The sequence below is a fragment of the Camelus bactrianus genome, chromosome 13 (genome assembly GCF_048773025.1).
Source record: "Camelus bactrianus isolate YW-2024 breed Bactrian camel chromosome 13, ASM4877302v1, whole genome shotgun sequence".
Lineage (NCBI taxonomy): Eukaryota > Metazoa > Chordata > Mammalia > Artiodactyla > Camelidae > Camelus > Camelus bactrianus.
Genome location: NC_133551.1, coordinates 11,338,098 through 11,482,276, shown reverse-complemented (window position 1 = coordinate 11,482,276; position 144,179 = coordinate 11,338,098). Strand labels below are relative to the sequence as shown.

Sequence of the window (144,179 nt, the reverse complement as noted above, 5' to 3'; positions counted from 1 at the left end):
TGCACTTAAAATGTTGACATCTATAGGATGGGAACTCCCAGGTATGCTCTGGCCCTGCACTTCCAAAGGTCCAGAGCAGTTCTGTTGGCTCTGCTGAGACTGCAAGAGGCAAAGACCATCTCCAGAGAGGAGGGGCTCCTGCTTCATGCTCCGAAGTCAGGAGCTTCTGAGCGGATGAAACAATGGACACTGAGACCCTTGATTGTAAGTTGGTTTAGAGTGACGCCAAAGGTGTGTGTGAGGTGTGTGTGCGTGCGGGCTCGTGTGCATCTGGGGACGTGTGTGGTACGTGACAGTGACTTTGCGTGTGTGTGCACGCCTGAGGACGTGTGTGGTTGTGTGTATGTTATGGGTGTGCGTGTGGCACATGATTCCGTGTGTGTGCGTGGGGATGTATGTGGAACAGAGGCAGTGTGTCTGCACGTGTGTTTGTGTGTACGTGCATGCATTAGTTTTAAGAATAGCAGAAGCTGTCCTTTAGAAGTCTAAAGTCGTAAAAATTGTATGGTGTTCCTCACTGTATAATTCAAAATGAAAATAATCTTCAATCACCAGAAATGTAGTCCCCCCCCAATTCTGATTTTTCCCCCATATTGATTACGTCTTCATTTGACTGATGAGGAAACTAGCTTAGAGATGTTAACTGACTCAGCCAAGGGCATGGAGCTCGCGAGCCCAGGGCCAGGACGCAGTCCAAGCGGCGCGGCTCCAGAGGCCTGGAGGCCTGCTCACGACCGCACGTGGCCTCTTGGCTGGGGTAACAGATTCTGATGGGCCGGGGCCAGCGTGCAGGCTGCCCAAGCCGCGGACTCTGCAAGTCGGGTGGAGAGTACCAGACAGCAGACGAGGGTAAAGGGCTGCTGAGAAATAAGATAGGTTCCTAGATCTTTGATGAGTAAGGAGGCTCACTGCTCAACCTCGATCCCTTTGCTGGTGGCTAACAGGGACCAAGGCCCACCAGAGCGCTCCTGGGAGCTGCCTGCCGAAACCTGGAACAGGACTGCTCAGGACTGGCTCTGCAGCAGGAGCAGAGGGAGGCAATGACGCCACATGGTGGACATCCTGGGTAGTGGCAGTAGGAGGCCTAGCAGCCTTGGTATGGAGGTGGCAGGACGAGGTCCTAGGGGATGATCATTTCCACGTGTCTTAAAAATCATTGCTTCATATATTTTATCCATCTTGGAGTTTATTCTAGGATGGTAAATATGGTCTCCGTTACTCCTTCTTAGCTGAATTGATGAATTTTTTTTGAGGTTAATTTTCTCTTCAATGATTTGGAAGCTGTATTGCCTTTTAATGAAAATTCTCTCTACATTTTTATAAGTCATCTCTAAATTCATAACTCCGTATGTAATTGGACCAGTATTGCTAGAACAGTCTCAAAAATGAAATCATCTATTAGATCTTGTTTCTCAATCATGATACATTTAGCATATTTTACCTCTCTGCTCTTCCCAATTGTGTGTGTGTGTGTGTGTGTGTGTGTGCGCGCGCACTACACTTACTGCTTTTTAGACAGTTGCTTTAAGTCTGTTACATTCCCAATGAATATATAGGTATAAACATCTTGGATTTCTTTGCTCACTACCACTACTTAATCCCATGTCTTTCCCATTTTTGAGTTCTTTACTTCTTTCCCAATCAAATGGACACATGATTGGCTAATTTTTTTCGAGCGGTGGACTTGGAACCCTTCCCTGTCTATACGCAGCTTTATGTTCTTGCCATAACTCTGCTTCATTGAGAAGCATGTTTTTACCATTTCTCAGAAGGGCTTCCGCTTTGAACCACTAAACCATCACTGCACTCTTTCTCTCCATGCTTATTCCTGAAAAAGTGAGCTCTCTACTGGAGTAAAGATGCTTCCCGTCAGAGATGTGTGGCTCCCAGTCCCAAGGTCCAAAAGAAGAGAAAGGGAAAGATTCCTGGTTCCGATGGTCCCATTTTGTCAGCTGAGAGATCTAGTTATCCGTGTGGCTGAGGTGGAATCTGCAATATCTTGCCTCAGAGTTCCCTTTTTCTGTCTTACTAGGGGAGCCGCATTAGCTGAGGTCAGGGCGCTCTGGCCCTTGTCAGGATCCCGGTGCTAAGACAGCCCCTTCCCCCCACCCCCACTCCTTGTTCTTTTGATTGTGCAAACTGGGTGCCAGCCCTGCGAACCCTGTACCTGGCAGCCAGGATTGCCCCCTACGCGACGTGTCCCCAGTTCCTTGGCATCCCTCACTGCTAGCAGCTAGCTCAAGGAAGGGTGCGATCTGACTTCCACTGCCGTCCTTCCTCCTTCCTGTGCAGGCGGGCCCTCCTTTTGCGCTAGTCAGCCTGAAACCTTCTTTCCTGCGCTGCGTCCGCTGAAGAAATGCCTCAGCGTTTCCAGCCGCTAGAGGGCGCTCTTCTCCTCTCTTTGGTCCCCTTCAGCGCTTACAGTGGAAATTTAGCAGGTGGGAAGGGCTTGGGGGTTCTCCGTATCTAGGGGCTCCCGATCCAGCAGATCCAACTAACTGTGGGTTGAAAATATTCGGAAAAAAACAGAAAGTTTCATAAAACAACACTTGAAATTGCCATACACCGGCAACTACTTACATAGCATTCATGTTGTATTAGATATGGTGAGTAAGCTAGAGATTCTTTTAAGTACACAGGAGGACATAGCGAAAGAGAATGTGAGAATGAATGTACGTGTATATTCATGTATAACTGAAAAATTGTGCTCTACACTGGAATTTGATGCATGATTGTTAAATGTGTATAACTCAATAAAAAAGTTTGTATATATGTATAAAAAAAGTACATTGGAGGGTTCACATAAGTTCCATGCAAGTCTTATGCCATTTTATAGAAAAGGCGTCAGCATCCATGGATGTTGTCATCTGGGTGGAGTCCTGGAACCAGTACCCCATGGTTACCAAGAAATGACTGGAAGTCCAGGCTCTATCACCAGCCTGGTATGTACCCACGTGGTCTGAATCTTGACTGTAACTCAGTCTCCTGGTCACTCTCCTCCAGCCCTGCCAGACTGCCCTCTGATTCTTGAACAGGCCACACTCACTGCACTTCATGTCTGGCTCATAGAAATACCCATTACTTTCTGAGCATGGCTCTGCTTTAATAAAATGGGCTGCATTTTCACTAGAGAAGACATTGTGGTGGTTCCTTTAAACCTGAAAATGGACTTAACTCATGATCCAGCCTTCCCACTCCCAGGCATGTGTTAGGAGAAAACTCTAGTTGTAAAAGTCACATGCACCTCAATGCTCACAGCAGCACTATTTATAATAGCCAAGACATGGCAGCAACCCAAATGTCCATCAACAGGTTACTGGATAAAGAAATAGTAGTATATTTAGACAAAGGAATAGTACTCAGCCATTAAAAAGAAAAAAATAATGCCATTTGCAGCAATATGGATGGATGTAGAGATAGTCATTCTAAGTGAAGTAAGCCAGAAAAAGAGAAAAATACCATATGATATCACTTATATGTGGAATCTAATAAAAGACACAAATGAACTTAACTACAGAAGAGAAACAGACCCACAGAGATAGAGAAACAAACTTACGGTTACCCTGGAGAGAAGGGGATGGGAAGGTATAAAGATGGGAATTCGAAAACTGCCCCTCTTTGGGAGTGAAGGAAATGTTAGCTATCTTGATTGTGGTGTTGGTTTTCTGGGCGTAGACATCTATCAAATTCATCAAATAGTACATGTGAAATATGTGTAATTTACTATACAGGAATCATACCACAATAAAGGTGCCTGTAAAAAAATAACAGGAAAAGATTGGCGGCATTTTATCCTACGTTTTTATGTGTCTTCAGTGAGTGGGTCTTCAAGTGTCTGCTGCCATATTTTCTGAAACAGAAGTGCCCTCCTTCACTTTTCTTTGATAAACTGTCAGTTGGTGGCATTTATTCCCATGACTTCAACTTCTTTCTGTCCACTGATTGACTGTCAAATCTTTTCCAGCATGGACATCTCATTTCAGTCCCAGAAATATACTTATAATTGACAAGTAGACATTCTCACTTGATTAACTCATAAAAATCTCAAGCTCTGTATGTCTGAATTTACACTCGCTCAGAACTAGGTTTACTTCTTCAAACAATGTCATCACTATCCCATCTGTTTTCCGTGACATACATCTGGGGGTTTTCCTTTACTTTTCCACTCCCTCACACCCGTCAGTACTGCAATTCTTTTCCTTACTGTCCCCCAACTAAGTCCCCGCCACTCGCTCCCCACTGCATTAATTCCCACCCCTTGCTAGTCTCCCCAATGCTGTTCTTTAGAATGAACAATCCACTTTTCTCACTTTTAATGACTAATCTCTGTCACTCTCCTCCTTAAAACCCCAAAGAATTCCCCGCTGCGTAAGTGAGGAAGTCCACGCTCCCTGATTTAATGTCACACCTTCTCATAACCTAGTTGCTGCTTTTTTTCAGCCTCAGCTTCCGTTAGTTCCCCACAGCCTCTAGCCCCACTGACCTTCCTTCCCTAAGTGCAAAGTGCTCTTAGACACGACCAGGCGTCTGCACGAGACACGCAAGCTGCTGAGAATCCCGTCCCCACCTCGCACTCTCCTGGTCTAGAGATTTGCTGGAATCCTTCAGATGTCAGTGCAGAAAACGTTTCCTCTCTGACACCTTCCCTACCTTCTAGAACCCTGCCCCAGGCAGTGCAAAAGCCCCTCTGAACATACAGTATACATGATGCCAAGTGACTCTTACTACATTGTTTTGAAAACCTATTTAAATTTGTCTCTTCCACGACACATTGTGATCTCCTTGAGGGATGGGGGGCTGTGTGGTGTTTGTCTAGACAGCTAATGTCTGGCACAGACCCCGGGCCATCGGAAACAGTCTGCTGACTCATCAAGAAGAATTGTCGTCTTTGCGACGTAAGAAAGACTACATGATCTCTGATCTTACACCATCCGGCAAGGGTCAAAATAATTTCACATAGAACTACACAGGCAAAATATGTGTATTCTTTTCCTCTTTGTGAGCCCGAGATCATAGGCATCCTGGAACGGAGGTGTCATTCTAAGCTGTCTGTCCCCTAGGCTGTCACGTCCAGCTTCAACATAGCTTTTAGAAGTTGTAGGGATACGTGTACATCACCCCGTCTTAGAGCAAACGGCGCTTCAGCCTGACCCAGTTTAATGTTCATATGAAAATCAGAAATCTTCCAAACTGAAGCGTGAGGAAACATTTCCCGTCTCTCCTTGCAGTCTGTCTGCCATCTGCATCCCACATCCCCACTGCTCACCTGCGTCAGACCACCTTCCATCTAGAAACATTTTCGGTGGGGCACTTGGATGAGAACTAATTACAGCAGTCATGAAAAGGGTCCCATGAACGTAGGCTCTGCACAACAAGGATGTTTTGACCGGAGGCCTCAGCCGTGGCCTGCAGGGTCTGTTTACGTGTTCTGCCTGGCTTCCCTGCAGACGTTCTGCAGAAAATCAAGCCGGCAGTTAAAGTCATAGAAGGCCCAAGAAATCCAGAAAAATAGAGTGAGATTCATCTCCTTGGGAATATTTTTGAAAACCATCCACTAATAGGAAGAAGAGGTTTAACAGGATCATTTCAGAGCAGATGTTGTCCAACTGCAGTTGGGTCAGTTTTCTCATTGTTGCTCGCTAGTTGGCTTTCTGCTGCTTCTAACACGCTTCTATTTAGAGAAATGGCCTGAGTCGGCCCTCAGAGCAGAAAGGTGAGCTGGGCCTGGCGACAGCCAAGCTCCTCTGCTGTGTAGTAAACCACTGAGAAGGAAGGGATGGCCCAGGGCTTCCTCTGACTCTCTCCTTCAGTTATAAACTCTCTGAAGGGAAAATAAAGTAAAAAAAAATCTTAATTCAGTATGGTGTTGTCAAAGTATAAAAATAATTCTCTTTGGAGGGGATGGTATAGTTCAAGGGGTAGAGTACATGCTGGGTTCAATTTGCAGTACCTCAATGTAAAAAAATAAGAAGAAAAATTCTTTGTTTAAAAAAGAAAAACAACAAAGAAGAAAAGATATCTCAAACAACCGAACTTTAAAAGGAAAAAAAGCTTTTTAAAAATAGTAACCACTCGGTCTTTTGCTAGATTAGGAGTTTGGGATTAACAGATACACACTACTATTTATAAAATAAATAACCAACTCCCAGGTCCTTAATAACCTAGTTCAACCTGAATCCTTTCTCTTTTTTCCCCTAAGCAACCCATGGAAGCATCTGAAATTCTCATCTTATAAAATAATTCATTTAAAGGTGGTTTGAAAGTTACTGGTTAAAACAGTTATTTGTGGTTCCATGAATATATGTCTAGTAAGAAAGACAGACAATAAACCAGTAAGCAAATGAATATATGACGTACTGCCAGGTGCTAATAATTGCCACAAAGAAACATAAAACATATTAGGAGAGAAAATGATTGAATAGGAAATATGTGTGTGCTATTTTAAATAATGTGGTCAGGTAAGTCCTCTCTGAGGGTAAAATAATTTGAACAAAGTCCTGAATGAAGCAAAAGAATAAGCCACATAGGTAACAGACAAGAAAAGCCTCCCAGGCCGGGAGAAGTGTAAGTACGAGACTTGGAGTTACAAACACAGCTGTCCTGGTGGGGACCATCAGGGCGGTTAAGATGGGCTGGAGCAGAACGGTGAGAACTGAGGCTGCAGAGACGGGTGAGGGACCGGATCACACAGGGCCTTGGTAGGGACTCCGGATATCCTTCTGAATACAATGGAAAATCATGAGAGTATTTTGTACAGGGGAACAACTTGATCTGATTCATACTTTAATAAGACCGTTGTGGGTAAGGTATGGGGAATAAACAATGGAAGCAGGGCAAGGTAAGCTGATGGGAAGGCACTGGGAAGAGTGCTGCTGACCTGGAGAGAGACGCCGAGGTTGGGCTGGGATGATGGGGGAGACAGGCTGAAAGGGGACACGATTTGACAGTAACGGTCACAGGCCTTAATGCTCGAGTTGGACACAGACACAGAGTGGTTCAGGGTGATGGGTATGTGATATTTGGGGCTGAGTCACAAGTTTTCTGCAGGGAACTGACAGGAGAATAAAGTGGGGACGTTGATGTCGGTAAGAAGGGTTGGTGGGTGTTGAATTCCCCCTAGAGCCGCGTCTCTGTTTCTCTGTAGATGAAGTCAGCAGAGCAGGGATGGGTGTTCCTACTTCTGCAGAGAATTGCGTGTCCTCCTCATGGACAAATTCGAGAGGCCGACCTGCCCATCAAATTGCAACATCTTGAATCTGCTTCTTTCTATCTAGGAGGAGATTTCCAACTAAGATGCCAATCAAAATTTCCCGTGTCCAGAGTTAGAGCTGTGTGCCTTTGGGATGATCTGAGAGATGCCTCCACCGAGGCTCGGTGTGATCTCTCTCCCTCAGAGAACACAGGTCCCCTTCAGCCTGGTGGGTCTTAGCAGAGACTGTTTCACAAATAGCCCCTCTCAGGCCGTGGGGACCAACCTCCCACTGGGCCAAGCTCTGAAAGCAAGCATGTGGTCCAGGCATAGGAGCTGGCCATGTGCGATCTTGGGGAGGGCTTTCTCCGGGGCGCCATCTGGCAGATTACATGAGGACAGTCTACAAAAGGGTGGGAGGGTTGATGGTATACATGGATTTTAATTTTTGCTATGAATCTGATTCTGACCTTCCGTTTTGTTAAGGAAATCTTAGGCTAGGCATGATTCTCCTTTGTCTTTCTTTCTATTTGATCATCTAAGAAGTTTAGATAGGGTATTTGTTTTAGGGTAAGAACCTTTTAAAAAATCTTTGCAAATAGCATCTTACTGGGCATTTGGACAAGAAAACTAGTAAATTCTCCCAGCAGTATTTAACCCCCTTGTTCCTCCAGGGGGTCTTCAAAGGTATACATGTTCCAAATCTGACCCAAACCCAATGAGCCTTTTTTTTTTTTTCACTTCACTATGGACAAAAGATGTTACTAAAGAAGGTGAGAAAAGATCAAGTCCCCATCATCCAGAGTCCCTCCCAAAGAGCCCACAGAAGTAAAGAGGAGATGAACTAGAGAAACTGTTTATACACACACAGGAGCCAACCAGAAAAGTAACTACCATGTTAAATGGTGAAAGTTAAAGGCTTTGTTATCAACCTAACTTAATAGGGCAAAGGGGGAGGAGAGAACTGGTTTCCATGACAGGTTTTCTTCTACATCTATTGAATCTCAGGTATCTTCAGCTTAAGATGCTTTTGTATTAACCGTGGGTTCCATCTGACTTTCCATTCCTCGAACTTTGTTCTTCTTTTTCAAGATTCACTCATGTATTCTGAGCCTCTGGATTTTCCACATGAATTTTAGATTGATTGTCAGTTCCTGCAAAACATCACCTGGGATTTGGGTAGGCCTTCTTTGAATCCTTAGATCTATTCGTGGACTATTGTCATCTTAGTAGAATGAAGCCGTCTGCTCCATGAATATGGGATTATTCTCTGTGAATGTAGGGCTTAATTTCTCTCAAAAGAATCTCTCATCTATTGTAGTCTTCAGTGTCCAAGTCTGGGACTTCTTCCTCACCTCTTTTGGATGCTGATTCAGAAGAGACACGACCTCCTGGAGAACCTCTGCTGCCACGGAGCTGACATGGAACTGAGTCCTGAGAAGGCTTTAAATTCTTTTAAAAATAGGATTAATGTACTTTACTCCATTGATGCGTAATGAATGGGTTACATTAACTTAGGATTTTAATCCTTTTAGAATTAGTAGAGCAATACAGACACATTACAAAAAATTGAAATATTACCTAAAAGAGAAGAGATTTGTAAATCCCACCCACAGAGGTGACTGTCATGAATTATTTGGTGCTTATCTCTCAGTCTCTGTGTCTCTCAGTCTCTCTCTCTATCTCTGTCTCTCACACACTCACAATCAGATTCATTTCCATCTATGTTAATTTCACACATATGTGGTAATGCAGATGGGACCCTGGGTGCAGACAGTGGGTCTGCATACTTCCACCCTGAGGCCTCCCTTGACATTGGGTTGTGACCAGGCACCCACTTTTCCAACTGCACAACATTCATTCATCTACGTGAACCAGAACGAATGGGCCCCATCCCCTCTCCATTTACCTTAGTGTTGCTTTAATTCTGACTGTTTCGACCAGTGCTCTGATGAACACCCCTGAAAAGACATCTTTGAAGAGGTGTGCAAGGACTTTAGTGGGATGAACTCTAAGGATCCTGGGGAATGTATGCACCTGTGGCCCTTTGATGAGTGCTGCACCCTGTTCCCCCGGAGAGGAGTGTCCATCCACTCTTCCCTCCATGATATCTGCTGGAGCCTCTGAATGCTCACATTGTCACCAGGGCTGGTTGTTACCTGACTAAACACCTTCCAGTGTGATGGTGACAAGTGTTGTTTCAATAGTGTATCCATCCACCTGTGTCCTCACCTGAGAGGTCAAGCATTTCTAACACACACTGGCCACCTGAACTGCCTCTCATTGAAACTGCCCATGTCTGTTCTCTTTCTGTTTAGAACACCGGGTTTCGAGAGGTTTTTGGGCTACAGGGATGTGAATACGTTCTCCAACCTTGGGTTATGAGGAACAATTTTTCCAGGTTGTGATTTGTCTTTCCAGCTGTTTTTCTGGGCTTTTGCTTGTTTTTTGATTTGTTTGGTTTTGTTTTTGCCACAGGAAGAGCTAAGAATCTCCTTTCTGTCTTCTGGCTGTGGTGTCACCGGGGGAACAGCAGTGTCTACTCTGAGATTATGCACAGAGTTTCTAAAAGGGCTTCATTTTGTACATCACATCTTTAATCCCCCTGGATTTCCCTTTCAAATAATAAACATGCTATTTCAAGTGAAAACAAACAAGCAAAAATTCACCAGCCGCAGCTTAAAACAAGTGGGCAAGCACAAAAAGCCACCTTTCATAAAGTTTCATTGACAGGGAACACCCAGGAGAGGTAAAGACACCCAGAGAGAAAGAGGACTTGGGGTTGTCAGGGGCTGGGGGAGGGAGAAAGGGGAGTGCGTGCTCTGGATCCAGGGTTTTACTTTGAGGAAAGAAATAGTGTGAAACTAGATGGTAGTGATGGTCGCACATCATGTGAATGCACCTAATGCTCCTGAATTGCACAACTTAAAAGGGGAAAAGGTCTATATTTTATTACAAGAAACTTTAAAAAGAAAAAATAAAATGTGAAACAAACAAAGGAAAGTAAAGGAAAACCAAACAAAAACATATCCAGCGGAAGGGACGTCAACTTTGGGAGGGGGAGGGGACGGATGGTGGGATTTTGGAGAACATTTTGGAGAAGAAGGTGTGGGTGGGTGCAGAGGGGTCTCTGCCCCAGGGGGTGGTGATGCCTGAACTGGTTCTCCATTGACCAGAGGTCCAGCTGCAGATGCAGTTTCAGGAGGAGCTGCAGGAGCGGCAGGAGGGAGCTTGGGGCCTCCTGCTGGATCCAGATCGTCCTTTTTTTGGTCTCTGACATCTTCCCCTGCCCCTGCCTGCTCTGTAACTGGTGGATGTGGAGAGAGTTTTAAGTCTTGTGGAAGATCTCATGCCGTGAGACAGGAAAAATTTACCTACCTGCCTCCCTTTCCATGTGCCTCTTCAAGGACAGAAACCTTCCCAGAGCTTTCCAGACAGCTCCCACCCAGAAAGTGCCCACAGGATGTGTTCTGTGACTGAATTCTTCCAGACAGGTGGTCTGAGGCCATTCTTTGTTCTGGTCCCAACTGTAGCCTCTGGGGACACCTCCCTATGTGGCCCAACCCTCGCCCCTCCCTTACCTACACACAGGCACCAGCCCTGCCTTTCTGACCCTCGGGCTCTGCTTTGGGGGCTCCTGGTCCTCCACCTGACTTGCAGCGAGGTGGGCACGGTGCTCCAGGTCAGAGCCGGGTGTGCTGAGCTACCCGTTAGCCCCAGGCAGATCCCTGGGGAAAGCCCTGGGTGATGTCTGGGTCGGAGGCCTGCCCCACTGATTTCTGGGCCATGGTGGTGGGGACCCCTCCATATCCAGACCCACCTGGGGGCTGCGCTCGCCCTCAGAAGAGTGGCACAGCAGCTCTTCACTTGGGGAGGGGGCGTTGGTGTTCTTATTCATCAGCTCCTGTTCAATATATGGTGTCTGGCTCTGCAATGACAGTGACCAGCAGCTGACCCTGCCTGGAAGTCTCAGAGCTCTGCCAGGCCAGGAACACTCCTGCTTCTGTCCACTCGACCCTCTGCTGCCAGATCAGACCGAGACCTTGTTCAGCTCAGTCACCCAGGAGTGAAAAGACATACCCAGAATGCATGGGCTCCACCTCGGGCAGCAGGACCCTTCCCCAGCTCTCCACATCCCAGCCAGCCAGCTTTGACCTGGGCTGTGGATGTGACCAGCCTCCCAGGCCTCTGACCTGCTCTTGCTTGAGGCAGAAACCCATCCCCAACGTGACTGCTCCACCTCCACCAGCCGGGACGGGGCCGTGGGGCTACCTGGGTGGGATCTGAGTGGTGGCCCGGCCTGGGCGGGCCTGCCCTGGGCCTCCCTGTGTTACCTTTGGGTCTCTCTGGCCAAAAGGCCAGAGGCACCTGGGGTGAGACCTGACCCAGTGTCGGCTCCATTGTTACAGCCCCTCGCTGCGGGCTTTCCGGGGGCTGCGGCCTCGGGATATTGGGATGCAGCAGAACATGCCTTTGTCTCCAACCAAGTGAGCTGAGTAGGGGCTTCTCTACAGAGTGGGTGCCTGGTGACCTCGGTTCCAAGTTGTTGTGCTCTATTGCCAGGGAAGTAAGGTCACTTCCTGGGGTCCCCTTACCCAAGCCTCCTCCCTAAACAAAGCTCCCCAAGGGACTTTCTGGGCTGCCAATGGCTCACTTCCCACCCCATGCCATGTCCTCACACAGCAACACCAACTGAGAATTCCCCCATAGCCCTGGGGAGGCCTGGATGCAGCCAGGGCCGCAGCTCTGAGAACGCAGCTGGTTTCAGACCTGGCTCCCCCCACTCAGCAGTGCTGTCACCCTGGACAAGTCACGTGCCTCTCAGGGTCTCCCCAATCCCCCATCGGCACAGTGGGGATCATTCTGGCCCCTCCTTCCTAGAGAAGCCATCCTGTCTCTAGACCTAGAAACACCTACTGCCTCTGTCATCCCCACGGGCTGGCATCACAGGGAGCTCGTGCACAGACTCAGCAAAGGAAGGACCCCACAGAGGGCTGGCGGAGTGCAGAGCAAATGCCACACAGGCCGGGGTCTGCCCTGAGATCTGGAGAAAGTCACTTTCCTTGCTGCTTGCTTCCCAGCTCCCAGTCGTGTGACTAAATTTAAATACAACACTGATATTGTCCGCTCTGGCATACAACCTCCTAGGTCATTCTGTCATGTTGACATACAGGCCCAGTGTCCCATCTAGGCCTCTGTGGTGGGCTGCCCCTCAGTGGCTTCCTGTTTTTTGCCTTTGGTCACACGCCCTTGCGTGATCCCCACACCCTTCCCTGGTGGGTGGATGGACATTGCTACCAGGTTCTGAGATGTAGACTGACTTGTGAAAATGTGCGTGAGTTCCACTCCTTCCAAGCTCTAGTGTTTATTTTCTCTGTCTGTCTCTCAGTGCCTCTCTCTCTGTCTTGTCTCTCTCTGTTTCTCTGTCTCCCCCTGCTTCTCTGTGTTTCAGTCTGTCTGTCTCTTTTCCTGGATGTATGTGTGTACATATTTTTGTGTCTATGTGTATTTATGTGTATATTTGTGTATTTATGTGTGTGTATTGTTAGGGCCCAGGGAAAGTCACTTCTGAAAATGCCTTGATGACATATTGATTATTTTGAATTCATTTTACTGAAGAAAAATCATCTTTGAAAGTTGTGCAAGAACTTTGGTGGGATCAGCCCTAAGGACCAGCACTGCTGGGGAAGGGGTGCACCTGTGGCACTTTGATGTGTCCTGTACCCTGTTCTCCCAGAGAGGAGCATCCATTTGCTCTTCCTTCCAGGCAACCTGCTGGGTCCTCTGCCTCCTCACATTGTCACCAGAGCTGGTTGTCACCAGGCTAAAGGCCTGCCAGTCTGATGGTGGCCAATGCGTCTCCACAGTGTGTCCATCTGTCTGTGTCCTCACCTGACACACACTGGCCACCTGCACTGCCTCTCATTGGAACTGACTGTGTGTTTTGTTTCTTTTCAGAACACTGGGTTTCAGGAGGTTTTTGGGCCACAGGGATGTGAAGCCTTTCTCTGACCTTGAGTCATGAGGAACGCTTTTTCCAGGTTGTGGTTTGTCTTTCCAGCTGTCTTTCTTGGCCTTTGTTTTCTGGTTTTGTTTGGACTTATTTTGCCACAGGAAGAGCTAAGCATCTCCCTTCTGGCTCTGGTTTCACACTTAGAACAGCAGTGCCTACCCCGAGATTATGCACATAGTTACTAAAAGGGCTTCATTTAATACGCCTCATCTTTAATCCACCTGGATTTTCTGCTCAAAATACAAAAATGCTAATTCACATAAAAACAAAAAAAATTCACCCATCCCTGCTTAAGATATATGGGCATGCAAAAAAACAAAAACAAAAACAGAAAAGCCACCATTTATATGATTTCATTGATAGGGAACCTCCATGATAGGTAAAGACACAGAAAGAGACAGGGGATTAGGGCTTGTCACAGGCTGGGGGAGGGAGGACGTGGGGTGTGCTTTGGATACAAGCTTTTACTTTGAGGAAGGCAATAGTCTGAAACCAGTGGTGTTGGTCTCACAGCATTGTGAATGCACCTAATGCACCTTAATTGCACAATTTAAAATGGGAAAAAGCTAAACTTTACTCATATACTTAAAATATAAAAATCGAATATACTATATTAGAAAAGAACAAATCTGACTCCATATTAGATCTGTTCTTTGTCTGTAACCCCATGCCCTCTTTTCTGGGCTTAGTCTTGCTAACTCTGCACCTTTTGTAAGACAATGTTGCCTTTACCTAAAATATATAGGAAAGCCTATTTTCAAGGCTCTGATTTTTAAGGATCTTAAAACTTTTGCACTGATATAAAGACAACAAATTGCAGAATAGAAAATAAATTTTGTTTTGTTAGAGGTTTTACAGAGGCACTATGACCTGATCCATATAGACAGCTGCAGACCAAGATAAAGGCAGACTAATGTCCTGGAGAACAATCTTCCCCAAGTGAGACTTCAGGCTCATTTTTTATTAAAAATGGCAAGAGCTATGGCTAGCTGTTTCAAACTTCTTGGTGTAGGATTATTTCGTTCTTGGAATCCTCTGCAGCTCCCACGTGGGTCAGTTCATGGTGTCCCTATAAAACCTGGAACAGAGAGTTCTGCTTCAGGGAAACTGCGCTACTTACATATCTATGGGGAGGCAATCGCTCAAATTCGGTTTCCCAGCTCCTTTTTGCAAGGAAGGGCAGTTTGCGCTGAAAAACCGAGTTGGAGCGAGTGCCTCCACAAAGACAAATAAGTAGCGTGTTTTTGATAGGACAGAATATCTGGGTTTACAACAAGCTAGGTGAAGGACAGCTTCCAAACACATTCAACACTCAAAAGTGAGCATGGGGAAAGGTGTTCTTTCCTCCAGCATAAAAGGCAGAGGGACATATATAAACACTTATTCTGATTTCTCAGCAAGTTTCCTAAAGCCGGTTTCCAATTAAAAGCGGTTTGCAGTGGAAAATGGGGTTGGAGCGAGTGACAAACGATAGATATGTCAGAGGCGTAGATACCTTAGGTCAGAAACTCTGGGTTCCCAACAAGCTAGGTGAACGACGGCTTCCACACACACAGATCTCAGAAGTGAGCATGTGGAGAGGCATTCTTTCATCCAGCTTAAAACGCAAACTGACATGCAGAAACACTTACTCTGATTTCTCAGCATGCTTCCTAAAGCCAGTTTCAAAGTAAAAGCGGATTGCACTGAAAAATCGCGTTGGAGGGAGTGCCACCCATTAGAAATGTAAGCAGTGTAGTTCCCCTAGGCTAAAAGCACTGCGTTCCCAAACAAGGTAGGTGAAGGACGTCTCCAACACACATTCAGACCTCAAAAGAGAGCATGTGGAGAGGCGTACTTTTATCCAGCAAAAAGGGCAGAGTGACATGCAGAAACACATTCTCAGATTTCTCAGCAAGTTTACTAACGCCGGTTTCAAAGTAAAATCAGTTTGCTGCGGAAAACCTCATTGGAGCAAATGCCTCCACTTAGATATGATAGTTGTGTAGTTCCGGAAGAGCAGAAACTCTGGGTTTCCAACAAGTTAGGTGAAGGACGGCTACAACACACATTCAGCTGTCAGAAGTGAGCATGTGGAGAGGCGTTCTTTCATCCAGCACTGAAGGTTAAGTGACATACAGAAACACTTTCTCTGATTTCTCAGCATATTTCTCAAAGCCGGTTGCGAGTAAAAGCGATTTGCAGTGGAAAACCGAGTTGGTGCTAGTACGTCCCCATATATATGAAAGCAGCGTAGTTTCCCTAGTCCAGAAACTCTGGGTTCCCAACAACCTAGGTGAAGGACGGCTTCCACACACATACAGATCTGAAAACTGAGCATGTGGAGAGGCGAGCCTTCGTCACGCATAAAAGGTAGAGTGACATGTAGAAACACAGTCTCTGATTTCTCAGCATATTTCCTAATGCCGGTTTCAAAGTAAAAGCGGTTTGCTGTGGAAAACCGCATTGGAGCGAGTGCCTCCGCTTAGATATGTAAGTAGCTCAGTTCCCCTATACCAGAAACTCTGGGTTTCCAACAAGTTACGTGAAAGATTGCTCCAAAACACATTTAGCTGTCAGAAGTGAGCATGTGGAGAGGCGTTCTTTCATCCAGCATTCAAGGTTAAGCAAAAACAGAAACACTTACACTAATTTCTCAGCTTGTTTCTCAAAGCCAATTTCAAGTAAAAGCAGTTTGTAGTGGAAAACCGAGTTGGTGCCAGTACTTCCCAATATATGTTTATGTAGTGTGGTTTCCCACTGAAAAGAAACTGTGTGTTCCCAACAAGCTAGGTGATTGACGGCTTTCACACGCACTTAACACTGAGAAATGAGCATGTGGAAAGATGTTCGTTTATCTAGCGTTAAGGGAATAGGTTGCAGTGGAAACACTTACACTGATTTCAAAGTATGTTCCTAGTGTGGGTTTGAAATTCATGAATTTTTCACTGTAAAAGTGAGTTGGAGATAGTACCTCCCCATATATATGTATGTAGTGTTATTGCCCACTAAAAAGGAACTGTGTGTTCCCAACAAGGTAGGTGATTGAAGGCTGTCACACACACTTAACCCTCAGAATTGAGCACGTGGAGAGATATTCGTTCATCTAGCATAAAGAGAATATGTAGCACTAGAAAAACTTACTCTGGTTTCTCAGCATGATTCTCAAAGCCAGTTTCAAGTAAAAGCGGTTTGCTGTGAAATACCGAATTCGTGCTAGTACGTCCCCATATATATGAAAGCAGCGTAGTTTACCTTGGACTGAAACTCGGGTTTCCAACAAGTTGTTGAAGGACGGCTTCCAAAATCATACATTTCTGTTAATTGAGCATGTGGAGAGGCGTTCCTTCATCCAGCATAAAAAGCAGAGGGACTTCTAGACACACATTCTCTGATTTCTCAGCGTGTTTCCTAACGCCGTTTTCAATGTGAAAGTGGTTTGCTGTGGAAAACCGCGTTGAAGCACGTGCCTCCCCTTAGAAATGTAAGTAGAGTAGTTCCCCTATACCAGAAACCCTGGGTTTCCACCAAGTTAGGTGAAGGACGTCTCCAACACAAACTCAGATATCAGAAGTGAGCTTGTGGAGAGGCGTTGTTTCATCCAGCATTGAAGGTTAAGTGATACAGAAACACTTACTCTGATTTCTCAGCATGATTCTCAATGCCGGTTTCAAGTAAAATGGGTTTGCAGTGAAAACCGAGTTGGTGCTAATACGTCCCCATATATATGAAAGCAGCATTGTTTCCCTAGACAAGAATGTCTGGGTTCCTTACAAGCTAGGTGAAGGACGGCTTCCACACCAATACAAATCTGAAAATAAACATGTGGAGAGGCGATCTTTCGTCCAGCATAAAATGCAGAGTGACATGTAGAAACACAGTCTCTGATTTCTCAGCATGTTTACTAACGCCTGTTTCAAAGTAAAAGAGGTTTGCTGTGGAAAACTGCCTTGGAGTGATTGCCTCCTCTTAGATATATAAGTAGCGTTTGAAGTTCATGCAGTTTTCACTGTAAAACCGAGTGGAGCTTGTACCTACCCATATATATGTATCTAGTGTAGTTTCCCAATCAAAAGAAACTGTGTGTTCCCAACAAGCTAGGTGAAGGACGGCTTTCACACACACATTGAGCCTGCAGAGAGACGTTCGTTAATCTAGCATAAAGGGAAGGGTTTGCAGTAGAAACACTTATTCTGGATTCTCAGTATGTTTCCTAGTGCCGGTTTGAAATTCATGCAGTTTTCACTGTAAAACCGAGTAGAAGCTGGTACCACCCCATATATATGAGTGTAATGTAGTTTCCCACTCGAAAGAAACTACGTGTTCCTAACAAGCTAGGTGATTGACCGCTTTCACACACATTTATCTCTCAGAATTGAGCATTTGGAGACTTTCATTTATCTAGCATAATGGGAATGGGTTGCAGTAGAAACAATTACTCTCATTTCACAGTATGTTCCTAGTGCCGGTTTTATAGTCATGTATTTTTCACTGTAAAACCTAGTTGGAGCTAGTTCCTCCCCATATATATGTATGTACTGTAGTTTACCACTCAGAAGAAACTGTGTGTTCCCAACAAGCTAGGTGATTGAGGGCTTTCACACATAATTAAATCTCAGAATTGAGCATGTGGAGAGACGTTCGTTCACCTAGCATAAAGGGAATGGGTTGCAGCAGAAACACTTACTCTGGTTTCTCAGCATGTATCTCAAAGCCGGTTTCAAGTAAAAGCGGGTTGCTGTGAAATACCGAGTTGGAGCTAGTATGTCCCCATATATATGAAAGCAGCGTAGATTAAATTGGACTGAAACTCTGAGTTTCCAACAAGTTGTTGAAGGACGGCTTCCACACTCATACAGTTCTGTTAATTGAGCATGTGTAGATCCGTTCCTTTATACAGCATAAAACGTAGAGGGACTTCCAGACACATATTCTCTGATTTCTCAGCATGTTTCCTATCTCCATTTTCAATGTAAAAGCAGTTTGCTGTGGAAAACAGCGTTGGAGCGAGTGCCTCACCTTAGATATGTAAGTAGAGTAGTTCCCCTATACCAGAAATTCTGGGTTTCAAAGAAGTTAGGTCAAGGACGTCTCAAACACAAATTCAGATATCAGAAGTGAGCTTGTGGAGAGGCGTTCCTTCATCCAGCATTGAAGGTTAAGTTATATACAGAAACACTATTCAGAATTCTCAGCATGTTTCTCAAAGCCGGTTTCAAGTAAAAGTGGTTTGCAGTGAAAAACCGTGTTCGTTCTAGTACGTCCCCATATATATGAAAACAGCGTAGTTTACCTTGGACTGAAACTCTGGGATTCCAACAAGCTAGGTGAAGGACGGCTTCCACACTCATACAGTTCTGAAAATTGAGCATGTGCAGACGCGTTCCTTCATCCAGCGTAAAAGGCATAGGGACTTCTGGACACACATTCCCTGTTTCCTCAGCATGTTTCCTGACCCCGGTCTCAATGTAAAAGCGGTTTGCTGTGGAAAACCCGCTTTGGAGAGAGTGCCTCCCTTCAGATATGTAAGTAGTGTAGTTCCCCTATACCAGAAAATCTGAGTTTCCAACAAGTTAGGGGAAGGATTGCTACAACACAAATTCAGATGTAAGAAGAGAGCTTGTGGAGATGCGTCCTTTCATCCTGCATTGAAGGTTAGGTGACCTACAGAAACACTTACTCTGATTTCTCAGTATGTCCCTCTAACCCGGTTTCAAGTAAAAGCGGTTTGCTGTGAAAAACCGTGTTCGTTCTAGTATGTCCCCATATATATGAAAGCAGCGTAGTTTACCTTGGACTGAAACTCTCGGTTTCCAACAAGCTAGTTAAAGGAGGCTTCCACACTTATACAGTTCTCAAAATTGAGCATGTGGAGAGGCATTCCTTCATGCAGCATAAAAGGCAGAGGGACTTATAGACACACATTCTCTGATTTCTCAGCATGCTTCCTAATGCCGATTTCAATGTAAAAGCGATTTGCTTTGAACAAGATTACACTGTATAGCCCAGGGAAATATACATAAAATGTTATGATAGCTCACAGAGAAAAAAATGTGACAATGAGTGTGTATATGTCCATGAATGACTGAAAAATTGTGCTGAACACTGGAATTTGACACAACATTGTAAAGTGATTGGAAATCAATAAAAAATGATAAAAAAAGTCTAAGTTTAATTATGAAGCAAAAAAAAAAAAGCGGTTTGCTTTGGATACCGTGTTGGAGGGAGTGCCTCCCCTTACATATATAAGTAGCATAGTTCCCCTATACCAGAAAATCTGAGTTTCCAACAAGTTGGGTGAAGGACGGCTCCCACACTCGTATAGTTCTCAAGTTAAGCATGTGGAGAGGCGTTCCTTCATGTAGCATAAAATGCAGAGGGACTTCTAGACACTCATTCTCTGATTTCTCAGCATGTTTCCATATGCCGTTTCAATGTAAAAGGGGTTTGCAGTGGAAAACCGTTTTGGAGCGAGTGCCTCCCCTTAGATATGTAAGTAGCGTAGTTCCTCTATACCACAAACTCTGGGTTTCCAACAAGTTTGTTGAAGGACGTCTCCAACACAAATTCAGATATCAGAATTGAGCTTGTGGAGAGGCGTTCTTTCATCCAGCATTGAAGGTTAAGTGATATACTGAAACACTTACTCTGAATTCTCGGCATGTTTTCAAGGCCGATTTTAAGGAAAAGCTGTAAGCACTGAAAAACCTAGTTCATGCTAGTGCGTCCCCATATATATGAAATCATCATAGTATACCTTGGACTGAAAATCTTGGTTTCCAACAAGCTTGGTGAAGGACGGCTTCCACCCTCATACACTACTGAAAATTGAGCATGTGGAGAGCGTTCTTTCCTGCAGCATGAAAGCCAGAAGTACTTATAGACACACATTTTCTGATTTCTCAGCATGCTTCCTAACCCCGGTTTCAATGTAAAAGCGATTTGCTTTGGAAAAGTGTGTTGGAGTGAGAGCCTCCCCTTAGGTATATAATTAGCGTAGTTTCCCTATACCAGAAACTGGGTTTCCAACCAATTATGTGAAGGACGGCTCCAACAGAAATTCAGATGTCAGAAAAGAGCTTGTGGAGGGGCGTTCTTTCATCCAACATTGAAAGTTAAGTAACATAGAGAAACACTTACTCTGATTTCTCAGCATGTTTCTCAAAGCCGGTTTCAAGTAAAAGCGTTTTGCAGTGATAAACCAAGTTCGTGCTAGTATGTCCCGATATATATGAAAGCAGTGTAGTTTATTTGGGACTGAGTCTCTGGGTTTCTAACAAGCTAGGTGAAGGACGGCTTCCACGCTCATAAAATTCTGAAAATTTAACATGTGGAGAGGCGTTCCTTCATGTAGCATAAAAGGCATAGGGACTTCTAGACACACATTCTCTGATTTCTCAGCGTGTTTCCTAACGCCGTTTTCAATGTAAAAGCGGTTTGCTGTGGGAAACCTCGAGCGAGCGAGTGCCTCCCCTTAGATATGTAAGTATCATAGTTCCCCTAGACCCGAAACTCTGAGTTTCCATCAAATTAAGTGAAGGACGACTCCAACACATATTCAGATATTAGAAGTTAGCTTGTGGAGATGCGTTCTTTCATCCACCATTGAAGTTTAATTGACATATAGAAACATTTACTCTGATTTCTCAGCATGTTTGTCAAAACTCGTTTCAATTAAATGCAGTTTGGGGTTGAAAACTGTGCTGGTGCTTGTGCGTCCCCATATATATCAAAGCAGCATAGCTTCCCTAGACCTGAAACTCTAGTTTCCCATCAAGCTAGTTGAAGATAGGCTTCCACACTCATACAGATCTGATATTGAGCATGTGGAGTGGCGTTCTGTAATCCGTCGTATAAGGCAGAGTGACTTGTAGAAACACTTAGTCTGATTTCTCAGCATGATTCTTAATGCCGGTTTCAAGTAAAAGTGGTTTGCAATGGAAAAGCACCCTGGAGCTTGTGCCTCCGCTTAGATATGTAAGAAGCGTAATTCCCCGAGGCCAGAAAGTCTGGGTTCTCAAAAACCTTGGTGACGATTGCTTCCCCACACATCCGTTCCCAAAATGGAACATGTAGAAAAGCGTTCCTTTATCTAACCTAATCAGGAAGGCTACACCGAAGCACTTACCATGGTTTCTCAGCATGTTTCCTATAGTAGGTTTAAAGCTAAAAGCATTTTTCGCCCCAAAACCTAGTTAGAGCTTGTTCTTGCTGTTCTATATATCAGTCATGCAGTGCCACTAACACCAAAATTCTTTGTTTCCAACACGGTTGGTGAAGGATGGCTTCCACACACCTTCGGTTTTCTCTCCTCCTTAATCTTCTGCTAAGGGAACCATGCAGATTGTGTATTCTGGAAGCCAAGGAATTTTTTTTTTCATTTAGAATCAGCCTCGGAGAAAACTGAGGCCTGCTCCTGCTTCTTTTCCCTGCTAGATTTCCTCTTGGTGCATTTCCAGATCCTCATGAGTGAGTTCCTTTAACCAAGTAATTATTTCCAAGAAAATGAGCAGGTTTCCATAGGGCCATTACTTCTTTATATATTTGCTTTTGAATACCTCTCTTCCGTCTCTTTATCTCCAGGTGTCTTATTTCTATGTCCTTTGGTTGGTTCTGAAGGTTAATCAGCATTAGTGTAGAAATTGCTTGATATTACTGATCAATTATCTTTACATGGATATTTGAATTATCATTGGACTTTAGGGAAGATAGTTTCTTTAAAAAAATTTTGGTAAGCATCTTCTGGAGGATTCTGATTCTGTTGGCCTAGAATTATAATGCTTAATTTATGAATAAGTGATACTTTCATAGAGCTCAAAATTCCAAAAGCTTGAGTGCCACCAGTGTCCCTAAGCCTTTCAAACTTCCTTGGGGGCACTCAGAACTGAGTGTGTGTGTGTGTGTGTGTGTGTGTGTGTGTACTTCTGGAGTTAGTTTAGCCTGAAATGAGCAAAGGCAAGTACCCCCCATTTTACACAAATAACAGACGACTTTCACAATTTTATACCTTTTAAAAATATATGAACTGTAATGTAGAATTTTACAAGTGGTGGTGACCTTCAGGGCTGTCAGCAACGGAGGCAGAACAGTTGGAGGGACAGCAGGTGCTCGTGCTCAGTGGCTGAAGTCACACAACATCCATGGCCACCTCTGGTTACTCTTATAGGGTTGGTGCTGTCTGCAGGCTTTCACGGCTGTGCCCCCCCCTCCCGACCAAATATATATATTAGGAAAAGTGGTGAGCCTCAGTATGAGAAATAATAAAGAATTAGTAGGGGAAATTGAGTTTATTGTTTTTAAAAAGAAAAAATTAGCATCCAGGTAGTTTAATTTCAGCTGCTAATAGACTGATGTGATGACATTGACAAAGATGCGTAAACACCTGCAAGATCATGGGGCAGGGCCGGAGACTCTGAAGCAGCAATCACCACACACAAACTTCACTGCTGTCCTTGACAGCCTTATAGAATTGCTTGATTAACAAAAAGCCATAGATGTTAAATATCATCATTTTGAGAAAGCAGTTCTTTTGAAATCTTATATACTAATGTAACTGAATTGGATAAAGAAATGCTAAATGTGTAATAAAGTATCCAAAGAGGTAATGATTACTGAAAACACCACAAATTGAAGAGGACCACAGGATAATGTGCATATATATTTTAATTATCTGGAAGAATCAGCTCAGAAGTTTATTCAAGACATCTAGAGATGATGTCAAATGGGGGCGTCTTGGATAGCTTTTTGTGAATGTTAGAGTGAAGTCAAGGTCAAGCACACTAGTTTAGTTTAAAAGCAAAAGGTGAAACAGACTTCTTTTCAAAAAGCTATTGTGTCTGGGGAGAAACCATCGAATCCATGGGTCAAGGGAAGGAAAAAAAAACCTAGTGACCACGTGACTGTTTCAGGGGCTGGTAGTAAAATGACAGTTGACAATTGTGTAAATTACATATGATCTTGATGTCCAACTGACCCAAATATTTTTAGTCCATGTGCCAAAAATATATCAAGGAATAAATAGTGATCTATGTTTTGTCAGTTCTGTTATCCCTCCTTCAAGCCTGCATTGTGATTGGGAAACTAAGAACTTCTACTGCAGGGAGGGGGATTTTCAAAAAAGGAGAGTCCCCAAACCGAGAAAATAAAGAAAAAGTAGACGTACACTGTAGAGACACAGGGAGATCTGTTGAGCCAGATGACACTTTCTTTACTGTCAACTAGTAAGAGGTGCAGCTTTTTGATGACTTGGGTACCACGTTGCTGCCTTTCTCAAGGTATTGCCCACGGCTCTTGAGAAGCGATGAAGTGGGACCACGGAATTAGCCTCCGATTGCCCTTTGCCATGGATGTTGTCTCTATTCTCCACTTTTAAGCTTTAGCTTAGACAAGTTGCAGTGTCTTGCCAAGTGAGCTACAGACTGTAAGTGCGTCTTGAAGCACACGGCTCTTTCCTCCTCACTGCAGCAGAGAACCTCTGCATTGGAGCATCCTGAGGTGTCATCGGTGGTCATTTTTCATATTAGGAATCAGTCAGGATGCTATGTCCACATGGATGAGGAGGGTAAGATTTCAGTCTCTAAAGTGGCAATGATGGGTTGACCTTTTCACTTAAAGAGTCTCACATCAACAAATGCGTGTCTGTTCTGGACCAAGAAGAAACAAGTGTTTGAAAAAGAATAGCTTGAAAAGTCAGTGGGGCGTGTCAGGCATCTTCTTCATGTCTTCAAGTTCGGGTATCAAACATGGGTTTCCTATCCTGAGTGATACTGACAATTTGTCATGCTCTGTGCCTCATGTATACTGAAGGCTTTCCTAAATAAAATATCTAGAAATGGTATCATTCTTGATATCTGTTAAACAGGTTGAGATGAAGGAATTAAAATTAGTCCCTAATGTGCATTGATTTTTTTAAAGACATCAATTTTATAGAAACTTTTGAAGAATTAAAGTGACAGAAAATTGCAAAGAACCTTCTCCTTCTGGTAGAAAAGGGTTCTGTTTTCCTTTTTTGATGAATATAACATAGAATCAGTACTAATATTGTTTGTATTGTACTTCGTGTTTACAGAGTGATTCACAGATATTCTCCTATTTCATCTGTGCCATGAACTCTGGAAGATAAGATTTCCTAGTTATGCTTTTTAATGTCTATTTCTTAACTCTGTCTAAAAGCAGATTGATTGAGCTCCATTTCCTCAGTTTAGAAGGCTGGACTGATTAATTGTGTCAGAACACTCCAGGAGGCAGAGGAAAGGAAGAGACAGGGGTTCTACATGATGGAAGCTGCTCCTGAAATGATTTGACCAGCAGTCTTATCCATTTTTCCCAAGGCTGGAAACAAAACAACCCAAGACAAGGAAAACAGGGAGCCCATGTGACTCCAGCCTTGGCACGTAGAGTCACGGCTGTCCTCCTGTGCCTTGGAGAGGAGGATGCTTTGGGTCTCTGTTCTACAAACTCTGTTTTGCTTTTTCTCCATAGTGTCTTGTTCTACTGGCATATGCTGAAACTTGATTTACATTTCATAGCATTAAAACAAAAATCAATATCTCTTTATCATTTATTAACTATTTGGTAAATAGTTTTTGGTGAAAGTTTAACTTTATTATTAGGACTTACCATGGCAATGTACAATACCTAGTTCAACAGATAACAGCAGTGGCTTAATCATGCTCAAATTGTATTTCCTTCTTACATAAAGAAGTCAAGCAATCGGTACCCCAGGGCTGGTTTGCATGATGGCCCCAAGGTCAGAGAACCAGATGCCTGTTATCTTCAGCCCATCAACCTGATGGCCCAAAGTGGCTGCCTGAGGGTCAACCATCAGTTCCACATTCCAGGCAGCAGAGAGGAGGGAAGAAAGGTGCTTCAGTTCCCTTTTGGGATGGTTCTGTGAAGTCCCAGGTAGCTTTCCTGCTTTTATCTTGCTTTAGACAGAGGACTGAGAGACAGCTTGCTATGAGGTAAGCTCAGCTCAAGACCAGCCATCTCCCTCGAGGGGAGAGGAAGGAGGGGGCGGGGAAGCACCGCTCATCCTGCACATGGTGTAAGACACCACGATGAGCCGCCGGGGGCCTCTGCAGTCCGTCCATTGCTTCGGGCTGAACTGAGCGGTTGGTAACGGTTGAGATTTTCACGTAGAGGTGAGTGTATGCTGGAACAATTGCTCTGTTCACTTAAACTAGTGGCTACCAGAGCACGTTGGAGAACACATTTGTCCTCACATTCTAGCCAGTGACCTTCCCTCCAGGTTTCTGTCCTGCTGCTCATTTCCACGTTATTTTCCAAGACTTCTGGAAGAAATGTAAGCAGCCTGATGCTCAAATGCTTTTCTGTGTGATTCCCCCCTTGTTCTTTGAAAGAACTACAAATTGCCTAGATAACAGTGGACGAAACGCCAACCCCCCATTTCTTTAAAGGTCTGAGATTTGGTGTTAGGAAATAGAAGAAAATTGCAGAAACACCCTTAAGAAACTTATTATTTCTTTCAAATGTGATTTGGAACAGCAAAGGACAATATATTTTATAGCACAACTTTTAAGACAACTGAATTGGCAGTAAGTTCACATAATGAAACTTCCAACAAGCCTTTATATTTCTCCTGGAAATTCCTTGGTTCTTGGTGTAAATTTGTAATAATTAATATCAGCTTTCTATTCTTTCTCTTCTGTAGTTGTAGAGTTAAAATGAGATTGTACGAGTGACTCTCAGGCAGAATGCTTGGCAAAGTGCTAGTTGCTCTTGATGCTTTATAATATCTTCTTAGGTAATTCCCTTGTCCATTGGCTTGTGAATACCTCCTCATTTGATGTAAGAAAAATAGCATGCCTTAAGAATTTTAAAAATAATGAATGAAGATTTACTGATTAATGCTGGGTGTATTTTTATAGGTCATTTATTTTAAAAAAAGTAGGAGTTCTCTAAATAGAATTTATTCAGTGTGCCTAGAATATGATTCAGTCAAAAATGATTTTCCTTTAAATTCTTTACAGAAATTTTCTGTGATATTTTTATTGAATAGTAGTTGAAGTTTTCTGAGGAGGGGTTACATTTCTAAAAGTTTATTCTAGTAACATTTGATACATTAAATAAATGATTCATATCCCTGGACAGCATAAATCCCTGGCTGTTTTTTTTTTTTTTAATATATATAACTTTGGGAGTAACTTGTATGACATTTTATTGGGTAGAAGTATTTCCCATTTCCATTTTACAGGCAGAGAAGATGAGTCATACGATACTCATTATACAAGAGCAGCAGAGGCTGATTAATTTGGGCAGAGGAGGAAAAGTGTGTGGAGAAAAAATCTTGATTCTCAAACTGGACGCATTCTGCAGTGCTGTGCAGCTGAAACGGTTTTGATTTTGCTTTTGGGTTGTCCTAGGGTTCGGCGCATGTGACTGGAAAGGTCTCTCCGGCAAAGATGCTAATTTAAGAAGGTTGTCATTCTAAATGCTCTTAAGAGGATTAAACAAAGTCCACAGCAAATAAATGAACATGTTTGGAAGGTTTTCCACCCTCATGTAACTTCCAGAAAACAGACATGATTCACTTGCTAAAGCAAACACACAGGTATATTAATGAGCCTGGCTCACATGACTGGACAGCACGGAGGGAGCCGCATCTATTGGCGTGGGTTCCGCTGCAGGAAGCGCAACTGAAATTTTAATTAGAATTTATTTCCAGCGAGTGCTGCTTCCGCCTTTTTCTCCCCAATGTAAGGAAGCACCCTCCTTGCCTGGCCATCAGTCTGCAGAGCCCCGCGGCTCACACACTCCCCCGTTCATCAGGAGGCTGATGGAGCCAGTTTGCTTAGAAACACTTAGCTACACGCGCAGCGGGGATCATCAGTGTCTTCTGTGTGTTCATCTCCACGTGCAGGGGAGAAAATCGAGTTTTGCTGGCGACAAACGCTAATTGACCACCAGCTGTTTCAGAGGGACTGTGATGTTGAAAACTGGAGTTCCTTTCATTTTTATATGTTGGATGCTGACAAATTGCACGGCGACACCCCCACTGTAAGTACACCCACCAGGGAGGGGGGCGGAGTGTGAATCTGTGTGTTTTAGTATTCAGATCCTGGCACTGGTCAGCTTTCAGTGTTCTCGCTGGGTTTGGGAGAATTTCTGTAGCGATTTCTTTGGTTTCCAATAAATTTGCACAGCCGTCTCCTTCAGTGGAGTTCTGATGAGTTCAGTTGGGAGGGGCATGTGAAATTGGGGCGGGCAGAGAGGTGCAATGAAGACTAGACACCATCTGGTTACCTCTCATTTTTTATGGACCAAAAAATGCTTGTCTTGTTTTCTTTTCTCCTCCATCCACCCCTTCAGGTCAGGGAGTCATCTTCAAGAATTTCTTCCTAAAATGTAAAGTAATGATGAAGGCAGTGTGTTTCTGTTGTTGATTTCATTTGACTTGGGTTCATTTTTCAAGATTTTCTGGTGAGGTTCTTATGAGCTCTTAAAAGCTGGAAGAGCAGCACAACCAAGGAGAGAAAGTCAGAGAAACGAGTCAGCGGCCCCTGTGAGGTCTGGGGGGCGAAGGCAGGAGGTGGGGCGGAGGCAGCACCGTGGCCTCCCCTGCAGCCCTGAGGGCAAAGTGCGCATGTAAAGCCAGCGTCTCTTGTCACCATGTGTTCTAACAGGTCTCCCACTAAAGGAATGCGAGGAGATTTGGGGAGGCCTTACCTTTTACCCTCTTGTCAAACATCTTTAATGCTGACTGTATTTATTCAAGATGACACAGAGATCACCTGCAGAGCGTGAGGAAGCGGTGCTTGCTTCCTGTCTTGCCCGCCCCAGGCTCACTCATCAGACACCTGATTCTTGCAGGCACTGCAGTGCCCGTGGGGGGCGCTCTGCTCCTGGGGGTCTCTGCTCCTGTGGGGGGAGCTCTGCTCCTCGGGGAGCTGGGCACGGGAGTGCGCACATTGGAGCCGGTCGCACCATCGCTGATCCCACTCCAAATGGTGAGTTGAGCCCTTTGTGTAAATAGCAGAGGTTGGATCCAGAGTCTTCCTGTGTCTACGGAGTTCTCCAGTAAAGCCAACTTGGAGGAAAGAAAGGAAATGCCTGTTCCATGACTGTGTCCTAAGAATTTAAAGCTCACAGCAGAACACACGTGAGATCTCATCCAGTAAATACTCTGGGGTCTTGACTCTGACTTGTCATGAATTTGGCATATTCATAATGTTATTTCTCTTAAAATATGTCTAATCAATCATTTTTGTGTGATGGTTATGTGTGCGTAAGTGTCCTGAAGAAAATGTTGTGGATGGAAGTGTGGGCATCAGTGGTACCAGAAGGGCTGGTGGCCCTGGGGGCTGCCCGAGCTCCACACCATTTGTCACCAGCAGTCTTTCAGATTGCATCTTATTCCAGAGCTCACTGGGGCTCCCATCTCTCACTACGTGTCTTGAGAGAATATTTGTTCAGAGGGGAGGGGACGGGGTGCTTCCAAGTCTGGGTTCTGGGGTTCCCTGTCTAAAGGTGGCACTGGCAGAAATCCTTTATTCATGGAGTAATGAAGCCCCCCAGTCTCGTGGCTAATTGGGCCTCCCTGTCCTTCTTCATGTTAGGAGCCGGAGGGCTTGGGTTAGGCCCCCAAACCTGTTTTTTGGTGAGCTTTCAGCCCTATCACACCACCTGGGTTGTCCCGTTTCAGTCAAATGACTTTGATTTTTGCAGGTAGGTGTGAATCCTGGATAGTGCCTGGGGCTTCCAGGTTTCCCCTACAGTAGGGACACTGAAGAAAGTTCACCCCATAAGGTGTGTTCGGGGGCCTCGAGGACAATTAGGGACCGACAGACAGATGTCTGGATGGGTGGTGATCAGGCCCGAGTCTTGGAAGAACAGAGATTCCATTACTGTTTTAACAGTGAACTTGAGGGAGGAATTCGGGAAGGTCTGATGCAACTGAGATTAAAAGTATTATATGGTTTTTATTGTTAGCAGTAGTGGTTTTTAACCCTTAGACCCAGTCCCCCCTATTTATAATAAATATTTTGTAACCTTTCTTTTCTGGTGCCCGGAAGTGAACGTCGTAGAAAATGTAACCTAACTATAAATATGATAAACAGACAGGTAGATGGAAAGATGTGGTACCTAAATTCTTATATTATGGGGTATTTTATATTCTATGCTAATTAGTGGCCTGTCAGGACAAAAGGCACATACAAAGGGAGTCACTTCTAATAAACTATTTTTCCAAGCCTTACCTAACTGGGAAACAAGTGGCTTCACAATGTTAGGGCACCTCCCAGGCCCCGGGGAAAACTCCTTGTCAGAGTTACACTTGCTGATGGTGTCCTGTGCTAAGTGCAAGCAGATGCGGTTCGGAAGCTGCCCGGAGGCTGACTCCGGGGATTCCTTCTCCATCGCAGCTGTGAGGGAGCCTTGCCTTTCCTGACCACAACCACAGAGGCGATTTTAAATCTCTGAAAACGGGCATACCAGTGTATATCACAACCCCCACAAGATATGTTGAATAAAGTAGAAAACTTTAAGTGTCTCCTTTAGGATAGAAATAGGATATAAAAGAAATCATGAATTAAAAAATTCTAGTGCCCGAATAAGTGCTACATTACACTGGCTGCATTATTAGGTTAGACAACTTCATTACCACTTTACATACCACATCTTGTAGTTAGATTTTATTTATCTGTTTTTTCCCTAAAGAAAAAAAGAATCATTTGATGAGTTCTTGTGTCAGAGGTGACGAGCAGAGAGCAAGTGTAAAACCGGGAATCGTGATGCTGGTCAGTCTAAGACCATCTCCATCACTGCGCAGATCATCTTTACTCATTTTACTGCACTTTTTGGAATCACCTTCTCACTTGGAAAAAACCCTGTCAGTTGGATTTGTTAGTAAAACAATTCTTTTTCTTACCTAGCGCATCAGTGATGTTTTCAAGATGATAAAAAAAAATTGGCCCATGGCATTTAAACAGTTGCGTGTTCTCGTAATTCATGGCTCACGGTCTCGTATTTGTCACAATTGGAGAACTGTTTTCTTTGTGCAAATTCTCATTGCTTTCGTGACGCAGGGACACGTGTCCTTACTGGATGGAGTATGATAGTAGTTGTTTGCATTCTCTCCCTAAATCTGGATTCCTGTGTTATGTTTCCTGTTAACTTAAAAAATAGGAATATTGTTATTTACCTAAATAGCTATCCTCGCACCAGTGATGCATATCAAATTGGTCCAAATAGGAATTCCAATATTAAATGAGACAGTAACTTCACAACCCACTGTTCCAAAAATTTGGATTGATGGTTCAATTATACCAGGGACATTAGCTGTTTTAATTGAATCAATCATTGCTTTCTTCAATAAAATTTTCCATTCTATCTGCTCTTTTGGTTTATTGTTCTTCAGTGTTTCATTTGCTTTCTTTCCCAAAAATATATGATTTTGGCTTTTGTCATTGAATACCGTTACTGGTTTTGCTACCTCATGCTGGAGAGGAAGGCTTGTGACTGTTTTATAGTCACTGGTTTCATGGTTGTATGAGTGCTTAATGCCACGTTGCAGGGGTGTGGAGAGCTAATGAATTGTGTACATAAAAGGCTTAGTCTACACTGAGTGCAGGGTTAGTGTTCGCAGCCCATGTCATCAGTATCATAATTAATCCATTACAATCATCCTCTATTAATCAGTGTTATCCTTCTAATGTCTCCAGGAGAGGAAATGTAGTATTCTGAATGCAAATATTTGCCAAACTTTTAGTCAATTCAACACCTTTAAAGCTTTGCTGTAATAGGACTGTGTGCCTTCTATCCCTAATTCTGCACCTCCTGACCCAGGACGCGGTCTCAAAGGCTGATCATCCACGAGACAATGGATTCTTGATCCCATGGCTCTGTATGTTCTGGGACATCTGGGGACTTCAGCACTGTTTTAGGGGCTTTGGGTCCCACCTCTTCATAGCATTGCTGAGATGAGATCTGTGGGTTCACCCTCATTCTTGAGTGTATTGTGCATTTTTTCTAGAACCAACACACGCCACCGTGGCAGCACTGCTTTGACCACGTGCTGGGGCAGTGTGTGCTTGTCAGTTCTTGGGTTTAAATTTTCTGTTCAAATTTCTAAAATGGGGTATATTGACAGATACACTCCATGTAAACAGAAGCTCTGTGGGGTTTTCAGCAACTTCTAAGAACATAAATATTCCTGAAGCAGCTAATCTTCCTCCCAACAAGTGAGGAGCAAGCCGGCAAGTCCTGGGGGCCTGTGGCGGCCAAGCTGTGCAGCCCAGGCTGCTCACCGAGGAGCAAGGAGAAAATCTTAAAAACCTACTTCCATGCTGTCTTTCACAGAATCTCAGAAATGAACGTTTTAATATCTAAAGAGGGGTGATTTTTTAAAATAAATTTATTTTTTTCCTTTTTCAGTTTTATCAGGTAGAATTTTTACAGTTCAACTTCACATACACATATTGCATGTAAATACATGTATAGAGCATACTGCATTTTTTAGTTTACATATATGTACTAATTATTGTTTCTAAGAACAGATTAGAGCTTTAGATTTTTAAAATTACTTACCAGAGGAATAAAGACATCTACAAAAGAATAAACAGAATATGGTAATCCAATCACAAAGGACAGTCAGATGTGCTTGCATATATTCAAGAAATCAAAACAGTATTTAGTTCATTTGTGGTCTTATTATTATTGCTATTAATTTTAGATTCCCCATAAATGAAGTCATATGGCATTTTTCTTTCTCTTTCCACCCCACTTCACTTAGAATGACAGTCTTCAGGTCCATCCATGTTGCTGCAAATGGCATCTTTTATGGCTGAGTAGTATTCCATTGTATATATGTATCACCTCGTCTTTATCCAGTCATGTGCTGATGGACATTTGTGTTCTTTACATGTTCTTTGTTCTATGTCCCTTCTGGCAACAATTACGGATTTTAAATATTTTCCACCTTAAAATCCTTCCTGAAGGATATGTGGTAACTGGAATCAAAAACAGTTACAGCACAGGGTTGTTTGTGATGGGCCCTGGGGGCTTGGTAGAAAGGTTGGCAGAAAGGATTTCAGATTCTGATCAAATGAGTCCTCCTCTTGTAGCCCTGCTGACCGCCTCTCTCACGGCCTGCCCTACAAGTCTGACCAGTCCCTTTTGTGAATCCTACTGTATTGTGCACAAATTTTGTCCAACTGGTGTCATCCAGTAGGGACCTTAAGTGAGGCACCCAAGCTCCTGTGTTGGTTTCTTCCATCAGCCCTTAACTTCCTTGGGAGCCAGGACTGTCTCATTGCCCTAAGGATCCCTAATGCCTAGTGAGATACCTGATAAAGCTGGTACTTAACGAGCACACGGGTCAAATGGAAAAACCTGATCAAAAAAAGGCCCTCATTTTTCAGACATGCCTACTTGAGCACATAGGGTAAAATGACATGTCTTCTTGGATTTGCTGTCAAATACTTCAACAAAGGACAAATAAAAGAACAAAGGTCTGAATAAAGGAAATATGGAAAAGTTTGTGAATTCCTTTATCTGGGTGATGGGCTGATTTTACTATACTTACTGATGTATACTTAAGTTAGTTTATAATTTTACTGTCATTAGCTGAATAGCAAGTATTAATACGTATTAATTGAAAACCTTAGAACTTACCCCACAAACTTACCCCACACAAAATCCTTAATATCCTAGTAGTTTGTCTTTCAGAAATCTTTTCCCACAAAGACAAGAAAAAAGGGAAAGGCAGATCCGTGCAGTATTTCCAAGTTGTCAAAAGACCAAAGGCCGATACAAAAGAAGAGATTGTAAAAAAGATAAAGAGGCTGAAATCAATGTCCGGAAAACCTAGCTAACAATCCTAAATGGCCCAACTTAACTAACCTCAGCACTGCTGCATCAAGAATGGGGCAAATAGCACCTAGTGGATTTTTTTTTAATAAATACATAATAATCCAGTTCCTACCACAGGCAATTATGAGAAGACTGAGTATAATTTCTAACACCAACTAGTGTACAAATCATAATTTCTACTTGATTCAAACTGCTTCTTCTATAAAATTTGAATCTTTTTATTCTTAAGACAGATTTGTGGCCTATGACCTAGTGATAAAATTTTCAACTCGCTTGTATTCAAAAAGTTCACCATAGTGAGAGTTTATTGCATCAAGTATTCCTTTTTGGGAAACCCATGTGCCTTGTCACTCTCTTTCATATTTCCTGTGGAAAATTCAATCCTTCATTCAGGAAAAGTCTGAGCAATATATCTCATGGAAAACCTTCATAAACTGCAACACAAGAAAATGAAAATGACAGTGAGCAGCCCGTGAAGCCGGCAGACACACATTGCATGGCTGTGTTCCCGCCTCGACTTTCTGTAACCAGCATGGAAAATGTGCATTTCAAGAAATAGACATAAACACTTTTCAGGACCTGAGCACACAATTTCCCTTTCAGGGTTTAGTGGGCTTCCATTTAATTCTATGAGAAATGTTTAAAACAACAGAACAACAGCTGAGATAGGGTTTAAAGTAACTTTTATGTCTTAGTGAAAATAAAGCCAACTGATAGTTATCATTTTTACTTTATTTGATCTCACTCTCTTACTTTACCTCCCCAACCTCCTCCACAAAATGATGGTGAACATCCCCTCCTGGGTCAGAAGGCTAAGTAGAAAGTACCAATCAAATGGAGGTGTGCTTTGTTGTTTTATTTTTCAAAACAAACATGTTTCATTCATGTGATTTAATAATTAACATCAGAAACAAAGTCTACTCAATAAATGGTAGCCAAAATATGTCATCATAGCTGCTCATCAGGTTTGGCCCCACGTTACACACTTTTACATGGACATGTGCCATGTGCTGTCATGGGAAACGGTGAGTGGGGACAGGGCCTCTGGTCTCACAGGGCACACGGCCTGGTGGGGGAGGTGGTGTTCAATCATTGCCCTTTTTTTTAATGTACTTACAAATTATGGGAAATGCTATTTAAAAAGAACAAAATGAGTCAATGAAAGTGAAAAATACAAGGACAGTATTTAGGCTGAGGGAAGACAGGAAACCTCTTTGAAGAGCTGACACTCCACTGAGACCCAAAGGACAACTCCAGTGCTGCAGGTGAAGGGCAGGGACACATTGATAAAGGGCTGATATCCAGAATATACCAAAATCTCTTTAAACTCAACAAGAAGGATGAACAACCTGATTAAAAAATGAGCAAAATGCCTGAACACAGACCTCATCGAAGAAGAAATCTAGATGCCAAAGAAGTCTATGGATAGATGCTCCACAGCATCTGTCATCAAGGGGATGCAGACTGAAACAGCGAGGTACCACTGCACACCTGTCAGAACTGCCAAAACGCAGAACACTGACAGCACCGAATGCTGGTGAGGATGTGGAGCGTCAGGAATTCTCATGCATTGCTGGTGGGAATGTAAAAGGGCCCAGATACTTTGGAAGACGGTCTGGCAATTTTTTACAAAACTAAACGTACTCCTAACATATGATCCGGCTACTGTGCTCCTTGGTGTTTACTCGACGAAATGGAAACTTATGTCCACACACAAAACTGCATACAGATGTTCATAGCAGCTTTATTCATAATCACCAGAACTCAGAAGCAACTAAGCTGTTCTTCAGTAGGTGAATGGATAAACTGTGGTCCAGCCAGAAAATGGACTATTATTTGGTGCTAAAATGAAATGAGTTATCAAGGCATGGAAAGACATGGAGGAACCTTAAATGCTTATTACTAAGTGAAAGAAGCCAATCTGGGAAGGTTCCGCAACTGTCTGATTCCAACTGTATGGTGTTCTGGGAAAGGGAAAACCACAGAGACTAAAAGATCAGTGGCTGTCAGAGGCTAGAGGGGAAGGAGCAATGAATGAGGTGCAGCACAGAGCATTTTAAGGTCACTAAGACAGACTACTCTGTATGATGCTGTGACGGTGGATACATGTCATTGCACATCTGTCCAAACCCACAGAGTGCACACCACCAAGTGTAAATCCTAGTGTCAAGTCTGGGCTCTGGGTGATGATGACGTGTCAGTGCAGGTTCACCCATTGTCACAAATGCACGCTCTGGTGCAGGCGTCAATAGTGAGGAGGCTGTGGGGACAAACTGCAGTTCATACACCGAATCCAGCCCCAGCCACCACTGTTAATAATGCTCTGTGGGTGTGTGGAATGTCCGGCTGCTCTGGCGTCTGAACAGCAGAGCTGAGCAGCTGCACCAGAGATCAGGAGGTTTGCAGACCCTGAAATACTTACTCCCAAGCCCTTGACAGAAAAAGTCTGCTGAGCCCTGTTCTAAATGAATCAGAATTCACCCTGATGAGACAGGAAAGCATGGCCCAAACCAGGCATGGTTAATGGGACTGAAGCAATGTTTTAGTTCCAACACCTTTGCTGAAGTCCTGCAGATCCAGCGACAGATTCTAGGCAGGAAGCGTCTGCAGAAGGAGTCGGTAGCAGGCCTTCCCGCCAGGCTCCGGGATGCCGGGGGCCACGCGCTGCACGGGGGCCACCCGCTTGAAGAAGGCGCTCTTGCGGTGGAAGCCGATCAAATCATAGAGCTCGGAGAGGATGCTGCACTGCTGAATTCTCTCCTAGGAATGCTGAAGCACAGGGAGAAAAGCAACAAGCATCTGAACGAAACATGTAATTAAAAAAAGACCCGTAAAAAATTTTCCCTTAAAACAGAGACCCAACGACACAGGAAGGAAGAGGAAGGCTGACTTCATGCACTGATGGGACCGGATGCAGAAATGCAGGGACGCAGCGCTGTGCAGACGCTCCAGACCCCCTCTGGGCCCCACCTTTCCGAGTTCCGCCTCTCCTTTTACTAGAAAGGTCCGTATTCCCTGAAACAGAGGAATCTGCTACCTAAACATGGGACACAGAGATGGGAAAGAGGAAAAGGAAGGGAAAGTAAAGGAACAACAGTTCATCTAGACCCTAGGGTTTGGGCGGGACTTTCACCAAACACACAACCTCTCAAAGCACAGAGCACACAGTGAGAGGCTGACAGAGTGTCTGCGACTTCTGCTCCTTAAACACCAGCTACCTGCCAGCACACGCTGTGCCCGTTACTGAATCATTACAATCATTTCAGAAACTATTACTACCCCGGCTCACAGGCAAGGAAATCTGAAACTCGGGGAGGAATTATTATCATCCTGGACAAATTCCCACGGCCCAGAAGTGTCAGAGCCTCCGGCAGACCCTGGACTAAAATGCTCCTCATCACCACGGGCCCTGAGCCTCAGGCTGAGGCCACGTCAGGTCTGCACGGGCCCAGAGCACGAGTCTGTGGGGCAGGGAGTGGTCCCACTGGAAGTGCCAGGCCAAGGCCCTCAGGAACCTATGTAATGAAACCAAGTCCCCAAACTCATTTCCAACACACTGCCCTGTCCGGGAGGACTGCTCGGCACATCTGGCTTATCACCTGTGCACAGGCTGTGCAAGGGGCCCAGACAGTGATGTGACGTCCCAGTGGAAGTGGCTCGGAGACCACTTCATCACAGGACAGACTCTCCCGGCTTCCAACGTTAACTCTCCATTCCATTTCCAACTGGAAAGTAAGTTTAGACTTGCTTTCCTCTCCAGAAACAAAGAGAGTGGTAACATCAGCAGGAAACTCAAGACTGAGGAAGAGTCTCCTAGCCATTTGGAAGGATAGGCTGGGGAGGGAACAGAGACAGGGATCAGAAAGACCCGTGTTCCAGTCCAAAGTCTGCACATCACTCGCTTTGACAGTTTCCTTATTAATACAGGTCATAAAATCTAATTATGATTGTTGGGAAAACTAAATGAAATAACGTATGCCACTAGCATAGGTGTAAAATCCTCCATGAGTGTTCCAGAAATGGACGTGACCATGGTTAGATACTGTCTGCCAAGTCTTGTGTGCTAAGTTCACATCAGCCAGCCAGAGATGTGCCGGAGAATGCCTCAACAGCGAGCAGCCTTCTCCAACTTGGAAACTCACAGTGTCCGAAGAACAGGCAGTGGTGGATGCTTTGGGACACTCTGGAGGTAGCACTCCAGTGATGACTTTAAAAAGCTGGGGAGAATTTAGGGGACCATACAGTTCAAATACAGAAAACTCATTCCATGTCTACAAATATTCATCTCGAGCCATGATGATTCATAGAGGGAATACACATTCAAACGTACATCATTTTCCCACATAAGTGCATCAATACAATTTGGAAAGAATGTAACTTTCTTCTCTAGATCACACAGTGGGTATTACAAGGTTTGTACTGAAAGCCCTACGTGTAAATCATCTGCAAACGTAACTGGGTCCATTATCAGTCATCATCATTCGAAGGGAAGGATGGAAAAGAACAAAGCCAAGCTAATACGCTCCGGTATTTTGTTGGGTTACGATGTCACAGAGGAGACGGACAGGTCATCAAGGAACCACTCTGCCGTGATCACGGAGCCGGAGAGCGGGATGGGCGGCAAGATGTATGACGCAGCCATAGCTGTGCCTGCTCTTCTAGGCAGGTACCCAGTCACTTCGACAAGGTGTCAAAAGTGTATGCTCACGTCCTCATCACCTGTCATGCATTAAAGAGAAATGGAAACCTATAAACGGCCAATAACCTCGGTGGGTACACCGTCCAAAGGGCAAAGTCACAGTTTGACAACTGGCCATCCCGGTTCCCTGGGATTCATTCTTGGAGAACCTTAAAAACCACTCCTCTGTCCTCAAGAAGTGCTGCCTACTTGTCCTATCTTTGGCTCAGGGATACACCACGTTCACATGGACTTTAATGTCTGCACAGATTTGACTGTCTTTCTCCAGGTTCACTTGTCCATTCTGAAGAGGCCTGAGTTAAGTCCAAATTCCATAAGATCAATTCCCTCTAGTGACAACTCAACGAGTCTGCAATTACAAACCAACTGAACAGGACTGTCCTCAGCTAAAAATGTCACCCACCCTTCACTGTTTTCTTAATCTCCTCTCCTGGCTAATTGCAACAGACTAACACCACCCTCCACCAAGATACCCAAATATGTCAAATAGAAAGTAAGGTCCATAAAAGAGGAGACAACTCCATAGTCACCTCTGAATTCCTAGCATATATTAATGTCAATAAATAGAACTATGATTATGGCTTCTTTTCTTTAAACCTTTCTGGTTATTTAAATGAGACCATGGAAGGGAGGTGTTTGGGTCCAGTATCTTGATCCAGAAGACTCTGGAGACCTTTTTCGGAATGGCTGCCCACTGATTCATTCAAAACACAACTTCTCTTTCCGGGAGGAGCTGTGATTTTCTGCCAGGAGTTTGTTGTCACTCTCATGCCAGAACAGATTTAAACTAAATACTTACATTGGATATGTTATTTTCCCCCGCTTCCAAAAAAATTGACTTTCCTTACTTCCTTGCCTTGAGGAATGCTTTTTTACTTTTCTTTCTAATTCACCCTTTTATACAGCAGGATTCAGGATGTGCTTGGCCTTACATAAGAACAGCCATCCAACTCCCAGTGTGAGAGGCCTGGGGCTCACCTCCTGCCCTCCTGTCAAGGCAATTGAAACTCAGTTCAGGAGCCAACTGGCCCCCCAGGGCTTCTAATGCTCACGTATCTCCCAGAATCCTTGCTTTCTGGTTTGACTTGGCTTCTGAGGATTTCCCCTCACTTTCTTGACAATTAGCTGTGCAGCTTGAAAGATGAGGAAGGAAGGTCTTATTTCTTAATCAGCATTTTAAGGAACTTATGTAATGAAGGTTTTCAAGAGTTTCTAGAACCCTCCATTGCCGAGACAGAAAACACCCTAGATATTTTCTAAATCTAGCTATCATGTGCATTTTTTCTTTGCTTTTGTTTTCTTAACTGCTAACAGACATTTTTAATTAAAAAATAAAATAAGGCCCCAAATAGGATAGAACATTGAAGAGGAAACAAAATTAAAGGGCAAAGACAGAAAAATGATAAGTACTCTACAAAGTTAATAGAAAACATACAGTATGGATCAGATCAGCAATTCTCAGTAACAGCTAGTTGAAACCTGACCATGAGGTAAAATGTCTCTCCTGTCAGGAGACGGCCAACAGAAAACAGAATTAAATCAACAAACTAAAATTCTAAGTCTGGCGAGGTAAAGAAGTCTACCAGCTAAATGTGTTTTCTCCTGGAAAAAAGGGAGACACACAAGATCTTTTCTGTGGAGCCTGAGCCCAGGTGAGGATGGTGAAGTGAGCTCTGTAAGTACCCAATTAGCAAAGTGATGAATAAATTGACGTGAGCTTTGATGACAGAGATGATACTACTATTCACTTGTCCTGTAAGTATATCTTCACGTTCAATGATCAATACCTCGGCGTCCTCAGGGATTGAGATTATAGGAAAATGCACAGCCCGGGCCTAGACCTCCTCTATGATTGTGGCACTGCACTTAGATGTTTCAAGGGCACCTCCAACTTCACCTGCAAATAGCTGATTTCACGGTGCTCCTCCCATAGCCGTCCTGCCCAGGGCCCCTTGTCGGGGGTCAAGGTCTCTCTGCCTCTCCCAGCTCAGTCCCATCACTCATAGATGTGACTGGACCCCTCCTTCAGGGCCCAATTTCCTCAGTCAATGAGTCCCACCTCCCACACCTCACCTACCAGATTCTCACTGGCACTCCATCAGCACTAACTCTGTGCTGGGGACCACGCTGCACATTGTGCACACGTTATCTCACTGGATCTCCACAGAAGTCCTGGGAAGTCGGTATATCACTTCTTCAATTAATAAGATAAATTGTTTCACTTCCTTGAGTGTGTCATCCAAAGTGACACGGCTACTGAGCCACAAACCTGGGACTGAAAATCACTTGAAAATTGAACACTGCTACACCTCACAGCCACCCTACTCTGACTTATCACATCACCTCCTGCCGAGCCTTCTAAATGTTTCTAAGCATTCTACAAGACAAAAGTGATCTACGAGAGCACCCCTCTCCCCTACTTAAAATCTGACAATGACATTCCACTTCCCTTAGGAGAAAGCCCCACCGGGCCTGAGCACAGCCCAATGGCCCGGCATCTGCGTTCCCTGCGCGGCCGCGCCGCCTCACCCACCACACAGCACTACATGTGCCGTGTCCAGGACTGGGATGCTGACTCTGTACAACCCAGGGCTCGTCTCACTCAAACAATGATCACCCTCTTCAGTGCTGACTCTCAGAAAATTGTTTTCTCTGGATGAATCAATATCTTTTTCCTTACAACTTCCCATCATTGATAATGAGCTCCCTCCAAAAGAGAGAAGACCTAATCCTCAGACTCCTTATCTGTAAAGTGTGAATAACAAGGAAATATGAGAGGTTTTAAGCGAAATAATATTCATGTGAAGCTAAAGGACAATTCCCAACATACAGTAAGCACTCAATATGTGCTTACTTAATATTAATAAGAATATAATGCATTCCAGCAACCTTAAATCAATGCTTTATGGTTTTGTCCAAAAGACTACTGACAAACTATTGGACGAACCCCTTTGAGCAGATCCGCCCAAGCGTACTGGGATAGGTAAGCCTTGACTCCAGTTACAGCTGCAGCCAACCAGCACTACGGGGCTGGGGCAGTTTGCTCAAACTCGTACATGTTGCTTGAGCATTTAATTGTCACTAATGAATAAAGACAGGTGTTCTTTAGTCAAAGCTCCTGAAACATAAATCTTCAAAGATTGATGCAAATTAGTTTCAAGTACAACACTCTCACTAGAAATTATTTGAAAATTATAGTCTTAGCTCCTCCACACATTGAAAGGGCATTTTCTTAATGTATCTGACTATATACACTGAGAGGATTGTTTAAAAGAAATTAAGATGAAGCCATAATGAATAAGCTTTCAGTATAATCTGCACAAAGCCTCACCCAAGGGTCTCACTTCTCACTTCCACATAGGTGTTCAGGTAGCTTAACCTGGGTCTTGGTTTCTTATGACACGGGGGTGGGAAGAATTGTGGATAGATTTATGTAGCAAATATAAATCTAGGGTATTTGCTGTGTAGGAATCCTAGAAATAAATAAATTGATATATAGTCCCACCCTTAGGAAGCTCAGCCTTTCCAATTACAACAGCATTAAAAATAAAATGAGAGATACATTTAACAAAATTTTACAAGATTTGCACATTGAATATTTTGAAGTATCACCAAAAATATTAAAAGATCTACATATATGGAAGGCATCCCATGTTCATGGAATGGTAGACAATATTGTTAAAAATGTTAAGACTCCCCAAAGTGATCTACAAATTTAATGGAATCCTTATCAAAATTCCAGCTGACTTCTTTGCAAAAATTGAAAAACTGATGCCAAAATTCATATGGAAGTGCAAGGGACCCAGGTCAGCCAAAACAATCTTGAAAAAGAAGAGCAAAGTTGGAGGACTCACTCAAAGGTTACTACAAATCTATAGTACTCAAGTCATTATGGTACTGGCATAAGTTTGGATGCATAAATCTATGAGACACAATAAAAAATCCAGGGGGGAAAGTTACATTTACAGTCATTTTTCCAGAAATGTGCCAACAACACTCCATTGAAAGAATAGTCTATTCAACAAATGGTGCAGAGACACCTGAGTATCTGAAGGCAAAAGAATTAATCTGGAATCTGGACCCCCGTATTTTATTTAACAAATAAAATATTAATTCAAAATGGATCACAGACAGAAATGTAAAAACTAAATGTATAAACTTTCTAAAAGAAGACATAGTTTAAATCTTTGTGGTCCTAGGATAGGCTATGGCTTCCTAGATACAATACCAAGAGCACAAGTGAAAAACAAGAAAGATAAAATGGACTTCATCAAAATTAAAACCATTTGTTACAAAGGACATCATCAAGAAAGTGAAATGAAAGGGGAAGGGGGTAGCTCAAGTGATAGAGTGCGTCCTTAGCAAGAAAAATAAAATGAATAAATCTAATTACCTCCCCTAGAAAGAAATTGTTTTAATGCTTAAAAAAAGTAAAGTGAAACGACAATCTGCAGAATAGGAGAAAAATTTTGCAAAGCATATATCTAATAAGAGACTAGTATCCACGATATAAAACAAATGCTTACAACTGACCAATACAAAGAAAATCGACCCAATTTTTAAATATGCCAAGTATTTAAATAGATACACAATTGGCCAATAAGCATATGAAAAGATGCTCAGCATCACTAGCGAAATCAACATCAAAATGAGATCTGATTTTACACTCACTAGGATGGTTATAATCAAAACATGGAGAATAACAAGTGTTGGTCAGGAGGCAGAGAAATGGGAACCCTCAATACGCAGCCGTTGGAAGGGGCAATGGTACAGCTTCTTTGGAAAAGCCTGGTGTTTCCTCAAAAGGTTAGAATTATATGGCACAGCAATTCCACTCCTACATATAGAGTCATCCCTCAGTATCCTCGGGATTTCGTTTCAGGAAACCCCCACCCTGGATACCATAATCCAAGGATGTTCGAGTCCCTTTACAATCAGCCATCTGGATCCATGAAGTGGAAACTACAGATATGGCGGGCCAACTGTACAGCCAACAGAATGAAAATATATTCTCACAAAACTTGCACATCAATATTCATGGCAGTATCATTCAGAGTAGCCAAAGGTTACAAACAATATCCATCCATCAATGAACGGATAAACAAAATTACCAAGAATAGTCCCACAAACTTTTGGTCATTGAATCTTTGACAAAGGAGGTGAGAACATACAATTGAGTAAAGACAGCCTCTTCAGAAAATGGTGTAGGGAAAACTGGACAGCTGCATGTAAATCAATGAAGTTAGGCTACTCCCTCACAGCATACACAAAAATAAATTAAAAATGGCTTAAAGACTTAAACATGTAGACAAGACACTATAAACCTCTTAGAAGAAAACATAGGCAAAACATCTGACATACATCTCAACAATGTTTTCCTAGAGCAGTCTACTCAAGCAATAGAAATACAAGCAAAATAATACAAGTGGGATCTAATTAAACTTACAAGCTTTTGCACAGAAAAGGAAACAAAAAGCAAAACAAAAAGACAATTTATGGAATGGGAGAAAACAGTTGCAATAAATGAAAGTGACAAGGGCTTAATTCCCAGAATATGTAAACAGCTTTTACACTTAATAAGAAAGAAAAACAAACAATTCAATTCAAAAATGGGCAGAAGTCCTAAAGAAACATTTCTCCAATGAAGACATACAAATGGCCTATAGGCACATGAAAAAAATGCTCAATATCATTATCAGAGAAATGCAAATCAAAACTGCAATCAAGTCTCACCTCTCACCAGTCCGAGTAGCCATCATTCAGAAGTTCACAGATAAATGCTGGAGAGGCTGCCGAGAATTGGGGAGCCTCCTACACTGTGGTGGGAATGCAGTTTGGTGGAGCCATTGTGGAAAACTGTATAGAGGTTCCTCAAAAGACAAAAAATTGATCTCCCATATGACCCAGCAATCCCACTCCTGGACATATATCCAGAAGGAACCCTAACTCAAAAAGACACTTTCACCCCAATGTTCACAGCAGCACTATTTACAATAGCAAGACATGGAAACAACCTAAATGTCCACTGAAAGATGACTGGATAAAGAGACTGTAGTATATTTCTCCAATAGACTACTATTCAGCCATAAAATAATAACAAAGTAATGCCATTTGCAGCAACATGAATGGACCTGGAGAATGTCATTCTAAGAAAAGTAAGCCAGAAAGAGAAAGAAAAATACCATATGAGATCGCTCACATGTGGAATCATAAAAAAAAAAAAAAATCAAAAAACAAAGACACAAAAAGATAAACTTATCTACAGAAAAGAAACAGACACAGAGACATAGAAACCAAACTATGGTTACCAGAGGGGAGAAGGTGTGGGAAGGAATATATTGGGAGTTCAAGATTTGCAGATACTGAGTATGTATAGAATAAACCGCAAGTTTATATTGTATAGCACAGGAGAATATATTTAATATCTTATAGTAACTTATGTTTAAAAAGAATATGAAAATGAATACAGGTATGTTCCTATTTAACTGAATTGTTGTGCTGTACACAAGAAACTGACACAACATTATAAACTGACTAGACTTCAATGAAAATATTTTTAAATAGACCAAAAAAGAAAAAAAAGGAAAAGAATATTATGACCAAAAGAATAAAGTACTGACTCAGGCTACAATATGGATGAACCTTGAAACTTTATGCTAAAATAAGCCAGACACAAAAGGACAAATAGTGCCCTTTAAGGTGAACTGTATCTAAGCGTTTACTGTACTACTTCTGTAAATTTTCCGGAGGTTTGAAGTCTATCAATATCAAAATAAAATGTATTATTCATTAAAATCATAAAATGCTTCCTCACAGGAGGGCTTTAATTATTAAATGCAGAAATGCATGTAAAGCTCCTGGAAAAACACTTTGCACGTCCACACACAGACAGTGCTGTCACTGCCTCTCAGAGGGTGGTGCCAGCGCTGATGAGGGCTGCCTCCACTCGCTGCCCTGCAGACAGGAGTGAGGGCCTGGGCTCTGACAGGCAGGGTGAGCGTGACCCTGGGTCAGACACAGCCATGCCCCAGACTCTGTGTTACCCAACTTTCTTATACAAACTGCAACATGTAATGTAAAAACGCTACAGGGATGTATCTTACAACACAGGGAATACAGCCAATGTTTACAGTAACTATAAATGGAGCATCTATTGTACACCTGAAACATATCATTTTAAATCAGCTATACCTTTATAAAAAATTAAAAAATAATTTAAAAATGTTATCACTTTAATATTCAATTCGGTTTTTAAGTAACTACTAAACAGCTTAGAATGTATAAAAGCATTTAAGTGTGCTGTTTGTTTACATATTTATTTACTTTCAGCCTCCTGCTAAAAGAGAAATTAAACAATTTTTTTAAACTCACCTTAACAACCATAACAACAAAAAGGCAAAACTGAGAGTGAAGAGAAATTGGAGATTCAATACTTAAATGAAACCAGGGGGAGGTAAAGTCATAAAAATGGATTCCCTGGAGTCAGGGCAAGTGTTAAAGGCCGACTAGAAATTCAGCTGTCAGATTCTTGGCAGCTAAAGCAAAAAGAAAAGATCATGGGGGGGTGGTAGAGCGTGTGCTTAGCGTGCACGGGGTCCCGGTTTCAAGCCCCAGGGCCTCCACTAACAGATAAATACACCTAATTACCTACCCCCCCAAAGTGTCCCAAAGAAAAGAAAAAGAGAAATTTCTTTCCAAAAAAACCTGATATTAAATTTGGATTAAATACTTAAAAAAAAAAAAAAGAAATATAGAAAAGATGAGTGACACTGTGAAGGAAAAGCCCAGCTGGGCTAGCGAGCTAAGTCACAAATCTAAGTGTGATAAGTGTCGGTTTACTGATCTAAGTATTGCTGGGCTAACTCGTAAATCTGAAGTTTAGTGTCAGTTTACTGGGCTAATAAGCTAACTCGTAAATCCAAGGTCAACAATTGTCAGTAACGTGATCTGTTCCAAATTCATAAGCTTCAGTGTACTGATTCCTTGCTTTTTGTTGTTTGAGCCTTATTGGCTAATAGCCCCTTACTTGTAATTAACCCTATAGAACCTCATGTGCAGGTCTTGGAGGTGCTCAGAGCTTCGGAACAGGAGCCCCTCTGAGCCCGCCAGCATAATAAATCTCAGTGCTTGTTTCTTGGCTGGCCTGTTCTTTCCGTAACAACACAAGCGATAATGCCCTTGAGATAAATCTGTGATGGCTGCTGGCAGGTCCCCATGTCTCACGTGGCAAAATCTGAAACATCCTTCTCACCACTCAGAGTCATCATAAGCCCACTCCACACTTCCCGCTGTTAAATGCAGGAGCACAGGCAGGGCCCGGCCTTTGCTCTCTCTCTGTCATCACAGTGAGACAGGATGGAAGGTGCAGAGCACAGCCATTCAAGGAAGGCCACAGCAATTAACATCAAAATGGTGAAGGATTCAACCCCCAGTAGGCCTTGAGGCTCAGGATGAAGAGATTTAACTTCTAGCAGAGCTTGAGCTTCATTATGCACCCATTGTAATAGTAACATGGTGAATATCATGCCCCAAGGTACCATGGCAGTCCCAAGGCTAGCCACAAAATGTCAAAGGGTGGGAAATGGCCAACTCCCTGGGAATCCCAGCCCCTTGCCCTTAGGCTGGTTCTTCTACATATTAGCAAATGAAACCACCAAGCCCAAGAAAACGAGCAACACAGCGCCACCTCGCGGTCACCCCTCTCTCTCCCTCTTCGGAGAAAGCCCACACTCTGTGGAGTGTGTACCTACTTTTAATTGAGCACCCAAACCCCACATCTCGTGGCCTTTCTGTTGCCTTTCAATGTGTCTCTGTGAATAAATCTATCTTTTCTCAACACTGGCTTGCTCTTGAATACTTTACTGCATGAAGCCAAGGAACAAAATCTGGTGGGACACATCCCAGGGGCTCAACCAAAGCCTGGGACACAGCCCTTCTCATGCCTCACGTTTTTTTCCTTGTATCAACAGGACTGGGTTGTGAAGGGTGCTCTGAGGCCCCAGCTAAGGGACAGAAGTCGCCCCCAGTTCTCGAATTGGCAGGCAGCCTCTTCCCCAGCAGGGCCTTGTGGTCTGCCCGGTTCTCTGTGTTTCTCTGTTGTGCTGACTCCCCAGCCACAGAGCGTTCTCCCTAGGCCTGTCCCCACAAAACCCTTCTCTCCAAAATACAAGCACATCATGTCACAATCCTCTTGTTCAACCAGGAAATGCTTAACCCACTTTTTCCCTCCACAGTAAAGTACCTAACTGTCCTCCCTCCCATCACAACACTTCTTTGTTTGTGAGAACTCTGCACTCCCCACACACCATCCTGAACGCAGGTGCCTTGCTGGCTGGGAACGAGATGTTTCAGTCTCACACAGCCTGCATCCTTTCACTTTCCCCTTGTTACCATAAAAAAGCCTTTCCTGAGTCACCCACAAATCTGATTCTGAACTTCATAATGTGCTGAGGTTGCAGTCACTGTGTGCATACCTCCCAGGTTTTGACTAAGTTTCCTTCACGAGATCTTCATTAAGGAGCTGCATCAAGAAGTCGAAAGAGGATATTCTTACATCTGAGCGGAGGAGCCTGCAAGAAATTTAAATGGCTTTCAAGAGAGAGTTAACCAGGGACAGAGAGGTCGCAGGTCCTAGTCAACAATGTCATGAGGCAAAATGTTCTTCAAAGACTCAGAGTGGCTTCTGAACGTAGAGTCGGCAGGGAGGAAGTGACACGCAGTGAGTGGGGTGAGTGACACAGGGTACGCTCCCCCAGCTGGGGAAGAATTGGATTTTGTTCTAGTTTTCCAAACAATTTCTTAATACCTTTTTCTCCTATTGTCACATACCATTTCCTATGAATTAAGAATATCAATGTCAGTCATTTGGGCCGCTTGGGGGAGGCAACATGATGCCATTCACAGGGCTGGGACATGACAGCCACACCAGTCTAGGTTGAAAGACCAGTGGGGGTATTTCCATGGTGATCACGGGCATGCAGCAAACTCCCCAGCTTCAATGACCTCATCTCAAAAGTGGGGCAATAAAACTACCAAGAAAAGTGCGTGATGATTATGGAAGACATCTGTTTACTAGGTAAGTGCCCGTGACAGCTGCAGCTTAATGGGGAATGAGTATGATTAACAAGGCCCTGTCTACCTGGCCACACGCTCCCTGCCTTCCTGCCTTGGTGCAGCAGCAGAGTTTGTTTAGCTGAGATGAACGCCCCCAGAGCAGCCCCGACGGGAAAGCTCGCAGCTCTGCATTGTGAGGCGTGTTCCTTTCCTTCTCAGTGCTGATCACAGTTTGCTGTCATCTGTTTTTATGTTTATCCCTTTTGTAACTTCCTCTCCTCCGGAGTTTTTGCTCAAGCAGCGCAGGGCCAGGTGTGTCTTGCGGCCTGCCTGATATTCTGGGCTGGGAAACAGCCGACCACACATCTGGCTCTGGTGCTGAACGGAGAGGGCAGAAGGCCCTGGGGCCCATGCTGAACCGAGGCCCATGCACCCAAAATTATGGTCTGACTTTGGGCAAATTACACAGTCTTCTTTACCCTGAGATTCCTCATCTGTCCATGAAAATAACTGCCCATGGCACACAGAGTTACCAAGATTAAAGGAAATCACCAAATTCACAACATATTCAAGGGGCTACCAGTGCATCCTCAACAGACAAATGCTGCCTTTACGGCTCTGACACACGCCAAGCGGGGTGGCCACACACAGTGAACACTGCTAAGTGCTTCATGTGTGCTACAATACTCTTTAGAACTTACAACAATCCCAGGAAGAAACGAATATTATCATGCCCATTTCACAGATTCACCAACAGGTTAAGAGTGGTTACATTCTAGTCCAAGGCCGTATGGTGAGGAAATGGTGATTTAAACCGGAATCTGGGCCCAGGCTTAGGCTCCATCTCTCTCCCATCCACCTGACCACTTGCCTATGAATTCCACCTGTCCAAAACACAAGTTTGCAGCCGGCCAGCTCTTAAATGCAATGTGTGCCACCATTTGTCAATGTTGGTTAATTACCATAAACTGTTCTCAGATACCACAACAGAAAAGAAACTTGGACTCAAGGAATTCTGCATTGCGTTCTCCTGTAATGTGCAGTCACCCTTCACTACACCACCAAATCCAAATGTATGCTTCCTCCATGTTTATGTTTGCACACGGCTTATTAAAGTAGAAGGTACCTGCAGTAATTCCATCTCGGTTGCTTTCCAAGGTTGCAGATTATCCATAATCAGTCCGTGAATGAAAATACTACAATGTGAATGAAAATACTGCAACCATGTCAGTAAACAACGAATGCTGAAACCAAGTCATCAGCGGCTGCTGCCACCCCCCAGCGAGTGCATGCCTGCAGCCCAGCCTCTCAGCCACTCACAGTGGTGCCCTCTGAGTGGATTCAGAGTAAGAAAGGACAGGATACTGGCCCTAGATACCTAGGTACCTGCCAAAGGGATGAATTCAATGACACAAATGTTTGCTTCCTCCCATACATAGAAAAGCACTAAATACTTGATCTTGAGATATCTGGTTTTCTTTAGATAACAAGCAATATTTTATTGTTCCAACTACCTGGTCTTTCTTGTAAAACTTCTATATATCCTAGCTCTTCCCCTACCTCTTGGGAGCAGTCCCTCAGAGTGATCTGAGAGGTTGCCATTCCGGCTCGAGTCCTCCAGCCAAATAAAACATAACTCTTAACATTTAGGCTGAACGTTTATTTCAATGAAGTCCCAGAATAGACAGAACTCATCAATTCTGTAATGGAACACACTGGATCAGGAAACAAAAGCGTGTTTTAGTCTGGAAAAACTACGGTTTCCTCTTTCTTCCTGTCATTATACAATCCCACCAGAACTCATTAATTTGCTGTCTGCTCATCTGGCAACCAAACTCAGAGAAGAGTCAACTCAGCAGAGTGCTCTACTCGGGAGAACACCCCGCAGCAGCACTGCAGGCTACCTGTCCTCCCGCACGCTCTGCTGACCCTTGGTGTCCTCCGTGACGACCAGGACAACAGAGCTGTTCCCAACAGCTGCAAAGTCCCACACGATAAATAAATCATTTTATTTTATACGATATTTTACGTATATACCCATCTCTGAAAACAGCTTTGCTAGAAGCCCAAATCTTCAGCATCAATCTGCAAAGGCAAATCCGGTCCGCAAGGGAAACACAAGACTTAAGAGGAAGCTAAGGCATCCAAAGTACTCTCAACAACCTAAGGCCTCCAAAGTCCCCTGCAGGACCTTCAACCAAACTGCCTGCAGGCCTGCAGCTGCAGGCGGCAACATGTCTTCTTTTAAAGCAACCCCTTCCTGCCCTCGGGCACTACAACGTTCCTCTAGGCCCTCCCATCTCAGGGTAAGAGCAGCCGCTGCAGAACATCACAGGGCAGCACTGACAGGACTGGACAAAGAGGATCAGAGCTAAACAAAGCCTTCTGATGACACGAGCATGTCACTCTGTCACTTTACAGATGAAGATATATATAGAGAGAGGTGGGGTGATCTTGCTCAAAGTCACACAGCTAATAAGTGGCAAAGCCTATAACTCTGCTCCTCCCTCCGGCATGACGCCCCAGCTGGGACGCCCACAGGGTTCTCTCCTGCCTGCCGGACCAGTCCTTTACTGTCACTCATAAAACACCACAGGGTGTGACTCTAGCCTACATTTTCAGCATCTTTTCCCTGCAGTCTCGCAGGAACAAGGCGGTTCGGGCCATTGTATGACTTCTGGCTCCCAGAAGCCTCCGTGCTCAGGCTGGTCTTGCCTGTGCATCCAATACCCTGCTCAGAGGCTCTTCCTCCCCTGCAGGAACACGTTCCCACTCTCCGCATGACACCCCCTCAGGAAAGCCCTCTTCTCGCCCTCATCTCAGCAGGTGTCCCAGGCCACATCACGAGCTGCCCCATTAGGACTGCGGGTGCCCAGGTTTGCTAGTCAGACCAGCAGCCTCAGAGCCAGGGTTTATGCCCAGGTCACCCTGCAAAACTACTGACCGCCATACAGACCCAGCCAACAGGTCACCTGAAAGTCGCAGCAAGTGCCCCACCCAATCCCGAAGTCTCTTCATTTGCCAGCACCGCTGATGACTGGTCTCCAAACTTTGGTCAGTTTTTCACAAAACAGCAGCTTCCACTGTGAAGCAGGGGGTTTTCTCTTCTGCTCCCCATCCTTACTGGAAACGTCTAGGGAAATGAAAAGGCCTTTTCTCAACACTTTTCTGATGACACCCACCCACCCACAATACTCACATGCTCAAGAGCTTTGGCTCAACCTGATTTTGTTTCCCTTACACTAAGGGGCTCAAAACACTGAGGGATTCTTTCTCTTTTGAGGGTATTTTTACTCAGTTTATCGGCTTTAATCTGTTTTTGTCTCTCTCTTCAATATCCCTAGAAGTTGCCGCTTCTTATTCCCTTCAGCAGCCTCCCTCCCAACATCTAGCCTAGAAAATCAGCTGTGATGAGGGGCCTGGGGGCAGTCACAGAAGATGCAACTAAGGCACAGAGAGGTGACATAATTTGCCCGAGAAGATCAGCTTCAAGCCCCAACACTGTGTGTCACTTCCCTCTGTTTAACTCTTATGCTAAGCAAGCGAACTTTTTGTAGATTATGGTTATAAACAGATGAGGTATGAAAATACATACAAGGACACACATCAACTCTAAGATGTTCATTAACTCCACTATTTTGTTTCTATTTATTTTATTTCTATTAAAAAAATTAAGAACCTCTGCAGTCAATATAGCAAAATTTTACTGGGCTTTAAATACAGAATATAGAGGTTTTAAGTGTGTCATTACTCATCCTTATTTGTATGTTCACAAGACAAACTGATTTGAAAGTCTCTCTCCCCTCCCCCTACTCACTACTGGCTCTCACCTGAGCTCCCAAACCACACATCTAACAGCCTTTCACTTTACCCACAGCTGAACTCATCAGTTATCCCCCAGAACTCCCTCTACAGATTTCCCTCCTCAGAGCACAGCAGGACCATCATTTACCTCATTAATCCACCCAGAAACCTGTTCCTTACTCCATCCTACCTTCACAGACATCATTCATCCTTTCCTTTTTACCATCTAAACATGCCTTCAATCTGTTCGCTTTTACCTGCTGACCATCCCACCGCTCAAGTGGAAGCCACCAACACTGCCCACCTGGACTCAAGAGTCTCCCAAGTGGCCCCAAAGCCACTCTCCCCTACTTGAGACAAATGGGATTGTGTCACTCCCACACTTTTAGGACTGTTTTCAAACCTACTGTTCTTAGAAGAATCTCCAAGTTCTTCACCTGATGAATGTCTTTGCCATCAAATTGTCAGCTCAGGGGGGGAGGACACGCCCTCTCCCCTAGGACCTGCCCTCTGCCAGAGCATCAGCTTGGGAGGACCTGCTGAGCTGCACCAGCCTGTATTCTAACCCTGGTCTTGAGTTCTTAGCAAACTGCTTCAACTATCCATACAAATCCAAGGTAGATTAGAAAGATTTTAGATGTTGAGCTAGACTATTGATCTGGGGATTTTGCACTAGCAACTTGCAAGTACATGTTCTAATGATTCTGTCTTCTTAAAACCACACCCAGATTTAAGTAGTAATTGTGGAATGTCTTCGGAGTAAAAGGGACTGTACTTTTACAGACTTTATGTTTTATACCATGAACAACCCGGACAGGGTCACAAATGGAACCGCCTCACAAGTGACAGAAGACAGGTGACAGGCATATAGCAACAGGTCACAAAGATGGTAAGAGCAAAGTTGTTTCTCCAACCCCCCAAAAAATTTTTGAAAGAACTGAAAACTCTGAATTTTGAAAGTAAAATACTATCATATAAAGAAATAAAATAATCCTCTTCATCAGTGTTTCAAGATCTGACTCCAGAATTTTTAGCATGCCATATTGAATCCTAGCACAGAAAAATCAGATGGACTAGTGGTGAGTAAGTTCCAGGAAAACTGCAGTAATTCCTCCACTTGTAAAAGGACATAAACTCACCTGTCGAAGATGAATGTAAACCCCATTCTGGAGAAATTCGGAAGCTCCCAGGCTCTGCTTCTGGATGGCAAGGACACGGACAGCTTTGAAGCATGCTTCTAACTCAGTCACCAGCAATCTTACACTGCAGGGGGAAACGGAGGCCCTCAGTCAAGAGCAGAGGTATTCCTGTCGTGTCTCGCAGGCCGTGCCTCGGGGACTCAGTGCCCTGCAGCAGCCCGGCCCCAGGCGAGGACCCGCAGCATGGCCCACCCAAGCAGCAGGTGCACTGGGCTTGAGAAAGCCCATCCCCGATGGGGGCAAGAGTGGCTGGTGGGTTTGAGTGAACATATAAATGCCCATAGCAATATGCCTGCATTCATTCAAGTGATACAAGCAACAGTAGCAGGCTATTTAACAAAATTTCAATTTTCAGTGGAAATTTTGCCATTCCTTTCCACTTGTCACCTGCACTCTGAGACAGGCTTAGGCTCTCTCACACCGGCAGCTCTGATGCAATAGTTGTGAAGTCGTTTTACTTTGCTGCAAGTGTCCTCGCTCCCTGTGTGGCTATGACTGTCGTCTCTTAACACAGTCAGATGTCTTACTGGATCTCTCCCTGCGTTCCTTGCTCCTGCTTCTCAGATCCTAAGATAAAGGGCAAGTGAAGACACATGACCAGAAAAGGCACCGTGGACTTGAACTAAGTCCTCAGTGATCCCCTAGGTGAGTGCTGCCCACCCCTTACCTTCAATTCTCAAGGTTCTGCCCAGGGTGACATCCAGACAGGAGAGCGTCCTGGGCCAATTAAAAGCTGTGTGACTTGGGCCCTGGGACAGGTGCAGGAGCTGGTTCCAGAGCCGTGCCCCTCCCCACCTCTGCTCCCCTCTCTCCCAAGGACCCACTGCCAAGCCCCCAGGTTCCCTGATATTCTGTCCTTCTCTTCTAATCTAATCCAAGCCCTTTTCCTCTTCCTTTATTCCCTAATTATCACCAGCTGAAGTGGTTTTTCAGTCACAGTATCTGAAAAAATTTCCGGCAGCTGAAAAAGAGGTCTCCAGAGGTCAATGCCCATATGCTGGTTCCTGAAGAGAGCCCCTGGTTATGGGGTCCCTCACCAACACCCACGGAGCATCAGACATGTTGCAGAGTCGACCACCCCCAACAGGAGTTTGCTGTGACCCCAATGCCCGCACAGCATCCCTGCTCTCATAAATGTATTTGGCCCACTTATCCGTTACTAAGAAGCAAAAGTAAAAAAAATTGCTCATGTTTCTTACTAAAATTATTTATGAGGTGGAAAAAGAAATTGTAATAGAAAAGAATAAATTTGACTGCATGTTAGATCTGTTCCTTTGGCTTTAAACATTTGCTGTTTTCTAGGCTCAGACTTGGTAGCTCTGTACCTTTTGTAAAAGAAAGTTGCCTTTAGCCTGAAATATCCAGGAGAGCCTATTCTCCGGGCTCTGATCTTTCACGATGTTAACTCTTCTGCACTTATATAGAGATGGCAAGTTGCAAAATAGAGAATCAACTTTGATTTTTTTTGGAGGTTTTAGAGGGGCACCATGATTTGACCCACGTGGACAGCTGCAAGAACAAAGAATTCCAAGGAGAAACAATTCGTACCGCAAGAAGTTTGCAACAACCAACCACATCCCCGCCCCTTTTTAGTATAAAAGCGGATTGATTCCTGACTTGGGGGAGACGGTTCTCCAGCATGTCATTCTGCCATCTTCTGGGTCTGCCAGCTTTTCAAATAAAGTCACTATTCCTTGCTCCAAGACCTCAATCTCCCAATTTATTGGCCTGTCATGCAGCAAGCAGTACGAGTTTCGACTTGGTAACAAGATGACTGCATTGGAGGTAGTATGACTCCACTCTTTCCTCGTTTCCAATATGTAACATGCACATCATTTATGATCTAGTGCAAATAATTCATCAAAGACTACCACAAAAAGAAACTACATTCACCTAGCTATCAACACTGAAGTCACAACCTATCAATTTTATATGCTGTTTAACAACACAACTAAAAAACCTAACATAGGGAATTGATTCCACAGAAATAAAATTATTTCTACTCCTTCAAAACCTTTTTTCTTTTCTATTTTATTTTGTTTTGCATATTGAAAAGAAAATAAAAGACAAATCATTTTATTTCACGTATTTTGTTATAGCTACATAATTTAATTACTACAAAGAGATTTAAATTGCAATAAAAAATTGTTCATATATTGTACAAAGATATATACACAATCAATGTGGATAAGGAAAGGAATGGACATTTACTAAAAATCCACTGCACATCCAGTCTTTTACAAGCATATCCTAGAATATAAGCTCTATGATCCAGGGGTCCCCCACCTGCATTCTCACTGCTGAGTCCCTTAGTAATCTTCTACCAAGGCACCAGCATAGAACCACGCGATCAGTATTTTCGGTATAAATGAGGGAATTAGCTCATTCAATTCTAAAACAAAAACCCTAAAGTAAATACTGAACTTATTTACAGATAAAGAAAATTGGGCACAAACAAGTACAGTTTCTTCCCCAAGTTCACAAAGCTAATAACTGGTAAAGGCAAGATTTGAACTCGTCTGTCTGATTCTAAAAACTAAGGTGGAAATCCCTTATGACTGGGGAGGGTCCAGCAGCACAGCCTATCACCCTATCTTTGTTCAGATCTAGCCTTAGACAGCCTGAGACAGCACCCCATTCCTATAGAACTTGAGGGCAAATGATAACAATAAGGATTTTATATCCAGTAGTTTCTTAGGTATCATTTATATAAACTGTCAGCAGGACAGCAGAAAAACTCTGGGAAATATGAGTGGGTCCAGACCTTTTTGCTGATTAGAAACTCAGTCTATCAGGACAGAGTGACCTTCCCATGAGAGGCCACACGGACCTAAACTAAAGGCAGCTGAGCAATGAAAACTAGCAAGACCCTGGAACTCAAGCAAGAAGGATCCCTGCCATCTCCCGCCCTGTTGCCTCTTCATCCACGTGGACATGAAGACAGAAGACCTAGGTTCTTGTCCAAGTTACACTATCATGAATTCTCACCCATAAAAAGTTACGACTCTATGCTGTCGTAAGTCCTTTCCAACTCAAATATGATGACACCAATATCTCAGCAGAATGTCTATGTCTCCACATCCTCTCTTCTATAAGGAGAATAGTTCTATGGCCACAAAGCAGAAATTCAATTAAAAACACCATGCACTAAGCAAGGTGAAAATCTGCGTAAGAGACTTTGCTCTCACGCTCAGTGAATGAAAACTCAGAAAAATTGGTCCTTCTCCCTCAGCAAGTGGGAGGTAGGCTGATTGTGTGTGTGGGTGGGTGTGCGTGTGTGTGTGTAAATCAAATACAATGACGTCTGGGATCTGTACAGATTTTTTTTAAGTTACTGTCATTTCATGAGGATGAGACACCCTTTAAAGTAATTTGAATCTAGTGTTCTGAGAGAGTCTCAGGATCTTTTGGTGGAGGAGGGGAAAGGAAAGGAGGAAAGAAGTAAATGAAGCAAAGGAGTAATAATACTGCAAGGGAAAGGCAAGACATTAATTTTGTTCCTACTTGCATCACAAACAAATTACAGACTGGCTTTGCCCCGATGTCCTGTCGAGCACTGAGTTGCAGATGAAGAGGTGACAGCCCATTTCTCACTGAGCTTGTGACTGTACGTGGCATCTTATAGAAACAAATCATTTATCCTGATCAAACACTCTAGCAGCAGGCCGTAATTCTCCTATTTTGAGAGACAAGAAAATAGGAGTTCAAAGAGGGTAGATAACTTGACAAAAGTCAGAGGACCAGTAAACAAGAGAGGATGAATTCAAACTCAGATCTGAATGCAGAGTCTGATCTTCCCACTCCCAGGACTGGAAAATCCTTAACACACAGACTCCCCAGCTCCCCTGCAGTGTACCTGGCACCAAGCATTTCCCATGGTGATGGACTCCAGTTCTCACAGACACAGTGCTCTGTGCAGCCAATGACCTTGATCAGACCTTGATCATCTACCTGCCACGCCCATCAGGCTTCACCATAAAGGTAGGAAAGCTGGCTTTCAAGTGCATACAAAGCCACCCCTGGTCTAACGTGGGCTTTTCTGGGGCTTCTCCAGCCTAAATGCAGCCATAAAAGTGCTCAGAGTTTGTACATGAGCCACACTACCTCTCTCCATCTGTCTCCACACCTATACTTCTTAGCTATGACCATTTTGATAATATTGGAAACAAATTTTTAAAAACACAAAAGAAAGGATCCTCGAACAATTACTTAATACTTACAATTTTAAATGATTTGTTACAAAGTGAGTATTTACAAACCGAATCTGCCTTCCTAGGTGTCAGTTTAAACAGTTAAAAAATATAATAGCAAAAAATTCTCTTACAAAATTAACAAAAACATCAACAATAATCTGGAATAAACTCACAATTAATGCCCATGTTGTACATGGAGAAAACTACAGGACTGTACTGAGGGGTAAATAAGAGGTGTGAATGTAGAGACATCAACATATTGCATGGAGGAAAACAGTTTTGTAAATATGGAAGTTCTCCTAAAAATAATTCAAAACTTAATAAAAATCCCATGAATACTCTTATCTGATTTTTTTTTAACTTGAACAATATATTTTAGAATTCTTCAGGAATAATAAAGTCATAATAATAGCCAAGAAAGTTTGGGATGGAAGAAAAGAACAAAAAAAAAATTGCACTGTCAGATAATAATTAATTTTTACAATATTTAAGACATAGCGCTGGAGTAAGGAAGTAAGATTGACAGAAATAAAGCATGAGCTCAAAAAGAGACTCTAGTGTACATAAGTATTTTATACATGTGGGATTTCAAATCAAAGAGCAAAGTATGAATTCAATAATTGTCCTGGGACAATCAGAGAATCACCTGGAAAGAACAAATTCTATTCCTGTCATAATGACCACAAAAATAATTACAGATAGAGATGTAAATATTAAAATACTAATAACAGCAAATACAACTCTTTGCTCACATTAATTCAACTTCTCCTCACTATAACAAATACTATTATCATCTCCATCTTAGACATTAAATAAACCTACATAAGAGATTTATACCATTATAAGAAAGTATTTCTAAGAATAATAACAAAGATAAAACACAAAAGGAAGACATTTACTATCTTAAGAATATTTTGAGCCACAACAAAAATAAACCTACTGAACAAAATGAAACGAAAGAAATGACAAGGAAAAACTCTGTGATAGATGTTGATGAAGACAAGGGATTAATGTTCATAACATACAAAGAGCTGTCACAAAGCAAAAAGAAGCTTCCTCACTTAAATTTGTGCAAAGGACAAAATGGATCATTGACTTTTCAAAAGTCAGATGGCTAATCAGTGAAAAATGCTCAATACCTCACTGGTCATCAAATGCAAACTAAAACAATGAAAAAGCACTTTTGCTCATCTTATTGGTAAATATTTTTAAAAGATATTGTAGCTAGTGTCCATCTGTGGGAGAAAAAACTGTGAGCGACCTTTTTGGAGGATGACATGTCAATGGATATGTAAACTCTGAAAAACGTGTGTACACACTGATTCAACCCCACTTCTAGGAATCGTTTCGTTTAGAAAAAAAATCAGTTCAAATAGATATACTGTTTACACTGGTGGGAAGAAAAGCTGAAGTGAAATTATATCCAGCGATAGAGAATTGGTTACATAAGTAATTCTACATTTCTCATTCCACACTGGAGAAGGAATTTCTAGTCACTTGAAAGTAGCCTGTGATGAAAGTAAATGTCACATCCAGGGACTAAATTTCCAGAAGACTTAACTAAAGGCATGCTCATACAAGATCACAGGAATGTCTGTTAAAGAAAGATGCCAGTCAAACATCCTTTCTGACAGTGGAAAATGGAGAAAAGTTAAGTGTCCACCATCAAGACAATAATGCGGTAAATCACGGTGAGCTGTGGGCACTGAGGGGGCCAGCGTTTCCCCGTGGCCCAGGGCCTTGTCCACAGCACTCTCCCACCAAAGGTGTCCTTGCACAAGAGACCACACCTGCACATCAGGAGACCCCTCCACTCTATCTGAAAGGACCGGGTGAGTCTGGAGTGAGAGGAAGTCTATGATATACCCCTGAGTGAATAAAGCGAGCTGCAGAAAACATATAGTATGGCCTTATTTTTCAAAAAAGTATATATACACACATATACATAGATTTCTCATATGTATGTATGTATGTATGTATGGGTATATATATATGTCATAGGCATAAAGGTCATGAAATATATACACCACATTGGCAACAGCTTTTACACTCAGGAAATAAGGGGAAGGGAGGTAGGGCTCTTTCGGTACCACCACAGTTCTCTTTTCAGTATTTCAGTTAAGTACACTTGGAATTTAAAAGTTTATTTAAGCCCGAAGTAAAATGGACGATGCCTCCACAAGACATAATGCTATACTGGTCATTAAAAATCATGCCAGGGGAAATAGAATATTGTAGAAAAACATGTAATAAGCCGAATGGAAAATGGAGGTCTCCACACAGTAAACAGGCACAGAGTGCTCACTGGTTTTTATGACAGAGCTGATACACACTGATGAAAAGAACAGAAAGTAGATGTTAAAGTGTTAATTATTATTTCTGACTAGTGGGACCTGGATAGCCGTTTTTGTCCCTTTTTTCAGACTTATTGCATTAAATATACATTATTTTTCATCTGAAAAAAGCATTTTTAGATGTGTAGTACCACACATTGGAGAATAATACACGAGTACTTACAGAAACAAATAACTAGGAGACACTGCAGCAGCGCCACACAATGTAGAACGGGCGATCCTGATTAACACCACGCAGTTACATAAGGACCCACAAAGTGAGAGCACCTGCTGTAACAGGGCGCGGCTCCCTTCTATTTGTCACTTGTGTCTTCAGGGCTGAGGCAGTTCTGAGCATGGCCAGTGTCAGTGTTGGTGTCTGGATGGATGCCACTGGATGTGAGGGCACCTGCAAGCCGAGAGGAATAACAGAAATCATCCTCTGCCTTTTCTGTCTTGTTTCTTTGTTACTTTAAAAGAGAGGCATAAATAAGATAAACTGTGTATCTTCCCTACTGAAATTTCAGTAATGAAACCGTTTTCAAAGTGTTCACAACTTATATTCTGCCTATAACCGTCTTTTCATCAAAGCTTCATATTTATTAAATGTTAATTAACTCAGTTAATTAACTCCCTGTTGAAACATTCTACTATAGAACATGAAATGCACTATGTGAAAGAACCACTCCTGCAGTGACTAGCTCGGCTGTCTTGACGGCAGTGCAGTCAGCCCCCAACATCCCGTGGCTCTGAGCTCCTGATGCTGCTAAGAGAGCACGCTGCTGCCTCAGATGGAGAGAAAGTGTGAAAGCATTTCCTGAAATCTACAGCACTGACAAAACATAACTGACAAATCCCAGGCTCCTTTGAAGCTGTCATTTTCGGTTTCTGGCCAACCCCAGTCAATGAGCAGAACCACCTCATTCCCGAGCAATGGCACTCACTTGGTAAGGAGTTCTGGAGAAATTTCCAGGTATAGAATGTAACCAACTATACGTAGAACTCTGACAAAAGAAACAATGCAATACCCTGATTTTGGAAGACACTCAAAATATTCTCCTAAGCCTTTGTAGCTGGAAAGGTTGGGCTTCTCCTGAGCCACTTATTTATTTCACAGCCAGTGAGCATCTCCCACAAACCCTGTTAACCTGTGTCTGCTGGGTGCCTCAGGCACACTCTTGCTGTCGATCTTATAAGTCACATGGCAGAGGTGTGTGTCTCATGGCTGCAACCCTCACACAGGCTCGCCTCCTAGCCTCACAGTTTGAACTTGGCCCCATTTTCTAACCTGTTTATTTGGTATCTGTTCTTCTGTAAGCTGCCTGAAATGCTTTTTGGAACAAGTCAGAAGAATGAGTGGGTAGATAAATGGACAGATGTGCAGGTGAGAGATGGGCAGACCGAAAGAGAGACTCCAAGAAAAGGGGAACAAATAAAATTTCCTGTGCAAAACCCTCTTCTAGTCAGGGAAGAAAACCACCACGGAGAAGAGTGAAGAGGCAGGTAGGTTAGGACTGTTTCCTGGATTCCATGAAAAGTCACACCAAGAGATGAGAGGGTAGAACTATAAATAATAAAAGGAAAAAAGCACACATGCTTGAAAAATATATCTACAATATGTACTTTCTAAAGAATAGATTCAAATCAGCAGGGCCCAATACCACAATCCTTGGGTATTTACAGAAATGAGAATCCCATCTCCAAACCACAAGGCATCCCTTTGGAGCACTGAAAGTCTACACGGGGCAGTCATAAAGCCATCACCACAAAATTTATGCTATCCTGCACTTACGAGGAACGAGCAGTTGTGCACGCGTGACAGTTACATCCCACAGCACCTCTACGGGGGAGGGAAGCCTAGCAAGCCCCATCTCTGCAGGACAGAAAACCAGTCCTGGAGAGCCTAAGCCAACCTACCAGTTCTCCATCTCACAGGACTGGTCATTCCAGAGCAGGACTCGAACTCGGACAGACGTCTGTAAGCACGATATTATCATGCTTTGTGTGATTTTTGTGTGTATAATACATTTGTTTCTGGCATGAAAGGATATTTAATAAATAATTGATTGTCTTGTCTATCTCATTAGCTCACAATCAATCTTTATACTGTTGAATTGTACTCTTTTCCTCTGGAGAACAGAACGGAAAGAGCGGGGGTCAGAATGAGGTGGAGCTCCATTCTTTATCTGGTATCTCATCTCATCCAAGTCCCCAACCAGGGAGAAGGAGCCAATGTTCTCTTCATCTTTTAAAGAGAGGGCTCCACTGATGATGACTTACTCAACCCAAAAACCAAGGCTGGGGAAGGGCACATGTAGCAACCAGAGCAGTATCAGATGTAGGAAAGTGAAAAGAGCTCACGGGAGGGCTCAGGGGGTCAGCCTGATTTAATTTCAATCGATAAAAAATACCACACTGTAAAAATACTAGCATGCAATAGATTTGTTCTTTCTTGACAAGTTTCCACAGCCCACATGTAACATTATCGTGAACCAGTGAAAGGAAGAGTCTACAGATAGGGAAAATCAATGCCACAGGCAGGCTGAAACCCAGGCTGGAGTATAGGAAGAGAAAGGGCATAGTTAAGAATTGGGGAAAGGCTGGAGGAAAAAATCACAAGGACTCTCAAGCATCATCCTACAATCATATAATCATTCATTCAAGAGAGAGTTACTGAGGTCCTATTTTGTGCAAGATTGTACACAAGGCAAAGCAAGAGTGCAGCGACCATGTTGGCAGCAACGGGAGGGGCTAAAATACACTTCTGATCCCGGTACCTTGCACACTTGTCCTCAGTATAAAGGCAAAGAAAAAAAGTAAAATAATATTCTGTAAACTCAAAGCATTGCTGAAAAAAAATTAAAGAAGACCTAAATACCTGGACAGACACTCCACGTACATTCCTGGATCAGAAGACAGTGCTCTTGGAATGGCAGTGCTCCCCAGAGTGATCCGTATATTCTACGTGGTCTCGATCACAATCCCAGCGGGCTCCTCTGCAAAAACTGATTAGCTGCTGTTATAATTCATATGGGAACTCGAGGGTCTCAGTAACCAAAACGATCTTGAAAAAGAAGAACAACATGAGAGGACTTGTAATTCTCAATTTGAAATTTTACAACTGTATCTCTAGGTGAGATTAGAGGCCATTTTTAAGTTATTACTGTGTTTATCCTTATTTTCTAAATTCTCTAGAATGAATATAATTGTTATAATAAGGAAAATAAAAAGTAAGGTATCTTTTAAAACATGCACACCGATTCATTCATTGGAAAAAATGTATTTTAACTATAAAGAGGTAAACAAATATCTAGTGCAAAAGGACTACTTAAAAACAAGAGTGCATTTACATTTTTAAGAAATTGAAAACTGAAAAGCACAAACACATCAAGTTTCTAGGGAGACAAATACAACATATTAACACTTATTTTCAAAAATTCTAATTGAACAATGAAAACTCAAGAAATGGAAAATCGCGATTGACAGCCAAATGCAAACACATGGAGAGCAAAGGCCTAGAAATCACAGTTCCTTTAACTCTGCTACTACCTCAGTAGGGGAGGAAATTCCTCCCTGAGGAGACAGTGGAATCCCATGCATAAGACAGGATACACTGTACAAACTGCGCTAGAATTGGGGGTGACTTTCTTAGAAGAATTCTAAAGTTAGAACATTGCTGAAAAACTATAAATACACTGACAGACAGATTAAAACACACAGTCATATATATTATATAGAAACATATGAAGTCTGCTCCCATGTTACATAGAAATACAAACATATTTGTTCATTTATGGGCACTGATTACTTTTTCCCAGGTAGAATATTTCAACTAAAACAAATAATCAATAATACACCCCTCTAGTCAAATCTAGTTGATAAGTTACTCTGCTATGTAATCATAATATGCCTAAGATAGATCTAAAATAAGTGAAAAAGATCTTTGTATGGTTTCTTGAACTCTTCTCAACATTCCAAACTTAATTTTAAAATAGATCTGAGCAGTATTTCTATATTATCTTTTCCCTCGTGAAATGACCAATACAGTCTGTTGTCAAAATTCTGTCCTTACAATGATTCACGAACACCGTATCCTCACAAAATTGCTGGACAGCAAGTCTCTATCCAGACACTGTGACCAAACAAACGAAACACAAGGAAGACAGTGACCCTATTCTGGAGGGCTTACTGTCTGCGTCAACACCGGGGTTTTTATTTGATTGGTTTGATTGGGTAGCAAAATAAAATCAATCAATTATTTTCTTCTCTGAGCATTCTGTAAGTCATGACTCTTCAGTGTCATGAGCAGGAAAGACTTACGCATGACTTGATTAGGTCAAATAGCAACAATCATCACCGGAGAGTGAGTAATAAAGAAGTAAAATGATAGCAATTCTTCTGCCTACATGAGACCTAAAATAAACCTACACTGATATCCGAAAGGAAAATGAGGAGATGAGGTTCCCAATGAGAAAACAAACAAACAAGAAACCAAAAAATGAAAGACTTTTTCATTAACGATTCCAGGCAGTAGTGGAGCATGGTGGTGAAGAGCACAGATGCTTGGGGACAATCATGAGGCTCTGAACTCCCACAGCACTGGGTAGCTTTGACACTCATAAGTCAGTGAAATTTTCTGCATCTCAGCCTCCTATCCATAGACTGGGTATAACAACAGCACCCGTCTCCTAGGACGGTCCTAAAAATTAAGATATTTTATATGTAAATTTTAAATAAAATACCTCAGATTTTAAATATTGCCCCAAAAGCACAAGGAAAAAAGAAAAAGAGATAAATTTGAGTTCATCAAATTTAAAACTTTGCTTCAAAGGACACCATCCAGAAAGTGAAAAAAACAACACTCAGGAGAAAATATTTTCAAATAATTTATCTGATTAGGAATTTGTATCTCCAAATAAAAAAGAGCTCCTACAATTCAACAAAAAAGACAACTAAATTAAAAAATGAATAAAGGATCCGAAACGGTATTTTTCAAGGAAAATATACAAATGGCCAATAAGCACAATGAAACGATGTTCAAAATCATTAGCTGTAAGGGAAATCATGTCAAAACTACTAGGAGAAACCGCTTCACACTCACTACATTAGGTTATAATTAAAAAAAGAATAACAAGAACTAATGAGGACACACAGGAATCAGAGATAGCAGCCCTTGCTGGTGAGAAGTAACGCTGCGTGGCTACTTTGGAAAACAGCCTGGCAGGACCTCAGAGAGTTGAACAGTTGGTTTCTGAATGACCCAGCAATTCTGCTCTGTGGGCACACACGTAAGAGAACTGAAAACAAATGTCCACATAAAAACTCCTACAGGAATGTTCATGGTGCCATTATTCATCACAGCCAAAAAGAAGAAACAACCAAAATGCCTATCACCTGATGAATGGGTAAACAGAGGGGCCCAGCCATACAGTGGAATATTATTCAGCAATAGCAAAGCATGGAGTACTGACCCAGGCAACAACATGGACAAACATTGAAAACGTTACTCAGTGTGAAAGAAGTCAGTCACAATAGACGGTTCCATTTACATGAATTGACTCGATTTACATGAAATGTCCAGCACAGGCAAATCCACAGAGAGAGAAGAGTGGCTCCCTGGGGCTGGGGGAGGATGGGGAAGATGGGAATGAGTGCTTATGCATATGGGGTTTCCTGTTAGGAGGATGAAAATATTCTAAGATTGACTGGGATGCACAATTCTTGGCATAGAGTAAAAACCGGTGTAAATATTAATGGGTGAATTGTATTAAAACTGTTAAGAACAAAAGCACCTCGGGCCAGTACCTTCCCATAGTAGATGCAAATTGCTAACTTTTATTACAGGAAGAAGAAACTGCCCTCAGCATGAAAGCAGGAGATCAGCAAATGTGAGTTAACCGAAATTGGACAAGAGCAGTTCACTTGAAACAGTTGCTGAGTGTATACGAAATATTCAGAATGAAGAAAATCAGTTTGACATCAAGATGAAGCATTCTGCTTCAAATGCAGATCAAGGATTCGGCAAGCCCACCTGCTAGAAATAACCAGAGAAGAAACCTGGTTCTTAAAACAAGCACCACATCCAACAAGGAAATGGTGGTGAGGAAAGCAGTCAGCCAAAAAACTGGAACAGTTTGCTACAAATAATTTCTCCACTGAAATTTCAAAAATAAAATGAAAGTGATGCAATGCTGCGCTGCCCTCACGTGAATGGGCTTCCTCCGGTGCTCGACAGTTCTGTAACCCCGAATGAGAGACTCAGGAGAATCAGCATGGCTCCTGGGAGTCCCCAGGTGACTGCCCACCAGCACGCTGACCACCATCACATCTGCCAGGGTTGAATTGCAGAGAAGAGACCAACTTCTGAAAGGCACAGGAAATTTTGGCAAGGGAAAAAATGGCTGCAGTCAGTCCTGGGACAGAGGCCCTGACAGCAGAGGCCTGAAGGCTGCAGGTGAACTGGAGTGGCCCTGGGGAAGGAAGGGACCACAAGGGAGCAGATCTCAATTCTCTTCTCTCTCTCCCTTGGGTAGGAGAGATAAAGCCTGCATCATTCTCACCTGGAACTGTGGGTTATGGCTGGCAGAAGTCGTACCGACACGGAATGATTATTCAAGACTCTGTGGGAAAAGTCCAGAAAAAGAGAAGGAGTAGGGAGCCAACTCCACGAGCCTCTCAAATGCTCCTATATTTACTGTGTATAACGAAAGGAAAAAGTCATTAACAGTTGTGTGATAGTAAGTAGGAACTTGAGGAAAGACAGGAGGAGACAGAGATTGTAGAATCCACAATGAGTACAAAGGCTTAGTGTATCTTTAGGGAAGTCATGGGGTGAGGGGAATAAGATACATTCTTTAGATATGTGAATTACAAAGCAGACCACCAGACCAGCCAGGTCCTTGTTTTGGGGATAATAGACTATCTAAAAGCACACAAGCCCAGCTTTTATAGCTGAGGGCCTGGGTCCTTGCTTTGAAATTAGCAGAGTGCTATCTAAAGCATCAACTATGCAAGCAAAGCATTGTCTCTGCTTTTTAAGGCAAGGAGACAGGAGTGAGGATGCACAGGCTCCTGCTTGCAAAGCAGTTACTAAGCACACATTTTTCTTCTGAACATTGACAGGCGGCTGGGGTCTGTTACAATTTAACCTAATCTTGGGCTCCCACATGTAACCATTAGGGAACCATTATGGAGGACACCCTAGGATAACAAATCCTAGCCCTGGGTCTTTTCCTGCCACCTTCAGACACTCTAGCAGGATCTAGACACATCCCTGACTAAGGATCCCACAGAACCACCCAGACTCTTAACTCCTGGTGCTTGAAACTTAATTTTAGCTCTACACAACTTAACAAAGAAAAGTTTCAGAAATAGAAGATATTACATTCTTTTATATCTCATCATATGAACTAATTTTTCTGATTGCTCTAAGCTGCTTCTAATTGGCAAAGCACCTAATTCTGCAGGTGAATTCAGTACTTTCCATTGGGCATAACTTGCCAGTTTGGGCTCGCTGAATTCTCTTGGTCAAATACTGATACACTTAATTGATTTCATTGTTCATCAGTTTCAGCCGGGAGGAGAGGGAGTGTCACTCTGTTCCTCAGCCCACCCTCAACTCTTTTCTCATCAGCAACTCAGGCCTCCTGAAAATAAAACAAAGAATTTGTTTCCCTTCTACGCTTTCCACAAACCCAACAGGAAACATCAGCCTGGAGAAAGAATTCAACAAAAATATTCAAACAAAAATCTATAAAACCTGAAGCAACTCCATCTCCGAATCATGATACACAATGACATGAAAGTAAGTGTGTCAAGCACAAAGCATGCGTGAGCCTGACCACCTCATTTCTATTCTTCAAAGGAAGGAAGGTTTTCATATTTTTTATTATCACTCTTTCTCATTGCGTCTGATTAAGCCAAAAATTAGTTTATGAAATAATTAAGCACTGCAATAACAGATTTTTATTGTATCAAGTATAGAGGGCATTCAGAGGGGATAGGAAAACCCAGCTCTGTAAAAAATGCAAAATTTCTTCCCCTGTTAAAAACACGTATACAAAATGCAACAGAGAATTCAAATTCTTGCGGAGAGGAGCAAAAGCCACAGAATCAAAGCAAAGTCATTACTATGAGTCAATTCAAAATTCACTAGACAAGCATGCTCAAAGCATTCAAAGAATTTTAAAGGCACACTGCAAACCATTCACTTAATGATCTGCAGGCTAGAGGAAGAATTTCCCTCTTTAACAGACAACAGAAATCAAAAGGGTGCCCCTCCAAACAAAGACGAAAGATCAATCAGGTTTTTAACAGTTCTGATAAATCAGCATGTTCTAAAGAACAAAATTCAGAAATTTTAAACATTCATTCAAACCACAATGAAACAAGCACTTAAAAAAAAAGAAAAAAACCCCAAAGAAACTAAGCACATTGATCATGCACTTGGATCAATGAGAACGTCTTTTACCCTTCGAAGAAAGAACAGGCTATAGCCTTTTACTTGAAAATTAACACTACTTTAAAGATAACTCCTAAAACGGATTTCATCATTCATGTTGCCTTGAAAACTCTGAGGCACTTGTATCTGATCAGAAAAGCAATTCTGAGTAATAGTATGTTACAATTCAGCGCCAGTTTGCTTTAGAAGAAAAAAGAAAAGCTACTGTTCCTCAAATCCTGCACAGAGTGTGAAGTGCCTCCCGGCCTCTTTCTCCTCCCGTTTTCTAAGCTCATGCTCCCCAACCCTTCTGAAACAAGTAGGACAACCTCTTATTTCCAATATGCCAAATGACAAAAGAATATCAATTTATTTGTGTAAATATATGCCTACATCTTGAACTGGAGGAGGAAGGTATCAGAGGGCTACATGGAACTTATTTCTACCTTCCTGAAATCACACACAAACACGTTCACACAGACATAAACACATACACACTGAATTACTGAGCACTTCACAAGCTTAGGAATTCCAACTTCTAGAAGATAACTTTGCAGTTAGTTTAAAATACAAAACTGTCAAGTTTTGAAAGACTTGATCATCTGCTAAATCATCCAAATATCAACGAGACCCAATTTGCCTTCTCTGTAGAATGTAATTTCCCATGATGTCAAAGCAGACCCTAAGAAGTACTGGATCCAAGACTCGTGTTTATCACTAGCTATTATCGTTTTTAAACAAGTAAACAGATTCAGAAAGGTATGTCCCAACATTTATTCTTATTGAAATAGCATATGTATTCAATTGTCTATACAGAGACTAGGTCCCATGATTGTGTTTAAGAGCTATTTTGTGTATTGCAATAATTATTTTTAAGTGAAGACAAGGAGGGTGGGTATTACTCAGTTGTAGAGCACTTGCTTACCATGCCAATGTGCTGGCTTCAATCCCCAGTATTCCCCCCCCCATAAAAGTGCTTATTTAAAAATAAGAAAAAGTTATAAAAAAAATGCAGACTAAAAACCACTGCAATGTAGAAGCCAGAACTATAAAAAAAACATGTGTTTCTATCAAATACTGAGTATATATCAAACACAGGGACAACCACAAATCACCCCTGACAACCATCACGTGTGGTTCTCAGCAACCCTTCTAAGTAGACACGGATGAGAAGCCCAGCACTGCGGATGAGGAGACGGAGCTCGGAGGAGCCGGGGATGCTGACCGTCCTGCTCCCCGTGACACCACGTCAGCCCAGGACAAGTGCTGACAGAGCTGCAGTGAGGGGACATGCAGCTGCGTGGAAACTTCGGGAGCTGGGAGTCCCAGAAAACACGAAAAATTGTTCAGTGAAAAACCAGCTCAAATATATTACACTGTGTCACATTCTTTAAACAGGGAACATGACTGAGACCTTTTTGATGCCTCCGTGTCCTTTATGCCATCATCAGTTATTTGCCCTCACAGCATGACCAGTGATGATCTGGACCCCATATGAAGTGCACTTAGATGGCAGAGCTTTTAAAGCTGTTTTATGAAGTTTGTAAGACTCTGTCTATGCCTCACACAGGCGGTCATCCATCACTTCTCACCGGTGTGGACGTACCACCTGAAATCACTCCTTTCTGCTTTTTAAAATCCCTTCATCTAATCCAGACTTTTAAACAACAAAGAATCAGCTCAACCACAGACAGTGAACAGCTTTTCACCAAATGGACTCGAACAGCCCATCGGACTACTTGGAAGCCCTTTTCTTTTATTAAACCCACTTCCGGGTACTTCATCATTTTCTGATTGGTGGACTTGGCCGCTGACTGGCCTACACAGAGAGCTCCCAGCCTCACATCCGGGGATGGGAGAGGGCCCTGCTCTTGGGAGAAATCAGTGAGGAAGGCGGACATCCTCCAGTCAGGACTGCACGTGTAGAAGTGCCACAACGTGCTCAGAAATTATACCGTCAGCACACCTGGGCTCCCATGGATTGGTTTCACATTAACCAAACTCACGAGACACTGATGCAAGAAAACCAGAAACTTAACTTATTAATGTAACAGAATATGTGAAACTATGAACCAGACTGAAATATCAGAGTTCAACCATGAGTACAGTTTCTCCTCCACAGCCTAATCCCGGGCAGGCAGTAACATGGCAACCATGGACAGAAGCAGAGCAGGAAGGGTTTCTAGATTAACTCAATGGACTAAATTTCTGTTATACCAACAGATCTACTGCCTGGAAAACAATTAACGCTAATCACGGTGCACTCTTCATGGACAGTGGCTGAGACACGACTGTGAGCACCTGTGTAACTCTCCTTTCCCTGTCCTTATTGGGCAAACTGATGCACAGAGGTACAGAGATCCAGTGATGCAGATACCTATAAACACCCAAAGCCCATCCCTGGGAGCCTCAAAACCAGACAGCCAGGGTTTAAATACCATCTCTGCCACTTACTAGCTCTGTGACCTTGGCCAACTTACCCTCTGTGTGCCTCAGTTTCCACACTGTAAAACTGGGATAAAAATCAAACATTCCTTACTCGATTGTTGAGAAGATTGAAGGATTCATTTCTGTAAAACTCTCAGAAAAGAATGTAGCACATTATTGGTGCTCAACAAATGTCAACTTAATATTAAAGTGATTTACAAGTCTCCTTTCTAATCATCTTCTGTGTTTCCTGGATAGACTAAGTCCCCAAAAAAATCCTTATTTCTCCTTTTATAAACTCTTGGGGAGCACCCTTCTGTTCCATACCACCACCTGTTTAAACTGAGGGAGGGGATGCCTCCTCCCCACTCCTCTTGGCCACGGAGAGTGCTTCTCCACACCACAGACCCATGGCCCACAGCTAGCCTTTATCACACTAACAGAGTGAGGTGTGAGTCCGGAGAGACAAGCAGGGTATTTGAAACCGTTCCTTTCCTTCCAGTGCTGGCCACACTTGGGAAGCACCCGGGATGCTCAGCTCCATGGCAGGACAGCCCTGTGCATGATGGGGCAGGTCCTCTCAAGGGAAGGCTCGCTGTGGCCCAGAGTTACCTGGGACAGGGTGCGTCTCTACTTCTGGGACACAGTATAATGACACGCATTTTCCCACAGCCCTGAAGTTCATGGAGAACGTGGCTTCATCAGTAAAAATGAAGACATAAATCGCCTGCTTACTCTTTTCTGTCATCTCTCAGTTGGCTGCTGGAGACAACATGTGTATAAGTATTTGATCCCATTAAGCCCCAACATATTTGAAGTAACAAAAAATTCTGTGGCTTAACGTTGGTTCAGGGCGACTGTGTAACAGTTCTGACTTTGCTGATGCTAAATTATGGGTATAGGAACTATCGAACCTCCTCAAATATCTTTCATCATAAAACCAGCTTTCCTTATTTTCCTGTTTCTTAGTAATTGCCAAAGACTATCAAATGATGGCTTCTCACAAAACAGTAGCTAAAGTTTATGAGCCCTCTTGACATACCCACTGTGGTAAACACTTTACATAATTTCTAATTCTCACAATTCTACAAAGCAGATATGAGCATCCCCATCTCACAGACGAGGGAAATCTCAGAACGAACTGACTTAGGCTCACGTGGCTCAGTGGCAGCGTGTGCACGCAAACCCAAGTCAAAAAACTACACCCCTTCCTATATGTACCAAATCTCCTACCACTAATTAACACACAGCGGCGGGGTCAATACTCAGGGAACCTAGTACAATGTTCAGCTTTAAGGTGCTCCAGAGGCCGCTTCTAGCTGTTTTATAAATTCCCCTCTCACTGGTTTCTAGCACTGGAAGAAAAGTCCGATTTTGCCATTGTTTGCACAGCAAGTCTGAGATGTTCACAGCGAGATGACAGAATAAATGTAAGATATAAGCAGAACAATTTTTACGGTAGACAGACATAATGTAGACTGTGCTATTCTGAAGCATTAAGCAAAGAAATCAAAATAAAATAACGTTGTTTAAGCTTTCTGTAACAAATAGGAAAATTAAGAAGGTAAGAAGGTGCAACAGCGCCACCTATGGCTAAAAAGACCTTCCAGGTTGCCGGGAAACATGCAACACAAAATTGCCTGTAGGATCAGAAACGAGAATCAGATAACTAAAAGCTTCTGTAGCACATACTGCACTTTGTTTCAGGGTAAGGGAGGGGTATTCAATATTTAATCTGATATTGCTAATACTCCTGAATATAAACAAAAGACATAGGCTTAGGGAAACTCATCTTAGAGGAGGAAAGAAACCAGTCCAGTCTCTTCAGTTTACAGGAGGGGAGACTGAGACCTGGGATATGCCCTCCTGGCAATCGGCAGCAAAGCTCTCCTAGGCCTCATGTCTTGCACTGTAGCAAAAACCAACAGATCTTTACTAGGCCTATATTCATAAAAGTAACGTCTGTATTTTTCCAAAAGTAGGTAACCTAAGTATCTTGCAAAATACTTCTCAAAGAGCCAGGAAATCGTAAAAGTTTGTTGAAATACAAAAACATTTATTTACATATTAAAACAGCATGAGATTTATTCTATTAAAAAAGTTACATGTCAAATCAATGTTTTGATATTTTAAACCTGTTAAAAGTGCAAGAAAAAAAATCAAAATTTTCTTTAATCACAAAAGAGAGAAGATTATTCCCTGAAAATGATAAATGTGGATTTTTTTAAACTTAATGGATCTGGTCAGAATCCACGAATTTAAATGTCTGAGTGGATGTTACACGGTAACATGAATTCTGAGTTGTAACAATACACATTCTGTGTAAATAATCTTCAAGGTCGTCTGCTTAAGGCAATTTAACTAATCCCTGTCTCAATAGAATGATACAGATTTCATTAAAACTTCATAGTGCACTAAAAAAAATAAATGAATCCTTGTTACTTTAAGCCATATTCATATATATCATATATATACATATTGAATATGCATCAGAAATAAGCCACCCCCTTTAGTATTCAGAGTTGATCCTTCTAAAATACCTGTCATTGTGACAACACATTTTTATTAAGCACCTTTTGGGTGCTTTGTATACAAGGCATCTAACTCTCACAGACAAGGAAAAAGATATTACTCAAATTTCACAAATGAGGAAATGTACCTAAGCCATAAAAACAACTTACCTATTCATCATCAGGAAAGAAAAGAGTAATGATTTTACTTACAATATTCACTGACAATCTTTTCTTCCATACTAAGACTATATAAAACCAATTCAGTCTTTCTAAGTATTTCTGTCAATAAGGGCCACTAGAGAAAAGCAAGTAACATCACTAGCAATGGTTGGACTTTCAAAGCCCACTTCTCTTTTGCACTATAATTATTTTTAATGTTTTGTTTTTAGTGCTCACAGAGCACTAAAATTTAAAAAAAATTAACTTTTTAAGTCATTACATGAGAATAAAACTTTTGTAAAAATGTACAATTTTAATTTATGCCACTCTGTCTCACATTCTCACTGGTGTCTCTCCTTTGAAGTCCTCATCAGGCTGAGATCACTAAAATTGGCCATTTATGGAGTCACAGGAGTTCGGGAATCCACTCAATGGGAGGCTGATTAGAGGAGCAATTAAAAATGCATTCTGTGAAGCCAGGGTTCCAGCACTGAGCAAGCCACTGCCAGCTGTGTGTAATTTGGGACAAGGTGCTCCATCTCTCAATCCCTCAGCTGCAAAAAAGGAGACACTGATACCTACCCTCAAACACCTGCTATGAAGTAAAACATGAGGAAAGCATTTTAGCCTTAGGCAGGTGTCCATTCAGAGCGAGTTTGGTCATTATGATGATGAGGATGGGTGTTAATAAATTAAGCTAGACCAGAAAGTAGAAATCACCATAAAGGAGGAACATTTAAATCAATGAGCATTTTCTTTTGGATGGATTGCAGAATATTCTATTGATTTTTTTAATAAACCAAAATTTGTCCATTAATAATAGATTTACAGGTTCATGGACAAGTCTCCAGAAAAAGAATTAGAGGCCTCTAACCTCTGAATACTAAGAAAGTAAAGTTTAAAAAGAATTCTGGGGGAGATTATACCTCATTTGGGAGAGTATGTGCTTAGCATGTATGCGGCCCTCAGTTCAGTCCCCAGTAACTCCATTTAAAAACTTTTTTTTTAAGAAATGGAGAATTAAAGCAAACAGATGGAGGAATACAGAATTTTTTTAGAGACTCAACTCAGACTTCTGATGGGGAATAAAACATCCATTTCTCAGAGGAAATCTTGAAAACTATGTAAACTGGATCTGAGATGTCTAGTCTTTTAACATTAGTGAAGAATTCATATTACCAAGTCTTAAAACTACCTGATAACCCACAGTGGTGATAGTGATCATAACAGCTGCCAACACGGTTCGAGCTCCAGCTAGGAATGCTCTGTTCTGACATCTCTGCCCCTGAGGCCTCACCAGGCTGAGAGCACTAACTTCGGACATTCATGAGCATCTCGTGTAAGTCCTCAATTTGTGCTTCTCACTCCCCCCTCACCAGGCCCTCTGAGGGAAGCACTGTTATCATCTTCCCCACCCGCAGTTAAGGCCACTAAGGCACAGAGACTAAACCCGATCCAGGTCACACTGGCATTAAAGGACGTGTGTATTTCTGCTGTTTTATTTTTTACAAAGGAATCTGAGATATCAATTCAAGGGAGACTGTTAAATAATAAAGTCTGTCTGGTCTCCACCTCAAAGAGCACATAATATAGATTCCTGATGTAGGATGAGGCTGCCGCCACAAACTGACTCAGCTTGAAATTAATATCCAAGATGAAGCAGTGGATACACGTAAATATTCACGATTGTCAACTCTACTCACGGGTCTGGGCCCTTCACTGCCTGAACGGCGGTGAAATCCCCACCCCTGTCGGGGAGGGAAGAGCGGCTCTTCCAGGTCGCACCCAGGCTTCATGGGCTGTTTCCCCTCACAGACTGTTGTCAACGATTAAAAAGCTCTCAAGATTTTTACACCATGCAAAACTGAAAGACATTTCTGCAGATGGAGCACTTTCTCAGGCTTAAACAATTTTTGCCTACACTCAGCAAGGGGGAGAAAAGAAACATGACTCTGCAAAGTCTCTGAGCCTCACCACTCACAGGAGTAGAACTGCCTCAGCACAAGATGACTGTTCACATTGCAGGGTGAGAACAAAATAAAGCCGCCCCAACCACAGGCACTCCCAGAGACAGCGCTCAGCAGTCTTCTGCACACTCATGGTTGTGCAGCCCTCACCACCATCTATTTCCAGAACACTCCATCATCCCAGAAGAAACCCCATGTCACTATCAGTCATTCCCTAATCCCCCTCCACCCAGACCCTTGCAACCATCACCTGCTCTCTGCCTCTGCATTTGCTTATTCTGCGCATATCAGATCACTGAAGTCAACAATATGTGGCCGTTTATGTCTGGTTCCTTTCACTTAACGTGCTATTATCAAGGCTTTTCCATGTTGAAGTGGTATCAGCATCTCTCTCTTTTTTTTTTTTTTGAAAACGTTAGTTTATTAAAAGGTGGTAAGTACTATCAAAAAGAGTAGAGTGGAGCATAAGGGGTGGGGATTCAAAGGGAAAAGGGTGGGTTGAGCAGTCAGGGTGGACTTCCCAGAACAGGTGGCCTTTTTCATCTTCCCCTTTATTTTTTTTCCTTTTTATTCACCCTTACGTATGAATAATGTTCCACTACATGGAGATACTACATTCAGTTCATCCATTCAGCAGCTATGTATGGACGACATCCAGAAGAATGAGTGTAAGAGGTGACTAGCAGGGATGGCATTTAAGCAAAGGGCAAGATGTGCTTTAAAAAAAAAGCCAACAAACAGAGGCACAAGGAAATTCAGTCCGTTTCTGAGCAAAGTGCATGCTTGCTTCGGCAGGACTACCGTGCAGGGCTGGGGAGGATATTGGCAGGAATCACGGGGAGGGAGTCACCTAAGAAGACTCCCCACCGAAATCAGCTCAGCCAATTCTCCTCCCTCATGTTTCTAGGCTTCTCTTATTTCATGTAATAGCACTTTAACTACACATCTGATCATGTGCATCAGACCAACTTACCTTGAAGCCACAGAAAATCATTCACTGACCAGAGCAGATCCAGGACAAAACTGTGATGGACCAGGGAGTACTGCAGCATCCCAGCCTGCAGGCACAAACCCCACATGTGCCTTGGTGATGTCCAGAAAGTAAAATGCATGGAAATATCTCACTGCTGGTGCACAACATCTGCCCCCAAATTGCCCCAAAATCATGCTGGTAAAGCACTACTCAACCCTCTCACTACAAAAAAAAAAAAAAAAAATGCTAAGAAGGCAAATTTAGGCTCTGCCATTGAAAACCAGCAACCATCAATGCCAGTATCTGAGCTGGAATGCTCCTGACTTCAAAAACCACTGCGGACTTATTTTTCAAACGGGAAAGCATATATGTATTCCACGTAGATGATATTACAGTAGGATTTTTATTTTCGAAACTTCCAGTTCAAAATTAGCACAAGAAAGATTATGTTTCAGCTTTTAAAAAACTCAATTATCTTCCACTTTCTTAATTTTGAACCTATTATTATTTTATAAATGGAGCAATGCTTCATATTATAAACCAAGTGTTTGGCTTCTGCAAACAAAACCTTTATGACCTCACTATTTCAGAGCAAACTTTAATGATGTTTTGAGAGGTGGGGCCTGGGGCGCTCACTAACAGCCCTTTAAATACTGACAAGGATGTGCTATTAAGTAATGCAAAGGCACTAAGTCCACATTAACTAGGAAACCAAAGAAACTACACCAAAGCCTTACTTTATCATTTTTAAATATTCCTATTGTTTGAATATTAAAGTTCTTAAAAGATATGATTTTTTTGAGAAAGACAACAGCTGTATTAAATTTCCTCTCACCAAGAAAGCAATCTTTATCAAGAGTAAAAACCCCTATGGAAATTCAAAAGACAGGACATTTCTAGCTAAGTGAACATGCAGATCTGAACACAAACATAAATCCTATCAGATCTCACTCGAACCAGCTCAACAAAGTCCTGGGCTACCCTGGAACTTAGCTCTTCTCTTCCAAATGTTGGCTGAGCTAACATCATCACACAAGGCAGGGAAGAAGAGAAGAGGAAAGTCCACCTGGCGGCCTCCATCTGTTTTCTTCAAGCCAAAAGGCGCCGCAAGGGCGGCCCAGCTAACAAGCCCTCCCCATAAGGAAATCCGGCATCCACACTGCCCCTGCCTTCCCCAAGCATCCCCGATGCCCCTCTCCCACTTGTGGCCTCCCAGCCTGTGAATGGTCTTCTAATGTCACTCCCCAGTTGGTGGCACCCTCCCCCTCTTCCCCGCTACACACAAACACACACACACACACACACACACACACACACGCGGAGCCAAGGCAGCCTTACCAAAGCATAAATTTGATTACATCACCCCACTTCAAACCCTTCAGAGGCTCCCTGGTAGAGTTCTAGCCCCACCCCCGACCCTGCTCGCCCATCCTCACCTCAGTACCTAGGTCCCCAGTGACCTCAGTGGCCCCCTGTCCTGCTCCTACTTCCCACTTACCTCCAGGCTCATTTTGATTGTTTCCCAAGGAAGACTTCCCTCCCTCCAACCTCCGCAATTTGTTCCTCTGTTCCTAGAACATTCTAGGCTAAGTCAACTTCTGACACTGCTAAGCTCCCAAGGAGCATTTTGCTTACTAATGTGGGTCCAACCTCTCTCCCCTAGACACTCAGAAGTGTGAGTGTTATGAATAAATGAATGATGGGGTGGGTCTCAAAGGGACAGCCAGACCTGCTCTCGCCCGTCCCGACCTTTCTTACTGTAGAATATCAGAAGCAAAACCAGAAGTACCTTTCCTGAGTGTCACTTCCTGCTGACACCCTTCACTGCCTCCTGTGTCAGTTCTAGTAAAACCCAAGCTCTTCGAAAGCCCTCCACCCCAGGCCCTCTCCAGTGTCCTCCCCAGCAGGGGCACCCACAACCCTGGACCACACATGGTACTCTCCCCGATTCCCCACCGCACAAGCCTCCAGGCCTCTACCCGGGCTGCTCTGCCACATGAGCCACAGTCTTCATGCTTTCTACTGGCTGACCCTTACTCTGTTTTCACAACTGAATGTAGAGCCAATTTCTTCCAGGAAGTCCTCTCTGATAATATCCTTTAGGTCTTGGCAGGTCTCCCTCTGTAGCAGCACTGCATGGTGACCAACTGGGTGTTTGCTTGCTCCTTTGGGACCACGACCTATTGGGGGCCACGTGGGAAGGAGTGAGAGATTACAAGAGGGGTGGGAGAAGCAAAAAGCAAAAATCACAGCTGAAGTCCCAAATTCAAGGATTCTTTCTCAGAAAAAGAATAAAATATTTCAGACGAGTGCAATTTGGCTACTATTTTTGTGGCTTGTGGACAGCAAGAGCTTGGTGTTCTAGTCCAAAACCCGGGTTACATGCAAAGAAATGTATATATTCATATCCAAAGGAAACCAGAGCTGCTCAACAACAGTTTGCAGTCAGAATTGAAAGGAATTTTGATAAAGGCAATGTCTCTCTCTCTCTCTTCTTTCTTTTCTGGCATCATATAATTTTAGAAGTATTTGCGTGACTAAGAGATGGCTACAGCCCGTGATTCTGCACTGGAGAGTTTGGGCTGAGGAAGCCCAGATTACATTCACTGTGTAAATGCAATCACACCAACAAACTGACAAGTTCCCTTGTGGAGGAGCTGATGTTCCAAAGCAGGCAAACTTATGCAGTAAGAAAACTCTAAATAAAAAGTAAGAAATTCAATGTTGTGTACTCAATTTCATTAGCTATATGGGCCATTACCTGATAGTATATCTTGTCTAATGAAACCCAAAAATAAATTGTGAACGTTGATTTTCTTCATCTGACTGTTTTATGCTAAATTTGGATATCAAACCCACAATCCATATGGACAGCTCAGGCCTATGCTGCAGCACAGCTACATCCCGTAGAAGAAAGTCTATCAAGGGAGAACTGGAGAGTTTCCCTTCAGAAGCTGCTAAGTCTGGTTTTGCACCTATACATCATTTGCAACCACTTCATCGTCAAAGGAGTAAGACCTTACCTCTGTGGGGCGTAAAGCACTGCGGTGCTTCAGAACAATCAAAGAACACTGAGCTTTGTGAATCAGTCCTGAGGCACTTAAATCGTACTTTTTCTGAAAGGCCCCAAAACTGACCCACTTCACCATTTCACGTACACCAGGGAGGTACCGGAATTAGTAGAGAAAACACGCCCTTGAAGTCTGACAAGACCCTGCTTGAATGCTGTTACAGTATTTACTACCCTCTAAACGGACCAATAACTTAACCCCTCTGAGAAGGCTTGCCAATCCGCAAAAGGAGGCTGCCACCGCCCACCTGGGAGGCATGGATGTGAATGCAACATGCAAGTAGGGCGGCCGACTGGTACCTGACACGGGGCCTGGCTAGTTTCCCTCCGCTGCCCTTGTCCCCCTTTAAACTTGTGCTGTTTCCCTGGTACCAAACGCCCGGAATAGACTGCCCGGATATTCTGTGTATCCCTGGATACATGCCTTACCGTTAGGAGGCCAGAAAAACAACTGCCTTCTCCCCAGTCACTATCAATATTCTTAAGATTCTGGATTTTTTTAACTTCTATTTTGCAGGGAGACTATTCCAGAATTTTTCAAGGACCATTCTCCAGGTTGGCTCCCCTCCCAGCGCCCATCCCTTCTCACTTCAGATCCTCTGTCTGCCTTCTGTTCATTGGAAAGTGAGTCAGGAAGAGCGGGGACTCCCTAGGCCTCCTTCCCTCCCTGATATGTTAGTGTGACTACCTTCAACACACACCTCACTCCAACTCCAGCTTCTGAGGAGTCTACCCTCCCGGACCCTGCAGACTCTGCAACTTCCCAAGACACACACGTGGCCACAACCCTCCCTTCAGATTTCTTCCTGGCTGGCCCTGCCCAACCCCCGGCCCCTTAAGGATAAATGGCATTAGTCTGAAAATCGCAAACGTCGTAGACTGACACACCAAAGCTGCATGGTCTGGGCTTTCCTCCAACCCAGGCACAGACCTGCCCCCCCTCAGCCTCAGTCTGCAGCTCTCAAGATGATCTAATTTACATGCGTGGCTGTGAACACCAGCTAAGAATGACGACTCCCAACGTGTATCTCTAGTCCAGCTCCTTCAACTCAGCCCTAGGCTCATAGACCCGAGTGCCTCTATGAAGTCCTAACTTGGATGAAAAATGGCATCTTAAAAATGCCTCATGTCCACCATTTACTCTGGAATTCAATTTCTGGCAGGTACCTCCCATGTTCCCCATTTTAGTAACAGACCCAGCACTCACCTATGTGTTTGAGGTCACATTCAATTTCCCCTGTTCCCTCCCTCCAGCCCTGGCCTGGAATATTAGTCCTGTCATTTCCGTTGCTAAGCCCATCTCAAGTCTGGTTCTGCAGGGACCATGGCCGGATCCCCACAGGCTCACAGCAAGGTGCACTGAGTCACAGTCCTCCGAAGGGTGCTCCCTGGAGGGGGAGGCATCTCCTGCCGCCGGTCACCACAGAAGGCACTGGATTCTCACAAAGGAGGCTCTGGAGAAGGGACTCAATGTTCTCCCGTGATCTGAGCTTTGAAGGTCCGGAGGTCTGGTGGAGCTCCTATTAGCAGACACACTTGTCACTGAGCAGATGAGGATGGAGGAGCCCAAGCAAGGCTGTCCTCACTCCGACCCCTGGGCCCTCGGGAGCCACGGGAAAGGCCTGTGTCCAGGGCACAGCCCAACAATCACAGATCCCAGCCTGCATTTGCCAACCCGGACAGCCTAGACTCCTTCTACTTGCGAGACTTACTTCTGTTCTGTTCCCCCCCGAGAATGTGATGGACTCTTTCAGAATATCTGGCCTGTCTCAAGCGAGACAAAGTCAGTGAAGGATGAAGTGTTCACATTTGGACTAGAGCATGAAAGGAGAAACAAGACCTCATGATCAGCATGATGGTGGTGGCCAAACTCTTCCCCTGGGTGAGATGAACAAGGGTGGGGGTGAGAATCCAAGGTCTTAGATTGGCCAAAGCATCTTCCTTCATGGCTGACTGGGGGTTGGAGACTCACTACCACAAACTAACGACACGGCTATAAGTGGGGGACGTCAGCAGCAACAAACACGGAGTCAGCTCTTTAATGCCAACATGGGTTAAAAGTAAAGGCCGGTGCAGGGAGGCCTGCACGGCTGCTGAGGCAAACCACAGACCCGGCTCTGAATGCCCACTGGCTGGAGCAGAGAGGAAGCTACGGTCCCTTTAAAAGTCCCTGTGTCCACCAGATCCATGTAAGCCAGCTACTTAGGAGAAGTACATGTTGTCCTGATACTCAGAAAAACCAGCCTCGTAAAGGGAACAAAAGAGTGGCATGGATTTTAGACCCACTTCTGCCCCTTTATGAAGGCAAAATAAAGTAAATGGCACGGGGAAGTTGAATGCAAAAAAAAAAAAATTAAATAACCAAACGGTGACTGATTCCTCCAACATTGTCCCCTGCAGCTGCCCACCCCCAAGCCTGCCACTTTCTCACCAGTGACCGCCCGTCAGGAAGCGCCGTCACGCACGTCACACAGAGACAGCCAGGAACCGCGTGCTGAGCACGTTTGTGTAAAAGCAGGAATCGAGCAAGATGCTGCAGACTTTGACTTGACAAGTTTAAATACTCCATGAAAAGAATCCCTCAGCAGCTGCCTAAATCAATTCGCATCTCACTTCTTCAAAACAATTAAACTAATTGAATAAAGGTGCATTTGTCACCAAATATAAGGAGGACCAAACAGGTTCCTCAAAGCAAAGATTTTAACAGATATCAAACACCAGTGGGTGATGTGCTAACAAAGCAAATATTCCAAAAATTTAGAAAATAACAAGATGACTAGGATAATGCATGGATCAAGGCACCTGAAAAGTTTCTGGTTTTTAAAGCGATGGAGACAGCACGGAGGGCGATCTAGCTATTTCCAATGCAGGATATGCACAGCCACCTTTTCAGACGCAACTGCGCGGTACAAGAGAAAAAGGAATAAAGAAAAAGGAAAGGAGGAACAAGCGAAAATTAGAAACACACAAGAACAAAAATGACTTTGACAGCATGTACAAGAATTTACGTGAGTGTGTGAGGCCAGGGATGCAGGGACGGTGAGACCCACCCTCACCTCCTGCTCCAGGGAAGGCAGGGGCCTGAGGGGAGCGACGCTGCTTGGGGACCCCAACGTGGTCAGCGCCCCTAACCAAAACTCCACATACATGCGTCTAGGCAGCTTTTAAGCCACAAAATGTGGTTGCATTACAAGCTGGACAGTTTCACTCACTCCCAACGAGAGTAGCAGGAGAGAATTAGTCTCTGCTCCTGCACCAAAGCATTGTTTTAAAAATTAATGACTGTGGAATAGTAAAAGCAACAATGGAGTAAAAGTGACTGGAGGAGAACGTGCTTGACCCGAGCTCACTGGCCGCGTTATCTCACTGACGTTCAGATGCTGGCTGAGCCCTTATGGTACCAAAACAGACAGATCCACCAGGAGGGAGTTTAATGCACTGCTGTATTTTGATGCCGAGAGCCATGCCTGGTACACGAGGTTCTGGGTAAACAATGGTGACAGTGTCAACACTATGGGCTAAGCACACATCCAGCTACTCCGCCAAATCCCAAGGGCAGACTTCAAAAGGCAAATACAAGCTGGAATTCTCTGGTAGGTCTGCAGACTCAGAACCAAGCAGTTGCTGAGCAAAAATGTCACCAGTGCCTCCTATGACAAAAGAGGAGGCACTGGCCATGGGGCTTGGGCAGGACTCCAGGCTTCCACTGCTCACCCACCAGTCTGTCCAGGGGGAGAACATGGTCCCTGCTTACGTTGCACTGATGCACCTACCTTGACTAACGCCTGGGGGCTCAGCAGGAGGTGACATGTGAGGTGAACGGAGCCTGCCTCGGTGTAGCCCGGTGCTGGCAGCTGTGCCCACAGCAATGCCCAGGCACCTAAACCTGCCACCTCATCCCCAAGGAGCAGAAGGGTGTGCGGACGTGTAGATCACAGGGCCCTGTGAGGACAAATAAAGATCATGGCCACTACATGTCTCACCCCTTACTAAAGTCATAGAGGTATGTCCGGGAGGAACAGAAAATTCATCCAGAGCCCACCAGGCACCACACGCAGGTGGGACTCGGGCCTCCTGTGCCTCTCACTCACAGGGCTGGTCTGGACTTTCTTTTTATCAATTCTCTGGCATCTTCTCCTCCAACTTACCAACAACCAGAAAGTAGGATTTGATCTTAGGTAAGTTCAAGAATCACAGAGCACTGCCTCCACAGCGGGCCTGTGCCAGGTCCTCCGACCGTCACCTGTGGTACCGCCATGAGCGCCCTCCAGACTCAAGGCCCGAGGCCGTAGGCCATGGGGGCACAGCTTCCCTCAATCTCCCCAGCAAAGGGGGACCACCTCTGGGTAAAGGCATCTCACCTCTTCTGCCCGAGGGAAAGCATGATAGATACACGGGGAAACAGAGCATAAGGTGGGGAGGTAGTAAGCCCAGGAGAGCTCGTCTGCACTTCCAAGGCAAAAGTGGGGCCGTTGACTTAATCACAGGGACAAAGTGAGGATGAATCTTTCCCTGCTTTGTCTCATACTCCGTGATACGCCTTTCCCTGCATAAGGAGTTCATCCGGAATTCCCTGGAGGTGTTTCTGATGTCCTAACTTGGCATGCTGGCTGTCGGGGAGGAAGAGAGGGCCTGAACCCAGCAGGTGCTGGACCTGGGAGGCAAGAGACACCGGCTCCAGACACAGCTCAACCAGCATCTCGTTCTGCCTCTCGGGATTCAGCATCTCATTTATAAGCAAAGGGATGAGACTGTCCCAGGACAGGCTGCCTAACAAAATTGAAATGAGAGCCATGTAAAGAAAGCTTCCCACTTGCCACATTTAAAACGGTAAACAAAGAAACAATCAAACAAACAAAAAAACAGATATTAGAAACTAATTTTAAGAACAGATCTTACTTAATCTGCTGTAGGTAAAATACTATCATTTTGACATGTAATCAATATATGAAAGTAACAAGATAGTTTACATAATTTTACTAGACAAGTCTCAGCGTCTGATGTGCATTTGACCTACAGCACATCTCAGCTCAGACCAGCCTCTTCCCCAGCGCTCATAGCATCAGTGGCTGTGGCTACTCTATTGGACAGCAACTCCAGGGGTCCCACCAGGGGTCTTGGCTGAAAAGCGGGAGGAAGTCTCCACACTTACCCTAAAAGGATCTCTCTGAAACAAAGGCAGATTCACTTTTAAATGTCTGTAAACCGTCGGGCTGCACCTCCCTCCACCCTTGGCTACAAGACAGGCCTCTTCCTTGCTGATCCCTTCCTGGATGTAGGGAAGGAACCCGGCACACAGCCAGGGTGGCTGGGCCTACAGGTAGACTTACCTGCTGTCTGTGTCCAGTCCCATGAAGTCCTCCTTCTCAAACAAGGTGCAGAGGAGGGGGATCCTTTCCCCAGACTTGTCAGGGTCCCATCCAGCCACTTGGACTTGAGCAAGATTAACAGTGACTCAGTGAAGTCCTCGATCCTCTTCTCCACCACCCGGCAGTCCTCGTAGTTTGAAGGCCACGTTGGTGTGTGGCTGCTCGGCTACCTCCCCATGCAGCACAAAGACAAAGAGCTGAGAGTCATTAAGCGTGGTGCCATAAAGCTCCTCTGAACATGGAGCTTCTCGAAGGCCTTGGCAGAGAGGCAGTCGGTAATGGTGACAAGGCCCACGACCGTGCGGTGTGTCTGGAAGTCACTCCACGCATTCTCGAACGCATAGTGGTGCCTGTAGTGGATACAGAGTGCCCACTGGGAGCCGCACGGGCTGATCTGGCTCACCAAGGAGATTCGTTTATAGATGCAAAAGAAATTGTCCTCTGAAATGATCCCCACGGGTTGGAAGACCACGGGGAGAGTCTCGTATTCCTCAGCACACTGCACGTAGTCAGGGATGCTCATGTTGCAGGCCCTGCCGAGAGGGGAGAGGAGATCAAGGTAAATATTGTGCTGTGGGCTGCGGGCGCCTCTGGGTTGCGGTGACCTGGTGTGTACCAGCCAGAAGGCAAGGGAAGCACAAGCAAAGCCGGGGGTACAGTTTGTCCTCAGAGTCTGTACATGGCTACCGTAGCTCGGATCACATTACCCAGCTTTTGGTCTAGGCTTCCTGCCCCTGCATAGAAGGGTCATTTCTTGTTTTCTGTTTCCAAGCACCTAGCAAGACCCTGATGCAAAGTCAGTGCTCAACACTGCGGAATAAAGAAATGAACAAAGGAAATAGTTTCCCCACCCCCCCTTCAGCAGATTATAAAGAAAAGAACCGCAGTAGGATCAAAAGATCTGGATTTCAACACCAATTTATTTGAACTCCTAAACTGAAGAATAATGGATAAGAAAACTTGCCTTGGGGAAGAGGGTACAGCTCAGTGGTAGAGCACATACATATCATGTACGAGGTCCTGGGTTCAATCCCCAGTACCTCATTTTAAAAAATGAAACAAATGAATAATCCTAATTACCCTTCTCAAAAAATATTTTTTAATTCAAAATTCAAAAAACACCTTGCAATTGACACAACATTGTAAACTTGACTATACTTCAATTTAAAAAAAATCCTTGCCTTACAAGAATATATCTGGATTATGGAAGTTTGCAAATGTAAAATGCCTAGGGTACCACCTGCATAAAGAGGGGGGACTGTACAAATTTACTATCCCTCCTTTATGAGCTATATTTCCTTTGGGGGGTGTTATAAACTCTCAGAGCTAATTTTCTCAGATTAAAAAAACAAAAAAACACTTGATTCTCAGTACTGCTGAAGAATCAGATAAGCCTGTGAAAGCATCTGACCCACAGAGGTTACTCAATAAATGTTTGTTGAATGAATGAATAAACAAGCAAAGTGAATGCTGCTCCCTGCCACAGAACATCATAATGGTACTTCCTGGAAATCCCAAGCCCACGTTACACCCGACTACACACTAAACATGTGGGTGACCTGGGCAGGCCTGTGTGTTTCTCTAAGCCCCAGTTTAATGATAGATAGAAATGAGGGCAATAACACAAACCTCAAAGGGTTAGTGAGTCAGTAATGAATTGTACCCCAACTATGCAAGATGGAACCATTAAGGAAAATTGGGCAAAGGGTCCATAGGCCCTCCGTATATTATCTCCTACAAGTACAGGGGAACCTACATTACATCTCAAAATAAAAAGTCTAATATTTTAAAGAGGCTATTGAGGTTAAATGAGCTCATTGTCTCAAATAAGGAACACACAGTACAAGTACAACAATGCCTAGCCCATGAGATACACTCAGTTAACATTCCCACTGAACCCACTGGTCCCTCCAACTTCAGAGCATGAGGATGGGTCCTCGTGGCCAAAGGCCACTGCACCTGAAGCTAACAAAGCTAATGGTCCCCACTTCCAAGAGCCCCTGTCACCACCCTTGTTCTAATTTTCTATTTGTTATATTTTTTTTTATTTAATAGAAACCCCCAATTGCATAGCCTTCAGGTCACCAAAACCTGACCACAGAGATCATGATGGCAGCCCTCCTTGGTGAAACAATAAAATGAAAAGCCATTTCCACAAGACCTCTGTGTAAATCTACTAGGGAACTTCATCTTGGACTGAGGAAGAGGACTGGGGAGGAGGGGGCAATCTGGGGGCACAGAGAACTATGGGCCACCTGTCCCACGATGGACTTTAGACTCAACCCTCACCCTCCAGGTAATTCAAAATACACACTGACAGAGTGCTATGGACAAGATTTTTTTTTAAAGAAATCCCTGACTCCCTAGCAGGTCTTGTTTCTACTGAGACACAGATGGCTTATGTGTATAATGTTTCACAAAAGCCTTAAAATATTATCACCCCAACTTGACACATTAAGAAACTGAGGTAGAGAAGTTTATCATATTGTACAAGATTAGAGAGAGGCCACGTCAGACACCGTATTTAAACCCAAGCCCCTGTTCCAGGGCTCACACTAGAAATTGTGACATGCTGCCCCTTTCCTGCCCTCTCCCTGCAATAAATTTCTGAAGAGTCTTTTCTGTGCCATCTGGAATCACAATAACTTCAATTTTCCACAAAGAGCTATGTCACTCCCTGGAGGACATATCAAAATCTAAAGGGTTGGGATGGGAGGAGAGATTTGCATTTTCTGTTTCTCAAAGGAAACATGGCTTTAAAAGAAACTGAAAAGCACTTATCTAGTCTAAGACCTCATTGTGCAGAGTCTAAGACCTCATTGTGCAGAGAAGTTCAGAAGAGATGAGGAAAGGGCCTTATTAACAAATATTGCTTCAGCGCAGCATCATGCCAGCCCTGGGCACTGCTGGGGGAGGATCTGGGAGGCCCAGGAGAATGAGTGTTAGAAAAAGGAAAGAGAAGAAGCATACAAGGCCCTGTCTCTACACTACCATACCATGAAATTCCACCAAATTACCCAGTATGGGTGCAGCCAATATTAAGGTGGGCTAAACAGGTTATAGAAACCTGGAAGTCTCAACCATAGTGCAAATTCCAACATTTACTCTGCTTTTTTCCCCAGTTCAAGCATCAACTCAGTGGGCACTCTGTTCCAGGGACTACACGAGGCCTGGAGTTCTCCCAAGTACAAATCTCTATTACGTGTGCAAACCACATAAAGGCCCACCAGAAGAAAAGTGCCCACAGATAAGATGGAATTCCTGAAGCTGAAAGCAGTCAACCAGCGTATGTTAGTAGGAAAAATGATGCTGCTAGAAATGGACTCATGGACTTAGAAAGCAAACTGTGGTTAGCAGGCAGGAAAAGGGGGATTAACAGATACACATTAATAAATATAAAATAAATGACAAGGACCTACTATATAGCACAGGGAACTATATTCAATTTCTTGTAATGAGTTGTGCTAAAAACAATCTAAAACATATTTATATACATATGCATATGTTTATAACTGAATCTCTGCTGTACACCTGAATCTAACATTGTAAATTGACTACACTTCATTAAAAATAATTTTAAAAAATAAGTACAAATAAAATCAACGCCATTAAGATAAAATAAAAGAACACTCTTATCCCCTTAGCTGTAGGTGGTGGAGAATTCTGGTTACAAGCACCAAGTCCACTGGATCACTCCAGCAATGACTGTCACTCTTTCTGACCATCAGACAGTCACTTGGCTTCACTGAGGTTACTTTTCTCTTCTGTGAAAAGCTACAGTGACAACTAATGATGTATAGAATCTCATCATTCACAAGCCCAACAATTAGTGAGGACTTCCCATGGGCCAGGCTCTGGAAATATGAAAAGATAGGGTCCCAGATATATTCAAGGGTAGAAGAAGTTTATGCCATAAAGACAATTATTCTTCCTGTTTTGATAGACAGATTCAATGCAATTCTGATTAGAATTCCTACCAGACTTTTCATGGAATGTAACAAGTTAATTTATGGTCAGGAACAGCCAAGAAACTTCTTTAGAACCACCACTGGGGAGGGGTGGATAGGTCATTCATTTCCACTGGTCTTTCTGAAGTGACGAAAACGTTCTGGAATAATAATGGTTGCACCACTGTGAATATGCTAAAAGTTGCTGAATTGTACCATTTAAATGGGTGGAATTCATGGTGTGTGAACAATATCACAATAAAGCTGTTATATGAAAAAATATTCCTTGACAATTATTTTTCCCTTTATACAACTAGTCTACCCCACAATTTAAGAAAAACAAAAAACCAAAACAAACTAAACTGTGCCAGGAGCTTTTTAGGACTGCAATGTCCCTGGGTCTTCAACGCCTCTGGTGGTGCTGTTCCTGTTAACGCACCCTAGCTGGGCTGGGCTAGTTAGGGACTGTAACTATCTTTTTAAAATCGACGGTTACACGTTTCACACTGGGAGTGGGAAGGAAGGAGCATGTCACAGCCTCATGCCTTCAGCTCATTTTTAACTGAACCAAGCCCTGCTTTCAACACTGTAATCCCTGGCACTATAAAAACACGTGACATCAACAAGCACCGCCATCATAACACCTGAAAGTGTTCAAGGTACTTACCTGTGGCAGAAACACTGAGGGGGGAGATGGAAACTCCCTCAGCACTGGCGCTCACTTTTCCAGACTCCATCAGGAGAAACTGGGCTTTACAGCTTGAGGCTCTAAGCCCGGGAAGCAGCGCGCATGCCGCTGAGCTGGTCCTCAGGGAGCTGGAAAGGGAGAGGAGGGCAGCCCCGGGGTTGCAGGGCAGGGAAAGCAGGGGTGGGGACGCGGGCTGCAGCCCCGCTCTGAGGCCAGACCCAGCCCCAGCCTCCCGCCCCCGATCGGGTCCGCAGAACCCGCCCACCCGGGACACAGCCCTCCCAGGGGCAGGGACGAGCCTGCGGCCAAGGAAAGGAAGCCCGGGAGGAGAGGACTCATGGGCGGGAGAGGGGAAGGTGTCGCCAGCCGCGGACTGAGGGGAGCCTGGCTGGAGCGAGAGGCGGCATGTGCACACCTGGCCCGGGACAGCTGTGGCCAGGGCGCCGGGGTAGGTGGCTCGGGCAGAGGGGTCTGGCCCGAGAAATTCAGCTGAACACAGGCTGACTCGCGCCCTCGCGGGCTTTGACGTGAGGACCGCCCTCCCGCAGACGCCTGACCCCTTTCCCGGGAGCCCCCCACCTTGCATTTCCACAGCCAGAGGCCCCGGCCCCGGGCAGGAGCTAAAGGCCTACCGGTCGACAGAGCTGAGAAGACTTTGGGGCCGATTCCCAGCTCGGAGCTGGGGCTTCCAACCCCCGGTCCAGCTGGCACCGACTGCGCATGCGCAGGAGGGCCAGAGATCCTCTCTTGGTTCTGTGATAGAGGCTGGGGCATCGAGGGAGGGAGAAGATGGGGGAGGAGGAGAGGAGGGGAAAAGTGGAGGGAGACAGATGGACAGGAGGAGCAGAGAGTAGGTAGGGATCTGGAGAGGGGAGGGGAGTAGCGGAGATGTAAGGAAAAATCTTTACTTCTGGGGCACCCCGAAGGAGGCGGCAGACCTGCCTCTGTACCATTCTGTAACCCTTCAAGGCCCGCAGCTCAAGTTTTATCTCCCTGGTCCAGCCCTCCAGGCGATGCCTCTGCTGAACCCCTACGGGGATCACACCCGTTGTCCCCAAGTGGAGCTGGGTTTCCTGTTGCTCTGTCAACCAAGCACCAGCAGGTGTTGTCTCTCAGAACTACCTTGGGAAGTGTACATATTCCCCTTTTACAGGCTGGGAAAAAGGCAGGCAAGATCTCTGCCTTAGCTCCACTGTCCCAGGTGTTGGCCTTGCGGGGAGCAGGAGGTACAAGATCAGAGCCCCAGACAGAGCAGACTGCCTGAGTGTTGGTGCATAGTCCCATCCCTCCTGGGTAAAACACACCTAACCCAAGTGGAACCATCAAGGGCTCACAGTAGGTTCCTGGGTGTGGGAGAGCTGTCCTCAGTTCCAGTGCCCAGCTTGCTAGGTAGATAGGAGTGTTACCGAGTCCAAATTCATTCTCCTCAGTGAAGGACAGGCCAATAAGTTGGGAGACCCGCTGCTGGGGCATGGAAAAGCAAGTTTCTGTAGAGCTAGATGACAAACTAATGTCCTGGAAAACCATCTCCCCAAGTCAGAATTCAGGCTCCTTTCCTACGTGCTTGGTTGTTGCAATCTTCCTGGTGTAGGAATTCCTTGTTGTTAGAATCCTTTGTTCTTGCAGCTATCTGCCTGGGTCAAATCTCTGTAAACCTCCAACAAAACAAACGTTATTTTCTATTCTGTAATTTGTTATCTTTTTATGAATGAAAAAGTGTTAAATATCCTTAAAGGTCAGAGCCTTCAGAATAGGCTCTTCTGTATATTTCAGGCTCTAGGCAACATTGTTTTACAAGCAAGATGAAGCCTAGGAGACAGAGCAAAGGGTTAAAGTCAAAGGAACAGATCTAATATGGAGTAAGGTTTGTTTTTTTCTATTACCGAGGCAGAAGCCACTTGAGGATTTAAATCCCTTTAAGTTAAAAATAACTAAAACTTTAAAGGAATTTACATACATAGTTGGGAATGTGCATAGCATATCTGGAAAAGCACACAAAGGATAGTAAACAGTGGCATCTCCAGGGAGGGCTGGAAGAACAGGGGATGAGGGAAAACTTCTTTCACTTGTGTATTTTTGTGCTGTTTGAATTGTTTTTAACCATATGCATGTATTTCTTTTTCAGTTTAAAAAAAGTGTAATGGAGCAAAGGAGTAACAAGCTCAGCAAATACAGCAGCCATGGAATCACTGAGCCATCAATTTGATTTCAGCCAGGAAGCATTTATTGACTCTCTCCTATGTGCCCAGTGCTGTTTTAAAACTTCTTTTATTATTATTAATTTTATTATTATTAATAATATTATTATTGATTTTATTAATATTATTATTGATTTTATTTATTTCTTCTTCTTCTTCTTCTTCTTCTTCTTCTTCTTCTTCTTCTTCTTCTTCTTCTTCTTCTTCTTCTTCTTCTTATTATTATTATTATTATTATTATTATTATTATTTTATAAAATAACAACATGCTATCCCTCACCCATACCCATGGCTGGTGGAAAACCAACTGAGTTTTTACTGAATTGTTTTCCAAGGAGTAGAGATGAGTTATAAACTGAACACATCTTCAGGGCAAAACAGGTGGAGTGGTTTTACAGCATGCCAGACAGCTATGAAGGGTTTTCAATAGAGGCACCCAGATGCTGAGAGAGAAATCCTCCAGGACCCTACAAAAAGCTGCCCAAACTTCCTTCTCCATGGCACTACTGAAATAGGAAAGAACAAATCTGACTCCATAGTAGATCTGTTCCTTTGACTTTAAGAAAGCCAAGTTAATACGCTCCGGTCTTTTCATGGGTTATGATGTCACAGAGGAGATGGACAGGTTAACAAGGGATGACTCTGCAGTGATCACGGAGCCGGGGAGTGGGATGGGCAGCAAGATGTTTGACGCAGCCGCAGCTGGGACCGCGCTTCTAGGCAGGAACCCAAAGTCACCTCGACAAGGTGTCAAACACGTGTGTCCACATCCTCATCACCTGACATGTATTAACGAGAAATGGAAACCCATAAAATGCCAATAACCTTGGTGGATATACCGTCCAAATTGCAAAGTCACAGTTTGACAACTGGCCATCCCGTTTCCCTGGGATTCATTCTTGGAGAACCTTAAAAACCACTCCTCTGTCCTCAAGAAGTGCTTTCTAGTTGTCCGATATTTGGCTCAGGGATACAGCACGTTCAAGTGAACTTCAATGTCTGCACAGATTTGACTGTCTTTCTCCAGTTTCACGTGTCCATTCTAAAGAGGCCTGAGCTAAGTCCATCCTCCGTAAGATCTATTCCCTCCAGTGACTACTCATTGAGCCTGCAATTAAAAGTCAACTGAACAAGGCTGTCTGTACTCAGCTAAAAAGTTCACCCACCCTTCACTGCTTTCTTAATCTCCTCTCCTGGCTAATTGCAACAGACTAACACCTCCCTCTACCAAGCTCCCCGACTATGTCAGTTTGTCTCCCCAAAGAGATAGTAAGGTCCATAAAATAGGAGACAACTCCATAGTTGTTGCCGACGAAATGAATCACAGAGCTGCTGTGGTGCAAAATGTCTCCCGAGATTCGGGTTCCTTTATTTTTTATACCATCTACACAAAGGAGTAACTCTTGCCAAGCACAGAGAGTAAACATTTTTTAGGTTGACGCATGTGCACTACATCTAAGGCTTCCTTATCTTAATTACACTCAGACTCTCCTGTTCCCAGGCCTGTTCCTTTTGAGGAACTAATAAACATTCTTGTCTGCAAGCAATGTTTCCCCTGGGAATGGGCAGAGTCCCTTGGCAGGAATTTCTGTTTGCAGATAAGACCGGTCACTTCTGTGAAATGTCCCGCGTGCAAGCACATCCACAGCTTCTATGCTAAGTTTCATTCACATAGTTACCTCTGAATTCCTAGCATATAGTAATGTCAATAAATAGAAATATGATTGTGGCTTCTTTCCTTTAAAACATTTCTGGTTATTTAAATGACCCTTGGAAGAGAGGTGTTTGGGGTCCAGTATCTTGATCCACAATACTCTGGAGGCGTTTTTCGGAATGGCTGTTCACTGATCCATTCAAAACCCAACTTCTCATTCCAGGAAAAGCTGTGCTTTTCTGCCAGGAGTTTGTGGTCACTCTCATGCCAGAACAGCTTTAAACTATATCCTTACTTTGGATTTGTTATTTTTCCCCTCTTCCAAAAATATCGACATTCCTTACTTTCTTGCCTTGAGGATTTTATTTCCTAGTTCAACCTTTAGTAAACCAGGCTTCTCGGGATGGGCTTGGCCTTACATATGATCAGCCATCCAACTCCCAGTGTGAGAGGAATCGGGCTCACCTCCTGCCCTCCTGTCAGGGCAACTAAAACTCTGTTCAGGAGCCAACAGGCACCCCAGGGCTTCTAAGGCTCGCTTATCTCCCAGAATCCCTGCTTTCTGGTTTGTCTTGGCTTCTGAGGATTTCCCCTCACTTTCTTGACAATTAGCTGTGCAGCTTGAAAGATGAGGAAGGAAGGTTTTATTTCTTAATCAGAATTTCAAGGAACTTGTGTAATGAATGTTTTCATGAGATTCTAGAACACTCCATTGCCGAGACAGAAAACACACTAGATATTTTCTAAATTTAGATATCATGTGCATTTTTCTTTGTTTTTGTTTTCTTAACTGCTAACAGACATTTTATAATTAAAAAAAATAACGCCCCAAATAGGATAGAAAGTTGAAAGGGCATATAAAATTAAAGGACAAAGACAGAAAAATGATAAATACTGTACAAAGTTAATATAATACATACACTATGGATCAGATCAGCAATTCTCAGTAACAGCTAATTGAAATATGATCATGAGGTAAAACGTCTCTCCTGTCAGGAGATGGCCAACAGAAAATAGAATTAATATAACAAACTAAAATTCTAAGTCTGGCGAGGTAGAGAATGCTACCAGCTAAATGTGTCTTCTTCTGGAAAAGAGGGAGGCTCACCAGCTCTTTACTGTGGAGCCTGAACCCAAGTGAGGGCGGTAAAGTGAGCTCTGTAAGTACCCAATTAACAAAGTGAGTGATGAATAAAGAGACGTGAGCTTTGATGACAGAGATGATACTACTATTCACTTGTCCTGTAAAGTATGTCTTCACGTTTAGTGATCAAACCTCAGCATCCTCAGGGATTGAGATTATAGGAAAATGCAAGGCCGGGCCCAGACCTCCTCTTTGAGCTCGTGACACTGCACTTAGATGTCTCAAGGACACCTCAAACTCCACCTGCAAAGAACTGACTTCATGGTTCTCCTCCAATAGCAGTCCTGCCCAGGGCCCCTGGTCGGGGGACAAGGTCTCCCTCCCTATCCCAGCTCAGGCCCATCACTCACAGATGTGGCTGGACCCCTCGTTCAGGGCCCAGATTTCCTCAGTCATGGAGTCCCACCACCCACACCTGTCCTACCAGGTACTCAATGGCACTCACTCAGCACTGACTCTGTGCTGGGGACCACGCTGCACACTGCACACACGTAATCTCACTGGATCTCCACAGCAGTCTTGGGAAGTCGGTACATCACTGCTTTAATTGATTAGATAAATTGTTTCACTTCCTTGAGTGCGTCATCCAAAGTGCCATGGCTACTGAGCCACAAACCTGGGACTGAAAACCACTTGAAAACTGAACACTGCTACACCTCGCAGCCACCCTACTCTGACTCATCACATCACCTCCTGCCGAGACTTCTAAATGTTTCTAAGCATTCTACAAGACAAAAGTGATCTACGAGAGCACCCCATTCCCCTACTAAAAATCTGTCAATGATGGTCCACTGCCCTTAGGAGAAAGCCCCACCGGCCTGAGCACAGCCCAACTGCCCGGCATCCGCGTCCCCTGCGCGGCCTCGCCGCCTCATCCACCACACAGCTCTACACGTGCCGTGTACAGGACAGGGATGCTGACTCCGTACAACACGGGGCTCATCTCAATCGAACAATGATCACCCTCTTCAGTGGTCACCCTCTTCATTGCTGACTCTAAGAAAAATATTTTCTCAGGATGAATCAATATCTTTTTCCTTACAACTTCCTGTCATTGATAATGAGCTCCCCCCAAAAGAGAGAAGACATAATTCTCAGTCTCCTTATCTGTAAAGTGTGAATAACAAGGAAATATGTGAGGTTTTAAGAGAAATAATATTCATGTGAGGCTGAGGGACAATTCCCAACATACAGTAAGCACTCAATATGTGCTTACTTAATATTAATAAGAATATATTGCATTCCAGCAACCTTAAATCAATGTTTTATGGCTTTCTCCAACAGACTGACAAACTGTTGGACGAACCCCTTTGAGCAGATCAGCACAAGTGTACTGGGAGAGGTAAGTGCTGACTCCAGTTACAGCTGCAGCCAACCAGCACTACGGGGAGGGGGCAGTTTGCTCAAACTCTTACATGTTGCTTGAGCATTTAGTTGTCGTTATTGAATAAAGACAGGTGTTCTTTAGTCAAAGCTCCTGAAACATAAATCTTCAAAGACTGATGCAAATTAGGTTTAAAGAACAACACTCTCACTCGAAATTATTTGAAAATTATAGTCTTAGCTCCTCTGCACATCAAAAGGCCATGTTCTTAATGTATCTGACTAAATACACCAAAAGGTTTGTTTAAAAGAAATTAAGATGAAGCCATCCTGAATAAGCTCTCAGTATCAACTGCACAAAGCCTCAACCAAGGGTCTCATTTCTCACTTCCAGATAGGTGTTCAGGTAGATTAACGTGAGTCTTGGTTTCTTATAACATGGGGGTCAGAAGAGTTGTGGATAGATTTATGTAGCAAATATAAACCTAGAGTGTTTGCTGTGTGGGAATCCTAGAAATAAACAAATTGATATATAGTCCCACCCTTAAGAAGCTCAGCCTTTCCATTTACAACAGCATTAAAAATTAAATGAGAGATACATTTAACAAAAATTTACAAGATTTGTACATTGAACATTTTCAAGTATCACCGAAATAAAATTTACAAGATCTACATATATGGAAACATCTCATGTTCATGGAATGGTAGACAATATTGTTAAAAATGTTAAGACTCCCCAAAGTGATCTACAAATTCTGTGGAATCCCTATCAAAATTCCAGCTGACTTCTTTGCAAAAATTGAAAAACTGATCCCAAAATTCATATGGAAGTGCAAGGGGCCCAGGACAGACAAAACAATCTTGAAAAAGTAGAGTAAAGATGGAGGACTCATTTTAAAGGGTACTAAAAAGCTATAGTACTCAAGTCAGTATGGTACTGTCATAGTTTGGATTAATAAATCTATGAGACACTATAAAAACCCAGGGGGAAAAAAACTTACATTTACATTCAGTTTTCCACAAGGGTGCCAAAAACACTTCATTGAAAGTAGAGTCTATTCAACAAATGGTGCAGTGACACCTGGGTATCTGCAGGGAAAGAAGGTATCTGCAGGGAAAAGAATGAATCTGGAATCTGGACCCCCATATTTTATATAACAAATAAATTTAATTCAAAATGGATCACAGACAGAAACGTAAAAACTAAATGTATAAACTATTTAAAAGAAGACACAGTATAAATCTTTGTGGTCCTAGGATAGGCTTTGGTTTCCTAGATACAATACCAAGAGCACAAGTGATAGAAGAAAAAAGCAGATAAACTGGACTTAATCTAAATTAAAACATTTTCTTACAAAGGACATCATCAAGAAAGTGAAATGACATTGGAGGGGGTATCTCAAGTGATAGAGTGCGTGCTTAGCAAAAAAAATAAAATAAATCAATACATCTAATTACCTCCCCTATAAAGAATTTTTTTTTAATGTTTAAAAATCTAAAGTGAAAGGACAATCTTCAGAATAGGAGAAAAAATTTGCAAAGCATGTATCTAATAAGAGAGTTGTATCCAGGATATATAACAAATGCTTACAACTGAACAATACAAGAAAATAGACCCAATTTTTAAATTTGCCAAGGATTTAAATAGATATACAAATGGCCAATAAGCATATGAAAAGATGCTCATCATCACTAGCCAAATCAAAATGAAAATGAGATCGCTTTTTACACACACTAGGATGGTTATAATCAAAACATGGACAATAAGTGTCGTTCAGGATGCAGAGAAACCTCATATGCAGCCAGTGGAAAGGGACAATGGTGTATCTTCTTTGGAGAATTATGGTGTTTCCTCAAAAGGTTAGCGTTATATGGTTCAGCAATTCCACTCCTACATATAAATTTATCCCTCAGTATCCTCGGGGTGTTGGATCAGGAACCCCCCACCCTGGATAACATAATCCAAGGATGTTCGAGTCCCTTTACAGCCATCTGGATCCATGAAGTGGAAACTACAGATATGGCGGACCAACTGTACAGCCAACAGAATGAAAACATATTCTCATAAAATCTTGCACATCAATATTCATGGCAGTATCATTCAGAGTAGCCAAAGTTACAAACAATATCCATCCATCAATGAACGGATAAAGAAAATTACCAAGAATAGGCCCACAAACTTTTGGTCATTGAATCTTTGACAAAGGATGTTAGAACATACAATGGAGTAAAGACAGCCTCTTCAGCAAATGGTGTAGGGAAAACTGGACAGCTGCATGTAAATCAATGAAGTTAGACTACTCCCTCACTGCATACACAAAAATAAATTCAAAATGGCTTAAAGACTTAAACATGTCGACAAGATAGTATAAAACCCTTAGAAGAAAACATAGGCAAAACATCTGACATACATCTCAGCAATGTTCTCCTAGAGCAGTCTACTCAAGCAATAGAAATACAAGCAAAAATATACAAGTGGGAAATAATTAATCTTACAAGCTTTTTCACAGCAAAGGAAACAGTAAGCAAAACAAAAAGAAAACCTATGGAATGGGAGAATATATTTGCAATAAATGAGACTGACAAGGGCTTAATTCGCAAAATATGTAAACAGATTTACACGTAATAAGAAAGAAAAACAAACAATTCAATCCAAAAATGGGCAGAAGACCTAAAGAAACATTTCTCCACTGAAGACATACAATTGGCCAATAGGCACATGAAAAAGTGCTCAATATCATTATCAGAGAAATGCAAATCAAAACTGCAATCAAGTCTCACCTCTCACCAGTCAGAATAGCCACCATTCAGAAGTTCACAAACAATAAATGCTGGAGAGGCTGTGGAGAATAGGGAACCCTCCTACACTGTGGTGGGAATGCAGTTTGGTGGAGCCATTGTGGAAAACAGTATAGAGGTTCTTCAAAAGACAAAAAATTGACCTCCCATATGACCCAGCAATCCCACTCCTAGGCACATATCCAGAAGGAACCCTAATTCAAAAAGACACCTACACCCCAATGTTCACAGCAGCACTATTTACAATAGCAAGACATGGAAACAACCTAAATATCCACTGACAGATGAATGGATAAAGAGGTTTTAGTATAATTGTAAAATAGACTACTATTCAGCCATAAAAATATAATAAAATAATGCCATTTGCAGCAACATGATTGGACCTGGAGAATGTCATTCTAAGAAAAGTAAGACAGAAAGAGAAAGAAAAATATCATATGAGATCGCTCACATGTGGAATCAAAAAAAAACAAAAAACAAAAAAGAAAGAAACAAAAAGATAAAGTTATATACAGAACAGAAACAGACACAGAGACATAGAAACCTAACTATGGTTACCAGAGGGGAGAGGGTGTGGGAAGGAATAATTTGGGATTTCAAGATTTGCAGATACTGACTATGTATAGAATAAACAGCAAGTTTATACTGTATAGCACAGGAAAATATATTTAATATCTTATAGTAACTTATGTTTAAAAATAATATGAAAATGAATACAGGAATGTTCCTATATAACTGAATTGTGCTGTACCCAAGAAACTGACACAACATTATAAACTGACTAGACTTCAATGAAAATGTTTTTAAATAGACCAATAAGGAAAAAAAAGAAAAAGGATATTATCAAACCAAAAGAATAAAGTAATGATTCAGGCTACAATATGGATGAACCTTGAAACTTTATGCTAAAATAAGCCAGACACAAAAGGACAAATAGTGCCCTTTAGATGAACTGTATCTAAGCTTTTACTGTACTACTCCTGTAAATTTTCCGGAGGTTTGAAGTCTATCAATATCAAAATAAAATGTATTATTCATTAAAAACATAAAAGGATTCTTTAAAGGAGGGCTTTAATTATTAAATGCAGAAGTGCAAGTAAAGCTCCTGGAACAACACTTTGCACGTCCACAGACATTCACTGCTTTCACTGCCACTCAGAGGGTGGTGCCAGCTCTGATGAAGGCTGCCTCCACTCGCTCCCCTGCAGAGAAGTGTGAGAGCCTGGGCTCTGACAGGCAGGGTGACGGTGACCCTGGGTCAGACACAGCCATGCCCCAGACTCTGCGATAACCAACTTTCTTATACAAACTGCTCCATGTAACATAAACACGCTACAGGGATGTAACTTACAACACAGGGAATATAGCCAATGTTTTACAATAACTATAAATGGAGCATAACATTAAAAATTGTGCATCTATTGTACACCAGAAACTTATATCATATTGTAAATCAGCTATACCTTTATAAAAAATTAAAAAATAATTTAAAAATGTTATCTCTTTAGTAGGCAATTTGGTTTTTAAGTAAATACTAAACAGCTTAGAATGTATAAAAGCATTAAATGTGATGTTTGTTTACATATTTATTTACTTTCAGCCTCCTGCTAAAAGAGAAATTAAACAATTTTTTTAAACACAGCTTAAAAACCATAACAACAAATAGACAATGTGAGAGTGAAGAGAAAATGGAGATTCAAAAATTAAATGAAACCAGGGGGAGGTAAAGTCATAAAAATGGATGCCATTAAGCCAGGGTAAGTGTTAAAGGCCTACTAGAAATTCAGCTGTAAGATTCTTGGCAGCTGATGTGAAGGAAAAGCTCAGCTGGGCTAACGAGCTAAGTCATAAATCTAAGTGTGATAAGTGTCAATTTAGTGATCTAAGTTCTGCCGGGCTAACTCGTAAATCTGAAGTTTAGTGTTAGTTTACTGGGCTAACAAGCTAACTCGTAAATCCAATCTCAACATGTGTCAGTAACGTGATCTGTTCCAAATTGATAAGCTCCAGTGTACTGATTACTTGCTTTTTGTTGTTTGAGCCTTATTAGCTAATAGCCCCATACTTGTAATTAAACCTATAAAACCTCATGTGCATATCTTGGAGGTGCTCAGAGCTTCGGAGCAGAAGCCCCTCTGAGCCCGCTGGCAAAATAAATCTGAGTACTCCAACCCTCCGAGTGGTGCTTGTTTCTTCGCTGGCCTGTGGTTTCTGTAACATTAAAGCAAAAAGAAAAAGATGATGGGGCGGGCGGGAGAGCTCTGTGGTAGAGCGTGTTCTTAGCCCCAGGGCATCGACTAACAGATAAATATACCTAATTACCTACCCCCCCCAAAAGAGACCCAAAGAAAAGAAAACGAGAAATTTCTTTCATAAAAAAACCTGATATTAAATTTAGATTAAATATTTTAAGAAAAATAGAAAAAGATGAGTGACACAAGCAATAATGCCCGAGAGATAAATCCGCGGTGGCTGCTGGAAGGTCCCCATATCCCACGTGCAAAAATCTGAAACAACCTTCTCACCACTCAGAGTCATCCTCAGCCCACCCCACCCCTCCCCCTGTTAAATGCAGGAGCACAGGCATGGCCTGGCCTTTGCTCTCTCTGTGTCATCACAGTGAGACAGGATGGAAGGGGACAGAGCACAGCCATTCAAGGAAGGACACAGCAATTAACATCAAAATGGTGAAGGATTCAACCTCCAATAGGCCTTGAGGCTCAGGATGAAGAGATTTAACTTCTAGCAGAGCTTGAGCTTCATTATACACCCATTGTAATAGTAACATGGTGAATAACACGCCCCCAGGCACAATGGCAGTCCCAAGGCTAGCCACAAAAGGTCACAGGGTGGGAAATGGCCAACTCCCCGGGAATCCCAGCCCCTTGCCCTTAGGCTGGTCCTTCTACTTATTAGCATATGAAACCACCAAGCCCAAGAAAACAAGCAACACAGCGCCACCTCGCGGTCAACCCTCTCTCTTCCTCTTCGGAGAAAGCCCACACTCTGTCTGTGGAGTGTGTACCTACTTTTAATCTGAGCACCCAACCCCCACACCTCGTGGCAATTCTATTGCCTTTCAATGTATCTCTCTGAGTAAATCTACCTTTACTCAACAGTTGTTTGCTCTTGAATCATTTCCTACACGAAGCCAAAGACCAACATCTGGAGGGACAAATCCCAGGGGCTCAACTAATGCGTGGGACACAGCCCTTCTCATGCCCCACATCTGTTTTCTTGTATCAACAGGACTGGGTTGTGAAGGGAGTTCTTAGGCCCCAGCTAAGGGACAGAAGCAGCCCTGGCGTCGCCCTGGTTCTCTGTGGTTCTCTGTTGTGCTGACTCCCAAGCCACAGAGCGTTCTCCCTAGGCCTGTCCCCACAAAACCCTTCTCTCCAAAATACAAGAACATCATGTCACAGTCCTCTTGTTCAACCAGGAAATGTTCAGCCCACTTTTTCCTTCCCCAGTAAAAACCTAACTGTTCTCCCTCCCATCCCACCTCTTCTTTCTTTGTGAGAACCCTGCTCTTCACACAGACCATCCTTAACGCAGGTGCCTTGCTGGCTGGGACCGAGATGTTTCAGTCTCACAGCCTGCGTCCTTTCACTTTACCCTTGCTACCTTAAGCCTTTCCTGAGTCTACCACCCCTCTGATTCTGAACTTCACAAAGTGCTGAGGTTACAGTCACTATGTTCATACCTCCCAGGTTTTAGCTAGTTTTCCTTCGCAATATCTTCACTAAGGAGCTGCATCAAGAAGTTTAAAGAGGCTATTCTTACATTTGAACTGAGGAGCCTGCATAAAATTTAAATGGCTTTGAAGAGAGAGTTAACCAGGGACAGAGTTGTCGCAGGTCCTAGTCAACAGTGTCACGAGGCAAAATGTTCTTCAAAGGCTCAGAGTGGCTTCTGAACACGGAGTCGGCAGGGAGGAGATGCCAGGCAGTGAGTGGAGTGAGTGACACTGGGTACCCTTCCCCAGCTGGGGAAGAATTGGATTTTGTTCTAGTTTTCCAAACAATTTCTTACTACCATTTTCTCTTATTGTCACATACCATTTCCTACGAATTAAGAAAATTAATGTCAGTCATTTGGGTCGCTTGGGAGAAGCTACGTGATGCCATTCACAGGGCTGGGAAATGACAGCCACACCAGTCTAGGTTAAAAGACCAGTGGGGGTAATTTCCGAAGTATAGAAGGGCATGCAGCAAACTCCCCAGCTTCAATGACCTCATCTCAAAGGTGGGGCCAATACAAGTACCAAGCAATGCACGTGATGATTATGGCCAACATCTGTCTACAAGGTTATGTGCCCGTGACAGCTGTCGCTTAATGGTGAATGAGTACGATCAGCGAGGCTCAGTCTACCTGGCCACACGCGCCCTGCCTTCCTGCCTTGGTGCAGCAGCAGAGCTTGTTTAGCTGAGATGAACGCCCCCAGAGCAGCCCTGACGGGAAAGCTCCTATCTCTGCACAGCGAGGTGTGTTCCTTTCTTTCTCAAAGCTGATCACAGTTTGCTTTCGTCTGTTTTTATGTTTATCCCTTTAGTACCTGCCTCCCCTCCTGGGTTTTGCTCAAAAAGCACAGGGCCAGGTATGTCTTGCTGCCTGCTGGATATTCTGGGCTGGGAGACAGGCGAGCCCACACCTGCTGAACGGAGAGGCCAGAAGGCCCAGGGGCCCATGCTGAACCTAGGACCCTGCACCCAAAATTATGGTCTGAGTTTGGGCAAATTACACAGTCTTATTTACCCTGTGATTCCTCATCTGTCCAAGAAAATAACTGCCCATGGCACATACAGTTACAAGGATTAAAGGAAATCACCAAATTCACAACATATTCAAGGGGCCACCAGTGTGTCCTCAACAGACACATGCTGCCTTTACGGCTCTGACACACGCTAAGTGGGGCGGACGGACGCAGTGAACACTGCTAAGTGCCAGTGTGTTAAGTGCTTCATGTGTGTTATAATATTGTTTACAACTTGCAACAAACTCAGGAAGAAATGAATATTATCATGCCCATTTCACAGATTCACCAACAGGTTAAGGGAAGTTACACTCTAGTCCAAGGCCCTTTGGTGAGGAAATGGCTATTTAAGCCTGAATCTGAGCCCAGGCCTAGGCTACGTCTCTCTCCAATCCACCTGACCACTTGCCTATGAAAGCCACCTGTCCAAAACACAAGTTTGCACAGGCCAGCTCTTAAATGCAATGTGTGCCACTGTTTGTCAATGTTGGTTAATTACCATAAACTGCTCTCCGAAACCGCTACAGAAAAGACAGGTAGACCCACATCCCTACCCACAAAGAAGAGGAGTTCTGTCTTGCCTTCTCCTGTAGTGTGCAGAACACCTTCCCTACACCACCAAATCTTTTTTATATGCTTCATCCGTGTTTATGTTTGCACACGGCATATTAAACTAGAAGGTAACTGCAGTAATTCCATCTCGGTTGCTTTCCAAGGTTGCAGATTATCCTTAATCAGTCCGTGAACGAAAATACTACAATGTGTATGAAAATACTGCAACCATGTCAGTAAACAAAGAATGCTGAAACCAAGTCAACAGCGGCTGCCGCCACCCCCCAGCGAGGACAGGCCTGCAGCCCAGCCTCTGCAGCCACTCACAATGGTGCCCTCTGAGGGGACTCAGAATAAGAAAGGACAGGATACTTGCCCTAGTAGCTAGGTGCTTGTCTAAAGAATGAATTCAGTGAGCCCAAATGTTTGCTTCCTCCCATAAATATAAAAGCACTAAATTCTTTAACTTGAGGTATCTGGTTTTCTTTAGATAACAAGCAATCTTTTATTGTTCCAACTACCTGGTCTTTGTTGTAAAGCTCCTATATATCTTAGCTACTCCCCTAAGTCTTTGGAACAGTCCCTCAGAGAAATCTGAGAGGCTGTCATCCCCGCTGGAGTCCTCTCACCGAATAAAACTTAACTCTTAACTTTTATGCTGAACATTTATTTCAGTCGACACAACTTACAACAAACCCAGGAAGAAGTGAATTTTATCATGCCCATTTTACTGATTCACCAACAGGCTAAGTGAGGTTACATTCTATTCCAAATTCCTATGGTGTGGAAATGCAGATTTAAACCTGAAGCTGGGGTGCCCATGCCTGTGCTCCTTCTCTCTCCCATCTACCTCATCACTTCTCTGTGAAATCCACCTGTCCAATACACAAGTTTGCAGCCGGCCAGCTCTTAAATGCAATGTGTGCCACCATTTGTCAATGCTGGTTAATTACCATAAACTGCTCTCAGAAGCCGTTACGGAAAAAACAGGTGGACCCAATTCCCTGCCCACAAAGAAGAGGAATTCTGCCTTGCCTTCACCTGTAATGTGCAGAAACCCTTCCCTACACCACTAAATTCAAACGTATGCTTCATCCGTGTTTATGTTTGCACAGGACTCATTAAAGAACAAGGTGTCTGCAATAATTCCATCTCGGTTCCTTTCCAAATATACAGATTAGCCCAAATCAGATCCAGAACAGACACAACTCATCAAATCCGCAATGAAACACACTGGATTAAGAACAAAATGCTTGTCCTAGTCCAGAAAACTACGGGTCACTCTTTCTTCCTGTCATTATACAAACCCACCAGAACTCAATAATTTGCTGTCTGCTCATCTGGCAACCAAACTCAGAGAAGAGTCAACTCAGCAGAGTGCCCTACTGGGGAGAACACCCCGCAGCAGCACTGCGAGCTTCTTGCCCTCCCGCATGCTCTGCTGACGCCTAGTGTCCTCCGTGACCAGGCCAAAAGAGCTGTTCCCAACAGCTGCAAAGTCCCACACATTAAATAAAAGCATTTTATTTTAGACGATATGTTACATATATACCCATCTCTGAAAGCAGCTTTTCCAGAAGCTCAAATCTTCAACATTAATCTGCAAAGGCAATCCGGGTCCCCAAGGGAAAGCAAGTCTTAAGACGATGCTAAGGCCTCCAAAGTCCTCTCCAGAACCATCAATCAAACTGCCTGCAGGTCTGCAGCTGCAGGCGGCTACATGTCTGTTTTTAAAGCACCCTCCTCCTGCCTTCGTGTGCTACAATGTCCCTCTACGCCCTCCCATCTAAGGGTAAGAGCAGCCGCTGCAGAACCTTGCAGGGCAGCACTGACAGTACTGGACACAGAGGATCAGAGCTAAACTAAGCCTTCTGATGACACGAGCTTGTCACTCTGTCACTTTACAGATGAAGATATATATAGAGAGGTGGGGTGATCTTGCTCAAAGTCACACAGCTAATAATTGGCAAAGTCTATAACTCTGCTCCTCCCTTCAGTGTGACGCCCCATCTGGGATGCTCACAGGGTTCTCTCGTGCCTGCCTGACCAGTCCTTTCCGGTCACTGATAACCCACCACAGGGTCTGTCGGCAGGCTGCCTTTTCAACATCTTTTCCCTCCAGTTTCTCAGGAAAAAGGCTGCTCCGGCCACTGTATGACTTCCGGCTCACCGAACCCTCCGTGCTCAGGCCAGTCATGCCTGTGTATCCGGCACCCTGCTCAGAGGCTCTTCCGCCCCTGCAGGTGGATTTTTCCACTCTCTGCAGGACACCCCCTCAAGGGAGCCTTCCTCTCGCCCTCAGCATGGCAGGTGTCCCAGGCCACATCCCGAGCTGCCCCATTAAGATAGCTTGTGCCCAGTTCTGCTAGTCAGACCAGCAGTTTCAGAGCCCAGGTTTATGCCCGGGTCACCAGGCAGAACTACTGCCTATCTCCCAGCCCCTACCCAGGTCACCAGGAAGTCACAGTAGGTGCCCCACCCAATCCAGAAGGCTGTTCACTTGCCAGCACTGATGATGACTGCTTTCCAACCTTTGGTCAGTTTCACACAAAATAGCAGCTTTCACTTTGAAGCTGGGGGGTTTCCCTTCTGCTGTCCATCCTTACCGGAAACATCAAGGGAAACCAAATCGCCTTTTCTCAAATCTATTCTGATGACACATTTCCACCCACAATACTCACATACTCAAGAAGTTTGGGTCCACGTGGTTTTGTTTCCCTTACGCTAAGTGGCTCAAAAGACTTTGGGATTCTTTCTCTTTGGAGGGTATTTGTTTGTACTCAGTTTACCCGCTTTAATCTGTTTTTGTCTCTCTCGTCAGGGTCCGTGGCAGTTGCCACTTCTCTCTCCCTACAGCAGCCTCCCTCCCAACTTCTAATCTAGGAAATCAGCTGTGATGAGGGGCCCGGGGGCAGTCACAGAAGATGGATCTAAGGCACAGAGAGGCGACATAAATTGCCCGAGAAAATCAGCTTCAACCCCCAACAGTGTGTCACGTCCCTCTGTTTAACTCTTATGCTAAACTACTTAACTTTTAATAGATTATGGTTATAAACAGATGAGGTATCAAAATACATACAAGGACACACGTCAACTCTAAGATTTTCATTAACTCCACTATTTTGCTTCTAATTATTTTATTTGTATTAAAAGAATTAAGAACCTCTGTAGTCAATATAGCAAAATGTTAATGGGTTTTAAATCCAGAATATAGAGGCATAAGTGTATTACTCACACATTTTTGTATATTCACAAGGTAAAATGATTTGAAGGTCTCTCTCCCCTGCCCCCTACCCACTACTGGCTCTCACCTGAACTCCCAGACCACACATCTAACAGCCTTTCATTTTACCCACAGCTGAACTCATCAGTTTTCCCGCAGAACTCCCTCTGCAGCTTCCCCTCCTCAGAGCACAGCAGGACCATCATTTACCGTATTAATCCACCCAAAAACCCTGGCCTTACTCCATCCTACCCACACAGACATCATTCATCCTTTCATTTTACCATCTAACATGACTTCAATCTGTTCGCTTTTTCCCACTGACCGTCCCACTTCTCAGGTGGAAGCCACAAATACTTCCCACATGGAATCATGAGTCTCCCAGTGGCCCCCCAGCCACTTTTCCCTACTTGACACAAATGGGATTCTGTCACTCCCATGCTTTTAAGACTCTTTTCAAACCCACTGTTCTTAGAAGAAACTCCAAGTTCTTCACCTGGTGAAGGTCTTTGCCATGAAACTATCAGCTCAGGGAGGGGAGGACCCGCCCTCTCCCCTCAGCCCCACCCTCTGGCAGAGCATCACCTCTGGAGGACCTACTGAGCTACACAAGCCTGTATTCTAACCCTGGTCTTGAGTTCTTAGCAAACTGCTTCACTTATCCATACAAATCCAAGGTAGATTAGAAAGATGTTAGATATTTAACTAGACTTTTGATTTGGGGATTTTGCACTAGCAACCTGCAAGTACATGTTCTAATACTTCTGTCTTCTTAAAACCACACCCAGATTTCAGTGGTATCTGTGGAATGCTTTCAGAATAAAAGGAACTGTACTTTCACAGACTTTATGTTTTATAATATGAACAACCTGGACAGGGTCACAAATAGAACCGCCTAAAAAGTGACAGAAGACGGGTTAGAAGCATAAAGCAACAGGTCGCAAGGACAGTAAGAGCAAAGTTGTTTCTCCAAATCCACCCTAAAAAGTGAAAGAACAGAAAATTCTGAATTTTGAAAGTAAAAGACTATCATATAAAAAATAAAATAATCCTCTTCATCAGGGTTTCAAGATCTGACTGCAGAATTTTTAGCAGGCCATACTGAATCCTAGCACAGAAGAATCAGATGGACTAGTGGTGAGTAAGTTCCAGGAAAACGGCAGTAAAACCTCCACTTGTAAGAGGACACACAACCACTTGTCGAAGGTGATTGTAAACCACATTCTGGAGAAATTCAGAAGATTCAGGTTCCACTTCCAGATGGTGATGACAAGGAAGAACCTCTTGGATGCACGCTTTTAACTGAGTCACCGGCATTCTAACACTGCAGGGGGAAAAGGAGGCCCTCAGTCAAGAGCAGAGGTGTTCCTGTCGTGTTTCGCAGGCCGCGCCTCGGGCACTCAGCGCCCTGCAGCAGCCCGGCCCCAGGCGAGGACATGCAGCGTGGCCCCCCAAAGCAGGAAGGGCACTGTGCTTGAGAAAACCCACCCCTGATGTGGGCAAGAGGGGCTGGTGGGGTTGAGTGAACCTATAAATGCCCACAGAAACACACCTGCATTCATTCAAGTGATACAACCAAAAGTAGCAGGCTATTTTGCAAAATTTCAATTGTCAGTGGAAATTTTACCATTCCTTTCTGCTTGTCCCCTGCACTCTGAGACAGGCTCAGGCTCTCTCACACCTGCAGGTCTGATGCAATAGTTGTGAAGTCATTTTACTTTGCTGCGATTGTCCTCGCTTCCCGTATCACTCTGTCTGTCCTCTCTTAACACAGTCGGATGTCTCTCCCTGAGTTCCTTGCTCCTGCTCCTCAGAACCTGAGATAAAGGGCAAGTGAAGACACATGACCAGAAAAGGCACTGTGGACTTGAACAAAGTCCTCAGTGACCCCCTAGGTGAGTGCTGCCTACCTGTCAACTTCAGTTCTCAAGGTTCTGCCCAGGGTGACATCCAGCCAGGAGAGTGGCCCAGGCCAATTAAAAGCTGTGTGGCTTGGGTGCGGGGACAGGTGCAGGAGCAGTTTCTGGAGCCGGGCCCCTCCACACCTCTGCTCCCCTCTCTCCCTAGGCCCAGCTGCCAAGCCCCCAGCCTCCCTGATCTTCTGCATTTCTCTTCTACTCTACTCCAAACAATTTTCCTCTTCCTTTTTTCCCAAATTATCCCCAGCTGGAGTGATTTTTCAATCACAGTATCTGAAAAAATTTCCTGCAGCCGAAAAAGAGGTCTCCAGAGGGCAATGCCCATACGCTGTTTCCTGAATAGAGCCCCAGGCTGGGGGGACCCTCACCAACACTCCTGGGGGCATTAGACATGTTGCGGGGTCAACCACCCTCAACAAGAGTTTGCTGAGACCCCAAGACCCGCACAGCATCCCTGCTCACAAAAATGTAGTCAGCCCACTTATCAGTTATTAAGAAGCAAAAATACAAAATTGCTTATGTTTCTTACTAAAATTATTTATGAGATGGAAAAAGAAATTGTAATAGGAAAGAAGAAATCTGACTCCGTGTTGGATCTGTTCCTTTGGCTTTAATCCTTTGCCCTGTTTTCTAGGCTCAGACTAGTTAGCTCTACACCTTTTGTGAAAGAAAGTTGACTTTAGCCTGAAATATACAGGAGAGCCTATTCTCTGGGCTCTGATCTTTAAGGATGTTAGCTCTTCTGCACTTATGTAGAGAGTTTCAAGTTGCAAAATAAAGAATAACCTTATTTTTGTTGAAGGTTTTACAGGGGCACCATGATTTCACCCACATGGACAGCTGCAAGGACAAAGGACACCAAGGACAAACAATTCGTACAGCAAGAAGTCTGCAACAACCAACCACACCCCCTCCCCTTTGCAGTATAAAAGGAGCATGAATTCTGACTTGGGGAAGAGGGTTCTCCAGGAAATCAGTCTGACATGTTCTGGGTCTGCCAGCTTTTCAGATAAAGTCACTATTCCTTGCCCCAACACCTCATCTCCCAGTTTATTGGCCTGTCATGTGGCAAGTAGAATGAGTTTGGACTCGGTAACAAAATACATTGGAGTTAGTATGTCTCCACTTCTTCCTCATTTCCAATATGTAGCATGCACATCATTTATGATCTAGTGAAAATAATTCATCAAAGACAACAATAACAAGAAACTCACCTAGCTATCAACACTGAAGTCACAACCTATTAATTTTACATGCCATTTAACAACAAAACCAAAAAACTTAATATAAAGGCTTGATTCCATGGAAATAAAATTATTTCTAGTCCTACAAAACTTTTTCTTTTCTATTTTCTTTTCTTTTCATTATTGAAAGGAAAATAAAAATCAAATCATTTTATTTCACGTATTTTTGTTATAGCCACATATTTTAAATACTACAAAGAGATTTAAATTGCAACAAAAAAAGTTCACATATTAGTATAAATATATATATACAATCAATGGGGATTAGGAAAAGAATAGACATTTACTAAAAACCCACTGCACATCCAGTCTTTTACAAGCATATCCTGGAATATAAGCTCTATGATCCAGGGGTCCCCCACCCCCCTTCTCATTGCCAACTCCCTTAGTAATCAACTACCAAGGCACCAGCATAGAACCACGCAATCAGTATTTTAGGTATAAGTGAGGCAATTAGCTCATTCAATTCTAAAACAAAAACCCTAAAATAAATACTGAACTTATTTACAGATAAAGAAAATTGGACACAAAAAAGTAAACTTTCTTCCTCAACGTCACGAAGCTATTAACTGGTAAAGGCAAGATTTGAACTCGTCTGCCTGATTCTAAAAACTAAGGTGGAAATCCCATTCCACTTGTGATGGTCCAGCAGCACAAACTATCACCCTATCTTTGTTCAGATCAAGCCTTAGACAGCCTGAGACAGCACCCCTTTCCTATGGAATTCGAGGGCAAATGATAAAAATAAGGGTTTTATATCCAGCAGTTTTCTTAGGTCTCATTTACATAAAGTGTCAGCAGGTCAGCAGAAAAACTCTGGGCAATGTGAGTGGGTCCAGAGCTTTTTGCTGATAAGAAACTCAATCTATCAGGATAGAGTGACATTCCCATGAGAGGCCACATGGACATAAACTAAAGGCAGCTGAGCAATGAAAACTAGCAAGACCCTGGAACTCAAGCAAGAAGGATACCTGCCATCCCACACCCATTTGCCTCTTCATCCATGTGGACACAATGTCAGGAGACCCAGCTTCTTGTCCAAGTTACACCATCATGGATTCTCACCCATAAAAAGTTACAACTCTATGCTGTCTTAAGTCCTTTCCAACTCAAATATGATGTCACCAATATCTAAGCAGAATCCCTATGTCTCCACTTCCTCTCTTCTAGTAGGAGAATAATTCTATGGCCACAGAGAAATCCAATAAAAAACCATGCATGAAGCCAGGAGAAAGTCTGCTTAAGAGACTTTGCTCTCATGCTCAGTGAATGAAAACTCAGAAAAAGTGGTCCTTCTCCCTCAGGAATTGAGAGGTAGCCAGATGTGTGTGTGTGTGTGTGTGTGTGTAAATCAAATACAGTCAAGTCTGGGATGTGAACAGATTTTTTTATGTCACTGTCATTTCTAGGGAATGAGCCAACTTTTAAAGTAATTTGAATCTAGTGTTCTGAGAGAGTCTCAGGATCTTTTGGTGGAGGAAGGGAAAGGAAAGGAGGAGAGGTAATGAAGCAAAGGAGTAAGTATACTGCTAGGGAAAGGCAAAACATTAATTTTGTTCCTACTGGCATAACATACAAATTAGGAACTGTCTTTCTCCCGATGTCTTGACGAGCACTGAGTTGCAGAAGAAGCGACAGCCTATTTCTCACTGAGCTTGTGACTATACGTGACATCTTGTAGACACAGATAATTTACCCTGAACAAATGCTAGCAGCAGGTTGTAATTCTCCTGTTTTGAGAGACAAGGAAACAGGAGTTCAAAGAGGGTAGATAACTTGACAAAATTCAGAGGACCAGTAAACAAGAGAGGATGTATTCAAACTCAGATCTGAATGCAGAGTCTCATCTTCCCACTCCCAAGACTGCAAAATCCTTAACACACAGGCTCCCCAGCTCCCCTGCATTGTTCCTGGCACCAAGCATTTCCCATGGCAGAGGTCTCCAGTTCTCACAGACACAGTGCTCTGTGCAGCCAGTGACCTTCATCGGATCTTGATCACCTACCTGCCACGCCCACCAGGCTTCACCATACAGGCAGGAAAGCTGGCTTTCAAGTGCATACGAAGCCACCCCCTGTCTAACCTGGGTTCTTCTGGGGCTTCTCCAGCCTAAAGGCAGCCATGAAACTGCTCACAGTTTGTACATGAGCCACACTACCTCTCTCCATCTGTCTCCCCACCTATACTACTTAGCTATGACCATTTTGAGAATCTTGGAAACAAATTTTTAAAAACACAAAAGAAAGGATTCTGTAACAAGTACTTAATACTTACAATTTTAAATGACAAGTTACAAAGTGAGTATTTACAAACCGAATCTGCCTTCCTACGTGTCAGTTTGAACAGTTAAAATATATAATAGCAAAAAATTTTCACTTACAAAATTAACAAAAACATCAACAATAATCTGGAATAAACTCTAAAACAATGCCCATGTTTTACATGGAGAAAGTACAGGACTGTACTGAGTGGTAAAGTAAGAGGTGTGAATGTAGAGACATCAACATATTGTATGGAGGAAAGTAGTTTTGTAAAGATGTACGTTCTCCGAAATATAATCAAAACTTACTAAAAAATCCCATGACAACTCTTATCTGTTTTTTTTTTTAACTTGAAAAAAGTATTTTAGAATTCTTCAGGAATAATAAAGTCATAATACTAGCCAAGAAAATTAGGGATGGAAAAAAGAATAAAAAAAAATCGCATTGTCAGATATTAAATAAATTTTTACAATATGTTAGATATAGCACTGGAATAAGAAAGTAAGATTGACAGAAATAAACCATGAGCTCAAAAAGAGACTCTAGTATATATAAGTATTTTTTACAGGTGGGATTTCAAATCAAAGAGCCAAGTATGAATTCAATAATTGTCTTGGGACAATCAGAGAATCACCTGGAAAAAACAAATTCTATTCCAGTCATAATGACCACAAGAAAATTTACAGATAGTGATGTAAATATTAGAAAGTACTAATAACAGCAAATATAACTCTTTTCTCATATTAATTCAACTTCTCATCTCTATAACAAGTACTATTATCATCTCCATCTTAGAGATTAGAAAAACCTACAGAAGAGATGTATACCATTATAAGAAAGTATTTCTAAGAATAAAATCAAGGATAAAACCCAAAGAGAAGACATTTACTATCTTAAGATTATTTTGGGCCACAACAAAAATAAACCTACTGAACAAAATGAAAGGCAAGATATGACAAGTAAAAGCTCGGTGATACATGTTGATGAAGACAAGGGGTTAATATTCATAACATACAAAGAGCTGTCACAAAGCAACAAGAAGCTCCCTCACTTAAATGTGTGCAAAGGACAAAAGGGATCATTCACTTTTTAAAAGTCAGATGGCTAATGAGTGAAAAATGCTCAATACCTCTCTGGTCATCAAGTGCAAACTAAAACAAAGAAAAAGCACTTTTGCTCATCATATTGGCAAATGTTTTTAAAAGATATTCTAGCTAGTGTCCATCTTTGAGAGAACAAACTGTTAGCGAACTTTTTGGAGGACGACATATCAATGGATATGTAAACCCTGAAAAACGTGTGTACACACACACTGAACTCCACTTTTAGGAATCGTTTCACTTAGAAAAAAAAAATCAGTTCAAAAACATGTACTCATCAGAGCATTTGCACAGCACTTTTTACAATGGTGGGAAGAAAAGCTGAAGTGAAATCATATCCAGCGATAGAGAATTGGTTACATAAGTTATTCTACATCTTTTCATTCCCCACAGGAGAAGGAATTTCTAGAGTCACTTGAAAGCAGCCTGTGATGTATGTAATTGTCACATCCAGGGACTGAATTTCCAGAAACCTTAACTAAAGGAATACTCATTCAAGGTCACAGGAATGTTTGTAAAAGAAGGATGCCAGTCAAACACCATTTCTGACAGTGGAAAATGGAGAAAACTTAAGTATCCACCATCAAGACAATGATGCCGTAAATCAAGGCGAGCTGTAGGCACTAAGGGGCCAGCGTTTCGGCGTGGTCCAAGGCCTTGTCCACAGTACTCTCCCACCGAAGGTGTCCTTGCACAAGAGACCAAACCTACATATCAGGAGACCCCACTACTCGATCTGAAAGGACCAGGTGAGTCTGGAGTGGGAGGAAGTCTATGATATACCCCTGAGTGAATAAACTGAGCTGCAGAAAACATATAGTATGGCCTTATTTTTCAATAAAGCATATATACACACACATATAGATAGATTTCTGATATACGTGTATGTATGAATGTGTATATATATATGACATAGGCATAAAGGTCATGACATATATACACCACATTTTCAGCAGTTTTTACTCTCAGGAAAAAAGGGGAATGGATGTAGGGGCTTTTTGGTACCACCACAGTTCTCTTTTCAGTACTTCAGTTAAGTATACTTGGAATTTCAAAGTTTATTTAAGTCCGAACTAAAATGGAAGATGCCTCCACAAGACAGAATGCTATACTGGTCATTAAAAATCATGCTAGGGGGGATAGAATACTGTAGAAAAACGTGAAATAAGCACAATGGAAAATGGAGGTCTCCACACAGAAAAAGGCACAGAGTGCTCGCTGGTTTTTATGACAGAGGAGATACACAATGATGAAAAGAACAGAAAATAGATGTTAAAGTGTTAATTATTATCTCTGAGTAGTGGGATCAGGATAGACCCTTTTGCCCCTTTTTTCAGACTTTTATATTAAATACACATTATTTTTCATCTAAAAAAAGCATTTTTAGATGTCTAGTACCACACATTGAAAAAAATACACGAGTACTTACAGAAACAATAACTAGGAGACACGGCAGCAGCGCCACACAATGTAGAACGGGCGATCCTGATTAAAACCACGCAGTTACATAAGGACCCACAAAGTGAGAGCACCTGCTGTAACAGGGCGTGGCCGCCTTCTATTTGCCAGTTGTGTCTTCAGGGCTGAGGCAGTTCTGAGAACGGCCAGTGTCAGTGCTGGTGTCTGGATGGATGCCACTGGAGGTGAGGGCACCTGCAAGCCGAGAGGAAGAACAGAAATCATCCTCTGCTTTTTCTGTCTTGTTTCTCTGTTACTTTTAAAGAGAGGCATAAATAAGATAAACTAAATCTTCCCTACTGAAATTTCAGTAATGAAACCGTTTTCAAAGTGTTCACAACTTATATTCTGACTATAACTGTCTTATCAACAAAGCATCATATTTATTAAATGTTAATTAACACAGTTAATTAACTACCTGTTAAAACCTATTAAAGAACATGAAATGCACTACGTGAAAGCACCACGCCTGCAGTAACTACCTTAGCTGTCTTGACGGCAGTGCAGTCAGCCCCCACCATCCCGTGGCCCTGAGCTCCTGATGCTGGTAAGAGAACACGCTGCCGCCTCAGATGGAGAGAAATGGTGAAAGTGTTTTCTGAAATCTACAGCACTGACAAAACATAACTGACAAATCCCAGGCTCCTTTGAGGCTGTCATTTTATGTTTCTGGCCAACCACAGTCAATGAGCAGAACCACCCCATTCCTGAGTCATGGGACTCACGTGGGAAGAAATTTTGTAGAAATTTCCAGGCACAGAATGTAACCAACTATATGTAGAACTCTGACAAAAGAAAAGATGAAATACTCTGATGTTGAAGACACTCAAAATATTCTCCTAAGCCTTAGTAGCTGGAAAGGCTGCGCTTCTACTCAGCCACTTATTTATTTCACAGCCAGTGAACATCTCCCACAAACCCTGTTTCCCTGTGTCTGCTGGGAGCCCCAGGCACACTCTTGCTGTCGATCTTATAAGTCACAGGGCAGACGCGTGTCTCTCATGCCTGCCACCCTCACACAGGCTCGCCTCCTAGCCTCACTGTCTGAACTTGGCCCCATTTTCTCACCTGTTTATTTGGCATCTGTTCTTCTGTAAGCTGCCTGAAATGCTTTTTGGAACAAGTCAGAAGAATGAGTGGGTATAGAAATGGACAGTTTGACAGGTGAGAGGTGGGCAGACAGACAGAGAGACTCCAAGAAAAGGGGAACAAAGAAAATTTCCTGTGCAGAACCCTCTTCTAGTCAGGGAAGAAAACCGCCACTGAGACGTGTGAAGAGGCAGGTGGCTTAGGGCTGTTTCCTGGATTCCATGAAAAGTCACACCAAGAGATGAGAGGGTAGAACTATAAATAATAAAAGAAAAAAGCATGCATGCTTGAAAAATATATCTACAATATGTACTTTCTAAAGAATAGATTCAAATCAGCAGGGCCCAATAACACAATCCTTGGGTATTTACAGAAATGAGAATCCCATCTCCAAAACACAAGGCATCCCTTAGGAGCACTGAGAGTCTTCACGGGGCGGTCATAAAGCCGTAACCACAAAAGCTATGCTCTCCTGCACTTACGAGGAACGAGCAGCTGTGCTAGGGCTGCCCACGTGTGTCACTTACACCCCCCAGCACCTCTATGGGGGGGAAGCCTAGGGAGCCCCGTCTCTGCAGGACAGAAAACTAGTCCGAGAGATGCTAAGGCGGCCTACCAGTTCTCCATCTCACAGGACTGGTCATTCCAGAGCAGGACTCGAACTCGGACCCACGTTTGTTATCATGGTTCTACCGTGCTTTGTGTGCTTATTTTGTGTGTAAAACATTTGTTTCTGGCATGAAAGGACATTTAATAAATGATCGGTTGTCTTGCCTATCTCTTTAGCTCACAATCTTTATATTTTTGAATTGTACTCTTTTCCCCTGGAGAAAGGAACGGAAAGAACAGTGGTCAGAATGAGCTGGGGCTCCATTCTTTATTTGTTACCTCATCTCATCCAAGTCCCCAACCAGGGAGAAGGATCAAATGTCCTCTTCATCTTTTAAAGAGAGGTCTCCAGTGATGGTGACTTACTCAACTCCAAAACCAAGTCTGGGGAAGGGCACATGCAGCAACCAGAGCAGTATCATGTATAGGAAGGTGAAAAGAGCTCAGGGGGTCAGCCTGATTTAATTTCAATCGATAAAAGAATACCACACACTAAAAATACTAGCATGCAATGGATTGGCTCTTTCTTGACATCTAGCAAGTTTCCACAGCCCATATGTAACATTATCGTGAACTAGTGAAAGGAAGAGTCCACAGATAGGGAAAATCAATGCCACAGGCAGGCTGAAACCCAGGCTGGAGGAAAGGAAGGGAAAGGGCATAGTTAAGAAAAGGGGAAAGTCTGGGAAAAAGATATCATCACAAGGATTCTTAAGCATCATTCAGCAATCATAAAATCATTCATTAAAGAAAGAGTTACTTAGGTCCTATTTTGTGCAAGATTTTACAGAGGGCAAAGAAAGACCGCAGGGTCCATGGTAGCAGCAAGTGGTGGGGCTATAATACAGTTCTCATTCTGGTACCTTGCACATTTTTACTCAGTATAAAGGGAAAAAATAAAGAAAAATAATACTATGTAAACTCTACACATTGTTGAAATAAAATTAAAGAAGACCTAAATACCTGGACAGACACACCACGCACATTCCTGGATCAGATGACAGTGCTCTTGGAATGTCAGTGCTCCACAGAGCGATCCATATATTCAACGTGGTCTCGATCACAATCCCAGTGGGCTCCTCTGCAGTAACTGACTAGCTGCTGCTACAATTCATATGGGAATTCGAGGGTCTCAGTAACCAAAACGTACTTGAAAAAGAAGAACAACGTGAGAGGACTTGTAATTCTCAATTTCAAACCTTACAACTGTATCTCCAGGTGAGATTAGAGGCCATTTTAACTTATTAATGTGTTTATCCTTATTTTCTAAATTCTCTACAACGAATATACCTGTTAGAATAAGAAAAATAAAAAGTAAGGTATCTTTTAAAACATGCACAACGATTCATTCATTGGGAAAAAATTATTTTAACTATAAAGAGATAAACAAATATCTAGTGAAAAAGGACTACTTAAAAAAAAGGGTGCATTTACATTTTTCAAAAATTGAAAACTGAAAAGCACAAACACATCAAGTTTCTAGGGAGACAAATACAACATATCAACAATTATTTTCAAAAATTCTAATTGAACAATGAAAACTCAAGAAAGGGAATATCGTGATTGACAGCCAACTGCAAACACATGGAGAGCAAAGGCCTAGAAATCACAGTTCCTTTAAATCTGCTACTAACTCAATAGGAGAGGAAATTCCTCCCTGAGGGGACAGTGGAATCCCATGCATAAGACAGGATACACAGTACAAACTGCACTAGAATCTGGGGTGATTTTCTTAGAACAATTCTGAAGTTACAACATTGCTGAAAAACTATAAAAACACTGACAGACAGATTAAAACACACAGTCATATATATTATATAGAAACATATGAAGTCTGCTCCCATATTACATAGAAATACAAACATATTTGTGCATTTATAGGCACTGATTACTTTATCTTAGATAGAATATTTCAACTAAAACAAAAAATCAATAATACACACCTCTTGTCAAATCTACTTGATAAGTTACTCTGCTATGTAACCATAATGTGTCTAAGATAGATCTAAAATTAGTGAAAAAGATCTTTGTATGGTTTCTTGAATTCTCAAAATTCCAAGCTTAATTTTAAAATAGATCTGAGCAGTATTTCTATATTATCTTTTCCCTTGTGAAATGAACAACATAGTCTGTTGTCAAAATTCTGTCCTTACAATGATTCACGAGCACCGTATCCTCACAAAACTGCTGGACAGCAAGGCGCTATCCAGACACTGTGACCAAACAAATGAAACACAAGGAAGACAGTGACACTATTCTGGAGGGCATATAATCTGTGTCAACACCGGGTTTTTATTTGATTGGTTTGATTGGGTAGCAAGATGAAATCAATCAAGTACTTTCTTCTTTGAGCATGCTGTAAGTCATGACTCTTTTCAGTGTCATGAGCAGGAAAGAGTTAAGCATGACTTGATTAGGTCAAATAGCAACAATCATAACCGGAGAGTGAGTAATAAAGAAGTTAACTGATAGCAATACTTCTGCCTACATGAGACCTAAAATAAATCTACACTGATATCCGAAAGGAAAATGAGGAGATGAGGTCCCCAAAGAGAAAAAAAACTAACAAGAAATCAAAAACGGAAACAGTTTTTCATTAACGATTCCAGGAAGGAGTGGAGCATGTTGGTGAAAAGCACAGATGTTGGGGACAAACATGAGGGTCTGAACTCCCACAGCACTGGGTAGCTGTGACACTGATATGTCAGTGAAATTTTCTGCATCTCAGTCTCCTATCCATAGACTGGGGACAACAACCGCACCCATCTCCTAGAACGGTCCTACGAATTAAGTTATTTTATATATAAAATTTTAAATAAAATACCTCAGATTTTATATAATACCCCAAAAGCACAAGGAACAAAGAAAACAGAGATAAATTGGAGTTCATCAAAATTTAAAACTTTGCTTCAAAGGGCACCATCCAGAGAGTGAAAAACCAATACACAGGAGAAAATTTTTTCAAATCATTTATCTGATTAGGAATTTGTATCTCCAAATGAAAAAAAAAAAAAAAACCCTACAACTCAACAATAAAAAGGCAACTCAATTAAAAGGTGAATAAAGGATCTGAAAAGGTATTTTTCAAGGAAAATATACAAATGGCCAATAAGCACAATGAAACGATGTTCAATATCATTAGCTCTAAGGGAAATCAAGTCAAAACCACTAGAAGAAACCGCTTCACATCCACAACAATAGGTTATAATAAAAAAAAAATATAACAAGCACTAATGAGGACACAGAGGAAGCGGAGCAGGCAGCAGTTGCTGGTGAGGACGTAACACAGAGTGGCCACTTTGGTAAACAGCCTGGCAGGTCCTCAGGGAGTTGAACATTTGGTTTTTGAATGACCCAGCAATTCTGCTGTCTGGGCACACACGTAAGAGAACTGAAAACCAATGTCCACATAAAAACTCCTAAAGGAATGTTCGCGGCGACACTACTCATCACAGCCAAAAAGCAGAAACAACCCAAATGCCTATCACCTGATGAATGGGTAAACAGTGGGGCCCAGCCATACAGTGGAATATTATTCAGCAATAGCAAAGCATAGAGTACTGACCCAGGCCACAAAGTGGACAAACATTGAAAACGTTACTCAGTGTGAAAGAAGTCAGTCACAATAGACGATTCCACTTACATGAAGTGACTCGATTTAAATGAAATGTCCAGTACAGGCAAATCCACAGAGAGAGAAGAGTGGCTCACTGGGGCTGGGGGAGGATGGGGAAGATGGAAATATCTGCTTATGCATACGGGGCTTCCTGTTGGGGGGAAGAAAATGTTCTAAGATTGAATGGGATGCACAATTCTGGGCATAGAGTAAAAACCGCTGTACATTTTAATGGGTGAATTGTATTAAAACTGTTAAGAAAAAAAGCACCTCGGGCCAGTACCTTCCCATAGTAATTGCAAATTGCTAAATTTTATTACAGGAAGAAGAAACTGCCCTCAGCATGAAAGCAGGAGATCAGCAAATGTGAGTTAACCGAAATTGGACAAGAGCATTTCACTTGAAACAGTTGCTGAGTGTACACGAAATATTCAGAAATAGGAAAATTAGTTTCACATCACGAAGAAGCATTCTGCTTCAAATGCAGATCAAGGATTCGGCAAGCCCAGCTGCTAGAAATGACCAGAGAAGAAACCTGGTCTGTAAAACAAGCACCAGAGCCAGCAAGGAAGTGGTGATGAGGAAAGCAGGCGGCCGAAAATCTGGAACAGTTTGCTACAAATAATTTCTCTACTGAAAATTCAAAAATAAAATGAAAGTGATGTAATGCTCTGTTGACCTCACGTGAATGGGCTTCCTTCGGTTCTCGACTGCTCTGTAAACCCGATTGAGAGACTCAGGAGAATCAGCATGGCTTCTGGGAGTCCCCAAATGACTGCCCACCAGCACGCTGACCACCATCACATCTGCCAGGGTGGAATTGCAGAGAAGAGACCAACTTCTGAAAGGAAATGTTGACAAGGGAAGAAAAGGCTGCAGTCAGTCCTGGGACAGAGGCCCTCTGAGCAGAGGCCAGAAGGCTTCATGTGAACTGCAGTGGCTCTGAGGTAAGAAGGGACCACGGGGGAGCATATCTCAATTCTCTCCTCTCTCCCCCTCGGGTAGGAGAGATAAAGCCTGCATACTTCTCACCTGGAACTGTGGCATCTGGCTGGCAGAAGTCTTACCAGCACGGAATGATTATACAAGACTCTGTAAAAAGTCAAGAAATCGAGAGGGAGTAGGGAGCCAACTCCACGAGCCTCTCAAATGCTCCCATATTTATTGTGTATAATCAAAGGAAAAATTCATCAACAGTTGTGAGATAGTAAGGAGGAACTTCGGGAAAGACGGGATGAGGCAGAGATTGTAAAATCCACAATGAGTACAAAGGATTAGTGTATCTTTAGGGAAGTCATGGGGTGAGGGGAACAAGATACATTTTTACATATGTGAATTACAAAGCAGACCACCAGACCAGCCAGGTCCTTGTTTTGGGGATAATAGACTATCTAACAGCACACAAGCCCAGCGTTTATTGCTGAGGGCCATGGTCCTTGCTTTGCAACCAGCAGAGTGCTATCTAAAACCTCAACTATGCAAGCAAAGCATTGTCTCTGCTTTTTAAGGCAAGGAGACTGGTGTGAGGATGCACAGGCACTTGCTTGCAAAGCAGTTTCTAAGCATATTTTTTTCTTATCAAAGTTCACAGCCGGCTGAGGTGTGCTACAGATTGTTAAACCAATCATGGGCTTTCACATGGAACCATTATGGAGGACACCCTAGGATGACAAATCCTGCCTCTGGGTCTTTTCCTGCCATCTTCAGCCACTCTAGCAGGGTCTAGGCACATCCGTGAATAACGATCCTACAGAACCACCCACACTCTTAAATCCTGGTGCTTGAAACTTAATTTTAGCTCTACACAACTTACCGTAGAAAAGTTTCAGAAATAAAAGATATGATATCCCTTTTATATCTCATCATATTACTGATTTTTCTGATTGCCCTAAGCTGCTTCTACTTGGTAAAGCACATAATTCTACAGGTGAACTCAGTAATTTCCATTGGGCATATCTATCCATTTTGGGCTCGCTAACTACTATTGGTCAAATATCGATACACTTAATTGATTTATTTGTTTATCAATTTCAGCCGGGAGGAGAGGGAGTGTCACTCTTTTCCTCAGCCCACCCTCAACACTTTTCTCATCAACTCAGGACTCCTGAAAACAAAACAAAGTATTTGTTTCCCTTCTACTCTTTCCACAAACACAACAGGAAACATCAGCCTGGAGAAAGAATTCAACACAAATGTTAAAACAAAAATCTACAAACCTGAAGCAACTCCATCTCCGAATCATGATACACAATGAAATGAGAGTAAGTGTGTCAGGCACAAAGCAGGCGTGAGCCTGACCACCTCATTTCTATTCTTCAAAGGAAGGAAGGTTTTTGTATTTTTTTATCATTCTTTGTCATTGTTTCTGATTATGCCAAAAAATAGTTTATGAAATAATTATGCACTGCAATAACAGATTTTTATTGTATCAAGTATAGATGGCATTCAGAGGGGATAGGAAAACCCAGCTCTGTAAAAAATGCAAAATTTCTTCCCCTGTTAAGAACACATATACAAAATGCAACAGAGAATTCAAATTCATGTGGAGAGGAGCAAAAGCCACAGAACAAAAGCAAAGTCATTACAATGAGTCAATTCAAAATTCACTGGACAAACATGCTCAATGCATTCAAAGAATTTTAAAGGCACACTGCAAACCATTCACTTAATGATCTACAGGCTAGAGGAAGCATTTCCCTCTTTAAAAGACAACAGAAATCAATAGGGTGCCCCAACAAACAAGGACCAAATAACAATCAGGTTTTTAACGGTTCTCAAAAATCAGCATGTTCTAAACATCAAAATCCAGAAATTTTAAACATTCATTCAAACCAAAATGAAACAAGGATTTCAAAAAAAAAAAAAAAATAACAAAGAAACTAAGCACACAGATCATGTACATAGATTAATAAGCATGTCTTGTACCGCTGGAAGAAAGAACAGGCTATAGCCTTTTACTTGAAAAATAAAACTACTTTTAAAGATAACTGCTAAAACACATTTCACCATTCATGTTGCCTTCAAAAATCTGAGGCAATTGTATCTGATCAGAAAAGCAATTCTGGGTAATATTATGTTACAATTCAGCGTCAGTTTGCTTTAGAATAAAAAAGAAAAGCTACTGTTCCTCAAATCCTGCACAGAGTGTGAAGTGCCTCCCGGCCTCTTTCTCCTCCCGTTTTCTAAGCTCATGCTCCCCAACCCTTCTGAAACAAGTATGACAACCTCTTATTCCCAATATGCCAAATGACAAAAGAATATCAATTTATTTGTGTAAATATATGCCTACACCTTGAACTTGAGGAGAAAGGTATCAGAAGTCTATATGGAACTTATTTCTACCTTCCTGAAATCACACACACAAACGTTCACACAGACACAGACACATACCCCCTGGATTACTGGACACTTCACAAGCTTAGGAATTCCAACTTCTAGAAGATAACTTTGTAGTTAGTTTAAAATACAATTCTGTCAGCTTTTGAAAGCCTTGATCATCTGCTAAACCATCCAAATATCAAAGAGACCCAATTAGCCTTCTCTGTAGAATGTAATTTCCATTGATGTCAAAACAGACCCTAAGAAGTACTGGATCAAAGACTCGTGTTTATCACTACCTATGATCGTTTTTAAGCACATTAACAGATTCAGAAATGTATGTCTCAACAACATTTATTCTTATTGAAATAGCATACGTGTTCAAATGTCTATACAGAGACTAGGTCCCATGATGGTGTTTAAGATCTATTTTGTGTATTGCAATATTTATTTTCAAGTGCAGACAAGGAGGGTGTGTATTACTCAGTTGTAGAACACCTACTTAGCATGCACAATGTCCTGGCTTCAATCCCCAGTACCTCCAAAAAAATAAATAAAAATAAGTGCATATTTAAAAATAAGAATAAAGTTATAAAAAAATACAGACTAAAAACCACTGCAATCTAGCTGCTACAATTATACTAAAAAAACAAGGGTTTCTATCAAACACTGACTATATGCCAATCACAGAGACAATCACAAATCACACCTGACAACCATCACGTGTGATTCTCAGCAAACCTACTAAGTAGACACAGATGAGCAACCCGGCACTGCGGATGAGGAGATGGATCTCGGAGGAGCCGTGGACGCTGACCGTCCTGCTCCCCGCGACACCACGTCAGCCCAGGGCAAGCGCTGACAGAGCTGCTCTGAGGGGACACCCAGCTGCATGGAGCCTTGGGGCACTGGGGAGTCCCAGAAAACACTAAAAATTGTTCAGTGAAAAACCAGCTCAAATATATTACATTGTGCCACATCCTTTAAACAGGGAACATGACTGAGACTTTTTGATGCCTCCGTGTCCTTTCCGCCATCATCAATTATTTGCCCACTCAGCGCGACCAGTGATGAACTGGACCCCATATGAAGTGCACTCAAATGGCAGAGCTTTTAAAGCTGTTTTATGAAGTTTGTAAGACTCTGTCTATGCCTCACACAGGTGGTCATCCGTCACTTCTCACCGGTGTGGACGTACCACCTGAAATCACTCCTTTCTCCTTTTTAAATTCCCTTCATCTAAACCAGACTTTTCAACAGCAAAGCAGCAGCTCAACCACAGACAGTGGACAGCTTCTCACCAAATGGACACGAACAGCCCATTGGACTACCTGGAAGCCCTTTTCTTCTATTAAACCCACTTCCGGGTACTTCATCATTTTCTGATTGGTGGACTTGGCCACCGAGTGGCCAACTCATAGAGCTCCCAGCCTCATATCTGGGGGTGGGAGAGGACCCTGCTGTTTGGAGAAATCAGTGAGGAAGGCGGACATCCTCCAGCCAGGTCTGCACGGGTAGAAGTGCAACAGTGTGCTCAGAAATTATACCGTTAGCATCCCTGGGCTCCCATGGACTGGTTTCACATTAACCAAACTCATGACACACTGATGCAAGAAAACCAGAAACTTATTAATGTAACAGAAGAAGTGAAACTATAAACCGGGCTGAAATATCAGAGTTCAACCATAAGTACATTTTCTCCTCCACAGCCCAATCACAGGCAGGCAGTCACATGGCAACCATGGACAGAAGCAGAGCAGGAAGGGTTTCGAGATTAACTCAATGGACTAAATTTCTGTTATACGAACAGATCTACTGCCTAGAAAATAATTAACGCTAATCACAGTGCACACTTCGTGGACAGTGGCCGAGACATGACAGTGAGCACCTGTGTAACTCTTCTTTCCCTGTCCTTTCTGGGCTAAGTGATGCAAAGTGGTACAAAGATTCAGGGATGCAGATACCTCTAAACACCCAAAGCCCATTTCTGGGAGCCTCAAAACCAGACAGCCAGGGTTTAAATACCAGCTCTGCCACTTACTAGCTCTGTGACCTTGGCCAACTTACTTACCCTCTCCATGCCGAAATTTCCACACTGTATAACTGGGATAACAATCAAACCTTCCTTACTCGCTTGTTGAGAAGATTGAAGGATTCATTTCTGTAAAACTCTCAGAAAAGAATGTAGCACATTTTTGGTGTTCAACAAATGTCAACTTAATATAAAAGTGATTTACAAGTCTCCCTTCTAATAATATTATGTGTTTCCTGGCTAGTATAAGTCCCAAAGAAAATCCTTATTTCTCCTTTTATAAACTCTTGGGGAGCACCCTCCTATTCCATCCCACCACCTGTTTAAACTAGGGAGGGGATGCCTCCTCCCCACTCCTCTGGGCCATGGAGAGTGCTTCTCCCTTCATACCCCTGGCCGCTGGATCACAGCTAGCCCTCGTCACACTAACAGGGTGAGGTGTGAGTCCGGGGAGACAAGCAGGGAATGTGAAAGCCTACCTTTCCCTCCAGTGTTGGTCACCATTGGGAAGCACCTGGGATCCTCAGCTCCATGTCAGGACAGCCCTGTGCATGAAGGGGCAGGTCCTCTCAAGGGAAGGCTAGCTGTGGCCCAGAGCTACCTGGGACAGGGTGAGTCTCTAATTCTGGGACACAGTATCATGACACACATTTTCCCACAGCCCTGAAGTTCATGGAGAACGTGGCTTCATCAGTAACAAAGAAGACATTTATCGCCTGCCTACTCTTTTGTGTCATATCTCAGTTGGCTGCTGGAGACAACATGCATATAAGTATTGGATCCCCATAGGCCCCAACATATATGAAGTAACAAAATATTCTGTGGCTTAACGTTGGTTCAGTGTGACTGTGTAACAGTTCTGACTCTGCTGATGCTTAATTATGGGTATAGGAACTATGGAACCTCCTCAAATATCTTTCATCATAAAACCAGCTTTTCTTGTTTTCCTGTTTCTTAGTAATTGCCAAAGACTATACAATGATGGCTTCACACCAAACAACAGCTAAAGATTATGAGCCCTCTTGACATACCCACTGTGGTAAACACTTTACATAATTTCTAATTCTCACAATTCTACAAAGCAGATACCAACGTCCCAATCTCACAGACGAGGGAAAAACTCAGAACGAACTGACTCAGGCTCACATGGCTCAGTGGCAGCGCGTGCACGCAAACCCAAGTCAAAAAACTACACCCCTTCCTATATGTACCAAATCTCCTACCACCAATTAACACACAGCAGCGGGGTCAATACTCAGGGAACCCAGCACACTTTTCAGATTTAAGGTGCTCCAGAGGCCGCTACTAGCTGTTTTATAAATTCCCGGCTCACTGGTTTCTAACACTGGAAGAAAAGTCCGATTTTGCCATTGTTTACACAGCAAGTCTGAGATGTTCACAGCGAGATGACAGAATTAAATTAAAATATAAGCAGAACAATTTTTCAAGGTAGACAGACATAATGGACATTGTGCTATTCTGAAGCATCAAGCAAAGAAATCAAAACAAAATAACGTTGTTTAAGCCTTCTTTAACAAACAGGAAAATTAAGACGGTAAGAAGGTGCAACAAGCGCCACCTATGGCTAAAAAGACCTTCCAGGTTGCCAGGAAGCATGCAACACAAAAATTGCCTGTAGGATCAGAAACGAGAATCAGATAACTAAAAGCTTCTGTAGCACATACTGCACTTTGCTTCGGGGGAAGCGAGGGTAACTCAGTATTTAATCTGATATTGCTAATACTCCTGAATATAAACAAAAGACACAGGCTCATGGAAACTCATCTTAGAAGAGGAAAGAATCCAGTCCAGCCACTTCATTTTACAGGAGGGGAGACTGAGACATGGGATCTGTCCTCCTTGCAATCGGCAGCAAATCTCTCCTAGGCCTCATGTCTTGCACTGTGGCAAAAACGAACAGATCTGTACTAGGCCTATATTCATAAAAGTCGTGTCTGTATTTTTCCGAAAGTAGGTTATCTAAGTATCTTGCAACATACTTCTCAAAATTCAGGAAATCATACGTTTGTTGAAATACAAAAACATTTATTTACATAATAAAACAGCATGAGCTTTATTGTCTCTATTAAAAAAGTTACATGTCAAATCAATGTTTTGATATTTTAAACCTGTAAGAGTGCAGGAAAAAAGATCAAAATTTTCTTTAATCACAAAGAGAGAAGCTTATTCCCTGAAAATGATCAATGTGGATGTCAGAATCCAACGAATTTAAATGTCTGAGTGGATGGTTACACGGCAACATGATATCTGAGTTCTAACAATACACATTCTGTGTAAATAATCTTCAAGGTCGTCTGCTTAAGGCAATTTAACTAGTCCCTGTCTCACTAGAATGATACAGATTTCATTAAAACTTCATAGTGCACTAAAAAATAAATGAATCCTTCTTACTTTAAGCCATATTCATATATATCATATATATACATATTAAATATGCATCAGTAATAAGCCACCCTCTTTAGTATTCTGAGTTGATCCTTCTAAAATATCTGTCATTGTGACAGCACATTTTTACTAAGCACCTCTTGAGTTCTTTGTATACAAGGCTACTAACTCTCACAGTCAGAGAAGTTAAACGATATTACTCAAATTTCACAAATGAGGAAATGTACTTAAGCCATGAAAACAACTTATATATACATCATCAGGAAACAAAAGAATAAAGATTTTCTTAAAATATTCACTGACAATCTTTTCTTCCATATTAAGACTACATAAAACCAATTCAGTCTTTGTAAGTATTTCTGTCAATAAGGGCCACTAGAGAAAAACAAGTAACATCATCAGCAGTGGTTGGACTTTCAAAGCCCCCTTCTCATTTGCACTATAATTATTTTTAATGTTTTGTTTTTAGTGCTTACAGAGCACTAAAATACATAAAAATTAATTTTTTATGCCACTACCTGAGAATTAAACATCTGTGAAAATGTACAATTTTAATTTATGCCACTGTGTCTCACATTCTCACTGGTGTCTCCCCTTTGAAGGCCTCATCAGGCTGAGATCACTAAAATCGGCCATTTATGGAGTCACAGGAGTTCGGGTAACGACTCAAAGGGAGGCTGATTAGAGAAGCAATTAAGAACGCATCCTGTGCAGCCTGGGTTCCAGCACCGAGCTAGCCACCGCCAGCTGCGTGTGATTTGGGACAAGCTGCTCCATCTCTCAATCCCTCAGCTGCAAAAAAGGAGACAATGATACCTACCGTCAAACACCTGCTATGAAGTAAAATATCAGGAAAGTATTTTAGCCTTAGGGAGGTGTCCACTCAGAGCGAGTTTGGTCATTATGTTGATGAGGATGTCTGTTAATAAATTGAGCTAGACCAAAAAGGAGAAATCACCTTAAAGGAGAAACATTTTAAGCCAATGAACATTTCCTTTTGGATGGATTGCAGAATATTCTATTCATTTTTTTAATAAACCAAGTTTTGTCCATTAATAATAGATTTACAGGTTCATGGACAAGTCTCCAGAAAAAGAATTAGAGGCCTCTAACCTCTGAATACTAAGAAAGTAAATTTTAAAAAAAATCAGGGGGGAGATTATACCTCTTTTGGGAGAGTATGTGCTTAGCATGCATGAGGCCCTCAGTTCAGTCCCCACTAACTCAATTTAAAAACAGTTTTTTTAAAGAAATGGAGAATTAAAGCAAAAAGATGGAGGAATACAGAAATTTTATAGAGACTCATCTCAGATATAAGATGGGGAAAAAACCATCCATTTCTCAGAGGAAATTTTGAGAACTATGTAAACTGAATCTGAGATGTCTAGTCTTCTAACATTATTCATGAATTCATATTACCAAGTCTTAAAACTACCTGATAACCCACAGTTGTGATACTGATCACAACAGCTGCCAACACGGATCTAGCTCTGGCTAGGAATGCTCTGTTCTGACATCTCTGCCCCTGAGGCCTCACCAGGCTGAGAGCACTAAATTCAGTCATTCATGAGCATCTCCTGTAAGTCCTCCCTTTGTGCTCCTCACTCTCCCCTCACCAGCCCCTCTGAGGGAAACACTGTTATCATCATCCCCAACCGCAGATAAGGCCACTGAGGCACAGAGACTAAACCCTTTCCAGGTCATATTGGCATAAAAGGACGTCTGTATTTCTGCTGTTTTGCTTTTGACAAAGGAATCTGAGATATCAATTCAAGGGAGACTGTTAAATAATAAAATATGTCAGGTCTTCACCTCAAAGAGCACATACTATAAATTCCTGATGTAGGATGAGGCTGCCGCCACAAACTGACTCAGCTTGAAATTAATATCCAAGATGAAGCAGCGGATACACGTAAATATTCATGATTGTCAACTCCGCTCACGGGTCTGGGCCCTTCACTGCCTGAACTGGGGTGAATATTCCACCCGTGTCAGGGAGGGAAGCGTGGCTTTTCCAGGTCTCCCCAAGGCTTCACGGGCTATTTCCCCCCACAGACTGTCCTCAACAATTAAAAAGCTCTCAAGATTTTTACACCATGCAAACCTGAAATACATTTCTGCAGATGGAGCACTTTCTCAGGCTTAAATTTATTTTGCCTACACTCAGCAGGGGGGGTAAAAGAAACAAGACTCTGCAAAGTCTCTGATTCTCACCACTCATACTAGTAGAAAGGCCACTGCACAAGATGTCTCTTCAGAGTGCAGGGTGAGAAGAAAATAAAGCCGCCCCCAACCACAGGCACTCCCAGAGACAGAGCTCAGCAGTCTTCTGCACACTCACGGTTGTGCAGCCCTCATCACCATCTATTTCCTGAACACTTCATCACCCCAAAAGAATCCCCCTGTCACTAGCAGTCACTCCCTAACCCCCCTCCACCTAGCCCTTTGCAACCATCACCTGCTCTCCGCCTCTGCATGTGCCTATTCTGGGCATTTCAGATCACTGAAGTCAACAATATGTGGCCGTGTGTGTCTGCTTCCTTTCACTTAACATGCTGTTGTCAAGGCTCGTCCATGTTGAAGTGGTATCAGCATCTCTTTTTTTTTTTTTTGAAAACGTTAAAGTTTATTAGAGGGTTGTAAGTACTATCAAAAAGAGTAGAGTGGAGCATAGGTGATTGTGTTTCAAAGAGAAAAGGGCGGGTTGAGCAGTCAGATTGGACTTCCCAGAAGAGGTGGCCTTTTTCATTTTCCTCTTTTTCTTTTTTATTCACTCTTAAGTCTGAATAATGTTTCACTAAATGGAGATTCTACATTCTGTTCATCCATTCAGCAGCTATGTATGGACGAGGTCCAGAAGGATGAGTGTATGAGGCGACTTGCAGCGATGGCATTTAAGCAAAGGGCAAGATGTGCTTTCAAAAAAAAGCCAACAAACAGAGGCGCAAGGAAATTCAGTGCGTTTCTGAGCAAAGTGCATGCTTGCTTCGGCAGGACAACCGTGCAGGGCTGGGGCGGATATTGGCAGGAATCACGGCGTGGGAGTCACCTGAGAAGACTCCCCACTGCACGCAGCTCAGCCAATTCTCCTCCCTCATCCTGTATTGTTAGAGCCATATTTCTAGGTTTCTCTTATTTCAAGTAATAGCACTTTAACTACATATCTGATCATTTGCATCAGACCAATTTACCTCCAAGGCACAGAAAATTATTCACTAACCGGAGCAGCTCCAGGACATAACGGTGATGGATTAGGGAGTCCTGCATCATCCCAGCCTGCATGCACAAACCCCACATGTGCCCTGGTGATGTCCGGAAAATTAAACGCATGGAAATATCTCACTGCTGCTACACGACATCTGCCCTCAAATTGCCCCAAACTCATGCTGGCAAAGCACTACTCAGCCCTCTCACTACAAAGAAAAAAAAAAATGCTAAGAAGGCAAATTTAGGCTCTTCCATTGAAAACCAGCAACCATCAATGCCAGTATCTGAGTTGGAATGCTCCTGACTTCTAAAACCACTGCGCCGTTACTTTTCAAATGTGGAAGTCATATATGTATTCCACGTAGATGATATTACAGTAGGATTTTTCTTTTCAAAATTTCCAGTTGCAACATTAGCACAAGAAAGTTTATGTTTCAGCTTTAAAAAATCAATTATCTTCCACTTTCTTAATTTTGAACCTATTATTATTTTATAAATGGAGCTATGCTGCATAATATAAACTCACTGTTTGAATTCTGCAAACAAGACCTTTATGACCTCACTCTTTCAGAGCAAACTTTAATGGTGTTTTGAGAGGTGGGGCCTGGGGTGCTCACTAACAGCTCACTAAGGATGTGCTATTAAGTAATGCAAAGGCTCTAACACCACATTAGCTCAGAAACCAAAGAAACTACACCAAAGCCTTACTTTATCATTTTTAAATTTTGCTATTGTTTGGAATATTAAATTTCTTTAAAGATATAATTTTTTTTGAGAAAGACAACAGCTGTATTAAATTTCCTCTCACCAAGAAATCAATCTTTATCAAGAATAAATACCCCATGGAAATCGAAATGACGGGAGGTTTCTAGCTAAGTGAACATGCAGATCTGAACAGAAATCTAAATCCTATCAGATCTCACTCGAACCAGCTCAACAAAGTCCTGGGCTACCCTGGAACTTAGCTCTTCTGTTCCAAAAGTTGGCTGAGCTAAGATCATCACACAAGGCAGGGAAGGAGAGAAGAGGAAAGTCCACCTGGCAGCCTCCATCTCTTTTCTTCCAGCCAAAAGTCGCCTCTCGGGCGACCCTGATAACAAGCCCTCCCCATAAGGAAATCCAGCATCCACACTGCCCCAGCCGTCCCCAAGCAGCCCTGATGCCCCTCTCCCAGCCTGTGAATGGTGTTTTAGTGGCCCCCCCAGTTGGTGGCACCCTCCCCCTCTTCCCCGCTACACACACACACACACACACACAGAGCAACGGCAGCCTTCCCAAATCACAAAGTTGATTACATAACCCCACTTCAAACCCTTCAGAGGCTCCCTGGTGGAATTCTAGCCCCTCCCCCGACACTGCTCACCCAGCCTCACCCCAGTTCCCAGGTCCCCAGTGACCTCGGGACCCCCTGTCCTGCTCCTACTTCCCACTTACCTCCAGGCTCATTTTGATTGTTTCCCAAGGAAGACTTCCCTCCCTCCAACCTCCGCAACTTGTTCCTCTATTCCTAGAACATTCTAGGCTAAGTCAACTTCTGACACTGCTAAGCTCACAAGAAGCAAATACATTTTGCTTAATAATGTGGGTCCACCCACTCTCCCCTAGACACACAGAAGTGCGCGTGTTATGAATAAATGAATGATGGGGTGGGTCTCAAAGGGACAGACAGACCTGCTCTCGCCCGTCCCGACCCTTCTCTCTGTAGAATATCAGAAGCAAAACCAGAAGTACCTTTCCTGAGGGTCACTTCCTGCTGACACCCTTCACTGCCTCCAGTGTCTGTTCAAATAAAACCCAACGTCTTCCAAAGCCATTCACCCCAGGCTCTCTCCAGGGTCCTCCCAAGCAGGGGAACACTCCACCCTGGACCACACAGGACACTCTCCCCAGGTCCCCACCCCACAAGCCTCCAGGCCTCTGCCCGGGCTGCACCTGCCACCTGAGCCACAATCTTGACTCCTTCTCCTGGCTGACACTTACTCTGTCCTCACGATTGAATGTAGAGCCCATTTCTTCCAGGAAGTCCTCTCTGATAATGTCCTTTAGGTCTTGGCAGGGCTCCATCTATAGCAACAGTACATGGTGACCAACTGGGTGTTTGCCCACTCCTTTGAAACCACGAACTCTTGGGAGCCACGTGGGAAGGAGTGAGAGATTACAAGAGGGGTGGGGGAAGCAAAAAGCAAAAATCACAGCCCAAGTCCCAAATTCAAGGATTCTTCCTCAGAAAAAAGTATAAACTATTTCACACCTGTGCAATTTGGCTACTATTTTTGTGGCTTGTGGACAGCAAGGGCTTGGTGTTCTAGTCCAAAACCCGGGTTACATGCAAAGAAATGTATATATTCATATCCAAAGGAAACCAGAGCTGTTCAACCACAGTTTGCAGTTAGAATAGAAAGGAACTTTGATAAAGGCAATCTCTCTCTCCCTCTTCTTTCTTTTCTGGCATCATATAATTTTAGAAGTATTAGCGTGACTAAGAGATGGCTACAGCCCGTGATTCTGCACTGGAGTGTTTGGGGCTGAGGAAGCCCAGATTACATTCACTGCGTAAATGCAATCACACCAACACACTGATAGGTGCCGTGGTGGTGGAGCTGATGTTCCAAAGCAGGCAACCTTACTCTGTAAGAGAACTCTAAATAGAAAGTAAGAATTGCAATGTTCTGTACTCAATTTCATTCGATATATGGGTCATTAACTGATAGAATATCTTCACTAATGTAACCTAAAAATAAATTGTCAACGTCGATTTTCTTCATCTGACCGTTTTATGCTAACTTTGGATATCAAACCCTCACTCCATATGGAAAGCTCAGGCCTATGCTGCAGCAGTTACATCCCGTGGAAGAAAGCCGATCAAGGGAGAACTGGAGAGTTTCCCTTCAGAAGCTCCTAAGTCTGGTTTTGCACCTGTACGTCATTTGCAACCACTTCATCGGCAAGGAGTAAGACCTTACCTCTGTGGGGCGAAAAGCACTGCGGTGCTTCTGAACCATCAAAGAACACTGAGCTTTGTGAAACTGTCCTGAGACACTTAAATCGTATTTTGTGTGAAAGGCTCCAAAACTGACCCAATTCACCAATCCAGGTACAACAGAGAGGTACCGGAATTAGTAGAGAGAACATGCCCTTGAAGTCTGACAAGGCCCTGCTTGAATCCTGCTACAGCATTGACTAGCTGCTAAACGGACCAATTCCTTAACCCCTCTGAGAAGGCTTCCCAATCCGCAAAAGGGAGTTGCCATCGCCCACCTGGGAGGCATGGATGAGAATGCAACACGCAAGTAGGGCTGCCGACTGATACCTGACACGGGGCCTGACTAGCTTCCCTCCGCTGCCCTTCTCCCCCTTTAAACTTGCACTGTTCCCCCTGGTAAGGATCAAACCCCTGGAAAAGATTGCCCGAATCTTCTGTGTATCCCTGAATACATGCATTACCCTTAGGAGGCCAGAAAAACAACTGCCTCCTCCCCAGTCACTATCAATGTTCTTAAGAGTCTGGGTATTTTTAACTCAAATTTTCAGGGAGACTATTCCAGAACTTTGCACGCACCATTCTCCAGGTTGACTCCCCTCCCAGTGCCCATCTATTCTCACCTCAGATCCTCTGTCTGATTGCCTTCTGTTCATTGGAAAGCGAGTCCAGTAGGGTGGCGACTCCCAAGGACGCCCTCCCTCCCTCACAGGTGAGTGACTACTTTCTCCCCACTCCAACTCCAGCTTCTTAGAAGTCTACCCTCCCGGTCCCTGCAGAATCTGAATCTTCCCAAGACACACACGTGGCCACGACCCTCCTTTCAGATTTCTTCCAGGCTGGCCCTGCCCAACCCCCGGCCCCTTAAGGATAAATGGCATTAGTCTGAAAATCGCAAACGTCGTAGACTGACACACGAAAGCTGCATGGTCTGGGCTTTCCTCCAACCCAGGCACAGCCCTGCCCCACCTCAGCCTCAGTCTGCAGCTCTCAAGATGATCTAATTCACATGCGTGTCTGTGAACACCAGCTAAGAATGACGACTCCCAACGTGTATCTCTAGTCTGGCTCCTTCACCTGAGCCCCAGGGCCATAGACCCGAGTGCCTCTTTGAAGTCCTAACTTGGATGAAAAATGGCATCTTAAAAATGCCTCATGTCCGCCATTTACTCTGGAATTCGATTCCTGGCAGGTACCTCCCAGACACCCCATTTTAGTAACAGCCCCAGCACCCAAATATGTGTTTGAGGTCACATTCAATTTCCACTGTTCCCTCCCCCAAGCCTTGCCCTGGAATCAGTCCTGTTATATCCGTCACTAAGCCCATCTCAAGTCTGGTTTTGCAGGGGCCACGGCCGGAACCCCACAAGCTCACAGCATGGTGCACTGAGTCACAGTCCTCCAAAGGGTGCTCCCTGGAGGGGGAGGCATCTCCTGCCACTGGTCACCTCAGAAGGCACTGTATTCTCACAAAGGAGGCCCAGGAGAAGGGACTCAAGGTTCTCCCGTGGTCTGAGATTTGAAGGGCCCGAGGTGTGGGGGAGCTCCTAATTAGCAGACACAGTTGTCAGTAAGCAGACGAGGATGGAGGAACCCAGGCAAGGCTGTTCTCACTCCGACCCCTGGGCTCTCGGGAGCCACGGGAAAGGCCTGTGTCCAGGGCATAGCCCGGCCATCACAGATCCCAGCCTGCATTTGCCAACCCGGACAGACTAGACTCCTTCTACTTGCGACATTTACTTCTGATCTGTTCCCCACCCACAATGTGATGGACTCCTTCAGATATTCTCTCCTGTCTGAAGCGAGACAAATTCAGTGAAAAATGAAGTGTCCACATTTGGACCACAGCATGAAAGGAGAAACAAGACCTCATGGTCAGCATGATGGTGGTGGCCAAACACTTTCACCGGGTGAGATGAACCATGGTGGGGGTGAGAATCCAAGGTCCTAGGTCGGCCAAAGCATCTTCCTTCACAGTTGACTGGGGTGTTGGAGAATCACTACCGCAAACTAACGACAAGGCCGACAGAGGTGGACGTCAGCTGCAACAGACAGGGAGTCAGCAATTTACTGCCAACATGGGTTAAAAGTAAAGGCCGGTGCAGGGAGGCCTGCACGGCTGCTGAGGCAAACCACAGACCCGGCTCTGAATGCCCACTGGCTGGAGCAGGGTGGAAGCTACGGTCCCCTTTAGCAGTCCCTATGTCCACCAGATCCAGGTGAGCCAGCTACTTAGGAGAAGGGCATGTTGTCCTGATACTCAGATAAACCAGCCTCGTAAAGGGAACAAAAGAGTGGCATGGATTTTAGACCAACTTTTGCCTCTTTGTGAAGGCAAAGTAAAGTAAATGGCATGGGAATTAAAATGCAAAAAAAAAATTAAATAACAAAACGGTGACTGCTTCCTCCAACAGCTGCTCAACCCCGAGCCTGCCACTTCCTCACCAGTGACCGCCAGCCAGGCAGCGCCGTCACGCGCGTCACACAGCGACAGCCAGGAACCGAGTGCAAAGCACGTTTGTATAAAAGAAGGAATGTAGCAAGATGCTGCAGAATTTGACTTTACAAGTTTAAATACTCCATGAAAAACATCTCTCAGCAGCCGCCTAAATAAATTCGCATCTCACTTCTTCAAAACAATCAAACAAATTTAATAAGGGTGCATTTGTCACCAAATATAAGGAGGACCAAACTGGTTCCTTAAAGCAAGGATTTTAAGAGGTATCAAACACCAGTGGGTGATGTGCTAAAAAAAATTAGAAAATAAAAAGATGACAAGGATAATACATGGATTAAGGCAGCTGTTAAGTTTTTGCTTTTCAAAGCGATGTAGACAGCACGGAGGGCGATCTAGCTATTTCCAATTCAGGGTGTGCACAGCCCACATTTTCAGACGCAACAACATGCTCACAGGGCAGTACAAGAGAAAAAGGAATAAAGAAAAAGGAAAAGAGGAACAAGAGAAAATTAGAAACACACAAGAACAAAAATGACTTTGACAGCACGTACAAGAATTTACGTGAGTGTGTGAGGCCAGGGATGCGGGGATGGTGAGACCCACCCTCACCTCCTGCTCCAGGGAGTGCAGCGGCCTGAGGGGAGCGGCGCTGCCGGGGGACCCCAACGCGGTCAGCGCCCCTAACCAAAACTCCACATACATGGGTCTAGGCAGGTCTTAAGCTACAAATTGTGGTCACATTTCAGGCTGGACAGTTTTACGCACTTCCACCAAGAGTAGCAGGAGGGAATTAGGCTCTGTTCCTGCACCAAAGCATTGTTTAAAAAATTAATGTCTGCGGAATAGTAAAAGCAACAATGGAGTAAAAGTGACTGGAGGAGAACGTGCTTGACCCGAGCTCACTGGCCGCGTTATCTCACTGACGTTAAGATGCTGGCTGAGACCTTACGGTACCAAAACAGACAGACGCACCAGGAGGTAGGTTTAATGCGCTGCTATATTTTGATGCCGAGAGCCATGCCTGGTACACGAGGTTCTGGGTAAACAATGGTGACTGTGTCAACCACTATGGGCTAAGCACATATCCAGCTACTCCTCCAAATCCCAAGGGCAGACTTCAAAATGCAAAAACAAGCAGGAATTCTCTGGTGGGTCCGCAGACCCAGAGCCAAGCAGTTGCTGAGCAAAAATGTCAGCAGTGCCTCCTGTGACAAGAGGAGGCACTGGCCTGGGGGCTGGGGCAGGGCTCCAGGCTTCCACTGCTCACCCACCAGTCTGTCCAGGGGGAGAAGGTGGTCCCTGCTTACGTTGCACCGATGCACCTACCTTGACTGACGCCTGGGGGATCAGCAGGAGGTGACATGTGAGGTGAACGGAGCCAGCCTCGGTGTAGCACGGTGCTGGCAGCTGTGACCTCAGCAGTGCCCAGGCTCCTAAACCTGACACCTCATTTCCAAGGAGCAGATGGGGAGCGCGGGCATGTAGATCACAGGGCCCTGTGAGGACAAGAACAGATCATGGCCACGACATGCCTTGCCCCTTCCTTAAGCATGTCCCGGAGGAACAGGAAATTCATCCAGAGCCCGCTAGGCACCTCACGCAGGTGGGACTCGGGTCCTCTTCCCTATCACTCACAGGGCTGATCTGGATATTCTTTTTATCAATTCTCTGGCATCTTCTCCTCCAACTTACCAACAACCAGAAAGTAGAATCTGATCTTAGTTAAGTTCAAGAATCACAGAGCACCGCCTCCACAGCGGGCACGGCAGCACGTGCCAGGTCGTCCGACCATCACCTGTGGGACCGCCATGAGCCCTCTCCAGACTCAAGGACCGAGGCCGTAGGCCGGGGGTACACAGATTCCCTCATTCTCCCCAGCAAAGGGGGACCGCCTCCCGACAAAGGCATCTCACCCTCTTCTGCCCGAGGGACAGCACAATAGATACACGGGGAAACAGAGCAGAAGTTGGGGGGTTAGGCAGCCCAGAAGAGCTCGTCTGTAATTCCGAGGCAAAGTGGGGCCGTTGACTTAATCACAGGGAAAAAGTGAGGATGAACATTTCTCTGCTCTTCCCCATACTCCGTGATACGCCTTTCCCTGCATAAGGAGTTCATTCAGAAGTCCCTGGCGGTGTTTCTGATGTCCTAACATGGCATGCTGCCTGTCGGGCAGGAAGAGAGGGCCTGAGCCGAACAGGTGCTGAGCCTGGGAGGCAGGAGACACTGGCTCCAAGCCAGCTCAACCAGCGTCTCGTTCTGCCTCTCGGGATTCAGCATCTCATCTATAAGCAAAGGGATGAGACTGTCCCAGGAAACGCTGCCCAACAGAAATGAAATGAGAGCCATGTAAAGAAAGTTTCCCAGTTGCCACATTTAAAACGGTAAACAAAGAAACAAACCAACAAATAAAAAAGTACTAGAAACTGATTTTAAGAACATATCTTACATAATCTACTGTATGTAAAATACTATAAATTTGACATGTAATCAATAGAGGAAGTAACAAGATAGTATATATGCTTTTAGTAGACAAGCCTCAGCGTCTCATGTGCATTTGAACTACAGCACATCTCAGCTCAGACCAGCCTCCTCCCCAGTGCTCCTAGCATCAGTGGCTGTGGCTACTCTATTGAACGGCAACTCCAGGGGTCCCACCAGGGTCCTGGCTGAAAAGCAGGAGTAAGTGCTCTAACACTATCACTAAAAGTATCTCTCTGAAACAAAGGCGGATTCACTTTTAAATGTCTGTAAACCGGCGGGCTGCACCTACCTACCCCCTTGGATACAAAATAGTCCTATTCCGTGCTGATCCCTTTCTGGATGGAGAGAAGAAACCCGGCACACAGCCAGGGTGGACTGGCCTCCAGGTAAACTTACCTGCTGTCTGTGTCCAGTCCTATGAAGTCCTCCTTCTCAAACGGCATGTAGAGGAGTAGGATCTTGTCCCCAGACTTGTCAGGGGCCCCATCCAGCCACTTGGACTTGAGCAAGATGAAGAGTGACTCAGTGAAGTCCTCGATCCTCTTCTCCACCACCCTGCAGTCCTCGTAGATTGAAGGCCACGTCGGTGCGCGGCTGCTTGGCTTACCTCCCCATGCAGCACAAAGACAAAGAGCTGAGAGTCATTAAGCGTGATGCCATACAGCTCCTCTGCACGTGGAGCTTCTCGAAGGCCTTGGCCGAGAGGCAGTCGGTAATGGTGACAAAGCCCACAACCATGCGGTGGGTCTGGAAGATGCTCCATCCATTCTTGGGCGCAGAGTGGTGCCTGTAGTGTGTACAGAGTGCGCCCTGGGAGCTGCACGGGCTGATCTGGCTCACCAAGGAGGTTCGCTTATAGATGCAAAAGAAATTCTCCTCTGAGATGATCCCCACTGGTTTGACCACCACGGGAAGAGTCTCATAGTCCTCAGCACACTGCACATAGTCAGGGATGCTCATGTTGCTGGCCCTGCCGAGAGGGGAGAGGAGATCGAGGTAAATATTGTGCTGTGTGCTGTGGGCGCCTCTGGGTTGCGGTGACCTGGTGTGTACCAGCCAGAAGGCAGGGGAAGCCCAAGCAAATCCAGGGGTACAGTTTGTCCTTCAGAGCCTGCACATGGCTACCTTAGCTCGGATCACTTTACCCAGCTTTTGGTCTAGGCTTCCTGCCCCTGCAGAGAAGGGTCATTTCTTGTTTTCTGTTTCAAAGCACCTAGGAAGGCCCTGATGCAAAGTCACTGCTCAAAAATGCGGAATAAAGAAATGAAAAAAGGAACTGCTTTCCGCAACCCCCTTCAGCAGAATATAAAGAAAAGGACAACAGTAGGAACAAAAGATCTGGATTTCAATTCCAATTTAATTGAACCCCTAAGCTGCAGAATAATGGATAAGAAAACTTGCCTTGGGGAGGAGGGTACAGTTCAGTGGTAGAGCACATGCTTATCATGTACGAGGTCCCAGTACCTCATTTTAATAAATGAAACAAATAAATAAACCTAATTACCCTCCTCAAAAAATATTTTTTAATTCAAAATTCAAAAAACACCTTGCATTTGACACAACATTGTAAACTTGACTATACTTCAATTAAAAAAAAAAAAATCCTTGCCTTACAAGAATATATCTGGATTACGGAAGTTTGCAAATGTAAAATGCCTAGGGTACCACCTGCATAAAAAGGGGTGACTACAAATTTACTATCCCTCCTTTATGAGCTATATTTCCTTCGGGGGGGTAATAACCTCTCAGAGCTAATTTTCTCAGATTTAAAAAAAAGTAAATATTACCTGATTCTCAGTACTGCTGAAGAATCAGATAACCCTATGAAAGCATCTGACACACAGAGGTTACTCAATAAATGTTTGTTGAATGAATGAATAAACAAGCAAAATGAATGCTGCTCCATGCCACAGACCATCATAATGGTACTGCTTGGAAATCCCAAGCCCACGTTCCACCCGTCTCTACACTAACCATGTGGGTGACCTGGGCAGGCGTGTGTGCTTCTCTAAGCCCCAGTTTAATCGTGAATAGAAATGATGGCAATAACACAAACCTCAAATTGTTAGTGAGTCAGTAATGAATCGTACCCCAAATTTGCAAGATGGAACCATTAAGGAAAACCGGGAAAAGGGTCCATAGGCCCTCTCCATATTATCTCTTACAACTACATGGGAATCTACATTATATCTCAAAATAAAATTTCTACTTTTTTAAAGAAGCTATTGAGGTTAAATGTGCTCACTGTCTCAAAAAAGGAACACAGAGAAAAAATAGGACAATGCCCAGCCCATGAGATACACTCAGTTAATATTCCCACTGAACCCACTGGTCCCTCCAAATTCAGAGCAAGAGGATGGGTCCTCGTGGCAAGAGGCCACTGCACCTGAAGCTAACAAAGCTAATGGTGCTCACTTCCAAGAGTCCCTGTCACCACCCTTGTTCTAATTTTCTATTTGTAATTTTTTTCCTTTTTATTACATAGAAACTCCCAATTGCATAGCCTTCACCTGACTAGACATCAAGATGGCAGCCCTTCAAAACCTGACCACAGAGATCATGATGGCAGCCCTTCTTGGTGAAACAATAAAATGAAAAGCCATTTCCACAAGACCTCTGTGTAAATCTACTAGGGAACTTCATCCTGGACTGAGGAAGAGGACTGGGGAGGAGGGGGCAATCTGGGGCATAGAGAACTATGGGCCACCTGTCCCACGATGGACTTTAGACTCAACCATCACCCTCCAGGAAATTTAAAATACACAGCGACATAGTGCTATGGGCAAGATTTTTTTTTTTTTAAATCCCTGAATCACTTGCAGGTCTTGTTTCTACTGAGACACAAATAGATTATGTGTATATTGTTTCACAAAAGCCTTAAAATATTATCACCCCAACTTGACACATCAAGAAACTGAGGTAGAGAGGTTTGTCACATTGTGCAAGATTAAAGAGAGGCCACGACAGACACCATATTTAAATCCAAGCCCCTGCTCCAGTGCTCACACAAGAAAGTGTGACATACTGCCCCTTTTCTGCCCTCTCCCTGCAACAAATCTCTGAAGAGTATTTTCTGTGCCACCTGGAATCACAATCACATCAATTTTCCACAAAGAGCTATGTGACTCCTTGCAGGAAGTAACAAAATCTAAAGTGTTGGAATGGGAGGAGAGATTTGCATTTTCTGTTTCTCAAAGGAAACATGGCTTTAAAAGAAACTGAAAAGCACTTATCTAGTCTAAGCCCTCATTGTGCAGAGAAAGAAACGGAGGGTCAGAAGAGATGAGGAAAAGGCCTTATTAACAAATATTGCCTCAGCACAGCACCAAGCCAGCCCTGGGCACTACTGGGGGAGGGTCTGGGAGGCCCAGGAGAATGAGTGTTAGAAAACGGAAAGAGAAGAAGCATACAAGGCCCTGTCTCTACACCACCATACCATGAAATTCCACCAAATTACCCAGTATGGGGGCAGCCAATAATAAGGTGGGGTAAACAGGTTACAGAAACTTGGAAGTCTCAACCATAGTGGAAATTCCAACATTTACTATGTTTTTTTTCCCAGTTCAAGCATCAACTCAGTGAGCACTCTGTACCAGGGACTACACGAGGCCTGGAGTTCTCCCAAATACAGATCTCTATTACCACGTATGCAAAGCACATAAAGGCCACCAGAAGAAAAGCGCTCACAGATAACATGGAATTACTGAAACTGAAAGCAGCCAAAGAGCATATATTACTAGGAAAAATGGTGCTGCTACAAATGGACTCATGGACATAGAAAGCAAACTGTGCTTAGCAGGCAGGAAAGGGGAGATTAACAGATACACGTTAATAAATATAAAATAAATGACAAGGGCCTACTATATAGCACAGGGAACTATATTCAATTACTTGTAATGAGTTCTACTAAAAACAATATAATACATATGTATATACATATGCATATGTTTATAACTGAATCTCTGCTGTACACCTGAATCTAACATTGTAAATTGACTACACTTCAATAAAAAATAAATTAAAAAAATAATTAAAAATAAAAGCAACGCCATTAAGAAAAAAAAAGAATACTGTAATCCCCTTAGCTGTAGGTGCTGGAGAATCCTGGTTGCAAGCACCAAGTCCACTGGATCATTCCAGCACTGGCTGTCACTCTTTCTGACCATTAGAGAGTCACTTGGCTTCACTGAGGTTACTTTTCTCTTCTGTGAAAGGCTACAGTAGCAACTAACGATGTATAGAATCTCATCATTCACAAGCCCAACAATTAGTGAGGACTTCCCATGGGCCAGGCTCTGGAGAGATGAAAAGATACAGTCCCAGATATATTCATGGGTAGAAGAAATTTATGCCATAAAGGCATTAATTCTTCCTGTTTTGATACACAGATTCATTGCAATTCTGATTAGAATTCCTACCAGATATTTCATGGAATGTAACAAGTTATTTTATGGTCAGGAATAGGCATGAAACTTCTTTAGAAACACCACTGAGGAGGGGTGGGTATGTCACTCATTTTCACTGGTCTTTCTGATGTGATGAAAACGTTCTGGAATAATAATTGTTGCACCACTGTGAATATGCTAAAAGTTGCTGAATTGTACCATTTAAATGGATGGACTTCATGGTGTGTGAACAATATCACAATAAAGCTGTTATATGAAAAAATATTTCTTGACAATTATTTTTCCCTCTATACTACTAGTCTGCCCCACGATTTAAGAAAAACAAAAAACCAAAACAAACCAAACTGTGCCAGGAGCTCTTTAGGACTGCAATGTCCCTGGGTCTCCAACGCCTCTGGTGGTGCTCTTCCTGTTAACGCACCCTAGCTGGGCTGGGCTAGTTAGGGACTGTAACTATCTTTTTAAAATCGACGGTTACACATTTCACACTGGGAGTGGGAAGGAAGGAGCATGTCACAGCCTCATGCCTTCAGCTCATTTTTAACTGAACTAAGCCCTGCTTTCAACACTGTAATCCCTGGCACTATAAAAACACGTGACATCAACAAGCACCGCCATCATAACACCTGAAAGTGTTCAAGGTACTTACCTGGGGCAGAAACACTGAGGGAGGAGACAGAAGCTCGCTCAGCACTGAGGATCCACTTTCCCGACTCCACCAGAAGCTGGGCTTTACAGCCGGAGGCTCTCAGCCCAGGGAGCAGCGCCCACGCCGCTGAACTTGTCCTCAGGGAGCAGGAAAGGAAGAGCAGGGCAGCCCCGGGGTCGCGGGGCAGGGAAAGCGGGGGGGGGGGTTGATGGAAACGCGGGCTGCAGCCCCGCTCGGAGGCCAGCCCCAGCCCCAGCCGCCTGCCCACTTTCGGGTCCGCAGACCCCTCCCGCCCGGGACACAGCCCGCCCAGGGTCGGGGACGGGCCGGCGGCCGAGGAGAGGCAGCCCGGGAGGAGAGGACTCGCGGGCGGGAGAGGACTCGCGGGCGGGAGAGGGGAAGGGGTCGCCAGCAACGGACTGAGGGGGGCCCGGATGGGTGAGAGGCTGCAGGTG

General features: G+C 43.4%; 1 long non-coding RNA gene across 7 annotated transcripts; it reads right to left on the bottom strand.

Annotated features, from left to right (window-relative positions):
- Window positions 1-53,182: 53,182 nt before the first annotated feature.
- On the bottom strand, window positions 53,183-137,796 carry LOC141579681 (uncharacterized). 7 transcript variants are annotated; one of them, XR_012511544.1, is made up of 9 exons: window positions 137,515-137,796; window positions 117,135-117,320; window positions 114,445-114,668; window positions 89,478-89,707; window positions 88,825-88,973; window positions 84,172-84,743; window positions 62,171-62,356; window positions 59,477-59,701; window positions 54,098-54,275 (listed from the first exon to the last, which is right to left on the bottom strand). It is a non-coding gene; the product is annotated as an uncharacterized LOC141579681 (long non-coding RNA). The 7 variants fall into 7 exon arrangements; XR_012511541.1 differs by lacking the exon at window positions 89,478-89,707; XR_012511543.1 differs by lacking the exons at window positions 54,098-54,275; window positions 88,825-88,973; window positions 89,478-89,707 and adding an exon at window positions 53,183-53,333.
- Window positions 137,797-144,179: the final 6,383 nt, after the last annotated feature.